Source organism: Diachasma alloeum, unplaced genomic scaffold (genome assembly GCF_001412515.2).
Source record: "Diachasma alloeum isolate Michigan unplaced genomic scaffold, Dall2.0 Dall_scaffold_00214, whole genome shotgun sequence".
NCBI lineage: Eukaryota > Metazoa > Arthropoda > Insecta > Hymenoptera > Braconidae > Diachasma > Diachasma alloeum.
This window is the reverse complement of record NW_021680379.1, coordinates 1,114,492-1,258,670: the sequence shown is the minus strand read 5'-3', so window position 1 is coordinate 1,258,670 and position 144,179 is coordinate 1,114,492. Positions and strand designations below refer to the sequence as shown.

At 35.9% G+C, this 144,179-nt stretch overlaps 4 protein-coding genes and 1 long non-coding RNA gene across 6 annotated transcripts; 1 reads left to right on the top strand and 4 right to left on the bottom strand.

Moving 5' to 3' along the window:
- Nucleotides 1-25,487: 25,487 nt before the first annotated feature.
- LOC107037256 (solute carrier organic anion transporter family member 3A1) lies at nt 25,488-99,283 on the top strand. The gene is made up of 12 exons (XM_015255717.1): nt 25,488-25,539; nt 73,984-74,352; nt 78,592-78,947; nt 85,149-85,375; nt 85,585-85,725; nt 85,822-85,944; nt 91,366-91,530; nt 93,210-93,405; nt 93,485-93,635; nt 96,891-97,131; nt 97,218-97,346; nt 98,409-99,283. Exons 2-12 carry the CDS (start codon nt 74,026-74,028, stop codon nt 98,588-98,590), a joined length of 2,238 nt encoding a protein of 745 aa, XP_015111203.1. The 5' UTR covers nt 25,488-25,539; nt 73,984-74,025; the 3' UTR covers nt 98,591-99,283.
- An 8,613-nt stretch (nt 99,284-107,896) lies between these two features.
- Nucleotides 107,897-119,090, bottom strand: LOC107037188 (histone H3.v1). 2 transcript variants are annotated; one of them, XM_015255590.1, is made up of 6 exons: nt 119,025-119,090; nt 116,181-116,285; nt 113,653-113,757; nt 113,282-113,588; nt 109,693-110,012; nt 107,897-108,139 (listed from the first exon to the last, which is right to left on the bottom strand). In XM_015255590.1, exons 1-6 carry the CDS (start codon nt 119,073-119,075, stop codon nt 107,966-107,968), a joined length of 1,062 nt encoding a protein of 353 aa, XP_015111076.1. In that variant the 5' UTR covers nt 119,076-119,090; the 3' UTR covers nt 107,897-107,965. The 2 variants fall into 2 exon arrangements, with proteins under 2 accessions (XP_015111076.1, XP_015111077.1); XM_015255591.1 differs by lacking the exons at nt 113,653-113,757; nt 116,181-116,285 and having other exon boundaries at nt 119,025-119,082.
- Nucleotides 119,091-120,506: 1,416 nt separating this feature from the next.
- On the bottom strand, nt 120,507-124,363 carry LOC107037181. The gene is made up of 3 exons (XM_015255584.1): nt 124,202-124,363; nt 124,053-124,121; nt 120,507-121,147 (listed from the first exon to the last, which is right to left on the bottom strand). Exons 1-3 carry the CDS (start codon nt 124,253-124,255, stop codon nt 120,605-120,607), a joined length of 666 nt encoding a protein of 221 aa, XP_015111070.1. The 5' UTR covers nt 124,256-124,363; the 3' UTR covers nt 120,507-120,604.
- Nucleotides 124,364-128,812: 4,449 nt separating this feature from the next.
- LOC107037189 lies at nt 128,813-129,286 on the bottom strand. The gene is made up of 2 exons (XR_001460812.1): nt 129,219-129,286; nt 128,813-129,139 (listed from the first exon to the last, which is right to left on the bottom strand). It is a non-coding gene; the product is annotated as an uncharacterized LOC107037189 (long non-coding RNA).
- A 4,688-nt stretch (nt 129,287-133,974) lies between these two features.
- On the bottom strand, nt 133,975-142,456 carry LOC107037183 (EF-hand calcium-binding domain-containing protein 1). The gene is made up of 5 exons (XM_015255586.1): nt 142,380-142,456; nt 135,774-136,117; nt 135,218-135,329; nt 134,876-135,129; nt 133,975-134,254 (listed from the first exon to the last, which is right to left on the bottom strand). Exons 2-5 carry the CDS (start codon nt 136,052-136,054, stop codon nt 134,032-134,034), a joined length of 870 nt encoding a protein of 289 aa, XP_015111072.1. The 5' UTR covers nt 136,055-136,117; nt 142,380-142,456; the 3' UTR covers nt 133,975-134,031.
- Between the last annotated feature and the right edge of the window lie 1,723 nt (nt 142,457-144,179).

Below are 144,179 nucleotides of genomic sequence, written 5' to 3'. Positions count from 1 at the left end.
CGCAAAAATCTTCAAACAATTTTCTATCGATTGGTGATAAAATTTTTTGGAAATAATGAAATAGAGGGAATAACGCCTTTTTTTTCAGGGGTGATTTTTCAAAAATTTATTTTTTAAAAAGTACTAACTAGCAAATGTTTTTTTATTAACTCGCAATTTTCTTCAAAACTACTTCAATGAGGAAAAAAATTAAAATTTGGAATATCTATACATGAGGGGCTAATTGATCGGATCTTAGACTTGGGAGTCTAATTTTTGCGATTAAACTAACCTTCATTAACTAACCACGTTTCGCCCTCTGGAGGTCTAATTTTTATCGAAAATTTCTTTCCGTGTGAGAGTTAATGTGGTGTCCAATATAATATGCGTAAAAATTGGAATAAACATCTGAGATTCTAGCTACTAATTAGTATTATTAAGTCACCCTTGTGTATAAAATTTTGTGTCGATCGATTTTTTTTTTGCCTCTGGGGGCTTATTCTCGACATGATTATTGGACTGAACTCCTTAATCCACTTTTCCAATCAAAAATAAATGATCGCATCTTCAATTTATTTAGAACACCTGTCACTAAGATTCAGTAATGTTTCGATCTTGAATCTTAGGTATTTTATCGTTAAATTCCAGTCATGAAAATTCCTAATGCGCTGATGGGTAATTCATTATCAATTATGCCTAAAGATTAGGGATAGATGATGGATCCGTGAAAATTAACGATATATCATTAGCGATTGAAAATTCTTCTCTGGTTTTCCTCCTCAGAAATAGTCTCGCTGTCGTTTCTTAAATTTCCAGTAATATATTGCGATAGTTTGTAATGTGATAAATGTCAAAAGATTTCCTGAAATGATGATTAAGAAAAATTTTGGGTGAAAATAGGGGTTAAGCGGGGAATCTAAGCTCAGCATTTTTGTCTATTTTTCAGCGGGAAGGGATTTCTTGAATTCTTGCAGAATTTACTGCAAATTGCTTCCGACCACGTATTACAACACAATACAATAAATCAGAAAATCATAGTGAGTGCACTCTGAGATTGTGATTGGCAGATGATGAAGTGACATCGGGATGAGAAGGAAAAGAATACTTTACAATAGCCTACGGGCAATGGAATGAGGAAGTCTCGTACGTGGCGACAACCGAGGAATACTAAAGTCTGGGTTAGCAGTCAGTTGGACACGCCGGGGTGATGATTCTTTCACTCAAGTTCACGTTCGCACGATTCTTCCGGGGCTGTTTATTTTAATTGATCAATTCTTCTATATGAATATGATAGAATCGATCTGGGTGGGTGGAGTGAACGATATCCCTACATTTCTATCTGCCTGAATATGAAACGAGAGTAACTCAGTAATCCTAATTAGGGTTCCACGACTTTTCTTTCCCGACAAAATTTCCCTGACATTTCCCCCCCCCCAAATTTCCTTCTGCTATTTTTTCCTCACCCTTTTTTTCTCCAACATTTTTTCCTCAAAAATACATGATAACACAAGTGTTTTCCCTTTCCATCTCCTGCCAATTCCTGCAATTTATTTATTTACAAAGAAAAAAAAATTGTGCAGTATTCAATTCCTCCAATAAAAATCTCAATTGTGTGGGTATATAATTATCAATAACAAAATAAAATTCTCCCACTGCTGATGATAATAAAGTTGAGAGCGGATAATTCTTCCTTTTGTGAATGAGTGATGACTAAGGCTGTTGCTATCAACATGATAGCTTCATCTCCAATTCAAGTTCGATCTATCATCGATTTTCTCTTGCTTATTGACCATTGTAATAAGTGGGGATAATCCTCAAGTATCGTACCTCAGTGATGATCAAATTCTCCCAATTACAACAGTTCCGACGAGTTTCTCACGAGAACAGTGTTCACAATGCCACTATCTTTCAGTGTATCCCAAAAAGGGAAAAAGTTTTTACATTTGAACAATCATGTCTATTACTTACACTCACATTTTACACCTAAACACATTATAATTTAAAAAAAGTGAATACTGAATAATTTTTTTCCTTTGTAAATAAAATTAATTGTAAAATTGGAAAGAAATGCAAGAAAGCAAAATACTAGTGTTAGCATGTGTTTTTAGGAAAAAAATGTCGAGAAAATTTTGTTGAGGAAATTTTGTCGGGGAACAAAAGACGGGCCACCCTAATTAGTAATTGGTAGCCACAATCTCAGATGTTTATTTCAAGTTTTACGCGTATTAGGGAACGCCAGATTAACTCTCAATTGAAACAAGTGGAAAATTGCTCTTGTATTGCATATAGTATAATTATTTTCGCTAATAAATTAGCAATATGCTTTCGAATGGTTGTTTTGCACATCATTTCCTTCTGCCATGTATATTTCGCTTTATTAAGTTGAATAAGATTTCTTTTTAACTAATTTTGTCAGATTTTCAACTCAGTTGAATTTCATAATCATCATTATTTTTATTATCCCTTTCTTCTATACAACCGATTATCTTTTTTGTGGTTTTATCTCTCCCCTCAGCCCTTCGATAAAATGTTAATAGAAAAATGTTATTTACACATACTTGAATGAATTTGAAACATCACACTTGAAGAAACCATCAGAAAGCTCACTTCCAGGGAAATTCATGATAAATTCAAAATTTTCAACAATCGTCATAAAAATCATATCAACCAATATAGCTATCGTAATCATGGTTTAACTTCAACTTAATGGCATTAAAGGGAGACCGCAGTGAAATTTGAAAGTCTCTGGGTATTATAGAGATGATTGTAAAAGTTTATAATGTGTTGAAGGTGAAAAAAAAAGTGAGAAAAAATCGAACTCCGAGATATTTGGAAGGTTGTAAAGGGTCCAAACGGCCCAAAATCTATAAAAACGTCTAGTGCCTCAATTGTCGCCCAATTGAGCTGAAATTTGGGTTACAGTTGCAAAAACGATTTAAAGGAAAATTCCCCTATCTGCCTTAGATTCAGAGATAGAGGTCAAAAACTATGGTCGAGTTCACTCATGTTATTTCGTCATTTCGCTCTTGAATTATCTGTGAATCATTTTGCACTGAATTTTCAGCACCCTCCAATAATGTAAGACAGTAGAATGAAAAAAAATAATGGGAGGATTCTGATCCCACTTTGAAATTTGATGGAAATTTTTTTTTTCATATTTCAAATTTTCTCAATTTAAAACAAACTGGTCCAACTTTGAAAACGAGTCATTTTTGAAGGTTTTTCTAAGAATATCGACAGGATAATGGATTAAAAACATTTTGCATGCATCTACAGCCATGCAATTACAGCCATTTGAAGAAAAAATATTCGAAAAATCATAAGTGGGTCGCATCAAAAAATCTAAAAAAAATTGGAAAGTCTTCTCAGATCACCTACAACTTCAAAAAAAATTGACGTGATTGACGATAGTAAGGGTTTTGAGCTAGTTAAGTTCATTCAGAATACCCCATATACTTTTAATGTCCGAATATTTCTCCTCTGTAATAGCAAATATAAGTTGAAAAAAATGCCTTATTTCCACTGCACTACCTCTTTCACCTATCGCACCAGTGTCAGGACATAAATTGTCGTCCAACTTCGGTGTCACCAAATAGATTTGCATAAAGAATGACGCACAGGCCTGAGTAAATCGTCTAAAACCGTCGGTTCCGAGAAACTAAACACCCGACACTTCTCCCTTTTTTTCCTGTCTCTAAATTTCCGTTCACTCGGGCGCATTTGCGAATGGAGTAGACACGCCGAAGAAAAAAAAATGAGCGAGAGGATGGGATTTGCGGGGTTCAATTGAGGCCCTGGCCGCACGACATTGTCACTTTGACCCGAGACAACTCGTCCCAGGGGCCAAGCAGGTGGGATCAAACTCTCTGGAGACAGAGTGAGTTAAGAGATCCGCCCTTGGCCCTCTCGACGACCGTGATTTGCCTCGTTTAAATCGATTGTGCTCTAATTTGGGATGCCACTGTCATTTCGTACTTCACTCTTCCCACTTTACATTGTCTGGGTCCGTACACTTTGGTTACTCTCATTTCAATGTTTTAAACGTTTTCCTCTCTGGCTAAACTTCGACCAACTTTTTTTTCCACTCATTCAGTGCGAGGGCTCGATTCCTGATTAGATTTTCCGAGAGGGAAAATTGAGAGACTGCTGGGTTACTCGGAACACCCTGAAACACTTCTCTCTGCCTGTCTAGACGGGATGACGTCATGGGACAAGGTCGAACGCCATTTCAATAACAGTGTTGTGGGTATAATGCGAGAGTGAAGCGTCACACTCCAAAGGCTCATTCGTCTTCCCTCGAATTCCCTCAGGAACCACCAGACACACTTATCTCTTGGTGTTTCGAGACTATAGTGCGATTTTTCAAGACTATGAGCCTTATTGCGCTATCCAGTCGTCTGAGTATTTCTGAGGAAACAGTCGGTAAATTGTTAGAGAAGAAATATCGACGAATCAAGTGGGAAGGAGAAGCGAAAATACGTGCATAAATTTCAAGGTCAAGTCGCTTCAAGTGGTCCACCCACAGAAGAAAATTGTCCATTCAAGTAGTTGAAGGTCAAGTAGTTGAAGTCTGGATCAAGTCCATTGAAGACTGGGATGAAGTCACAGAAACTATTTGGAATTAGGGCTAGGAGAATTGAACGAATGTGTTGATAAATTGAGTGGGAAAAAAACAAGAGTGTGGGGACATCCATTAATCATGTAACAATTTTAGGGGATCAGGAGGGGTGTGAGCAGATATCATGAATGATCAGCCTGGGTGAAGGAGGCACTTGGGAATATCACGTGGATTTTTTTAGTAATTTTGTCTCGATGTATAATTACGTAAATTTAATTTCTAGATTAAGAGGCAATTATGCCCAATTGCAAAAAAAATTGGTTGCTCATTCATGCATATTTGTTTCAAATGCCGAGGCATACTGATGCCGCGAGACGAGACGAGAAACTACATCTTCTCGTCTCGTATCGAAATACGAGAGCAATTTCTTCTCTCGTCTCGTCGAGAATTGAGAGATTCTTTGGTCTCATCTCGTCTCATCTTGGCTCGCCTTATCTCGTCTCTATAATCCAATTTGCACGGAAAAAAATATACAGAGAGACAGAGAGGGTGAGGCTCTCACGGCTCTCGTCTCGCCTCTCGTTTCACTCGTTCTCGGTCGGCTTTTTTCGTCTCGTCTCATTTCTGCCATTGCCTCGAATGACTCGTCTCATCTCGTCTCGTTAATCTCACGTCCCGCAGCACCACTATGCCGAGGTAGGGAAAACCGAACGGGCCGTGCTGCCGGAATCTAAGGCCCGTTCCGGGGAACGGGCCAGTCCTTTTTTTCATTGTACATAGTCACGCGCGTAAGCACTTGTAAATTTTTTCCATCGCGACTCGTTTATCCGAAAAATTCATCACCCACGACGTTCTAATTTCCTATCGATGAGAAAAATAATGGTAAATGAATCCCGCGGTCTCTCTGTGAAGTACGAACACACGTATGATTCCCACATAAGTAATAGTGCCAAATGTTGCCTCTGTGTTTGGCGTAACCTCAAACAGAGATCACTTTTGAAGCTGTTTTATTTGGAATGGAAAGTAGTGATGCCGCGAGACGCGAGAGAAACGAGACGAGACAAACAAGACGAGACGAGACGAGACAAACAAGACGAGACGAGAAGAGTCATTCGAGACAGTGGACGAAGCGAGACGAGACGAGAAAAGCCAATCAAGAACGAGAGAAACGAGAGGCGAGACGAGAGTCGAGAGAGCTTCCCCCTTTTGCCCCTCTGTTTATTTTTGTTTCGTGCAAATTGGATTATAGAGCCGAAATAAGGCGAGACCAGACGTGACGAGACGAAGGAATCTCGCAATTTTCGACGAGACGAGGAGATGCAGTTTTTCGTCTCGTCTCACTGTGTCACTGACGGGAAGCGTACTACCGTTAAAAAATATCAAACATAATTAATTCATCAACAAAATGGTTTTAATTACCAATCCGACGACCTAATCACTAGCCTACCGTGCAATTCATAAAATCTCTACTGCAAATCATCCGCATTAATTAGGCTTCAGTTTTTTTCGACTTGACCGTTTTATTATTCAACTTATAAAAATGTTGAATGATTATACTGAGTGGATAGCCATGTGTGTAAAGGCTTAGACTGAAAACCTAAGGGTCGTGGCTCTTAAGGGGTAACGGAACCGACCACAAGAAGACGTTTTCCAAAAACAAGTTTTCCCCGTATTGAGAGTAGCGGAACGCATCGCTCTCTTCTCATGCTTTTCTTCTTTATGCAAAAAAAAATTGCAAATTATTTAACGGCAAGGACCAGGGCAAGGCCGACGCCATTTTATTTGTAGGAATCTGCCAAGTCATGGTAGAAAAAACGATTTTTTGTAGATTTTTCATAGCCGATGGCTTCTTTCTTGAGAAGAGAGCGATCGAGTGAGGTCCAAGACAGAGATTTTGAGTATAAAAACGTACTTTTGTTGCGTAATTTTCGTGAAAACTTGTTTATGATGATTGGGTGGTATCCAGGAGGTAACATGTCCTTTACAGGGCACCAATTGTAAGAGGGAAGTACTTTTATGAGTCAGAAGATGATGTAGAATGTTTCCATACCATTATTATTTTTTTATATCCATTTATTTATATTTTATGGGCGTTTGTACCTTTCACGTACAAAATCCAAAAACCACGGGAACCTGCAATACCGATAGGGGGGACCCCTAACCTCTGCGTGCGACGGGTTCCGTTATAACGGGTATACCCGTAAAACCCTATCTCCGACGATTTTTCACCTGTCCCCAAATTGATTGATATAATGCACATTTCGACCAACATCAGATATCAAGTGATTCAACTATAGTTTAATTGGCAAATTAATTCGATAATGAATAATAATGGTAATTATGATAATGATGATCAATTTTTAATGACGATTTTTCTTTTCTTCGTGATAATTAGCGAATAAAATGCGAGGTAAATGCTAACGATTAGACCTTGACTATTTTATCTTCACGATTACCCCTTTAAAAGTTAACTCTCATGGTTTCACCTTTACAATTCAACACTCACGATTACTCTTATGATTTTTTCTCCTCTTTCTGTTCTTACGGTTTGATCCTTACAATTTTACTCCTCAGATGTAACCCTCATGATTTCACCCCTATGATTCCATTCTCATCGTCTCCGTGCACCCTATATGAAGACAATTTTTTAAATATCGCATATTTTAATGATAAAGCTTGAGGAGATGAAAATAACAAAAATCAAAATTAAATATTCGTCAAGAGTAGTCATCCGGATGCAGAACAGACTGGGATTCCGTCATCAATAATTCAGTTCAACCTGGATGAGTGTCTGGCAATTCATAAGCAGAGAAATGTAAAAAAGTGATCCAAAAAACGTACTGGAATCCATTAAATAAAGGCCTTGCAAATCGAACGGATTGAATTCGTAATCTTCTCTGAGCGCTGTATTCTTGTTTTTCCGAACTGACATAAGATAGTCCCGAACGATAAGCCGAGTTTCATTCCTATCTGAAGTTTCGGAATATTGGGAGTACGAAAGATGTTTTTATGGGGATCGTAACTAGGGCATAGTGTCTCAATTTCCAATGATACTCGCAGCGATCGATACTGGGAATAGCAATGTGATGTACAATCGCCTCGACCTGAATTGTGACACTCTCTGCGTATTTGAAATTATATTTCAGAAGCACTTACGCACTAAACTTTGATGGTTGCAGACAAATTGAAGGTTTATTTATCTTCGTTAACTTTGGAGGAGATTGTTGGAATTGCATTTTTATTAGAACAGATCTTGTTTCAATGCAAACTTATACTTTCACTCTGAAAAAGATTCAAGTAGTATAAAAAAATTCGAATAAAATCGAAGAGTGTAGAGAGAAAAACAAATTTAAAATTCCAGAAAAAAATAAACAATTATAGAAAAGTATCACCATCGATTCTTCTTTTTTAACCAGTAGATTAGTCGCGCGCTCCGCGCGCGTATGTCCAGCGCCAGCTTTCTGAAGTTAATATCAAAGTTTCCGAAGGAAAAATTTCAGGAATGTATTATATATTTTTATATATGATACATCCAGTGTGACTTTTTTGGAAGCCAATCTATTCGGCTCATTGTGTCAGTAGATTTTTTATAAATGACAACATATATTAAAGATATTACGATAATACTATACTATATTATATATACTATGTATAATATACAATATATAATAGAGTACTATGACTATTATAAAATATAATGTGCATAATGAAAAAAATTACATAATAAACTGATAATAATAAATATGCATAATGTGTTATAATATGGTATAGTATAGAATATAATATAATAAAGTATTATCGTAATATCTTTAATGTATACTATCATCATTTATGAGAAATAGTGATGCCGTCGAGACTAGACGAGAATTATTTTGGAAATATCATCACGGTCTAAAAAAACATCGAAAGTTTAGGAATCTTCGTAATCTCGAAAGACATTGGATCGGTGCATCTCGTCACAAACTTGGAAGAATCCATCACGTCTGAGTTTCAGTATTTTGTGTTTTTCAAATGTTTGTCTCGATATCTGTCTCGTCTCGTCTCGTGAACTTAAAAAACCGAAAAGCTCGAGATCCAGGCAAGATAAATCCCCCCGGAATTGTGACAAGATGCACCTCACTTTCAGGGAAATTCATAAAAAATTCGAAATTTTCAACAACCATCATGAAAATCGAATCAACCAATGTAATTATCATAATTATCTTTTAATTTCGACTTAATAGCATTAAAAGAAACATTTTAAGCTGTAATTGAATCATTTCAAGCATGATATTCAAAGATATTTCCGGAATTCGGATTTTCAAAGAATCCAAAATTTTTGCGAATTTTCAAATAAATCAAAATAACGATTATTGTTATCGCCTCATCTGTGAGCGCGGTCAAAAGGACATCCAAACAAATTTTTCAAGCCATTCAATCAATTGACAACATTTTTTTTAGTTATTGTGAGACAACCGATTTTCAACAAAAATTGAAAATTAAAAAAAAATCGTCGATGAATTAAATTTAATGGCGATTGATAGAGCTCAACAATATCTACATTTGGAAAGAAAAAATATTCAATTCCATCCATTCATTAGCGAACAATTGAAGAATAGTATATTTCGATACGAATATGAGATGAAATTTTGACGAGTGTGTAGTTGGCGGTAAATGAAAGCCACGAAACGCATCAGTGGGAGCAGAGTAGGAGGCGCATGTGTATTAGTGAGCACCATAAGGAATACAGTAGAGTTCCCTTTATTTTCCCGGCTCAGGAGGTGTCCTTGAGTGAATTTCATGGGAAATCCGAATAATGGATTGCTCCCACTCCATCGCTGTGCGACGCATTGGAGCGGGAAGGTGGGTAGTGGGTAGGGGGAATCGTAGTAGTGGGAGAGAAGCAACATAACCTACGATTGTCACCACGTGGCAATCATCCCGTTGCTGAGAGACAGTGCGCATTTCTACCCGCATGACGTTGAAAACAAGAATGCAGAATGCATGAGGAGAGGGAGAATTTTTTTGAGGGAGAACAAACTGAGAGGAGAAGAGGAGGCAAATAATGGAAGCGGAAAATAAAGGGAACTCTACACAGTACGTCGTTGAGACATCTATCTAAACTGGAAAAGTGGGGACTGCCATAATGCTTGACAGGGTTAAATGATTCAGAAACTGTTGATTGTCAGTTATTCTGGCTCATAATCTAATCAGGCCTGAATTTAAAAAAAAACACTTCGATTACATCATCCCCAAATCCGATTGCATCATTCCTTCACGAGATAGTGTTGACCGAAAATTTCGATAACACACAAATTTACATAAATACATAGAGTAATTTATTTTCAATGTACCCAAAAAGATTGGGGAGACCTTGAATCGCGAAAATAGAGCAAGGCTTGTAGTGTTAGAACGAATAAGAATTGTCAAATAGCAGTGATCGAACAAAGAAGATTCAGTAATAGTTTTAATATGGGAGCGTTTCACACGATCTCACCAAGTTTATGATCATCATACTTATGTTTGAAGAGGATAAAAGCTCCATTTTAATCGACGACACATGGAGAGAAATTCTTTAGACAAATTCAAGTGCGAATATTAGAAAAAATCACAAAATTTGAAGTTGCAACTTTCAGTAAATCTTTAAACTGTTGAATCTTGGGAACTAATTGCTGAAAATTTCTGGTAATTATCCATTTTACACGTTATCCATTTTGTAGAAACGAATGTTTACTATTTTAATTCTCTGTGGATTCGACTCCACGGAGAGAAATATTCAATAGAAATTACGTCTTTTCCGTAATTCCGGAGCGAAATGTGATTGTAGGAAATTTTACGGAATTGTATTTTTCTCCTGTGAAAAATTACGATACCGTCACTTAAATTTTCTCAGTGGATTCCGTAATCGCTGAGGGAATTGTGATTTCCGTAATTTTTACTGAACATTTCTCACCGTGTGTCAAAAAATGAGAAAAACGATCATACTGTTGAAACTATGACATCGAAAACTGTCGTACTGTCAGAAAACGATGGGTCTCATACACATATGCGGACGTCATCTAAAAATAGCACGTTGGAACTCCTGAAAATACGAATTTGACAAATCCAATGATGCCTCCAAACGGAAGCAAATCATTAATAATCCATAAAGTAACGGCCACATGGCTTATCTATCGAATAGGCTCGCAACCCTATTTGTTTTCCTTCATGACACAGTATTTATGACAAAAACATGGTCAACGTTTCATTGTTGAATTATTGAATTGATTTTATCTCCTGGTCTGTATAATCTCCGCATCCAGAGTAAACAAATAGAATGACAAGAAATCCGAACGAATGAATTAAAAGAACGAGAACACAACTTCCTTTCGCGATAAAATTATGGATCTTCCTTGTGGGATGTTTGTTCCGGTGTCGTGTGGGATAGCAAACATCCTGTTATTTTTTTTCGTATAGAAGAATACAAAATTCAGTGAATACATTACAAATTCGGAGGCGAGTCATTGATGTTCATTCATTCTTGATATATTCGAAAACGTGCGGAGGAAGTTCGATAACATCCTATGACTAGCCCTTTCTCATCGAACATAAATGTAAAATTGTCCATTCAATTTATTGAAATTATTTATCTTCGAAGTGTGATGAGACTTAATGGTAGTAATGGATTATTCAAATATTTTGATTCACGTATGGGCGTGTGACTCCACGAAATGCATGAATTTATGCTGATTTGCCAGAAATTCCTGAACAATTCGAAACAACCAGCCAGCAGTCAAAATTGAAGGGTCTTCTGTGATGAATGTTTCTGATGTTAGCTGCCAGTAATGCGTCTGCTCAGGGTGCCCACAGATTCCCTGAGGGCAAAGGATAACAGCAGCTGGAGAAAATTCGGTTTTATATGTCGGATGCCACACAAAGGGCTCTTACTGAAATTCTATGAAGGGAAAACCCCGAGGACAAAGGGAAAACCCATGGAAGTTCTCAGAATACACAAAATGGAGAGAGTACAATGAAGAGAAAAGTATTCTCGCTGTTGAAAGATTTCCAGATTATACGAAAAATGAATTCCGAATCCAAGAATGACACCTTCTGAATGATAAATTTTGATGAATAGTTTCTTCTCGAATGAGGAATTTTCTCTCCTGGATTCAAGTTTATATTATTCTAGAATATAAATCACAATGTTTTTCGATTCAAGGACATCAAGCATCGAGATATTCTTGAATATAGTTCATACGTTGGGGTCGAAAGGTATTCACTGAGAGGTCCACCCGTCGACTTGGGCTTTTTGCTTGCGAATGGGAGCCTTTTGTTTGACTGATTTACCGATTTTCTAATTTTAATGGAAATGGTCTAGAATATTATGAAATGTGAAGAAATGATGTTTTTAGAGTCTTGTCTGTATGTATATATCCGACAACTTGTGTTTTTGGTGATTAATTTTTACATAAATACGGTGATATTGGTAGGGGAGGGTAGGGCAAAACGGACCCCTGGGGCACAACGGGTCGCTGACAGAAAATTGATGATTTTTGTTTTTTTTCTTTCCTTCAAATCAGAAACACTGAATGTGTTGAATTAAAAGTGAGTTTCAGGACCATAACCGTCACAGAGGTGTTATAGACAAGAAGAGTCGTTGAACCGCTCTCTGATCAGATTTACTCATCACCTCAAACCACAAATCATTTTCAATTTTTGTTTTTGCTTCCATTCGGAAGCCAAAACTATCAAAAAAATAAAAAAATCATCAATTTTCTGTCAGTGGTCCGTTTTGCCCTACTCTCCCCTAGATAAAAAGCTGAAATTTTGGCGCGCTGCAGCTATGATTAAGCTCAACTTTGGTGCGCTGTTTCAGCCCGATCGGTCCAGTAGTTCCTGAGATATTACAACTTGTTTAAATTTCGTTTTCCCTCAATATCTGAAATATTACTACATCGATTTAAATTTTTCATCATACTGTCCGTAAAACGTCATTTTACGGACACTTCCATCCGTCAAATGCCGTTTACGGACATTGCGAAGAAAAATTATGTTTATCACTCGGTCGAAAACTACTTTTTCGTGAGAAGGCCCGGTAAACCGCGATCTAACCGAGCGAAGCGAGCCTTCTGACGAAAAATTGCATTCATCACACAGTCCAAAAGTATTTTCTGACGAATGTAATTATAGGCCTCGCCTTCGGCTCGGCCTACAAAGCTACATTCGTCAGAAAATACTTTGTGGACCTTGTGATGAAAATAACTATTCTGAGTCGTGTGATTACATGCCTCGGCTTCACCTCGGTCTGCAATCCTCACTCTCGTCAGAAATAGTATATTATGTCATTAGGCGATAAAAGTATTATCTGGCGAATGCGGCTTTATAATCCGAGCCGAAGGCTTTTATTGCCGTGTCATATACGCTATTTTATGTCGTTGGGCATAAAATAGCGTATATAGCGGGCCGAGTGAAGCGAGGTTAGAATCGCGGTTTATCGGGCCTAATGACATAGTTTTTTTTGGCCTTGGACGAAAATAGCGATTTCTTTCTTGAAAATACAAAATTTTCGAGATATTGCCGTTTGTTTGTTTTTTGCTTCCGAATGAAAGCTTCCCAGGTAAAAAAAAATCTGTCTTTGGAAGATCTTTGGAAAAGCTTTGGGGAAATATTCCGAAAGATTATTCGAAAGATCTTTTCTGTGTTGCAGAAAGATTATTCGGACGGTAAAAATTTGTCTTCAAAAAATTTTCAAAAAACAATATAAAAAGATCTTTGGAAAATCTTGAAAAAAAGATTTTTCACGGCTCTAAAATTTGGGTCTCATTTTGGGCTTGACTGTTTTTTGGCCTAATATTGGGCCTAATCAATTTTGTCACATTTTGGGGTTGACAATTTTTGGGCCTGACCAATTTTTGCCTTATTTTGGGCCCAACCATTTTTGGGTTATTCGAGTCTGATCATTTTTTGTGACATTTTGTGGTTGACCATTTTTAGGCCTGACGGTTTTTGCCTTATTTTAGGGGTGACCATTTTGGGCCTCATTAACGACTGACGATTTGCATAATTGGGGCCTAACCATTTTAGGCCTGACCATTTTGAATCTGACCATTTTGGGCCTTATTTTGCGACTGACCATTTTTGGACTCAAATTAAGTTGAATCATTCTTGCATAATTTGGGCCCACCCATTTATTATTTATGTAACGAAGTTTTTCTTTAATTGTTCGCTAATGAATGGATGGAATTGAATCTTTTTTTTCACGATAACTTAAAAAAATGTTCTGAACTGATTGAATGATGGCTTAAAAAATTTTCTTCGTCAAAAAATCCTTTGTGGACCTAATAATGAAACCTGTTATTAAAACATAAAATATAAATATTGTCAGTTCTGAAACGACGAATTAAATGTTCTACTTTTTAAGAAGAAAATATATCTCTCAAACTTACATTCATTATCACTCACAATTAATGAGAAGCTCAAACATTCAGTCACGTATGTATCTCCAGAATACTCCTAAATCGTCGAAGATGTGAATGCACCCTTATAAATATGTCTAGACTCGTTCAAACAAATCAACGTGCCTCTCTATTCCCGCACGCAATGTCGTCTCATTAAACGAATCTATGTGACTCTAACGACAAACAGATTAATTAGATTGATCTACGCAATTTCTCGGCGGGTGGTCTCCTCTAAATACCCAGAATTCAAGTAATTCTTCGCACCGATTGCCGAGTATTTTTCCCATGTTTATCTCAAAAGAATGATTCTTCGAGGAAAAGAAGACCCAAGTCATTCAGATCAAAAATGCTTCATTTAACTGATTCGTCCGTTTCCAGACAAAAGAGCCTTGAACTTATTTTTTATCGGCTGACTGTATCATAATTTTTTATTAAGGTCGATTGGGAATTGGAAGAGGGTGTTATAATAATCTTGATACATTGATGATATTTGTGTGGCTGTTCTCGCGTCATTTTCAACTGGATGAATGCAATAAACAGCGAAGAGGTCAGTTGAGGGGAGATGTATTACTGCTGAAGGAAGAGGGGTGAGAGAAGTGGCGGGATCCAACTGGGGTACAATGTGGGCCAGACGATAATAATTGTTCAGCGTTTCCTGGTATGTTATACTGCTTTTAATTGATACAGAGGGGACCGGCTAGTTTCATCGCTCCATACGTCTTGTCACATTGATATTTTCCGTCGGATTCACAACGATGTAAAAACATTAAGGATATATATACCGGCGTAAAAAAAATTCTGTTTTTCGAATATCTTTCAAAGATTCTTGGAAGAATCTTCGGAAGTTTATGTGAAAGATCTTCTTGGTGACCCAAAAAGATTCTTCAGAAGACAAAATCTTTCAGAGAAAACTTCGGAAGATATTCCAAATTTATCTTCGAAAGAAGATAATTTTGGAATGTCTTTGGGAGCCGATTTTTTTAGAAGGTCTTTGGAAGCCATTTTTTAAGAAGATCTTTGGAAGACAATTTTTTTTTTTGAAAATCTTCGAGAGACTTTTTTGTTTTCTTTTCTGGTCAAAAAGATTTGACTCCAAGTTTTTAGACCCTCAATTTTTTGACCCTTGAAATGTTGACGATGCGATATATGGCAAAGATTTTCAAAAAAAATGTCTTCTGAAGAAAGAAAAATTGTGTCCCGAATATCTTCAAAAAAATTGTCTTCCAAAGATCTTCTAAAGAATGGCTTCCGAAGATCTTCTAAAAAAATTGGCTCCGAAAGATATTCCAAATTTATCTTCTAAAGATCTTTCGAAGTTTTTTCTGAAAGATTTTGTCTTCTGAAGAATCTTTTTGGGTCACTAAGATCTTTCACATAATCTTCCGAAGATTGTTCCAAGAATATCTGGAAATTATTCAAAAGACAGAAATTTTTTTACGCGGAATATATTACAATATTATTCTCTTTAAGAGTGCAGAGAAGTGAAGGATAAATTGATGATATTCAGGTTCATATTAATTGAATTAATTGACCGAAAATTTTTCAAGAGATTATTCAATCCATTCAGATATCATATGCAAAATATCAGAAACTGCACGTACAGGAACAACGAAAATTCATTCTGATGTTGTTGCTTATGCAGGTTACAGTAAATATGGAGTCGTTGAGGGTAACAAAGAAGAATCAATTTCAAGTTGAAAAAAAATGATTCATTATTGATAACTTTCTATATGGAATCTATTCCATCTATCAAATCTTTTTTGCTTGCGAATGAAAGCCTTGTATTTGACTGATTTTTCGATTATCTAATTTTGATTGTAAATGGTCTAAAATGTTATGAAACGTGAAGAAATGATATTTTTAGGGTCATGTCTGTGTATGCATGTGACAACTTAAGTTTTTGTTGATCAATTTTGAGGAAATTCAACATAACTACGGCAAAATTTGTAGATAAACAAGTAGAAAATTGCTCTTCTATTGCATATAGGAGGGGAGGGTAAAATGGACCCCCTAAAAATTGAGTGCTTTTTTTTACACTAATTTTATTAACTATTTGTCATTTATTGTGGAAATAAACGTGATAAATTTAGTGGAAAACAATGAGAATCAATAAATGTAGTTGGGAACAATCGTAATTTTTATAGTAATTCAAACTCACAGCAAGATTTTTTTCATCTAAAAAGTTCGTAAAAATAACGGAATAATCAAATTAACAAATCAATCTTTGGACATATTTGCAAATAACAATAATAATTCTATTATGTGAAGCATTTATGTTAATTATTACCACACTCGAATTTAAAATCGTCTGGATTAATCTACATATATTATGAGTTCAGCTTAGGCATATCTGATCCTGAACCCACCCTCCGGTACTATCGCGAGGTGACAGGTTCACTAAAATTTCGAAGAATTTCACAACTGAAAAATAAGGGATTCCATTGTGTCCTACCCTCCTCTATAGTTATTTTTGCTAATTAATTAGCAACATGCTTCCGAATGATTATTTTGCAGATCACTTCCTTCTATCATGTTTAATTCATTGTTTATTTCATTTTATTAAATTGAATAAGATTTCTTTATAACTAATTTTGTCAAATTTTCAACTGAATTGAATGGTATCATCATCATTATTTTTATTACTATCCCTTTCTTCTATGCAACCGATTGTCTTTTTTACGTTTCTATCTCTCTCCACAGCCTTTCGATAAAATGTTAATAGAAACATTTTATTTATACATACTCGAATGAATTTGAAACATCACGTTCGAAGACACCATCAGAAAGCTCACTATCAGGGAAATTCATAAAAAATTAGAAATTTTCAACAGTCATCATAAAAATCAAATTAACCAATATAGATATCGTAATCATCTTTTAACTTCGACTTAATGGAATTAAAATAGACATTTTAAGCTATGATTGAATTCATTTGAAGCATGATATTCAAAGATATCCCCGGAATTCTAATTTTCAAAAAATACCCAATTTTTGCAAATTTTCGAATAAATCTAAATAACGTTTATTGCTATCAACTTCATCTTCGAACTCGGTCAAAAGGAATTCCAAACAAATTTCTCATCCTCCTGTCGAATTCGCTCAAACCCCTACTTGTTTTTATTATTTTCTTGGACAATAGTTTCTCATTTGACTAGGGATTCTCATAGGACTTTATTTGGCGATTCTAAAATAATATTATCAATAATAACAGCCGTCGAATGAGATCAAATTTCACGTAAATGTGTCTATTCATATTAGTTTCCATTCAAAATTTATTTCAGATTTTAATTTTTAAAAATCGAGGAGTGCTCATACTACTTTAAAGTAACTCTACCCTTCGGCCGGGCTACGCTGTACTTTTGAACATTTTCAGTTTTTTAATTTTTTAACTAAATTGTATGGAAAAAATTTGAAAAAATTCATACCCAGTCAGTATTATCTAAATTAAATTTCGCAAAATATTGATATTTTTCCAAACATTTCCCTCTTTTTAATAAATAATAAAACTTGTTTGCAAAACGGTGGATTATTTTTTATGAGGTGTCAAAAAAATGCTCGATTTTTTCACATCTAATGAAAAAAAAATCAGATTTTAATCTTTGATTACAATGGAAATGTTGATTTTCACATAAGACACTGGGTTAAATCCTGATTTTTAAACCTTTCTTCTTTGAAAAACCAAAACGATAATTAAATTGAGAAAAAAATTAAAATCCCGAATCTAATCGAGTTTTCTGCAATTTTTTTGCAGTTTTCAATAATCTTTGAATTTACCGTAAAGGTAGAGCTGCTTTAAGTGAAGCCTCGATAAGTTTAGTATTTTTTCCACATTACCCATTGAGGAGTAGTATTGGAAAAACACCGATGTTTATCGATGCTCTTCAACCTCATGTATAACTTTGGAATTGGAATTTGTTTTCATTGCTATTTTGTACCTGGGATTTTTATATTTTCCACACGGTTTCTGAATGGATTAAATGATATGTTTGAATTATTCAACTCACTCCTCGGCATTTTTGGGATATCCCCTTTCCATGTCATAATATCCTTAAGACTATTAAATTTATCTATCTGCAGTTTTTTTTTCATTCGTGGATTTTTAGAGCTTTTTGTATCTTCGTTCCGTTCAGCAAATAATGGTCATTCTTACGATGTTCGCATAACGGTAAGTCAATTCCTATATGTCTGAAGACGACTAAAACTCCCGTCTCTGAATGCTAAACCAACGGCAAACACCCGAGTTGGATTTTTTTTTCAAGTTTAAGTAGATGTTTTTTTTATTGACTATCCCCACTCTTCGCGGACAATTTTTCTTTTCCCGGGACGTGTGAAATGTTCCGAGTGTAGCGCGTGTAATCGATGCCGGGCAAGTTCGACGAATGCTCGTGACACGTGCCAATCGCTCTTCAAACGTATTCACTGAATCGTAACCTTCTGACTTTTCCGGTTGGCACATGAGAATAATTTTCTTGGATTTTTTTCTTTAGTGAGACTGTGGGACTCGTTCAACTACAAAGGACATAATTACATAAATGCATTGTAAGTGAGGTAATTTGGGAATTTAGTGAATGATTTTCACATTTTTGCTTCCGAATGGAAGCATTATAATCGTTCAAATTTAAGTTTTGGATTTTTTGTGTTATATCAACGTATTAGGATTCAGATAGTCCGAATATGACATTTTTAGATCCTGTCCGTATGTATGCGTATATAAACTTTTTCATTAATTGTTCGCTAATAAATCGGTGAAATTTAATTTTTTTTTCAAATGTAGGTATTGTTGAGCCCTATCCATGGACATTAATTAAAATTTAATCCATATATTATATTTTTTAATTTTTTAATTAAAATAAATCAGTTGTCCCACTATATCTAAAAAAAATATTCTGAATTCATTGAATGATGGCTTAAAAAATTATTTGGATGTCTTTTGGATGGCGTTCGAAGATGGAGGCGATTGCTGTAACCGTTTTTTTTATTTCTCTCTATATTATAAGAATCCAAATCGACTTTTAGTGATAAAAAAATTGGTACTCGAAGTTAAGACTCCGAAATTAAGGGTCACAAGGGTCATGAGGGCCAGAATAAGGTTCACCAGGGTCAAAATAAAGGGTTATCTGGGTCAGATTAAGGGCCACAAGTTTAAAGGTCACAAGGATCAGATTAAGGGCTCCATAAGAGTGAGAGTAATATTCCAAATGAAGAATATGGGGCTTAAAAACCAAGGGTTACCAGGTTCAAAATAAGGGTCACAAGGTTTATGAGGGGTAGATTAAGGATCCAAATGAGGGTCGCAAGGGTCAGATTAAGGATCACAAAGGTCAGATTAAAACTCCAAATAAGGGTCATGGACTTCAGAAACTAAGGGTCACATGGGCCAAAATAAAGGTTCCAATATCTCTCTATATTGTGAAAATCCAAATCAACTTTTGGTGATGAAAATTTGGTGTTCAAAATGAATACTCCAAAATTAAAGTTCAGAAATGAAAGGTCAAAATAAAGGTCAGGAGGAGTATAATGAGGGTCAGATTAAGGGTGACAAGGGTCAGAATAAGGATCATTGGGGTCATACGGGGGTTGGCGAGCAGAGCGAGGAGGGGGCATAGCCCTCTAGTTTAGGATAATTTTCAAAAATTTTGTATTAGTTAAGAAAATATTTATTTCAAAGTCACTCTGACGAAGTCAAAAGATCATTACGAGATCTATATTTGTTGGTTTGATTTTTATGATAATTTTTGTAAATTTAGAATTTTTCGTAAATCACTCTGAAAGTGAACTTTCTGATGGTTTCTTTAAATATGATGTTTCAAATTCATTCCATAATATATATAGCATTATTCTTCCATTCTATTTACATATAGAAGAATTTGGAAATGATTCTCGTAGCATTCAAAAATTGGTTGATGTTCCATTTTTTTGAAAATTCCACTGATTATTTGAATAAAAAAAGAAAGGTTACAATTGATTCAATTATGATTAAAACGACCTACTTCAACTTCACTTTCATCGAATAAGTGGATACTAATGGATGCATATTGTTAATTTATTAGCAAAAAACTATACTGTATTAAGACAAAAGCAATTTCCCACGTGTTTTTCATAATTAAAATTGTTGATAGTTATGGGAATAATTTAGGATGAGAGGAGGTTCACTTTCATTTTCTTATTCGCTTCACAAAAGGATCTCAATTGAATATCCCGAGTATTATGTTCCATAAGAGAAATTGAAAGCATTTTGTTCTCATCATAATAATCAAAACATAAGAAACTGAAAAAAAATGAGTAACATATAATTTTGAAAATTTTTTTCATTAAAAATTGGCCATAAAGTCAATTCCAGTGTAATAACACGGTGTATTCAAAATGCTCCAGAAAATACCCGAGGCTTCTTACATTTACATGTTCTCTTATTTTAGAAAATTATTCGCGAAAGTAAATGCAAAGAGAATCGGACGAATGGAACGTATAATTTTTTTTTATATTTGTGGAAGTATATTGTATCGATCAAATGAGCGTTTTCAAGAGCCGCAGCTGTTTTTTCATGTATTATTTTTTCTTCTCTTTTCAAAGATGCAATATGAAACCGGTCTTTTTATCTTTCGGGAGAGAAGAACAAACAAGTTGTGTATCAGTGTGTGACTGTCGTCGGTTGCGGATGAGATGAAGTTTTTGGGGAAAAAAGGATTAGAAAAGGGGTTGAATTTTCGAAAGGGACTACGGCGCAGCGCAAACCGGTTTGCTAGTATCAAAAATGAGGAGATGAGACTACTTGGAGGAGCAAACTGAATGAAGCAACTTGACCATTAAAAAAACTCAACAAGATTTTCTACCAATTGCAAGGATCTACAACGGAAGAATTTTCATTCCTCATAAAATCATTGTTAAAACAAGTCGAGAATAAACCCCCAGAGGCGAAAAAGCTTTGAGATTGTAGTAAGACGTCGTTGAAAGAAAAAAAGTTTATATTTCTTAACTAAAAAAAACAGCATTAGTTTATAGTAACAGAATCACAGATTACGGCAATTCAACACAAATTTGGATATCACAAATTTCGTTCAGTGTGATGTATACTGAGAGGAAAACGACAAAGTTCTCAAACAAGCCTTACTTGTACCAAGAAAATATTTTTTTGAAAATTATCAAAAAATAATTTTTTTCTGCCAAACATGCAGTGAGTATGCCGGAATGAAAAATTTTTATCGCAAAAATAGATTTAGTAGTTCAAATAAAATTGCATTCTCTGTACACGCAGAGAATGCAATTTTCTCCCATACGTATATTTCCTCAGGAATTCTTCGGCATAATTTTCTAACACAAGAAATGTCATTTCTAGCATTACTCCTTCGTTATTCGATACTCCTATACGTATTTTGCTCCCGAAAAATCTTTGTTTTATGCGAAACAAGGGATAGTAGTTTTTCGTTTCGGCTGTCTAATAATCACAGACAAGAAATGAACCCTTAAATGAAACAATAATAATTATATGATAGCAATCTTGTAACTTAGGGATTAAATTTTTTTTTTGATAAATTTTTCTCTGTATGAGATCTTTTCATCCTGAAAAGGCACCGTCTGGTGTGAATTATCCGCCTCTTGAGCCAAATATTTCGTTGCTGTCGAAAACAGAACAGTTATTCATGTTTGAGACTTTCAAATTTGGACCAAACAAATTCTTTTTTGGCAATTTTCAACTAGCGATTTTGTTGGCCCAAACAAGACTTGTTTGACAACGTGTTTGTTTTTCTCTTAGTGTACGGAAAGCTCAATTTACACATCGGCTTCATTCGAGAATACAACATTCAATTCATTCGTCAATGTAATCATCTCGTAGGTACGAATTTTTTATCAATTCATGAAAGTCGAAAATCTCTCGACTGGAGATTGTATTAGGTTAAAAAAAATAGAAGTTTTCCATTTTTTTTGTGAATTCATGTGATTTGACGTCAAGGGCTGTTTTATTTGATGCAAGTAAATGTATCTCAAGAAGAAATAATAGATATTCACCGTAAGATCTTATTTATTTGAAATTGGTTCAAGCATATAATACTTGTTCCAAGAAAGAAACATCTCAATAAAAATAGTTTTTTCTATCAGTGTATTTACATTATTTATCGCAGTCTCAGGTGGATACGTCTATGGTTTCAATATGGAGGGTCATTTTGGAAAACGATCCTTATGTGCAGCGCCATCTGTTGGAATTCTAGAAAATTCTAGACATTTCGAGGTAATTCGAGAAGTTTCTTGAAATTTCGCAACAATTCAAGGAGTTTCTAGGAAATTCGAGAAAGAAGGAAAGACCATGGACGTATCCCGAGTCAAAATTTTACCGGGTCTCCCGACGTAGTTTCAATGTTCTGAATCTATATTGCTTTGATGTCCAAATTCTCCGCCGAATTTTTCCGTACTTTCAACTTATCTCAACGGGAAGGCCCATGGACGTTGAAAAACACTCAATATCCACCGTATATTAAACGTACTCTCAACGTTAATGACGTTTGTTTTCTGTTAACGTACGTTGTAAGTTTCGACGTCCACATTTGATTGTATTATGGTCATTATTGACGATAATTAAAAAATTCATTACCGTGTCAAAGACTTACGTAACTAAATTATTAGTGTTAGTACATTAATAACATTAGTTCGGAGTTCAAACAATCGTGCATCTGAAGGGTGAGTTGAGTCCAAGGGTCAGAAGGGTTAGTTGAGTATAAGGGTCAGATGAGTATAAGGGTGAGTTGAGTCCAAAAGATTACGCGAATCTAAGGGTCAGATAAGTGAAAGCCTCAGTTGAGATTGAATGTCAGTTGAGTTTAAAGGTGAGCTGAGCCTAAGGGTCAAAAGAGTGCGAAGGGTCAGGCGAATCCAAGGGTCTGCTTTGTAAGGGTCAGTTAATTAAAAACCTCAGTTGAGCTCAACTGTCAGTTTAATTTAAGGGCCAGTTGTGAGTATGGGTCAGATGAGTCTAAGACGAGGATAAGGGTCAAATGAGTCTGAGCGTCACATCGATTTTGAGGGTCAGGTGAGCTGACTCTTAGATTGCACTGACCCTTAAATTCAACTCAGCCTTTTAATATCCACGTACAATTACGGCTGTATCTTCGATACAGCCGCCTGCGATTTTTGGCCGATCTCTAACGTGAGCTTGTGTGATTTAAAACTAACAATATGATTAGGGAAAAGCGGTAGAAAAACCCTCAGATATGAGGAGTGGTGCGCATTTGACATGTCTCTCTAAATCTTTATCAGTCCAAGATATTTCTGAAATCTCAGCGTTCTAATGCAGAATCGAATTTCAGTCATTCAGTGATTTAAATTCTAGATTTTCCCCTGACCTTTTGCATTGCGATTTTCTTTTACACCTCCTTCGTTCTTTTTATATTTTGTATCTCAGCTAAAAGATGCCGAGCGATTCACATTTTAATGTAGTGTTTAACATTCCATTAAGAGATACTGAATTTCTAACCAAACGATACGAAAAAACCACCGGAGAAATTGAAAATTCCATTAAATGTGATATTAACATTTCACAATGAGTTTGAAAATTACAGCTATCATTAGCTATTCTAGTTATCATTCCAGTTATCATCGATGATTGCCTAACATATCTTACTCAATATTGTTGAATTTCCAATTAAGGATAGATAGATAGATAGATACATACGCGGCTGGTCGATTAAATACCCAGAGTCACCTAAATTTTATGATTTTTTGTAACTTCCATTTTTTCCCCTGGTCAGCCTATCAGCCCTAGCCCTGTGTCCAATTAAGGATATCCAAGTATCTTTTCTATAAATTTGATGATTCTAAATATCATCAAATTCGTCAATTAAATTGCGTGAGAAATATTTGATCAAAAACATTAATATTCAGCGTCATTCAAATTATATTTTACAGAGAATTATTATTTTTTACAACATTCGTTATTTACAAATAAATAATTGAAATTGTTTAAACTTTTGGAAACCTTATTGTTTTAGACTGAATAGACTGAATATTAATAAAGTTGTTACAATTCCAAAGAAATGATTTTTATGGTGGAAAATTGATTGCTTATTAATTATTTATAGAAAATGCTCGTAATTTTCAAAAATGGCATTTTTAAAATTATTTTATCAATCTTCCTCCAAAAGTAAGCGTTCTAATTTTTTTTTCAGTTTTTTAAATGTTTTCTAACGATTCAATATCGAGATTCAAATTCAGACCTACAAAGTTTAAATAATAAAAGCGTTGTAAAATGTCCGGAAACTTATGGTCAAATGGGGCTAAAATGAAAGCTCTGATGTTCGACTACAAAAGTAAAAAATCATTTCACTGGAGAAAAAATAGCCAAAGTACTTGGATATCCTTAGTAGTAAAATCGATGAATAATTTGATCTCAAATTGAGTTCAAATCGACAACACTGAAAATGCGCAACCAGAAAATATCCAAATCCATCCCGCCTCATCCCATCTTTCCGCGCCTTTCAGAAAAAACAATACTTTCCCATTCTCAACACTCACCCATTCCCCATAAAAAATACGACTCAAACGAATTCCGTTTCCCCCAATAACAATTAAAGACCCCCAATCCCACAGAACATGAAAAGTATAAAATTCAGTAACACTCCGGAGTGTTGCCTCAGCTCGGTGCGCGGCTAACTTCTACGAGGCTCGCGTTTCATTTTCGTTTGACGCGAGCCGCGCGCGCACACAACGAAAGAAAAACCCTCCACAAGTCGTCCACCGCTGGATACACTCTCGTCTCAGTCGCACGCGGAACGCGAAGCCGCGAAGACCGTTGGCGCCGGGGTAATTTTGCTCAGCGTTCGACCGGCGACTCTCCACGTTTTTATGTTTTTATATTTCACCGAATCATTCTAATTATTGCAAACGTGAGTGGAGGCCGCGAGTGAGCTGAGTCTGATTGTCAGACGGGCGCGAGTGAAGTCACAACAATTGACATGTTTATGTTTATTTCGTAGTGTTTTTGTCGAATTAATTGACACTGGGCGATGGAAATGCGCGCGAATGAGAGTAAAAATTGGTAATAACTCGGAGTGCGCCAATCCTATTATCTGGAGTCCGTTGGGGAGGATAGAAAGGTCGAGTCGTATCTTTTGTTTTGTTTTAAGCTCCGAAAAAGAGTGAAAAAAAAACGGAAAACAAGTAAAAGTGAGATAGCGAATAATCTGGTGGGCTCTCTCCTCATCTCTGTGGAGTGTGTTGACGAAAGTTGTCTGCATTGGGTGCATGCTAAGGGGATGAGAGACATTCATACATGATTGTGATCCGGACGAGGAGAACCGGGCGTGCTGAGCGATACGAGAAGAGGACGCAAGGAAGCACGGTTCCACCGGTCTCCTTCTCCTCTCCCCCCTCGACCTGCCCCCTGTCCTAAACACTGACTCTCTCACTCCGGCGTTAAGTTCATACACGTCGTTTTCACAAACTAAACTGGTGTTAACCCCCAGGGGCAATTCCCAACTATATTCTATTTTCGATACACATAGTTCTTGTTGAGCGAGTTTTGTTGAATTTATATTTGTAAAACCGGTGTTAAAGATCCCGGCTGCATGGACCACGTCGCATTGGGACAGTGAGTGACAGGTAACGTCTTATTTTTCAGCATTTTACTTTCTAAATACGTGGAAAACGTCAGTTACAGTGGTTCTCCAATGTTGCTAAAGGGGTTACAATGTTTATTCGGAAAAATAACTTTTTGAAGGGGAGGTTGGGGTAAAATGGACACTTGACTTTTTTAAAAATGATAATGACAGGTTGAAATAGTGACCAAATTTAATCTTTTTTTTTTCAGTGCAAAGAGCAATTCTTGCCCTTTGTGGCGAGCCTAAACTGAACTCCATTGATAAGTTTGTTTCTGAGTTGTGAATAATTGAAAAAAAGTCTAGTGTCCATTTTACCCCACCCTCCCTTATTTCGGTTTCTTTTTTTGGGTTTGGATTTCCCGTGGAAAATCTCAGAAATTTTTCACAAAATCTCGCCATTCCAAAACGACATGGTATACTGTTGGAAATCTTCGTCTGAATGTTCCGTGCCAAATTCCGGAAATTTTTATCGTGTTCAAGTTCCACTAAAATTTCAGAAAATCTTGTCATTGGAAAATCAAATATTCCATTGATTTCCCGTTTAAATGATCTGGAAATCAATGAAATACTTGATTTTTCAGTTCAATTATTCTGTCAAAATTCAGGGAAAAATTGAAAATTCCATCTCACTCCTACTGAAAACTTACGAATTTCCGTCAATTCTACTTAAAAATTGAAATTTCATAACCATTTTTTTCCCTAAATCCGATTCAATGTAACTTTAATGAGATTTACTATAAAATCTTCCATGAAATTTCAAAAAATTCATTTAAACTGTGATTTCAGTTCACTGATTTCAGCGAAGATTAGAAAAAATCAAACAATTCAGATGAAATTATTCTCGATTTCTGAGTTATTCGACAATAAAGTTTGCTTTGATACTGAATATTCATGTTCAATGGAAAGATTTCATCTGAAGCTATTTCAATTAACGCGGATTCTACCCGAAACTTGAAAAATCATAAGTCTTTTCTCTCAAATAAAATTCAATGTCACTCTTCTTGAGAGTATTATGGCGGGTCGCCAAAAATGTAGAAGAAAGTCTGAAAAAAAATCGGGTTCGAAGTTTTTACATCTTGAATTCGTCCACGAAATTCCAAATTGCTGATGAAAACCGTTTATGTGATGTAATCCAATAATTTTTGGAATTTAGCATGGGCTCTTATGGGGACATGTGGATTTTCCACCACAAAACAGCGCAAAACATGAATTTTTGTAAAATATTATTTATTAATGTTCGGTGGATATATCTTCTGAATTTAATAAAATATTGTGTGGAATTTTTCCAATTAATTGTCTCTGCGCCTTGTGCAAAAAAAAAATCAATTTTTGGAGCAGTCACCCCGTCATAATAGCCTCACAACTATTACTCGTGAGTGTATGCGGAGCAATACAGGAGAATATTCTATTTTGTTGAATTAATGATATCCAACTGCACCCTTTTAGAATTTTTGTGAAATTTCATGGAAGATATTATAGTCACTCTTATGAGAGTGACATTGAATCGGATTTAGGGAAAAAATGGTTATGAAATTTGAAGTTTCAAGTAGATTTCACGAGAATTCATGAGCTTTCTGTGGGAGTGAGATGGAAATTTCACAACTTGATTGAATTTTCAGTGGAACATGAATATTTATAAATAAAATTACATGAATTGTCAATTTTTCCCTAAATTTTCCTGATTTTTCTGAATTTTCATAGAATAATTGAACTGAAAAATCAAGTATTTTATTGATTTCTATATCAATTGCACAGAAAATCAACGGAATATTTGATTTTTCATTGACCAGATTTCTTGAAATTTCAGTGGAACTTGAACACGATGAAAATTTCCGTAATTTGCCATGGAAAATTCAAACGAAATTTTTCAACAATGTACTTTGGCTGTTTTTTCTCCAGTCAAATTCTTTTCTACTGTTGTAGTCGAACATCAGAGCTTTCATTTGAGCCCAACTTGACCCAAAGTTTCCGGACATTTTGCAATGATTTTATTATTTATACTTTGCAAGTCTGAATTTCAAATCGTTAGAAAACATTTTAAAAATCTGAAAAAAGAAAGTTTCCTTTTAGAAGAAGATTGATGAAATCATTTAAAAATTGCAATTTCTGAAAATTACGATCATTTTCTATAAATAATTTATAAACAATCAATTTTCCACCATCAAAATCGTTTGTTCGGAATCAGAGATCAATTTCATGGCTAAAAAAATCAGGTTTCCGAAAGTCTGAACAATTTCAATTATTTATTTATAAACTATTTAGATAATTCAAATGACTTTCAATTTTCATGATTTTTTTCAAATTCTTCTCATACAATTTAATTGACAAATATGATTGTGGTTTGCGAAGGTTTAAACAATTGCAATAATAAACAACGAAATCTGAAAAATAAATAATAATAATATTAATAATAATGAATAATAAATAATTTTACATGAACAGGGCAAATTTTTATATTAAATGAAACAAAATTCGCTGTGTAGGAGTCGAATTTCAAAAAAATAATTCGTAATTGTTATTGTACACATTTTTTCAATAATTTTGAAAAAAAAACTCTGTCACTCCAAAATTAGAGGCCGTGAACTATTCTTAACATTTTAAGCGTGTGCGGGGCAAACGAACAATAAACAATCAATTTTTTGGACTAATATTTCTTTTTTGGACGTATATAATCGATCTTTAATGCATCAGAAAGCTCACTCCAATCGTCCGCTATCTTCAAGACTCATAATAGTCTCCTCTTAAGAATATGGGAAATTCTTGACTTCAAAATTTGACACATCCATGTTCGATCATTTCGGAGCACAGGTCTTATCTCTATCATATATTCTTGTCTTGAATTGAAAATGAACTATCCTTGCTCCGAGAATCTCCTGCTGAGATCGCTGATTTAATATTTATTCTTGAATTGAAATAAAAATACGCTAAAATCGAGAACTTCAGAATTTTTAATTGAACATCAAAATTCTTTCTTTCCGCTCGGTTATTATCATTATTATTACCATTATCGAGCGATTCTTTCTCTGTAAGTGGACAAAAACAAAATTTCAGAAAATTAAAAAAATTATGGGGGTTGGAACAGAGATTGGCCTCTTCCGTTCGCGTGCCTTACGTTGTAAACTCGCTTTTTAAAACTGGCCCTAATGGTCTTCTCTCAGAAACTATTGATTTGATCGATTCAAAGTTCGATGAAAACTCATGAAGTTTTTATCGGTAATAGTTTTCCGCAAACAAATTTTAAAGAGAAATGACGCCAGAATGAAAAAAAACATTACAGTTCTATGATCGCAATTGAAAAATTGAATTTAGAATAATTCTGGCAACATATACGATCCAGATACTTTCTTAGAATATAAAACCATTTAATTTTTCTTGTTTCGCGAGATGGACTGTCTATTTGTCTGGAACACTGGGTCAAGCACTGCTTCCTCTTCAAGTATCATAATTTTTTTCCCCGCTGTCTTTTTTTTAATGCAACAGATATCTGAAATGGCGAAAAGTGGAACTCTCCAGCTTTCCAAAGGAGAATATTTTTTCGGAAACGAAATTTAGAAATTTCACAATTTTTGACATCATTAGAAAAAACATTGCCATTTCAGGAAAAGTTATGTGATAATTTTCAGGAGGGTGATGTTGAATTTGATCTCAGGGGAAAAAAAATTTTAAATAAAGACAACGGTCTTTTTGATAATTTTTTAAAGGTGGAATAATAAGTACAATTTTCATTTTATTTCTAAACTTTGAAAAAATTCAATGGAATTGCAAATTTTTGAGTAGCAACAAAACGAGAATTCCCCAACTTCAGGTGAATGATACAGTTTCTGATCAGGACTAGGGTGAACAAGCCAAATGCTCGACGGTTAAGGGAAATCGAGTTTCGTGATAGGATCTTACATAAACGAATCACCTAGATCGGGATATGATGACTTCCATACCTTCAAGAATGTTTTAATTAGCAGAAAAAGAATTATTTGAAATGAAAATAACGAAACAAAGAATAATTAAATTAAGATATAGCTGAATGCCGCCGTCGAAACCCTTAATTTCTGGACGACTGGGCCATATTTTTTATTTATTTATTAAATGTCGATCAATAGAAAAAATAATTGATCATATGATTACACACGAGTAATATTATTGAAAGGTGGAATAATAAGCACAATTTTTATTTTATTTCATTTCGCAGAAACTAACCCCCATCCAGAAATTGACCTGTTCACCCTAGTCCACTGTTGAAAATTTTCCGCTGAATTTTCCATGTCAAATCTCGGAAATTTTCATCATCTTCAATTTTCACTGAAATTTCAGGAAATCTTGTCATTGAAAAAAAAACATAACCTCACAAACTATCTTCATCTGCAAGGTACGGACAGAGATATGACGAGAAGAAATTCGAATTTTCGGCGAGAAAAAAAAATAAAACAGATTTGATTTTTCCTTTTACTCTAATAAATGATTTCAAGTGAGAAAAAATGTTTCTCGTGGTTCTCATAACAACATGACAACCCACGTTAGAATGCACTGGTGGCAACACTTCGAGGTTGAATGTGAGGCTCAGTTGGATCGGCGCTGCCAACGTTGTAACTTGATTCTCCGACTTTATAATCTGTATCGCGAGAATGCCAATATCAGTCTATTACTATCCGCATATCTTTTTTACTGTTCATCCAAAAAATGCAATAGCTACACCGTTGAAAAGCTCATAAGCGATTTATATGTAACTGAAGACAGTTTTCCGATTTGTCGTCCCCTTATTATACCGAATGAAAATCATTTAGAGGTAGTGGAGGGGGAAGTTCTGTCGTGTATAGATACGCGGTGCGCTCGGCCTGAGATGTTGGACAATTGTGCAAAATGTAATTACATAGAATGACTCTGACTGACAATGTTTTCATGATTGTTTTCAAATTTTTCTCACGCAATTTAGTTGACAAATTTCATGATTGAAAATGGTTGAATTTACAATGTGGTCTGTACCAAACTGTCAAAGATACTTGGATCGCTTTAATGGATGCATTAATCAATTAATTAATTAATTAATGTTTGAAGATTTATTAGGTGTGAGCCAAATCTAAATTTCCAACCTTTACTTGAATGTTCATGTCTGATTTCAAGTTGTTGGCGAAATAAAATAAGTCTGTTTCCACGAAAATAACACTTTCGTTTCTACCGTGAATCCAGATTACGCTCAATTGATTAATTGGTTTTTGACTTATCAATATTTGAAAAAGTCGAAAGTTTCCCTTTTCCCCGCCCCTTATCAGCATTTGCACATTTTATTCCGGAGCAATTGGTATCAGTCGTGGAAGTGTCGAATCGGTAAGAGAAAGTGAATTGACATAACTTTTTTTTTCAACATGAGAATTCATCTTGTCGCGTGTCTGGCAGTTGTTTGCGATGAATAATGAGGAATGAAAACGAATAAATTTTTATGATGTGATTTGAAGAGGAGAAATTTCGCCAGAACTGAATGTTTTTTTTTCCCCCTTCGTTCGAAAAATTTTTGCAATTCAATTTCTCACAAAATTTCACTCCTGCACTTTATGAATTCTCTTTGAATTCAATGTATTCAAATGAAAATATTTCCATGAAATATTGTGAGGAGATAAATCTTCTTGGATTAAACTTCTCAACTTTTTTATTCTTCCGAAGTCGTTGGATTTTCGTTGGGAATTTTCAACGGATCGAACTGGCCCTCCCAAGTACACCCATCGAATTCGTAATGTCCTCTCTCATTCGATGAGAAAAGAAAGTACATAGAAAGGAGGAAAAAAAATGGAGAATCAAGTAACGTGTAGGCGTGACTCTGATCGTCGATATTCCATCGGAGATACCGAATTTGGGTGGGTGGGTTTGCCCGTTACTTTGAGGGGCAATTTTTTATACCATCTTTCACACGATTACTTTTCTTACTCCAATACCTATCCAATACTTTATTTAGCGGATCCTTCTCTCATTTAAGAAAGAAAAAAGTGGGCGATGCGATGATATTAGTGAGAAAAGGATTTACCGTTATATGGGACGAAAAAAAAATCTGTGCATTTCTCATGTTAACGCTGGGAATTCGAATGTCCTATGAATATTCGTTCGGTTGAAAGAAGTTTTTGACGACAAGCGATAATTGAATCACCTACCGTGGAGGCACCAGTACTCGAACGTGTAAGAATTTTCCAGTAATAAAACGCGTTTTTCTCATTATTTTGAAATAGAATCGCCAAAAAACTTGATTCTTTGTAAACCTCAGTGTTATTTACGTAGAAAAAAATTAATTTGATAGAAAATTCATGCACTTGTGAATAATAGTAAAAGAAAATTGACGAGTCGGTCGAAACGTCAGTACCTGAACGGTCAAATGGCTCTTGAATCAGTACTCGAACGACCAAAGGCTCTAAACCCGAATAGTGCAGTTTCTTGTGCTCGTATACCACGTTAAATGATTCTTCTAACGTGTCGAGTTAATTAAAGTCTTTATTCAATTAGTTATATATACAATTGTTATATTTTTCTCATAAAGAGTCGTCTTTGGTATTTGGTAGAGTCTGCTCACTGCTCCTAAGCTTTGCCCAGTATTCAGAGGTGTCAGTGCCTTCTCCAACTCGTGTGAACTGTAATTTTACTCCTTTCTCTTCTTTAATTTTCCCCTGTGATAGATCAATCATTCAACAATAAATTTAATCCTCGGAACAATATTTTGATGAAGAAAAGGATGATGAGGTGTGGGGAAACTTGTTTCATAGGTGATGTTAACCCTCGAATGGTCGCATCTCTCCACCAAATGTATCTGGTCGCGTGATGAGCCGATCGGCTGCGCCAATCCGTGTATTTTATCATTTTGAGGAAAAAAAGTTCAAAAAATTATGCATTTATGATTAAACGAGTAACTTTGAACGTTCAACTAACAACTAATATCAGTATAAAAGGAGAGAAGTGAAAACATTATTCAAAAATTGATTTCCATTCGGTGCGAAAATTTGGCATTTAGAGGTTAAACATGGAGATTTTGACCGAGTCGAATTTTTAAGGAATTTTAATTTTTGATCGGTGCAAAGATGCACAGAACAAAAATTGTTTAAATGTTTGACATGGTGGAAAGTAGGAATTCCAATTTTTTCACATTTTTTCTCAACAACGTTTCAGCGTAAAAATAAAAATCGAGACAGAACGGCGCTCGTGCCATGACGCGACCGGTCGGGGGTTAAGTGAATCATTCGAGTACAGCGACGGTTGATTTTTCAATGCGTCAGTACCCGAACACCAATTATTTTCCGATTTTGCTTTCTTGGTTTCTTTCCCTATTTTTGGATTTGAATCACTTAATCGACCCTTTTCTTCACCGTAAAAAATGATTTTATTTAATTGTTGTCTACATTTTCCATTTGACACACGCTACACCGACCAGCGTCTCTAACCAACACGGTTAAGAAATAGCGCCTGAAGGTGTCGTATCAGTGCAGTCCGTCACAAAATTAAAATTATAAAAAGATTCCTATTTTAAATCTGAAAAATTGAGCTTGGGTCAAACTGATTATAGTTTTCTGTTTCCACCAGAATTTTATTGAGAGTGAAAAAAGAGAGGGAAATTGTCTAAAAATTTAGAAATCAATCATAATTAGTAGTATGCGTTCAACTTTTGATGCGCATTTTTTCAAGGGAATGTTTCATTTTACCTCAGAAAAAAGAAAATGTTCTGATTTATTAAGAACGTTTCTGATTCACTTGGAATTGATGAAAACATGTTGAAAAAATCTAAAGAGAGATACTTTACGCCGAAAAAATTCAAATATTTCATACTCTGTTCTCATTCTCATCCCAAAAAATTAAAGAAACAAAACTCTGTAGATTAATCAATAATCCCAATTGAACCGATGTCAGTAATAGAGCAATTTTGCATTTTTGAAAAGGAAAAACGAAATCGAGAAGAAATTTGGCGATTGCTTATGGTAGGGTTGGGCATCGGAATGTCTTATGAATAATCATTCGGTTGAAGGAAGTTTTTTTTGGAGACATGCGTCAGTGGACGCTGAATCACCTAGTGTTTAGAGTAGTTGAACCTTTGACCCGGATTGGTTCTAAGGTAAATTTCTAGTTTAAGTTAAAAAAGTATTCTGATTTATTCGTAATGTTCCTGATGTACGAGGAGTTGATAAATAAATGTTTATAGAATCCAGAGAGACTTTACACAAAAAAGAAATCGAAATGCTTGATTGATTATTGAGGATGATTGTAGAATATCTTTTATTGTTTTTAACAATCATATTCTTCTCTCATTCTCATCACATAAAAATTAACGGAACAAAACTCTGTAGATTAATCAATTATCTCAATGAAGTCAATGTTAGTAACAGAACACTTTCGCGTTCCTTGATAAGGAAGAACGACATCGAAAAGAAATCCGTTGTTTGTTCATGGTAATGTTGGGATTCCGAATGTCGTATAAATGTTCATTCGGCTGGAGGAAGTCTTTGAAGACAAGAGTTAGTGAACTTTGAATGACTATTCAAAAAATTGAACCTTGGACTTCTAATTTTTAAGGAAAAATTTTCATTTTCCACAAAAAAGTGTTCTCATTTATTAATAATGTTGCTGATGCACTGGTTGCACGAGTTGATGAAAAAATATTGATAGAATGTACTTTACATAAGAAAATATCTAAATACTTGGTCGATTATTGAGTAAAATTGTAGAACACTTTTCATTATTTTTAATATTCATAATCTCGTCTCACTCATTCTCATCATAAAAAATTAATTTACATTTTACGCAATTTTGTGTTCAACACAAGAAAAATTCTTAGATTAATCAATAATTTCGAGGAAGCTGATGCTAGTAATGAAGCAATGCCAATTTTTTTAAAGAACATAAGAAAATTGAACCGAAATCAATTGAATATTCATTCGGTTGAAGGAAGTTTTTGGATACAAGCGTCAGTGGACGTTAAAATACAAGGTATTACATACATTTGAACCGTTGACCCGTTTTTTCGAGTGAAATTTGCATGCTACTTTCAAAAAGTTCTGATTCAGTGAGAATGTCCCCAACTCACTTGTTGTTGTAAAAGGATCTTGAAAAAAATCCACAGATAATTATTATTGCGTAAAAATCAAAACACTCGATTAATCAATTATCGACTAGAATTCCGGAATATTTTTCATTACTATGAATATTCATTCTCCTTTCTCTTTGATCATAAAAAATTAATCGACACCTTACGCAATTTTCAGGTCAACAAAAAAAACTCCGATTAATTAATAATCTCGATAAAGCTGATGTTAATAATGAAGCAATTTAACTCTAAAGAAAAAGGAAAAACGAAATGGAAAGTTAATTACGCCTGGCAATGTTCCGGCGCAGGGTTATTTATATTCCTCTTTGAGTTAAAACTCATGCGATGAAAATGACAGGCCACAAGTACCAGCGAGCCTCCTATGGAAGTCATCAGTGTGAATCACTCTTGAACTTGAAATGAAAGAGAAAAAATGTCTCAAATAACTGATACGATAGAATGAACACAGGCATTGTTAATTTTTCACCGGAGACACAATAATTCAGTAATTTAGGTGGATAAGACGCGGATATTATTTCATTACAAGTGCTTGAATAACACTCAGTATCAAATAAGTCTGCTATGTCTGATAAAAACATTATCAAAGCGGATGCCTTTTTGGACTGGTGAAATTCGAGTTCAAGGTCCCGGCGTCTCTCCCTGACCTTGCAATCTTACCGAGACGGCCTGGGCACAACCCAGACTTTATATACTGACACATTCTATTCGTTAAAGTTCCCCTTTTCACCTTCATTACACTTGGTGAATGAAAACAACATTTTTTTATCACGATTTTTTTACTCCAAATTATCTGTTCCGCTTAACGAAAAGCTTCAGATGGTGTTTATTTATAAATTTTCGTGGAATGTCACTATCGATTGTTATTTTTATCCATATCGAGTGACCTGTGATCCAATATTATAAAATGAAGGCGAGTATGGTGTTTTCCTCGAAATTCGACGTGCTTAATTACATTATTTTTTTGTGCTGGTAAACAAATGCAGGCAATTAAATCGTGAAACTGTGAGTTTATTTAATGAATACACGGTTCAACAAAATTGGCACGTATTCGACTACGAAAACGAAACCGACTCCATCTTATAGAGTTTTTACGGCTGATTTTAATTTTTTTGACAAATCTTTTTAGCGCGTCTAGTTTTTGAGAAAAATACTGTTGACATGTTGAAAAATGGCTAAAATGAGCAATTTCAACAATTTGTAAAAAAATGAATTTGGACGGAGTTTTTCCCAGAAAAAAATTACGACTTAATAAAAATGCGATTTTGTAATTACACTGATGTAGTGGAAATTTCAGTTTGAATGAAAAATTTGACATTTGATTCAGTAGCGAAGTGATAAAAGGAGATAAGTCAATTTTGACTGTTGACCACTTTTCAATCAATATCTCGGAATCTAAGGGAGATGGCGAAATTTTTGTTATAACCTTTTTTGTGAAGCCGATTGAGTGCTACAACAAATGTAATTACGAAAATTTCGCTATCTCCCTTAGATTCCGAGATATTCATTGAAAACTGGTCAATAGACAAAATTGATATATCTCCTTTTACCACCTTGCTACTGAATCAGGATCTTTTATGTCAAAAAGGATTTTAATCGTCTGAAAAAAATTGGAAACGTTTTTCGTCATCTATCTATTTAGCCAAGTGACGTCTGTTACTATATCTTGATATTTAAGAAAATATTATCTGACCGGACTATAGCCGGTATTAATGGAGAGTGGAAAAAAAGATATACTTGAAAATAAATTTCAGATATTCTAATATTTAAGGATATCCAAGTATCTTTTACAGTTTGGCACAGACCACACTGCAGATTCAACCATTTGGAATCGTCAAATTTGTCAATTAAATTATGTGAGAAAAATGTGAAAAAAATTATGAATATTCAGCATCATTCAAATTATATTTTGCACCAAATTATTTTTTTTAATATTCGTTGTTTATAAATAATTGAAATTGCTTGAACTTTTGGAAATCTTATTATTTCCTTACTATCATTAAACAAATGATTTTTAGGGTGAAAAATTGATTGCTTATAAATTATTCATGCAAAATGCTCGTAATTTTCAAAAATTACAATTTTTCAATTATTTCATCAATTTTTCTCCAAAAGTAAATTTTCTATTTTTTTCAGATTTTAAAAATTTTTTCTAAAGGTTCAATTTTCAGCTTCAAATGCAGACTTGCGAAGTTTAAATAATAAAATCTTTGTAAAATGTCCGGAAACTTAGGGTCAAATGGGGCTCAAATGAAAGCTCCGATGTTCAACTACAAAAGTAGAAAAACATTTTACTGGAAAAAAATAGCCAAAGTATTTGGATATCCTTAAGATGATTTTCTTTGCGATACCTCTGAACCTAAGGGAAATAGTGATATCATTTCTCATCAAGAAATTTGTCGTATAACTCGTCGCGTTACCCGAGTCAAAAAGTCTTGCCAAAACTTTCGCACTCCCCTTAAGATTCGAAGATATTTCCCAAAAATTGATCTTCAACTGAAACTGACGTATCCCGTTTCACCACTCCGTTACTCAACTCTTTAATAATTCATAATCTTCATATTCATGTCTTCAAACTGACGCGCTGAATTAAAAACTAGCGAAATATACTAATTAGGAGAATAATGTTTGCACAACACCGACGTAAATTCGAATTAACGTATTGCCATAATAATTATCGGTAGGAGTCAAATAATTAATTCCTTTTTTTCTGGCTGTTGAGCACCAAATGATTGAAATCGTCCAAAAAATGAAGCTATCTTCGTCGCGTGGAGAGATAATTGAACGTGAAATCTTGAATGGGAGTCAACAGTGGCAATGTAAATTGTGGAAAATTCGATATTATCTTTTGCTTATAAAATTCGTCACTGTTTGTTATTCGATCCATCACACAATTCACTCCTTCATTTGAGATGTTTTACCCTTTTCTATCTGGCATGAAATAAACTTGATAATAATACACAGAAACGAGTGGGAAATTGCTTTTATATTAATATATTCATTTTGTGCACCTGCTTCTATAATATATATTTCATCGTTTCATACCATTTTATTAAATTCTATGGTTTTTTTCTTTAATCAATTCAAGTTTAATATAAAAATGGCACGTAAAATACGAAGATAAATTATCCGTAAAATATTGAAAATATATTTTCGATTCTTTTAGAAACATTTTTCGGGCTATTTTACATGAATGTTACAATTTTTTAGTGAGAAAATAACAAAATTAGCTGTGTGGGAATAGAATTTCAGAAAACTAATTCCTAATTGCTAGTGTACACATTTTTTTTTAATGTTGGAAAGAAAACCTTTGTAGCTCAAAAATTGGCGGCCCTGGACTATTTTTAACATTTTAAGCGTCTGCGGGGCAAACGACCAATAAACAAGTGTTTTGCACTAATTATTCGTTTTCAGATATATATAATCGATCTTCAATGTATGAGAAATCTCATTCTAATAGCCCGCGACGTTTAAAACTCAGTAGTCTTTCCGTAAGGGGTAACAGAATGCCGCTAATTTTCCAAATAAATAAATTTCCTGCTGAAAGTTATCGATATTTTTACAAATCAAAGCACATTAATCTCCAGGGAGCAATGATAAAGATCAATATGCTTCGGGTTGGAAGATATTGATAACTTTGAGCAGGAAATTTGTTTGAAAATTTCAAGGAAATGTTGGTCTCCTGTCACCCCTCGACCCTTCGGCCGGGCTATGCTGTACTTTTGGATATTTTCAGTTTTTCAATTTTTCAACTAAATTGCATAGAAAAAATTTGAAAAAATTCATACCTACTCAGTATTATCTAAATTAAATTTCGCAAAATATTGATATTTTTTCAAACATTTCCCTCTTATAAATAAATAATAAAACTTGTTTGCAAAACGGTGGATCATTTTTTATGAGGTGTCAAAAAAATTCTTGATTTTTTCACATCTAATGAAAAAAAATTCAGATTTTAATCGTTGATTACAATGGAAATGTTGATTTTCACATAAGACACTGGGTTAAATCCTGATTTTTAAATATTTCTTCATTGAAAAACCAAAACGATAATTAACTTGAGAAAAAAATTAGAATTCCAAATCTAATCGAGTTTTCTGCAATTTTTTTGCAGTTTTCAATGATCTTTGAACTTACCGTAAGGGTAGAGATACTTTAAGAGATGAAATAAGTAAAGGTTCCTATCAATTTCCCAACTGTCACTTGCTAAAAATTTTCGCGAAGCGTACCGAAAATATCGGCCAAAATTTTTTAACAGTGTAATAGATCAGTGAAACAGAGTGCATCTTCTAAATGGAGCACAAGTAGACGCAAAGATATCCCAAGGTATGTGGCACGTTTGATCATCGCGACCGAGAAACGTGAACACGCGCTCGGGCGCGCGCGCCCATTCGCCCTCCTCCACCGTCCCAGAGAGTGCGAGCCAGACGAAGGCGAAGGCTCGAAAAGCGAACACGATACACTTTTCTACTTTCTCCGTTCGGCCGAGATGGCGAGGGCCCCCTGTCGTAGGAGCCTTGGTCGCAAGCCACACACATAAACATACACAACAGCTACCCTGAAAAACCGGCGTGCGCGATCCTCCGAACGAGCTGGCGATTCGCTCTCGGTGCTAACGTACCGGGTGAACCATTAAGTTTCACTCTCAAATTGTTTTCCATTTCAATCGCTTTTTACTTTATTATCTATGAGAATCGTGATTTCCTCTCGATTTCTTCTGCATCACGCTTTCGTGAGGATCACTTTGAAAAATCGTAAAATCAGTTGAACATTACGAAAATTATTGAGGTAGAGGAATGGAAGGATTCAGCGGATATTTGACAATAAATTTTATCTGCAGAGATCGAAATCTTTGCGATCATTGGTGATCATCACTGTGTATAAGGAAATTCGCAATTCATTTTTATAAAAGTTTGACAATCTTCGCATTAATTCTTCATTATCCACCTGATTGTTGGACAAGTTTTCAATTGAGTATTTCTTAGAGAAAATGAACAGCGCGCCGCATAACAATGAACATGTCACTGAGTGCTGTCTAATTTTTTTTCGCCATCAATACATTGATGACGGGCTTCCGAATGGTCTGAAATATGACAAAAGTTTATAGTTTTATAAGACAAACTAGCAGCAAAAATTTCAGATGATTGCTGCCACCCTCATGGGTGCTATAAAAATTCCAATGTTTTGAATACTTCGTATGAACGGGTATACATATTTTCTGTCCAAATTTCAAGCTGATGTCTCGATTTTTGCACAAGCTAGAGTGATTGCCATTTTTTTAATGAAAAAACCGAAAAACGGGAATATCTCGAAAACTTTGCATGAACGGTTGTATATGTTTTAATTGTTTTATATGGGAGGCATCGAAACGAATATTTTGTAAAAAAGTGAAACCGGTTGCGTAGTTTTGAAGATATTACATATAAAAGATTTTCAGAAAAAGTTGAATATCACCGAAGCTACTGATTTGATTGAACTCATCTTCAATACGAATTGTTGTTATCATAAGAGGAAGATTCGGTCCAAATTTCAAGTTGATATCTCGATTTTTGCGTAAGCTAGAGTGGTTACAATTTTTTTTAAATGAAAAGACGGAAATATCTGGAAAACTTTGTATGAACGAGTGTATATATTTTAATTGATTTACATAGAAGGCATCGAAATGAATATTTTGAAAACAAAAAAATCGACATCGGTCCACTAGTTTTGAAGATATTTGCGGAAACGATTTAAAAACGAATCGCTTTTTCAAAAAAATTATTACATCGATCAGGCTGAAATTTTGCACTGAGTTAGTCCTCATCAGGATCTATAATCTGACAAAATTTCAGATTTTTTGGAGTTATTTAGCCACTAAATTATTCAATTTTTTTTTGTTACGTATCAGACCATTCTACATTATTTCCAATCAAAATTAGAGAATGTCAAAATTGGACGATTAAAAAGCTTCCATTCACAAGCAAAATGGAATTGGATAGTCGGAAGGTTGAAAAATAATATTCGTCTAATAATTTTCGTTTTTATTAGCGTTGAAAGACTAAAAATATTTCGGAAAAAACGTCAGAGGTGTTCCCCATATATGTATACCCCGTGTGAGGATGGAAGGATTAAGGAGAATGATGGTGCATTATGTTTCCAGGGGATGATAAAAGCGCTTCGTTTTCTTTGATCACTCGATTCAATAGTGGACGGGTGAAACGAGGCGAGGCGATTCAACTTGAGGACGAGTTCTCGATGAATATTCGGAATTCTAACGAAGAGGGACATATTTTCATAAACGAAACGGGCGACGCTCGCGCACCTCAGTAATGGGGAACATACGCTTAGAAATTAAATTAGTTTATAGTCTCAACCAATGCATAACCCCGAGCTCTCCATTCAGACCAATGCAGATTAAGTCTAACAACTTTGGAGATATGTTCTTGCGAACTAACTTCACGATGCGTATAAAATTCTAATAAATGAGAAATACAATTCATTCATTTTAATCAATTGATTAAGTACACTGGAGGGGAATCGAGGGGAGTTAAATCAACTGGAGAATGACAGAAACTTACACTGATGCGCCCCAATGACAGGAAACGTAACCTTACGCGGAGAAAAAAGTTAGAGAAACATTCTACAATTCGTTGTTTTTTGTTATTTCATGTTGTAATCATACGTGATCGAAATCTTATGCCAAGAAAAATATGGACGGTTACAAACTTTGCGGATTTGCTAAGAAGAGGAAAAAAATCAAAAACTAAAAATAGATTATGTCCGAATCCGAGGCTATCGGCCGGATGACATAATCTATTTTTTATCACGTAGTCCCGCTGAGTAGGGTTGGGAGGGGACGCAGGGGGCGAAGTTCCCACTGACCAAAACCCAAATACACAACGGAGAAAAAAAAAGAAAAAAGAAAAAAAATTGTACACTTTGTCAAGTTGAAAAAAATCACAAGAAAAATCTAGCACTTAATAAAAATAATAAAAATTATTGAATTTCTATTGAAACTCTATAGGTCGATTGGATTTCTGTGAATATTCAATAAAATAATTCTATTGGTTTTTTGCGTCATTTCTATTGAAGATTATGCAACTTTACTATGTCATATTTTTTGAAAAACGATCCTAATCAAAAATTGAAAAAAAAACATTTTTCCTTCATTTCACTTCACCTATTATTCAAATAATTTTTTCAATCGATAATGTTTTATGATTTGATAATGTTTGTCGCCGAAGCCCCCAGTACCGAAAACCTCAACCAGTCTCAATAAAAAATATAAGAAACAAGCATGAGGAATAGAACCGAGGAATGAAGAACTGAGGCAATGTGAAGCAGCTGACTGAAGGTCAGAAATTTTACGAGTCTAGGAGCGCAACCTGAAGTCAGCTGTTTCTCTTTATCAAGTCCATGGCTGCTAATCGCCATCTATCGGCCGCAAAACAGGACGATATGTGACAGTTAGCAGAACTAGTGATGAAATTAGTATATTATGTCATTAGGCGATAAAAGTGGTATCTAACTAATGTGACTTTATAATCCGAGCCGAAGGCGAGGGTTATAATCACATTCGTCAGATGATACTTTTATTGCCGTGTGACATAAAATGTATATCTTGTAAAATATGTGAGTTGCATGGCAGAATCAAAATGACTGATGAAGACTTGATTAAATCTCAGACCTCTAACTCGTCTCAAACAGTCCATCATCCCCAGTTATCCTTTTATCATAAACCTAGACACACCCTTCCCTCAGAACCCCAAGTCACCGCTCGTCCGTATGAACAATATTCCATTTTATTGAAAATATAGCGCACAAGCATTTCCTCTCCTTCACTTAATGTAGGCATGACACTCGGATGACCTGTAGTCTAGACCGCTGATCCCAATCATCTGTCAACAATGTTGCTAAAAAAAATCTTGTCAACTAACTCATCGAAACCTCGCGAATCGTAACTCCCAACTGAGCGCCACTGCGTTGTTCCCATTTCTCTTTTCAGCGGTCGGTCGCTCGATCCGCCAGTTGTATAACACCAATGAAGGTACTCCTCCGTCAGGGGAATAACGAGCACACTAGTTTGTCGACGCATCTACACGATCGGCTCCTATCGTATCTCCAACACCACCTCTGTACACAGTATAACTGGTAATGGAGATCATTGTAGGACGCAACACTCATATCACCCCTGGTATTAAAAACAACAGCATTTAGCGTTTTGTTTCGATGCCTTCCAGGTTACCTTAATGAAAGCACCAACAACTAATCCACACATTCATCAATCACCCCTCCTCATAGATTTTATCATAGTTTTGTTTTTGACACTTCCTGCCGAAAAGTGCCTGTTCGTTTACTTCTAAAAAAAAGTCCTTTCGTTTACTTGTAAACGAAAAAGCACAATTCGGCCACTCGTTGAACGTAACATCACGGTTAAAAAATATTATTTAATGCAATATGGGTGCAAGTGAATAAATAAATGTGGCAAAACAATGAGATAACAGTCCTTCCAATTTCAGCATGTGTTTAAGATTAAACCGCTCTCCAGTACAGAGCACAACGGATCGTAAATTAGTCCCTTTCTAGAACTGTTTTCCCAGTATGTCATAAATCCTTGTCGAGTAGTTTTTGTACAATAATAAAAGAGCTGTGCTCGAATATTCCAACATTGTTCGACACACGTGAGACAGGAATTTTCAGCTCGTGTGATTGGCAGCCCTCGGCTTCGTCTCTGACCGCCAACTTCACACTCCTGACAATTCCGTTTTACTCGTATCGAAATATACTATTTTGACATTGGTGCTACGTTCATCTCGTGCCAAAAAGTACCTTTGCGTTTACGAGTAAACGAAAAGTAAACGAAAAGTCTTTTCATTTACTTGTAACCGAAAAATACAGTCCGGGCTCTCGCGGGAATCTAACATTACTGTCAAAAAATATTGTTCGACACATGTAAGACGTGAATTTTCAGCACTCGTATCGACATATACTATTTCAACGAATGAAGGAGAATGATGCTGAGACCAAGTGTTTCCCTCTCGCTGAAATAAATGACGTGTCATTTTATTGCACACCGTAAGACTCTCGTTTGAGTTATTCTCGCGTGGGAGAAAAGTGGGGCGGTCGTTGGAATCTTTCTTTTTTACCTTATCGATCCACCCGACCTCGCGGGACGATGACTCCACCCGGAGTAGTCGGGGTCGAGTGCTATTTACGCTTACGGATCGTGCACGAGCCCGTGGTACGCGGGGATTTTAGCCTCTGCTGCGCCCGCGCGTCATCCCACGGGCATTTTCACTCGAATAAAATTTGTCATGTGACCTTTAACGCCTTTTTTTAACTTTACCAAAACACAGCTGCTACCCTTCATCCTCAATTCTATGGGTAGAGCCCTTTTCCAAGACATGGTAGGTAAACAGATAAGGCATGAAAAACTGTTGATGGAGATTGTCGTTGTGAGTGGTCACGATTCGTCATTAGGACATCTGTTCACTTTTCCCGTGCTCACTATTTGTTGTGCTTTTATGCCGTCGACTCACACTGTTGACACGAAGAGATGACGAAGACGAAGCTCATGGTCAAGGTTTCAAGAACTCAAAATTTGTTCCCCGTAGTGTGGGAACCCTTACTAGGAAGATCTTGAAAGATCTTGAAATCGAATACAAATGCAAATAACAACCTCTGAGATGTTGAAAATGCAAAGTCCATCTTTTTTGTACTTTCAAATTCATTTCCATGATTTTCCATTAAGAAGGCAGACAGGAGTTTTCAACATAGTTTCTCATTTTTCAATAATCAATCTCCTTGTTGACATAGGGCAGTGGTGGTTGCTTCTCGAGCCCTGCTGCAGGTGTGGTCTTGTGTAATGCTGCGGCAATTAGTCATGCCGCGAGAGACTCCACGAGACAATAGTTTAGACCATTTTTCTCATCTCGGTCTCAAGTTTTTTGTATTTTTTAATGTAAAATCTCGGTTTCTGTCTCGGTCTTCTACATTTAAAAAACGCGAAAAACTGAGAACTGAGATGAAATAAATTGAATCAGGGTCATCACGAGAGGAGTTGATACTGCGTATTTCGAGGCAGACGAGACCAAAAATTTCCGCGTTCGCTGAGACCGAGACAATCTCTCCAAAGTATTGTCTCGTGATGTCTCGTAAAGTCTCTGGCGGCATCACTAGCATCAACGACTCACACTGTTGACACGAAGACGAAGCTCATGGTCAACGTTACAAGAACTCAAAATTTGTTCCCCGTAGTGCAGGAATCTTCACCAGCAAGATCTTGAAAGATTTTGAAATCGAATACAAATGGAAATAACAACCTTTGAGATGTTGAAAATGCAACGTCCATCTTTTTTGTACTTTCCAATTCATTTCTATGATTTTCCATTAAGAAGGCAGACAGGAGTTTTCAACATACTTTCTCATTTTTCAATAATCAATCTCCTTGTTGACATAGGGCAGTGGTGGTTGTTTCTCGAGCCCTGCTGCAGGTGTGGTCTTGTGTAATGCTGCAGCAATTAATCATGCCGCGAGAGACTCCACGAGACAATAGGTTAGACCATTTTTCTCATCTCGGTCTCAAGTTTTTCGTATTTTTGCTTTCGAATGAAAGCATTGTAATCGTTTAAATTCAAGTTCTGTAAAACGCTGTTTTACGGACACTTCGTGCCATGTGGCGAAAATATAGTAATCCCGCGAGACACTTTACGAGACAAAACTTTGGAGGGATGATCTCGGTCTCAATCAACACGGAAATCATTGCTCTCATCTCAATCTCGAAATACGCAGTGTTCGACTCCTCTCGTGATGACTCCGAGTCAATTTATCTCATCTCGGTCTCAAGTTTTTCATGTTTTATAGTGTAAAATCTGTTTGTCTCAGTTTGTCTTGCCTCAGTTTTCTACAATAAAAAACGTGAAAAACTGGAAACCGAGATGAGATAAATTGAGTTGGAGTCATCACGAGAGGAGTTGATATTGCGTATTTTGAGACTGAGACGAGAGCAAAGACTTTCATGTTCATTGAGTTTGAAAGGTAATTTTTTGTCTCGTGATGTCTCGCGGCATCAACTACGAAAATAGCGATTTTCTTCAATTGTTCGCCAATGAATCGATGGAATTATATCTTTTTTTCCCTCAAATGTAGGAATTATTGAGCCCTATCTATCGCTATTAATTAAAATTGAATTCATTTATTAATTTTTAAAATTTTTGAATTTTTGAAAATTAATTTTAGAACAGAAAAATTAGAAACAGAAAAAAATCTCACGAACGATACTACTGTTAATTCAATGACCCGGATATTTTTTATTGAAGAACTTCAAGCTTCTTAATCTTGGGTTCCAAAAACCTAGAAGTTCTGAATTCCATAACCAAGCTTTCGTCAAACCAAAAAAAAACAATATGGCCTTTAGATTTAAGTAAAAATGATTGAGAATTAAAACTTTTTTCCTCTGATTTAAAAAAAAATTTTTTGAGTGCAAATTTCCAAATTCGACAGAGTTATGAAACCCCCAGAATTTGCCTGGAAACTAGAAACTTTTTTCTCTGTGAATAAAATCGCTTCTTCTCCTTGAGTTATTCCTCTCGTCATTCTTCCCCTGAATAAACGAGTTGTGACTGAAAACTGCGCGCAACTGAATCGCACGAAAAGACGGACAACGAAGAAATGGCAAAAGCCGATGATCGATCCACCTTGAAAAGCGTGTCCGGCAGTTTTAGCCCGAGGAACCGTTTACGTATGCTGCACGCATGCCCTCCTCAGTTCACCCCACCCCCTTCCACCCTCTTTCGGTTGTTATAGCGTCGCCATACTTTGTACATTTCATCTTCTTTTTGGTTGGTCTTCCTTCTTTTTTTTAAGAAGTGGTTGACTATATACTCATGCTAAAGAAGAGAAAGACGGATGTGTTTTGTAAACGTGTGACGCTGATATCTTTTCTCTCTTGTAGACAATCTTTTTTTTTTAATCTCTCGTCCTTTTTTCCATCTTTTTTTGGTTATCCCCGATGCTCTCTCACTCATGTATTTGGTATACGTAATTATCTGTTTGAGTGTGCAGTCAAGGGGAGGGCCAAATAACTCTAAGAGGTAAACGACTTCTGTCGTTTCGAATACCTTACACGAAAATATTTTCTGTTTAAAAAAATAATTATTGATTTGTCCGGTGAATCTGGGGGATTCTATAAATGCTTGAATTAATTAGTTCCGAGCATAGATGCAATCAGGCATGGTCATCAATCTTCTAATTTAAAAAATTCTAAAATAATTGATAATCTACATTTCCAATTGATGATGAATTAAATATTTAATAACATGGCTCTGTAAATTTTCTACCGAGTTAATAATACTAAATTTCTTATTAAGAGATTGCCTGTTACCCAAATAATCGTCAATATTCCTAACTAAATTACTGGCTAATAAATAATTCGGAATTTGAATATTTAAATTGGTGATTACTGCAATCATTAGAATTTAAGGGTAATATTAACTAATTGACTACTTGATAATTTAACCGTAATTATAATTGATGGGTATGGCTATCCCTGGATACAATAGGGAACTTGCATGAAGCTCAATTCTTTCTAATTGTCCTATTCACATATTCCTCGCACATATGGATATCTAAACGGCAAATACTATGGAGAAATATTGCCTAGATGGCTTATGATAAATAATTGAAAATCAGTCGTTTTCGAGGCCAATTTTTTGGTCATAATGTTACGAAAATGGTCAGGTAACGCTTCATTGGTCGAAAAAGAAGAGAGTGGGGAGTTGTCGTCTTCCATTGGCCGAGGCGTACCCCAGGATTGGGTTAGGTCGGCTCGAGTCATTCTTGGATTGGTCCAGCACTCGACCGTCTGTGTGACGTCATTAGCGATTTCAAAGCTTTTGAAATATTTCCAACGTTTGTAAATGAAAAATGATTTATTTAAATAGTAGCAAATAATGTTTTTAAAAAAATTAAATAAAGTATTTTATTAAAAGTTTCGTTTATATTAAATTTTTTTTTTGCTATTAATAAATCTTTATTTGAATCAAATAAATTTTTTCTTTGAACTAAATAAATCGTTTTTTCAAATTTAATAAAAATTTCATTTGGAATAAATAAATTGTTTGTTTAATGTAAGTAAATCCTCTGTCTTTGAACAAGTAAACAATTTTATTCAGCTGCACTAAAAATATTCTTAAAATAAGTAAAAAAGATTTTTATTCGATTTAAGAAAAAAAATTCTGGGTGTACCATTGGATTATCTCATCAAGTGGCTGAGAACCTGCGACCCTCGTTTTCGATGTCATTTTAATTGAATAGTTTTCTAAAATTCTGGCTCTGCTGAAAGTCTTCTTTTTTCGCTCCACCATCGCTGAATTATTAAGCATGCGAATATTTTTATCCACATACATTCGTATTGCATCTACAGGACAAAAAAATTTCATGAAAAAATCAGCCATTCTTCAGAGCACTCCAATGCTATCGACACCATCACCACCACTTCTCCGATTTCCACAGATAAATCTGGCAGGAATCGGAATTGGGTTAATAGAAACACGTTAAATTCGATCTCACACTCTTACGGCTTACTGTGTACGTGAAGCCTATTCCGGTCTCCAGAGCAGCATAATAAGAACCCACATACCGTAGCCGGAGTAGCTTTGACAGGTGTGGGCACTATGGCATATATAAACAGAAAACGCGATCTCTGTGCAGTGTATCTCGTATGCATGTACATGAAAATGACACGCGGCTTGTACACACCTCGTCTCTGTACACAGTGCGTTGTCACTCAGTTTTGTTCTGTTTTGTTCTGTATCATCTTTTCACTGGCGCACTCAAAGCACTTTTCTGTATCAATGGTACGGTGGGATGCTTTTAAAATGAAAACAACGTGTGTTTTGCAGAAATTGCGAGAGAATAAACGAGTTTTACTGGTTTATTTTGAGTGCATTGATATAGGTCAATGGGCACATGAAATCATGCGTGAAAATTATTGTTATTCATGGAATTGTACTCAAAATCCTTTGAACTCTTCAATATATATTTTTTATTTATTAAATTGATTATGGAGTGGTCAAACCAGATATGTGAATTCAATAAAAACTTTGGTTTTTGATAAATATCTCAGAATCGATGAGGAAAATACATAAAAATATCCGACGAAAAAGGTTTTCAAGGAAAGTTCCCCATCTCTTATTATTAGACTCGGATAAAAACTCATCTTCAATAAAAGTTTTTTCTCATTGTCTAATGTGTAATCTACATAATTTGTTTACATTGTCAGTTATAGGATCGAAATGTAACTCAATAACATCTTGTCTTTAATGTGTATGTGGATATTTGCATCTAATTTTTGCAAGTAAAGAAGACCTTTCGTGAAAAAACCATTTCTATTTCAAACGAGTTTTACTGGTTTATTTTAAGTGCATTGATGTAGGTCAATGGGCACATGGAATCATCCATGAAAATTATTGTTATGCATGCAGTTGTACTCAAAATTTTTTGAACTCTTCAATATATTTTTTTTATTGATGAAATTGGTTATGGAGTGGTCAAACCAGATATGCGAATTTAATAAAAACTTTGGTTTTCGATGAATATCTCGGAATCGATGAGGAAAATACATAAAAATATCCGACGAAAAAGTTTTTCAAGAAAAGTTCCCCATCTTTTATTATTAGACTCAGATAAAAACTCATCTTCAATTAAAGTTTTTCTTCTTTGTCTGAAGTATAATCTACATGACTTGTTTACATTGTCAATTATAGGATTCTAATGTGGATATTTGCACTTTTTCATTTACATTTCCTCAGTTTTAAAATATTTGCTCTACTACTGAAATCATTTTTGCAACTGAAGAAAATCATCCGTGAAAATTATTGTTATTCATGCAGTTGTACTCAAAATCCTTTCAACTCTTCAATATATTTTTTTTATTGATTCAATTGGTTATGGAGTGGTCAAACCCGATACGTGAATTCAATAAAAACTTTGGTTTTCGATGAATATCTCAGAATCGTTGAAGGACATGCATAAAAATATCCGACGAAAAAGTTTTTCAAGGAAAGTTCCCCATCTCTTATTATTAAATTCGGAAAAAAACGCATCTTCAATAAAAGTTTTTTCTCATTGTCTGACGTACAATCGAAATGATTTGTTTACATTGTCAGTTACAAGCTTCTAATATGGATATTTGCATTTTTTTAGTTAGATTTTCTTAGTTTTTTAAATATTTGTTCTACTACTGAAATAATTTTTGCAACTCAAACCCTTTCGGAAAAAACCATTTCCTAGTTTTTGCTAGCATTTGGATTAAACTAGGTAATAACGCTGTTATCGGTGAATGGTGCGTCTTGAGTTCACTTACAAAAGCATCGACAGAGATACTGTGGACAAGGACAAACGCCTTGTCGAGACATTATCAAATTGGTCTTGGTGCACAAAACTTTATCATGAAAATTTTTTCTCTCTCGCACATTTGTTCATATCTCCCCTGTGGTTATATACACGTACAGAACCCGGTGCCGCCTGACGTCACTGCGCAAACATTTACCGAATCGATTCACGCGCAGATACATAGGACAGACGTACCCGAGAAGAATTTCAGGAGTGTAGAAAATTTCTCATTTGGATGATATTATCGGGTGGTTCTTTGGATTTCTTTGAGGGAAAGGACGCGAGCGGGAGGATGTGCAGGTTGAGGTAACATAGTTTATTTTTGCTTTCGAGTTGAAGCTGTAATCTTCAAAATTCAAGTTCTCATTTTTTTGCGGTAGGATGAGATTAAGAATCAGAATATGATGTTTTTAGATCGTGCTCGTATATATGTGTGTACACGGAGAAAATTGAAATTCACCATCTGGTTGGTAATCCATTTTTTTCAATAACTAGTTGGTGAATTTCAACAGACGCGGGGAAAATTATTAATAATTACTAATGGTTGAAACTTACCAAATAACTTATTACTCCGTGTGTGTATCTGACCAATTTTGTTTTACTTTTTTCTCAATAATCGATTGATCAAACTTCATTTTAGGAATATCCCAGTATCTTACAATTTGGTACACACCAAGTTATAGATTCAACCATTTTCAATCATCCAATTTGTCAATTAAATTGCGTGAGAAAAATTGGAAGAAAATCATGAATATTCAGCGTCATTCAAAATACATTTTGCACGGAATTATTATTTTTTAACCATTTGTTTTTTATAGATAAATAATTTAAATTGTTTAAACTTACCGAAACCTTATTTTTTAAAGTATGAAATCGATTTCTGCTAAAATTGTGAATATGAATAATTTTGTTACGATTCCGATAAATGAATACAAATGATCAAAAATAATATGCAGAGATCATTAGCCAATCATTAGACCTTTCCTAGTATTTGTAAAAAATGCTCGTAATTTTCAAAAATATCAATTTTTTAATTATTTCATCAATCTTCCTCCAAAAGTCTAATTTTTTGTTAGATTTCTAGAATGTTTTCTAATGGTTCAATAACGAGATTCAAATTCAGACGTGCAAAGTTTAAATAATAAAATCATTGTAAAATGTTCAGAAACTTACAGTCAAATTGGGCTCAAATGAAAGCTTTGACTACAACAGTAGAAAAGCATTTGTGCATTTCACTGGGGAAAAAAGGCAAACGACACAAATTTAATTATAATTAGTGGTTGATTTAAAAAAAAAATTGACATCTTTTGAAACTGAGTTTTACCGCGATTGCTCGAAAAATAGTTGTCCAAATAGATTCAATTGTGGCTTATAATATCTGTTTTACTGTTATCTCGACTGAGTTCGACGATGATGCCCATCGCATTATTAATTCTCGAGTTATTGGGAACTCAGATGGGGGCGGGGCGTAGGTCGCGGACCCTACATGCACGGGTTCACATTTTCGCCACTCGACAGCAGCTCCTTGGGAGAAATAGGGCTCGCAACCTTCTTACACGAGTTCCTATCTCGTCCGATAGATAGAGTATTCGAGTTCTTGACTTCCCAATAGCCGCAAGAATGTCAAGTCATGAAATTAAATACGGGTTGAAGCTAAGGGTCATGAGGGTGAAAAATCTGGGTCAGAAATAAAGGTGATAAATAAGGTCTAGAAATTTGGGTCAGAAATAAGGGTCAAAAATAAGGTCCGAAATGAGAGTCAGAACAAGCGTCAGAAATGAGAATTTAGAATAAGGATCAGAAATGAGGATCGGAAATAATTCGTTTGCCCCCCAAGCGTTTGTGGTCATAATTTTCTTCGATCCTCTAATATTGCCTAAGAGTTGCTGAAGATGTGCGTGTGTCTATTTCCAGAAGTGTGCCAGTAACTGCACAACATCATCGCTAAGAATCAGAAATTTTTAGTCATATTTGATATCAAGAGATATTTCGCATGTCAGTGAAATCTGTACCCTATTGATTCCGTAGTATTTGAAACGGAGCAATGCCTGAAAAATCGTTCTTTTCTAAGTATATCGAAAACTATTCAACTGAATCTTATTTTTTCACATCAAAATAGTCGTCCCGATAATATTCCGCAGGAGTCCAATTCTCAATTTATCAATCCTCTTTCCGGTTCCTAAAATAAATGAGTCTCCATGTTAGGACAAATAATTTTGTTCTGTTATTCAATTTATCTTATGTTATTCTAAAAAAAACTGATAAACCAAAAATCATTATGGTTTTTTCTTCGTCGTAAAAGGTTCTTAATTTTGTGATTGCATCATAGTTTGATTTTTTTTTTACTTTTTACATTAATGGCTTGCCTTAATTCGTTACATTTCTATTTTTACCTTGTCGTTGATATCAATTTAATCTGAACATGTGTGTCATATCCCTTCGGGTATTCAGAGATTTGTCCGATATATATTTAAAGTAGTAAGAATAAACTCCAGTTGAGTTTGTTGAGTGTAACGAGGAAAAATTAATTCAAAGAGCCCAAAAAAAAATTATTCATCATTTATCATTTTTCAATGGATTCTAACTGTGAGGAGTGTAAGAATTTAATCCATCAAATTCATTCTTCAATTATTTCTTCAAACAATAGCCTCTCGTTTAACTAGGGTATTTCGACGTAACACACTATTCCGGACATGCAGAAACATAAATTATTCATTACAAAAGTTGAAGACTCACGATAATTTTCATATTGCGCATTGAATTTTTATTTATTTTTCCGATTTTTCGAGATTCTTTTAGCAATTTTTATCTTTTCCCTAACCTCGAAAAGTTCATTTTCTCGTAAGACTCTGTGTTATTTTCGGACTTCTGTATTAAGTATTATCAATAACTAGAGGGCTACGCCCCCTGCTCGCTCCGTTCGCCAACCCCCATATGACCTCCATGACCCTTGTGACCTTTCATCTGACCTTGTGACCCTCATTTTGACCTTTAATTTTGGAGTCTTAATTTCGTGTATCAAATTGTCATGATCAGAAGGCGTTTTGAATCTTTATAATATAGAAAAGAAAGATATATAGGGAGCATTAGGGCCCATGGCCCTTATTTGAACCCTTAATCTGACCCGTGTGATCCTTATTTGGATCTTTAATCTGACCCTGATTATAATCCTCGTTACCCTAATGTGGCCCTGGTGACCCTTGGTTTTTAAGCCCCATGATCATTATTTGGACCCTTACTCTGACCCTTAATCTGATTCATATGAACCTTAATGTGACCTATTTGACCCTTATTTTGACACTAGGTCTGACTCTCGTGATCCTTCTTTTGACCCTGATGACTCTTAATCTGACCCTTGAGACCCTTAATGTGACCCATTTGACCCTTATTTTGATACTAGATCTGATTCTCGTGGTATTATTTTGACCCCGTTGCCCCTTAATCTGACCCTTGAGACCGTTAATGTGACCCGTTTGACCCTTATTTTGGTACTCGATCTGACTCGTGAACCTTATTCTGATCCTCATGACTCTGATTTCGACCCTCATGACCCTTATTTTGACCCTCGTGACCCTTGTGAACTTTATTTTTGGAGTTTTAATATCGAGTACCATATTTCCGTCACCAAAAGTCGATTTGGTTTTTTATAATATAGGTGCTTAGATTCTTGACTGCCGCTTGAGCACTAACTCAATCAGAATGTTTCTACACTAGACTCCCGTTATAGTCGCATTTCCCCTCATTTCAATTTTTCGTCGCCCCAGCATTCCCCCCACTCTGTTACCTACGGGGCCCCAAATGTAAACACCCCAGTACTTTCGTCGAAAATTTCTTCGTGGAATTATTGTTGTGAGTCCGTGGCGATGTAGGGAAATAGAGTCGCGTGCTCAGAATCGACTTCCCTTACACCCCTAGTTGGCACATGACTGTAACGGGGGTCTACTGTATTCGTATCAACTTTCGTTTATAATTTATTTCAGATTTGAATCGTCAGAATCAAGTTATGTTTATGCTACTTTAAGGATATCCAAGTACCTGGCTATTCTTTTTTCAATGATATACTTTTCTACTTTTGTAGTCAAACATCAGAGCTTTCATTTGAGCCCCATTTGACCTCAAGTTTCCAGAAATTTCACAATGATTTTATTATTTACACTTTCCAGGTTTGAATTTGAATCTGGATATTGAATCGTTGCAAAACATTTTAAAAATCTGAAAAAATTGGAAAGTTTAGTTTTGGAGGAAGATTGATGAAATAATTAATAAATTGAAATTTTTTAAAACTACGAGCATTTTCTATACATAATTTATAAACAATCAATTTTCTACCATTTGTTTTGGAATCGTAACAAATTTATTCATGTTTATAATTTTAGCAGAAATGAATTTCACGCCAAAAAAGTTTTCTAAAAGTTTAAACAATTTCAATTATTTATTTATAAACAATGAATGTTAAACAGAATAATAATTCTGTGCAAAATGTAATTTGAATAACGCTGAATATTCATGTTTTTTTTGCAAATTTTTCTCACGCAATTTAATTGACAGATTTGATGATTGAAAATGGTTGAATCTATAGTGTGGTCTGTACCGAACTGTAAAAGATACTTGGATATTTTTAAAGTTTAGTATTTTGAATGGGCGCAATCGGATGATTAGATCCTTGGATAGTGAACTTTTTGCTGAAAACTATTCAATGCAATATTTTAGAAACTACTTCATCGATTTCTTTGGTCTCGTTACGGCTTTGCTATAGTTCGATCAGCGTCATTTTTAGTATATCCATCAAATTGATTCGCTCTGCGCCATTAAAAACTCATTCATTTTTTATCAGCACATTAATTACGATGTATTGTGTCCTCGGTCTGCAATCGATTCAACTTTTCTCCATGTTTTGCATCTCTCTGAATCCTCATCTAACTCACGTGATTTTTATTCCATCCGATACAATGGAACAGAGAAGGAGGAAACGAGAAGAGAGAAATGGAAGAAAGAAAGCTGGCGCTCGTTTCAAGGTGAATTTATAGATGCCCTCGAGCGACCAGAGATTATTTCTGGAGCCACTGCACAAGCAGAAGCTTTCATCATATATATAAGCACAAATTCAGGAAACGAGTTGAGGAGAAAAAAATACAGTAAATTTGCGAAATAAAACTTGAATTTCGTCCACAGGAAAAAAAAAATTTTTTTATCAACATGAAATGTTCGAATATTTTGGAGTTGAAACAAGGCATTTCAATAAAATTCACCCGGGAAGTGCTAAATTTTCATGAAACAATTTCAATTTTTTTGCTTCCGAATGGGAGCATTTTATTCGTTAAATCTGAAATTTACATTTTTTTGTGTCAGGATGACTAATTTTGGGCTCAGGATTTCGAATATGCTGTTTTTAGATCACGTCCGTCTGTAGGGAAGATAGGGGTAAAATGGACAATTTCGACTTTTTTAAAAATATTAGTGACGGGTTGAAATGTTGATGAAATTTAATCATTCTTTCAATACAAAGAACATCTCTTTCCCTTTGTGATGAGCCTAACCTGAGCTCTATTGATACATTTGTTTCTGAGTTACGAATAATTTTAAAAAAGTCTAACGTGTCCATTTTACCCTACCCTCCCCTATGTACGTGAGCTTTTTTTCAAATTTAGTTTTTCGACGATCATTTAAAAAATAAACGTCGAAATCTTTTCAATTATGGCTTAAAATATTCGTTTAGATGTTATCTCGATCGAGTTCGAAGATAGTGGCGATCGTTATCATTTGCTTTGAAATTATCGCCTTAAAAAGCATTTAATCGAGATTTAATCAGGGTTTAGTCGGCATTCAGTCGGAGTTTAGCCAGGGTTTAATCGGAATTTAGTCGGAGGTTAATCAGGGTTTAACCAAGGTTTCGTCAAGGTTTAATCAATGTTCAGTGGAAGTTTAAACCAGTTTAATTTTAATTTTATTTTACTCGGCGTCTGTTGGATGTTTAACCTTGGCATATCGAGCTCATGTTAGACATTTGGGACATTTAGGGATCATATCAAGGTTTCATGGCTGGTATATCTTCTTCCCCAATTTACCATTCAGAAGCAAATTTCTAATTCATTAGCAAAAAAGTTATACTGGTCTTGACTCCAGTTTAAGGTAACCTATTCAGGAGAAAAATTAAATTTAAATAATTTACTTACGACCGAGGAGACATCGTCATTGATGTATCAGGAGCACGAACTCTTGCGATATCAAATTTCCCATTCATTTTGTTTTCACTCAATCTGTTTAATTTAAAATAAATTCAGTTCACTAAAAAAAATTATCTTAAATTATCTTTAAAAAAAACTATTGAATTTTCCTGAGGTAAAACTTCAGGAAGGATCCCTACTAATCTGAAATTAATGACAGAAAACCGAATATGCACTTTTTTGTGTTAATTCGATAAATCCATTCGGCAGCAAATGGCTAATTTTTATCAAAAAAACAATACTTGATTTAGATCTGTGTAATGGGCCACCTGTTTTATTATGTCATTGATACTTTACTTCAAATTACTCATTATGGAGATAATTGCTGTCCAATAAGATTAGGAGACTAGACTGTCTACATTGAATCACAATTGATGCTCCCATCATTCCCCCCTTTTCCATGATTCCCAAAACAATAAGAAAACCAATCAGATGGAAGTTGTCCCCAATAACTCCCCATAAAAATAATTCCCTTAAACTTCAATTTCACATAAATTTCCCGGTAAAAATAATAATGTCCCACATACCCCACTCATTCTCCAATAAATCCTCATCGTTACGATGACACATCATCCGCAAACTTTATTTTTTGCTCCCCATCATCATCATCAACAAGAAGAAGTATCGAGTAAAATGGCAATGGACAGTGCCTAGGGTCCCCGGGGGCGGGTCATAGCCTTCGTTCTCGACTCTGGCAGTACATTAGCCGTTCACAGAGTACGAAAACTATGTATACGTACACAGACACGGTTCCGCACACTGAGTCAAGTGGTTTGAAGGGGATAGAGGGGCAAAACGAGGGGGAGAGACACACAGAAGCAAGCAAGCGCGCCTTGAAGTAGGTCAGGTCTCAATGGTTGCTTACGTATACGTGTACGTGTGGCACTGTAGACGCGCCCGCACTCACTCTCGTTTGGTCTCAACTGGTGAATTCGAGTTCATGTGATCCATCGCACATTGTCGGTGTATTCAATTCACATACTGGTTTGAGTTTAAATACACACGGAGGACAATGGTAAAAAGCCAATGACAGAGACGACTACGACGCTCCTATCTTTGAACTATGCACGTTCAACGTCATGCCCACCCAATTTTTTCCCTCATTTTCTTGTTCTTCGCTCTTGTCCCCCCCCCCCTCTCTCTTTTGCATCCACTTGAATGCGACTGATGCATTGTCAAACTTATGCCTCTGTCACAATTTCATCTCCCTCCACTGGCTTTCATACTCTCTTCCACGCATTGAATTATTCGATGCCATCGGACCCTGTATATCGATCTTGCGCAAATTGTCGACGGGGTCAACTGCATCAAGGGGTCACCAGGTCAACGGGGAGGGAGAGAGATGAGAAATAACCTCGCCGTTTAAACTATTACATTTCCTGGGTGAATCTTTGCTTGCGCAATAATCGTGAAGTGGTAGTTTCGATTCTTCTGTGTGGGCTTCGGTTTTTATTGGGATTGGTATCAGAGTTCAATGGAGGAATTTTAAACGAATGAGTGATAATGGATTAATTTTATAATCGCTTGACATCGATGACGTTTTTCTTGTTTTGAAGTTTTTAGGAGGGAAGTAGGGGAATGTTACTGACAAATTTTACTATTCGATTGTTGATGAATATAGGTGGTCATTTCAGAAAATTTTGAGAGAATCTTTGTTGAACGTTTATTCAATTTAAGTAGGTCATTTGCTCCTGAAATGCCAGTAATGAAGTTGTAAATGAGATAAAGACAATTCCGATCGGAGTTCATTCTCTGCTGCAGGGTAGTTTTCTTTTGCTGCCTTAAGGATGTTCAGCCATTTTCAGCAAATTTCATTTTTTTATGTTCAAGGAAAATTCTATAATTTTTTGGGTGATAGCTTGAAATGACGTTAGAGGCTATCATACCCTAGGTGGTATGATAGTCGAATTAAAAATCACGAATAATCGATAAAAAACGAACAAAAAAAAAAGGGATTAAATAATTCGAACACAGAATTGGATGGGAAAAAGCCGTTACGACATAAAAAACCCAGATTTATTGATTAGGATATAATGGATCGATTACAACTGCGAATGACACTTGTTTTACATAACATACACATACGCTACCACACTGCAATGTCTGTCCTAAGAACACGACGATGTGAACTGTCGGACGCAGCTATGGACATGTACACACACACACGCGTGTCGATAATGCGAAAGATAGGTTATGGAATCACACGTTGTGTGATTCCGAGACGATATTCGTAATTAAATTACGAAGATATGAGGTGGCCGTTGCACCACCTCCGATACGTTTTTAGATGAAGTGGCCGTTCGCCACTTCAAAAAAGATGTAGAGGAAGCGGCACGTTGCACCACTTCCAATACGATTGGCGTTGCCGTTCACTACACCGTTAATCGGAATTGATTTTTACAGATTTTGCGAAGTAACTATATAATTCTTGAGGAGAATTATTTTTGAGATGTTTTGGACTGATAGATTGACACTTTGAATTGATAATAACACTGATTTCACACGAAAGATCGATTGACAAACTTAAGTGCTCGAATAACGTCGGTTTTGACCGTTACACGTGACTAATAATAGACTAGGTTGGGTTAGCGTCGGTTGGGCGCTTCCCCGCGAGAAACTAGCGAGTCGAGAGGGGGAAAATTCGCAGCGGTGGCGTGGCGAACTAGATAAAAACTAGCATTCAGCTCGCACGTAGATTTGAACGAGTTACGATGTAACATAGCTGAACATATGAAACTAACTTTTTTGATGTTTAAAAAAGATTAATCGCAATAGTCTCGCCAGGAATAAATGAACAAATTTTTCCTTATACACGGGCTCTTGTGAGATTTTTGTTGAAATGTATAATTCATCTACTAGAAGACTCAAAAAATCGAAAAAAAATAGAAGGTAATGTGGAAAACTATACTGCATCGAATGGCCAGAGAAAAATTTGGAGTTCCCGGGAAAAAAAAGCGCAGGTGTTTGGTGCATTTTGTCCAACTCAATTTCTAAATAATAAACGTGGGTTGGTGGATTGAAATTTTTATCAATATGAAGGAAATAACTTCATCTCTCAATTGAAAAAAAAATTTTTTTTTAATACTCGCGATTTTGGATAAACATCGCAACATTGGATATCATTAAGGGGAAACGGGAAACCCCTGTGTTTATACGAAGTTTTAGAATTGTGTTTTCTCCTGCATTATTATTTTTTATTTATGAAATTACTTCATTGATTCAGCAATGCCATGATCGAGTCGATAAAGTAGTTTTATAGATAAAAATTTTGAATTCGAGTTAAAAATGCAATTCTAAAAGTTCATATAGACACAGGGGTTTTGTTTCCCCTTAAGGTATATTCTAAGACAATCGGACCCAAAAGTCCCTATGGATTTCAGGAACAAATTCTAAGTAACTTAGTTTATTGCATCCTTATAAGTTATTGAGTTTTTCTATTCTCATGTGTTGTTGATGCAGGTAACAATAACTGTTTGAATCAAATAAGAAATTATTGATTAATGAATTTTTTGAAACAAATGAAGAATGCTTTCATGACATTTCCATTTTTGAGAGTTGAATATCGCAGAAATTATCTAGTACAAAATTTTACAAAAAATTCACCGTATTCGGAATTTGAATACGGTGAAAAGAATCTGAAAAGAAAATTAGAAATTTTACTTTTGGAGAAGAATTGATGAATAATTCAAAAATTGCAATTTTTGAAAATTACGAGCACTTTCTATAAATAATTTATAAACAATCAATTTTCGATCATAAAAATCATTTGTCCGGAGTCATCACAAATTTATTCATATTCAGAATTTTACCAGAAATCGATTTCATGCCTAAAAAAATTAGGTTTCTGAAAGTTTAAACAATTTTAATTATTTATTTATAAACAACGATTGTTTAAAAAAATAATAATTCTGTGAAAAATGTAATTTGAATGACCCTGAATAGTCATGATTTTTTTCAAACCTATATCGCAAAATTTAATTGACAAATTTGATGACTGAAAATGATTGAATCTATAGGGCGGTCTGTACCCAACTGTAGTGGATACTTAGATGTCCTTAAGTAACTTGCGCAATAAGTATATAGGAGTTGAAGCAAGTGGATTGCAGAGCTGAAATTTTGAGAATATATTCTTTGAGTGATTACAAATATCCTCCCAAAGTCCCAAAACGCTGAACCATGTACATTGTTGAGGAGAAAATATGAAAAATGTGTCATGAACGGAAAGTCTTATAGCACCACTTTTTCAAATATCACAAAAAATAATCGACAATGGAATAAAAATCCAAATGCTTCACGAATAGAACCGTATATATTTCAGGAACATATCCCCACAATTTCATTAGCCGTCACCACAGGGATTATTTGTAATTATTGAAAATGTATGGCACAGTTCGGGATTTTAGTTACGTTAGAGGAAACTGATGGCTGAACATGGCAACGTTGAGGGAGGTTAGAGTGCGCGCGGCGGAGGCCATCGTGTGAACTTCCCCAAGGCATACAGTAGAGTCTCCCTATTATTTTGGCCTTGAGACTGAGAATTCGGCGTACTGAAACGGCCTGGGACCCCCCACTTTTCCGTGGAGGGCGTGACTTGTGAAGAGAGAAACAGAGAGAGAGTGGAATCTGTCTGTTTCACTTTTCCTGTAGTGGGAGCAATCATAACCTCAACTTGTCTAATGAAATGAAATCCAGAGGGTGAAATGATTAGAATGGCTCTTGTCTGTTTAATTGTTCTTATTATCAAACATCACAGTGCTCTATCCACCAAGATGTTCACTGGTTTCACCAATCTTTTTCTTGATTGAGGAAGAACATTTTCGAGCTCGTTCTTCCATTTCTCGAGTTTGTCTTTTTGTTTCACCGACGATTTCACAGTAGCCTCGTGAACGTTGAGATTTTCAGCAATTGCTGAAACTGAAGTTCCACTTGTTACCTCGTCTACGGCTTTTATTTTAATGTGTAACTCCACTGAAACTGGAGATTTCCTTTTCAAATTTGTTTTCACCGGGGACATGTTGAGGTTATAAACGACAAAACACGAGGCTTCTTCTTCTTCTTCTATTCGTAATTGGTTATATCCTCTAACAGCAGTAGAGGCAAGCACCATTTCTCCTCCAAAACACGAGGCTATACATAACACATGACGGGTGGCACCGAAGAGTCCCACTGCGCGTTCCCGTCGCGCAGCGGGACACACGTACTTACCACTACATGTGACGGACTCAGTGGTAGGGGAAGGCAACTTCCCCAACTAAAATCATAGGGAGTAAGAATAATAGGGAGACTCTGCTGTATACTATAGATTCTATAGTACAGTATAGGATTTTATCGGGACACAAAAATACCAACTGCGTCGAACAAAAATGCGTGGTTGTCAAATCTCCCATGAAAATTTTTAGTTAAAAAATTCGGATAAGTAATATTTTGGGATAAAAATTATTTGGAATTGATTAATCATGAATAATAAGTGCAAAGAAACTCAAACGACGAAATTCCAATACAACCGTGAACTTTTCGTCATTTCATTATTTTTTTTTCAAAGGATGCAGCGGAGTGTCGGCACCTTTGATATTTTCCCCCACTCCATAGCCCCAAAATTTACTCCCAGAAGTTCCTTACGGCTATTTTGCTTCTGGAATCCAGGACATTTGGGTTTTAAGACCACCCTAGGATTTTTGTAGTCAAGAACATATTCGGATTCTGAAATTCTGAACATTCTCATTCTTCACCCAATGTTTTTTCCTGTTCAAAAATTAATTTGCATATATGTTAACTCTCTTTTAAAATGTCTCGGAAATTTATAAGTTCTTTCTTATTAAGAGTAGACCAGCTGACCTGAATTAATCCTCGACTCGATTGATGGCTCTCTTATTCCAGAATTCCATTTTTCGAACACGGAGAGAAATGTTCAGTAAAAATTACGGAACTCACAGTTCGCTCACTGATTACGTAATCGACTCAGAAAATTTAAGTGACGGTATCGCAATTTTTCACAGGAGATTCAGGTAAAAATTACGGAAATTTCCTACAACCACATTTCACTCCAGAATTACGGAAAAGATTTGTAACTTTTATTGAATATTTCTCTCCGTGAATGTTTTTAATTCAAGAACATAATCGTTCTTGATTTTAGAACTTTTCCAACTCGTAATACATCAGTTTTGGGTTATGTATTTGAACAAATTCCATCTGACTAATCATTTTCTTAAAAACAGAAACTCTCATTTGGAAACAAGAAATTCGTTTTCTTCGCCTCATAACATCAGTTTCTCTCATTTTTCCTTCCACGTTCAGCAAAAAAAAACACATATGTAAAGGAGAACGCGCTCATAGTTTTGCTGAGTACAAGTGAATGCCAGCCGGTTTCGTCGATCTCTCAGAGCTGTCTCAATTATCGGTTTGTGTTATTTGCACATTGCGCCCGTTACTGAAATTTCGCACTCCCTACATTACATACAACATACCAACTTTCCACAGAACTCAATGGCTGTACAAACCAAAGAATAATAATAGAAAAACTTACACGATACTATAAAAAGAGAAATTATTACCGGAGAATTTCCGGTCGATACAGATAGTGGGGTTACAGGCTCGATTATTCTACGGGCAGTACGCTCGTAACCGTGCTCCCGATAATCTTGGATACCAGTGTAATACGAGTGTAGATGTTACCCAGATATATATAGATATGTATTATATTGTTACGTCTGCGGCACAACGTGTTATTTGCCAAAAAACGATGATGCCGATAGGACGCTATGATTGTACTTAATTTGCGGTGGGTTTCTCATACCCCTTCCAAAGTATAAATAATCTATTATTACATCGACCAAGTGTACACACGGTATAATACATACACACGACTTTTCGAGTGAAAAGAGCCTGTGGGGATACGTTTGCAAGATGTTCCTTAATTTTTCATTCATCTTCTTCGTAAATTGATGAAAGGATTTAGTTGCTGTTAACGAGGATTCTTAACGATTAACACCATTCATTAATAGTTAGTGAATGACGTTAAGGATGTTTATCCGAAATCGCAAGTGTTCAAAAAAAAATGGATTTTTTTTCAACTGAGAGATGAAGTTATTCCCTGTATCTTGATAAAAATTTCAATCCACTAACACACGTTTATTATTTAGAAATTGAGTGGACAAAATGGGCCACATGCATGCGCTAACATGCGCTTATATGGGATAGAATCTTTAAAATATTTCCTCTTTTTGCGCGGGTACCCCAAATGTTTTTCTGGCCATTTGATTCAGTATAGTTTTGCGCATTAACTTGTATTGTTATTTCTATTTTTAGAGTCTGATAGTAGGTGAATTATAAATTTCAACATAAATCCCATAGGAGCCCGTGCATAAGGAAAAATGTGTTTGTTTATTTCTGGCGAGACTGTTGCGATTAATTTTTTTTAACATCAAAGGATTTTCCTTGGACATGAAAAAATAAGATTTGCTGAAAATGGCCGAACATCCTTAATAGTTGAGGAGCCTGGTTTGATTACAAGATTTTAGCAGGTTATTCTGCCAACACAAAATATGAAAAATATAGAGGATTTAATTAAAAATGTATCAGATGTATATTTAATATTTTCGATGCATGAATATGCCAATGATACACTGTTAAAAAAATTTGGCTGAATTTTCCGGAAAAAAACCTTTAATTCGATTTAAGAGAAAAAAGTCAATGAAATTTCAAGTTTCTCTGAAAATTCCAGTAAAGCCCCATTTTTTAGCGGCAGGAAGACGGAAATTCCACCATTTGCATGAATTTTCAAGTGAAAATGAATATTCACTGTCAAATTCCCTTGAATTTTGAGGGAATTTCTTTAAAATTCTTAGAATTTCCAGAATCTTTGAAGGAATTCCCTGAAAATTCAGATGCATCTTGATTTCAAGGAGAGATTTCCCTGAATTTTCCTGATTTTTTATTCATTTTCCCTGATGAATTAAACTGAAATTTACAGTTCCCACGGTTTTTTACAGGAAATTATGAATTTTCAATGTCAAAATTCCTTGAAATTTCAGTGGAACTGTTACTCATTAGAAATTTCCAAGACTTACCGGAAATTTCAGTAAAAAATTAGTCTCCATTAATTAGAATTAGAATTAGATTCGATTGTGGGTCTGAAAAATATTTAAAACTAGCAGGGGTTCGAGCCTATCCGACAGAAGGCATGTGGTCGTTACTTTTTGCGGTATTATTCTATTTCTTTTTTTTTCTACCGATTCCATTGGAAGTAAGCTTCCGAGTGGATTCGTAGCAATTCCCTGTCTTTATGACAGTCATACAACCGTAACCACAAGCTACAGGGTGTCTACTGGAAGATATTCAATCTTTTAATGAAATAGATTTATACAAAAGATTAACTATCTCTGAAACTGCTCAGCAATACAGACGAGTATTTTGAAAAAAAAAAAAATTTAATCAGTGCAGTAATTTTTTAGATATTGAGGAGAAATGAAATTTAAACATGTTCACTGCGAAAACTAATGTCCGAATTTCAGACACTTTTGTAGACACTTTTCAAACACTTTTGGGACGATTTTGTAGACACTTTTGAGACATTAAAATGTGTCAATGGAGGTATTTCAATTTCAGACACCACGATGTCTGAAATTAAGATACAGATATCAGTTTCAGACACAAGCGGTGTTTGAAATTTTCAGACATCAGTTAGATTTCCAGACACTTTTAAAGATCCAGATGTTTTTTGCCATCTGCCATCTTAAATTCAGATGGTTGTCACACTGAGAGAAAAATATGATTCTTCTGACTATATTCCATCACCATCGAATTATAGTCAAAAAGTCCTCAACAATTTTGCATGGGTTACGGTAACTATGACCGGAGAAGTGATTACTACAATGGAATGTAGTTATTGCAATTATTTTATAGTTCTACTCACGATAGATTTGTCGTGGTTACTTTTGAACTTTGGTTAATTTAACTGCATTTGGATTTGCAAAGATTACGCTTGTGAAATTAATATAATGTTATGTGCCGCATACAAAAAAAAATCGTATCGTTCACCAAAACTGCCTCAACTACTTTCTTATTGTAAATCGAACCTCAGATTTTTCTTCACGGAGAGAAATATTCAATAAAAATTACGTATCTGTTCCGTAACTCCGGAGCGAAATGTGGTTATAGGAAATTTTACGGAACTGTCACGAAATTCTGCGAAGTGTTCCGTAATTTTTATCTGAATCTCCTGTGAAAAATTATGATACCGTCACTTAAATTTTTTGAATCGATTCCGTAATCAGTGAGTGAATTGTGAGTTCGGTCATTTTTAATGAACATTTCTCTCCGTGTCTCAGTGCAGAAACCTAGTTTTTGCAGTGGATGAGTCAACTTTTCAGACATGAGAAATATCTTAAAAATTAACGTTTGAATGGACTTTGCCGTCTGAATCAGGTGAAATATCTTAATAGTAAAATTTTTAAATTAAATTCAGTTGAGCTCAATGATAGCTACAATGACCCAAAATTTCAGATTTTTATCTTCAAGTTTCACTGTATTTATGTTGAATTTTCTAAAAATTAATCACCAAAAACCCGAGTTGTCGGATACATACATATAGACATGAACCTAAAAACGGAATTTCTTCACGTTTCATAACATTCTAGACCATTTGCAATCAAAATTAGGAAATCGGAAAATCGGTTAAAAACAAGGCCATTCGGAAGCAAAAAATACCTGTTGTACGTACACATTGTAGATGAAGTATATGGGGTATTCCATGTGAACTCACCCAGGTCAAAACCCTCACCATCGCCAATCATATTGTCGATTTTTCCTGTGGTTGTATATGGAAAAATATGACTTCTCAAATTTTTTCAGATTTTTTGAGGCATCCTGTGGGCAGCCATGTTTTTTTTGCAAGTTTTGTCTTCAAATGCCTGTAACTTCCATAAAAATCAATCGATTTGAGTTTTTTTTTTACAAAATGTACGTCTTCGAACACACTTTCCATATTTGAATATGATAATTCTTTTCAATTCGTTCTTTCATCGATTTCCTCAGAAAAACCTCAAAAAACTTCAAAAAACGAATCGTTTTCAAAGTTGGACCCTTTTTATATTTTTCAAAAAATTTCAGTGAATATATTGGACCAAAATAAAATTTTTCACCAAAGGCCAAAGTGGGATCTCTATTAGAACACACCACTCGGAAAGATTTATTGTTAACGAATTTTCAAAAATTCATCAAATTGTTCCAGATTCGAATATAATGCAGTGATTCTTCAGGCGGTAAATTCAAATAATGCTTCTGCGTTCAAATACGAAAAGAATTTTGAAATTTTTGAAATTTTTCATCCCGGATTCATATATTCAAATTGGAAATGACGAAATGGGAAGCCCACTTTGGCCTTTGGTGAAAAATTTTGTGGTCGTCCAATACATTCATTGAAATTTTTTGAAAAATATAAAAAGGGTCCAACTTTGAAAACGACTCGTTTTTTGAAGTTTTTTGAGATTTTTCTGAGGAAATCGATGGAAGAACGAATTGAAAAAAATTGGCATATTTTTATATGGAAAGTGTGTTCGAAGACGCACATTTTGTAAAAAAAAAACTCAAATCGGTTGATTTTTACGGAAGTTACACGCATTTGAAGATAAAACTTGCAAAAAAACATGGCTGTCCACAGGATACCTCAAAAAATCTGAAAAAATTTGAGAAGTCATATTTTTCCATGTACAACCACAGGAAAAATCGGCAATATGATTGGCGATGGTGAGGGTTTTGATCTGGGTGAGTTCACATGGAATACCCCATATATTAGTTTATATTCTTGTGATGGATGTATTTTTGTATGTATTCTACGGATCTAGGGATATAATTTTGATACATGGACGTATATTCCCGAAAAATATTGATATTTGTTTCGTTCGTGCAGATTCCATCCATCTGGAGGATTTTCATGGATTAAACGAAATCTGTTATCCACGAAATAGATAAATTCCAAGTATTATTTTAATCATCCAAAATATAAAAGAAGTTACCGTACAAATCATTTTTCCTTTCGAAAAGTTGACTATTTCAGAATTTCGGTATAATTACTATTTTTCATGCATGAATATTCCAAAGATATGGTAGTAGACTCCATTATGCGTCTGAAATAGTATATTGTGGGCGCGTTTCGCAATCGACTTAGTACTGTAACCCTATCTAATTTCGTTTTACTGCAGCTACAGTAGTTGATTCCGAAACGCACCCAGCGTCGTTAGGACCGTAGACGGACGTTTTCGATGAGTGTGAAGTTAGCAGCACGAGGCGTCGGTAAGGCAGTGACGAGTGCTGCTAACTCACACGAATCGCAAACCGACGTCACGGTCCGTATGACATATACTATTTTTTGTCACGAAGGCCCGATGAAGGGGAGGGGGTGGGGTGGAGGCGCAGAAACGGGGTCCAGGGGCCGCAGACCCCGGTGGGGGGGCTGGGGGGGCGAAGCCCCCCCACACTGAAGGAAAAATAAATGACAAAATAAAAAAAAATACTTACATGACAAAGTAGACAAAAATCTAATTTGCCTGTAAGTTTTTCAAAAATACCTCGGAAACTATAGCGAGTTTTTTCGAAAAATTCGGGGGATTGAGGGGGGGGGGTTGTACATTGAGAATCCTCGTTAAACAATCCCACCCCCTACTCCTCCAAATTTTTCAAGGAAAATTCGCTCAAACTAGCGGAAAAGACTCACCGTCGAGCTAAACGGCAACGGAAGGGGTGGGGGATTATTTATTGCTCCAAAAATAAACTGCTATTCTTTTAAATTTCATTTTTCTTTTCTGTCGACCAAAAACATTGAACAAAAAAACTCCGCCTGTCAAGAACATTCTAAATTCTGTCAAGAACATTCAAAAATATATACACTGATAGAAGGATTCGGTTGATATTACACAGGCTCGGTAACTGTTACCTAATGTCGCAGTAAAATAAGAACAATTGAATGGCCCGTTGATAGTTACCGAACGGCTCAGTTGAGAGGTTAAGGTTGAGCCAACTGGAGGATTTGGTAATAGTTACCGAATCGCTAGTTGGTGTAACTTCTCTGTTGTTTATTATTAAACATTGATTGTCATGTGAAAATTTGAAAATACGGGCCGTCTAGATGTGGAAATGCAGTGAAAATGTACTGAAAATGGTTATACTTCCAGAAAAAACGACGTTACACAGAGGAGAATGTATTTTAGGATTTGATAATTATCCAAAACATAACCACAAAAGGGACACAATCCGCCGCCGATGAATTCTATGAAAAGTATTTTATATGAATATTTATTACAATTTTATTTTAACGAGGTAAGTCAATTAATTATTCACCAGGTTGGATTTGTGATAAGCATATCAGAAACCAGGGGAGTTGGAGTAATATCCATAAGAACTTTTTTTGTAAAACTTTTTTTTCAATTTCACTACAGAAATTTCCGTTTATAAACAATCTTCTTCCAATTAAAAGTGTTATTGTTTTACTCACACCCTACAATTAATCGCTTATATTATTTTAATAAAGTAAATACGTTTTTGTTTATATATTCTCTGAAGATTTCAACGTGAGGAAAAGCCTGAGCTAGAGGGCGCGTTGAACTAACCTCGATTCGGTAACTATTACCAAACGCCCAGTTGTATTAAACGGTTCCCGGTTTGCGTCAAGCGAAAAATTTATCATAATCAAATGGTGTTAAAATCAACCAGCAGTTGAGTGTACCGCGATTAGTCCTAGTTATCAATGAATGTCCAGTTATGTGAACCTAATCGAAAAAAAACCTTCAACCGAATCCGTCAGGTAGATACAAGCAAAGCCTTCTATCAGTGTATAATCTATTCGAAATAAGATGCAGTCGATGCGGTATGACCATATCACCCCAATATGGCGACTTACTCCCTAGCAAATAACTACACTGATAGAACGGATTAGTTATTGTTAACGAATGGATTTTGGTTGGAGGTTAGGGTCTATTCGGTCCCACCAAATGTTCATTCGTTAATAGTTAACGAATGTATATTTGACGAGTCTTGTTTGACTTGACTTTCGACATTCAAGTGAACCATTCGTTAACTATTAACGAATATTCATTTGGTCATATTCAACTCTACCATTCGTTAATAGTTAACGAATCTCGTTTGGAATAAATGAATCATTCTATCAGTGTACTATTGAGACCATCGGCAGTGGCGGTGGCGCATCTCAGTGGATTGTACGATCCGCCGAGTTTTCATGTAAGCGACCGTTGTAATGGCTCACTTCATGTTGTATTCCTACGAATGTTTTGTGGGTTACCCATCTAGAAACTGTATGAATTTTCGGACCAAGGACTGGTAAGTCTCACTTACCATATCTGTACCTCGTTTTACAGCCCCGGTATGCTAAACGCCATTTACCCCCTCTCAACACAGCCCCCGTAAGCGCCATTTTTCGGGCCTCAGTGACGAAATAGTATATTTCGTCACTAGGCCGAAGAAACTTTTCTGGCGAATATGAGTTTGCAGCCCGAGCCGAAGGCGAGGGCTGCAATCATATGAGCTAGAAAAGTTTTTTTTGGCCGTATGACGAACAGTATTTTTTGTTATGACGGCCGTAGGCAGAGATTCACGGACGCGGAGCGGAGCGGAGCGTCCGTGAAGCGCTGCCTCACGGCCGGAATGACAAAAAATATATTATCGCCTGTTGACATAATATACTATTAAAAAATACCTGTTGCACGCACGGAGAGAAATATTCAGTAAAAATTACGGAACAATTCACGTAATCCGCAATGGGGAATCATTTTCCGGCAATTTTTATAGGAATGGAAGAGAAGAAATCTGAAACGTTCAGTGAATTCGCAGGTTCATCACCGAACAGAGTACGAAATTGTCACGTAATTTTTCCCGAAGAAGTCAAATCTTACAGGAACTTCCCGACTTATTATGCCTCCAAAATCAAGAATTCTTGAGCGTTCTGCTTTTAAGAAGCTGTTGAGTTATTTCTACCCTCCATTCCGGAAAATTTCTCAATCATTGGGGAAAAATTACGGAACGACATGTTGTCCCCACATCGGTGAATCATCAGACGGGTGGTTAATTTTTACAGAACAAATCGTAGAACTTGCATGACAATTCGTACAATTTCAGTTGCGACTCAAACTTTTTATTGAATTTTACTTGGCTCGCGGAATACGTCTCGAAACGTAATTTTTACGGTTTTTTCTGGTAATTTTTATTGAATGTTTCTCTCCGTGCGTATGAATTGTAGATAAACTATATATATACTGAATTATATATTTCAGTAGTGAAGTGGTCAAACGGTTTAAATCGATTTTGGTTATTGGTCAGTTTTCAATGAATATCTAGTAATCTAAGGGGGATAGCAAAATTTTTCTCATAATCCTTTTAGTAGTACTCAATTCGTTCTACAAAACAGGTCCTTGTGAAAATTTCGCTATCTCCCATAAATTCGAAATATTTCTGGAACACTCAACTGAAGACTAAATTGACTTAAACTGTTTGAACACTTCGTTACTGATTTGTGATAGATGTATTTTTATATATATTCTACGAATTTAGGGATATAATTTTGATACATGGACATATATTTCCGAAAAATATTGATATTTGTACCGTTCGTGCAGTTTGATTCCGTCCATCTGGAGGATTCCCATGGATTGAGCGAAATCGATTACCCACGAAATAGATAAATTCCAAGTATTATTTACAACATCCAAAACGTAAAAGAAGTTACCGTACAAATCATTTTCCCTTTCGACAAATTGACTATTTTAGAATGTCGGTATAATTCAGTGTTCTCCCTCCTCCATCGGATAACCATCAAGTATTAGCCTGTTTGAAACTGTCATTAGCAGCAATGAATTAGTATCAATTTAGATAGCCAATAAAATACAAGTATATGTCTGGGTTCATGTCTCCAGTGGGGAGTGGAAGTCCGCCTTGTCCCCGTTGTTAATATGTGATACGACAAATGCTAGATAGTACAAACGGATTTCAAATGTTGGCGCACGAATACCACACATAAATTATATTTGTCATAATATAAATTAGTGTGGTATTTCTAATGGCAATATGAGCCTTTCCATTTGCCGGTTTGAGTTGTAACAAATCTTGTTGAATTATTACAATCATTTTGTTTTTTAATACGCCATGTAATCAAACATGAGTAGTCTCGTTTCAATGGACTGGGGGGAGGGGGGGGGGACAATAAAGAGGCTTGTCACGTTGACCTTCGCATCCCAGTCGGTTCTGAGTGAGCGAAAAAAAAAACGGGAATCGTATCGAAGTTGAACTTTCTATCTGCCATTAACTATCCAACTTTGCCCAGGTATATCTGTATATTTCGATTGAGACGGGTAGAATTTGGAGAAATGGATATTTTGGCGTGCACGGAGAGAAATATTCAATAAAAATTACCAGAAAAAAGACGTAAAAATTACGTTTCGAAACGTAATCTGGGAGCGAAGTAAAATTCAATAAAAAGTGTCAATCGTCACGTAAATTCTACGATCTGTTCCGTAAAAATTACTCATCCGTCCGACGCCTCACGGCTAGCCATGAGTCACCGTGAGGGGGAGATTTTAACAACACGTTCCGTAATTTTTCGTGAATATTTCTCTCCGTGTGGGAAGAATTCGAGTTTGTTGAGTAATCCAGCTTGTTACACTATCAGAAAATTACTCTTGAAATTTTAAGTGAAAAAGTTTGACATTTTTAACAATGACCAAGTTACATGAAATTTCGGTAGATTTCTTCACTGACTAGTCAATTGATTTCTCGAATATTCAAGTAATTCTCGATTTCAAGGTTCATACGGTACTGAAAAACCCTGAAAATTTTGAAAATTCAGGCAATAACTTTTCTGAATTTTCAATCTGTTGAAAATTGAATTGTATGCGATGTTCAATTTTCACGATGAGTTTGGAAATTCAAGGTTTCATTGAAAAATCAATTATTGTTTAACATGAAAAACCCAATTTTCTTGAATTTTCAAGATGAATGAGAACTTTACTGTACGCTTTCATTTGAATTGGAATTCCACCGAATTTCCAGCGAAATATAAAATTACATGATTTTGTTTTCCACTCAATCAAATTCACTATGGCTCTTCATAAAATTATTAGTAAACTGTCCACGAAATTTTAGTTTTCTCTGACAGTTAAACATCTTATTTTCCTGTTTCATGCAACTCCAAATTTCTTCCCCCCAACATAGAACTAAACAAGTTAATATCTCGATTTTAGAAACTAGCGTAATTACAAAGTTTTTATATGAAAAAACGGAAAAACGGAATATCTCGAAAATTTTGTGTGAAGGCGTGTACATGTTATGATTGATTTACATAGAAGGCATCGAAGCGAATATTTTGACAACAAAAAATCGAAATCGGTCCACTAGTTTTGAAGATATTTGCGGAAAAAATTTGGAAACGAAACGTTTTTTTTTAAAAAACGATTAGATCGATCGGGCTGAAACTTTGCACAGAGTTAGTCCTCATTAAGACACATAATCTGACACAATTTCAGATTTTTTGGGATTACTTTAGCCATTTAATTACTCAATTTTCTAAAAATTGACCATTAAGAAGGTGGCAGTAAGCTGTTAAAAATTTTCGTCTGAATTTTTCGTGGCAAATTCTGGAAATTTTCATCGTGTTCAAGTTCCACTGGAATTTCAGGAAATGTTGTTATTGAAAAATCAAATATTCCACTGATTTTCTGTTCAAATGATCTGGAAATCAATAAAAGACTTGATTTTTCCGTTCAAATATTCTGTAAATATTCATAAAAATCAGGAAAATTCAGGGAAAAATTGAAAATTCATGTCATTTTGTTTCTCACCACATGATTCATGTTCTACTGAAAATTCAATCAAGTTGTGAAATTTCCATCTCACTCTCACTGAAAACTCATGAAGTTCCGTGAATTATCCTTAAAACTTGAAATTTCATAACCATTTTTTCCCGAAATCTGATTCAATGCCACTTTGATGAGATTTACTATAACATCTTCCATGAAATTTCAAAAAAATTCTAACAGCGTGGACATGTTCACATACAGACATGGTCGCCAAACTTCGTAAACGTAAATTTACGTTTCAGACCATTCTGCATAATATTCAAAGAAAATTACAGAATGCCAAAATTAGACGATAACAATGCTTCCATTCGGAAGCAAAAATCATCATCACTTGCTTTCCACAGCACATTCTCCTTCCAATCGCAAACGGCTCTAAAGTGAAGGTGGTTTTGCGTGTGAATTCTAGTCAATAGGGCCCTATCAGTTGAAATCGAGATAAATCCAGTCGTTCGTAATAGTCCATGTTGGCATTGAGAGACGTGAGGCCAGGTCACACACAGTGTTGGCAAAATGCTTTGGATTTACACTTGGTATTAGTGGTTGTTACTCTCCGTCAGTGGGACAGTGAAAGGCGACCTAGACCAAGTCTCCTACACCATTGGGGGGGTCTTATGGGATACCTCTGGTGTCTGGATGCTTACAGACTTACATTTGTGTATGTTAGGATATTCAGACACAGTGTCTAATGCTAAACGATGCTCACTCTGTCTACTACGCAACGATTTCTGTCCTATTGTCCAACTACCAGGGACAGTAGGTGGCTGCGGTTTCACTCTCGAAAGAGCTTTCGATTGTAACTGTTTCATAGACTCATTTTCATTCGTTTATAGAGTGGGAGAAACTCTATTGATACTTTACTTTCATTCATGAGCCTCAGTTCATGAGAATTCATTCATTGTTCCAGGTTAATTAATGGAGTATTTTTTTTACAGGCTAACTCTTGCGGAGAATAATTCAGTGGAAAGCCAGAAAAGATGGCGGGTGAGAACGTACAGATTCTTGCGGATGGGACCGTCCACGTGATAATGAGCCCAACAGAGAAACTGTCCAACGGCATTGGTGATGTGCACTGCAACAAGCATAACAACAATGGAACAATAACTTTGCCCAATGGTAAAGTTCTTGAGATAACTGCTGTAGAGAATGGGAAACTCATTGCCAATGGTGATGAGAAGTCCAATAGTCTCCAAACAGAATTCGATGAGGCTGATATTTCCTGCGGATGGGGCCCATGCAGACCGAACTGGTTGCAATTGTTTGCAACTAAACAGGCATTTTTGGTCACATTCTGTCTTACTTGGGTGAGCATCTATTTCATTTATTTTGCACAAGAAATTGGAACGAAAAATATGAGAGATTTTGGCGAAAAATTTAGTTCGCAATTTTGAACATAAATGGGTTGTTACAAATCTAAAGTTACGCTGAAATATCCTGGGGAGGACGACTCTGATCGAAAAAAATTTGGAACACAAATTTTACTATTTTTGAGGGGAAATTGGAAGGCATAATTTTCTTCCGAATCCTGATGAATGCTTCGATGCTACACAAATCAGTAGCGAAGTGGTAAAACGATTTAAGTCGACTCATCTCCCAGTTGAGTTTTTGAGGAATATTTCCGAATCTAAAGGAGATAGCAAAATTTTTATTATAAAATTTTTTGGAGAGTCGATTGAGAGCTACAACAAATGTGATTACGCAAATTTCGCTATCTCCCTTAGATTCGGAAATATTCCTCAAAAACTGAACTGGAAGATCAGTCAACTTAAACCGTTTTACTACTTCGCTACTGAAATCATCATCAGATTCTTCGATAGAAACTAATGATGTGTTTACCTTAACTAGACGAACGTAGGCTCATTTACCTTACCTGATGAACTGCTAAAAGGTACCACCATCATTTTCTAAACACAATGGGGGACTTGCATGAATTCTTTTTTTATTTTGTAATCTCAATTTTCGGCCTTGAATCATCAATTTTCCATTTACAGACATTAGAAATATGGCTCGTTAATTAGGAATTAATTGTCGAGAGTCGAAGATTTCAAATGCTTTGAAATCACTAATGACGTCACAAGGGTGGTCGAACACTGGACCAATCGCAGAATGGCTCACCCCAATCTAGCCCAATCTTCACGTGCGCTTTATCCAATGGATAACGGCAACTCCCCTCTCTCCTCACATTCGACCAACGAAGCGCCATCCGGCATTACTTGTGCCACTTTGTGACGTCATGACCGAAATACTAGGTTTCAACAACGTCTGATTCTCAATCAATTCTGATAACATATCTAGGCAATATTTCTTCATAATTCTTGTCCTTTAGCTGTCTATGGGTTATATACACTGACAGAAAAAATTAATTATTTTATGATGAGAATTTCATTTGAACCAATTATCATTTGGTTGTTAATTTTCAAATAAACATGATTTCATAGTGAATACCAGTTATCTCTTCATGAGATACATTTCATTGGGAGAAATCGAACTTCTCTAGAGTTGAAGTTCCTTTTATTTGTCGTAATAATGACAGTATTAGACTTATTTCTAGCCAAAAGTTTGCTAACTTTAGAAATTCGTTGGTTTATTCAAAAATCAAAATTATTCTCATTACTAAATACGTTGTTATGTCAATCAACACGATCATCTGTTGTTCCAAGAATCGGGATGGATATTGTTACGCCGAAAAAGCTTTGAGATTGTAGTACGATGTCGTTGAGGTGAAAGAAGTTTATATTTCTTGACTAAAAAAAATCGCATTAGTTTACAATCACAGAATTACAGATTACGGCAATTGTACACAAGCTTGGATATCACAAATTTCGTTCAATGTGATGTACGGAAAGCTCAATTTAAACATCGGCTTCATTCGAGAAAACAACATTCAATTCATTCCTCAATGTAATCATCTCCTAGGTACGAATTTTTGATCAATTCATGAAAGTAGAAAATGTCCAGACTAGACTAGAGATTATATTAGGTTAAAATGGATTGAACTTTTCCGTTTTTGTGGTGAATACATGTGACTTGTGTGGGACTTGACGCCAAGGACTGTTTCATTTGATTCAAGTAAATGTATCTCAAGAAGAAATAATAGATATTCATCGTAAGATCTTATTTATTTAAAATTGGTTCTAGTTTATAATACTTGTTCCAAGAACGAGACATCTCAATAAAGATCATTTTTTCTATCCAGTTGGCGAATGAGGAGCTGTGAGAAATAAAGGAACAAAAATTAAGAATGTAAGTGGGTGGTAATTTAGTATGCAAAGAGCATTTCCTACAAATCATGAGAATTGAATGATTTTCCTTGATTTTCACCTTCAAAAATCACTTAATATGGTTGAATATAAATATTCTACGACTTTTGGTTGGGGGGGGGGGGGGGTGAAATTTGTACTAAAGCATCTGATAATGAATTATCTAGGATTGAAGCATTCATCAGGGTTCGGAACAGAGTGGTATCATTCAATTGCCCCCTAAACATAGTAAAACTTCTGTTTCCAAATTTTTTAAATCAAAATTGTTCTCAGGATATTTTGGTGTGATTTTTGAATTGGGACACCCTGTAGATCCTTGAAACTTTAATCAAGATAATTGTTCAATGCATTGGAAGTTGTGAGTTCTTTGTTTAAATCGTGTAATTGTGATTATCAAAGTTGTCAGTCTTGATGTCGTCATTATCGATATATTATATTGTCACCGGAAGTCTATAATTAAAGTAAATTTGAACTTCCGCGATGTCCAGAGAGGATTAGAAATGGGAGTGTATGAGAAGTAGTATCGAGTATTATATATAGAATCAGGTCATTATATTCTTCGTTCAGTTCTGTTTGTGTTTGGCTTTAGCTTAAGTTATCTGCATGACATGTCAAGAAAATTTCGGACAAAATTTTTTGACAAAAGAAAAATTCAAAATGCGGGTGAGGTGAAGTCGTTCAATTTTGAAATTCCTCCACTTCCACGTCGTCGGCCTCAATCCCGACGATGTTTATTTCGTCAGCAGTCCGCTTCTATGTGCCTCTATAAACATCTCATTTCTCTCAAGAACGAGAAATTGTCCCAATTTTCTTCTGCACTCGTCTGTACTCCAACCCTTATATTGTCATTCCCGAGCTTGAATAGTATGTTCCCGAGCCTGAGTAATATACTCGTAAACAATATCATTTTTCTTCATTTTCCGACAATTTTACTCCATTTTGTTATAGTTGAAATGGCATAGGAAAATTTAGTAGCAAAAAGCTAAGCAGTTGGAGTCGATTTAGCTTCGAGTTGAGTCTTCTAGCAATATCTTAGGATCTCACAAGGATAGCTAAATTTTCTTAAGAACTGTTTTGTGCAGGTCTCGTTTTTCTCTAATATAAAAACTAGTGTTGAGGTGAAATCAACTTGAACACCTAAAAAAAAGTCCTCCTGAATCAAGCCGAAGAATGAGTCTGAATCAAGTCGGACTGAATCATGCCGGGAATCGACTTATTTCATGTCGAATTGACGGCATGAATCAAGTCGGACTCGGACAGATGCAAACCGGCATATCGGTCTAAATCAAGTCGATTTTTCAACTTGATTCAGGTCGATTTGGCGGCTTGATTCAAGTCGATTTTTCATTAAAAATTAGATTAGAAAATTAGTGGAAAGTTTACATTTCAGTTCGATTATTCCATGAAAATGTATTAAAATCAAGAAAAATCAGGTAAATATAGTCTGAAAGTTTGAATAAATTGAAAGTTTTGTATAATTTGGTACTGAGTACTCCTTTTCTGTTTGATAATTCATGTTCAATGAGGAATTCTTTTTTTTTTTCTAAAAAATCTGGAAATTCATCGAATTTTCAGCCGTATTGCCTTGAATGTTCCAAAATTTTCTATGATTTTGGAGCACAAGCGGTATTTGATTGGATTACTCAAATACTGAATTTCTACTGGTTGACATTTAGAGGAGGGCATAATCTGTAAAATATGAAATTTCATGATTTTTTGCCGTGAATCGGATTTAATGTCACTCTCATAAAAAGAACTATTGAACTCTGAATGAAATTTAGATTTTCTTCTAATAGTGTATCTTTCCTACTTGGACCAAGTTTTGATTTGACTAGAATCAAGCCGACAAATCGGCTTGAAACAAACCGAAAAATCGGTTTGAATCATGTCGAAAAATCGACTTGAATCAAGCTGAAAAATCGACTTGAATCATGCCGAAAAATCGACTTGAATCAAGTCGGTATCCATTACCTGGAACAGGCAGAATTTCAACGTGAATCACTTCGTTTTTCAGTTTGATTCAAGCCGATTTTTCAGTTTGATTCAGGCCGATTTTACGACTTGATTCAAGCCAATTTTTCGGCTTGATTCAAACCGATAACGGCTCGACACCTTTCTTCTTGAAATAAACCAAAACCGACTAGAATCAAGCTGACGTCGACTTGAATCAGTACATTTTCTTAATGAATACTTTGACTCCTCCATGACTGAAGTCCCTCAAGAAGAATCGATAATAAGCTTTCAGTAACAAATCAACGTTTGCTCAATTGTTCTGTTGATCAGGTGCTTCAAGGGATGTATTATACATACTTCGTCTCAGTGATAACGACGATAGAGAAGCTCTTTCAAATTCAATCAAAGACAACAGGAATCATAATGTCAGCAACTGAAATTGGACAAATCGGTTCATCGCTTCTGCTGACATACTACGGTGGCCAGGGACACAGGCCCAAGTGGATTGCCTGGGGCATGATACTCTTCGCCGCCAGCTCCTTGACCTGCTCTATGCCTCACTTCATCTACGGTGAACAACTGATAAAACAGAACGAAAAACAGTTCAGCGCTGTTGGTCCTGATGGTCAAGGAGGTGGACCTAACTTCACTGATCCCATTCCAGCGAATTTATGCAAATTCAACGGGTATGTTTTATGATGATATTTATGGTTATTTTCTAGTTGATTGAAATGGCATGTTTCGTTATTTGTGGTTTCTATTTTTTTTCACAAGGTCATACGGGAACCCGCATTTGATAGTGGGCTTGCTGAAACACGTGCTAAATTGATAAATGAATAATAGACAATGGTGTAATGATTTTTGATAGGATTAACATGATTATGGAGATACTAGCGATTTTCTGCACGCCCCCATTACAGGAAGAGAAAAATCTGTTGAAAATTACCCTTCAGTCATCGCCTGAATTTCAGCAGATGTACCGCATTGACCGTTTACAAATTTGGAACAAAATTGGAGTGAACAATGCAATAATTCTAGTAAATTTACAATATTTTGAGTCCATCTAAATTATTGTGAATAAATTGACTTGACTCAGGCCTAAATCACCGGCGTAATTTGTGAACAAATTCTCTGTGCACTTGTCTTACAAACAAATCCAAACCTGCACTTTCTCCCATCGCCGCCCTCCTGGGAATCAACGAAGCTCAACAGATTTTTAACAGCTAGAAACCTTAATGGAAATATGCGCCTGTAGAGCAGTAATTGAAAGGTTGGTAAATGTTAAGAAAAAGGGCCCCACTACCAATCCGATGGTTAAGTTTTCAGAAAGATCGGTGGTGGGGCCTTCTTACCATTTACCGTAATAGTGATGCGAAATAATGAAATAGTTTTCCGGATTCGAAGAATGAAAGGACAAGAATGGAAAGGTTTTTGAATTGAAGAGTATTTCAAGGATTAACAGTTTTGCCATAATAAAATTTTCGTTCAAACACAAAGGAAATAATCATTGAAATGAAGCACTCTTCGAAACCGTTGCTCTGTGACTATAACATTGCAATATTTTTGAACAAAAGGAGAATCAACATTTAAAATTTTGTGTTCATGTGACAGTGGAAAAAATTTGTCAATGGAAAGATTCTAAGGGTAAATTCTTACTGAATTTTCAGATTTTTATGATGTCAAATTACCCTTAACCCTAGTCTGGTCACCAAACGCGACCCTGCGACTCTGGTCACTTCCGCGGGGATTCCCCGCCGTTTTATTTAGGCTCTAGCGTTGCCGAATTCACTCTACACTGCCCGGGCGTGCTTAGCGAGGTTCTGGCAACGCCGCCTGATGGGCAATATCATTTAACACGGGAAAAATTAATTCATCTGTTCAAAATAATTTGTTTTCTTTAGGAATTTCGAGAAGTATATTGTTCTAAAAACTACACTAATTCTTTAGACACTTCAATTGACAAATTCAATTTTTTTTTATTTTTCCGGTTAGCCAGTCGATTGTAATTGAAGAAAAATGACGTGCGGTGGGGTTTCCCTCATATGGTGACCAATCTAGGGTTGAATGATGTACAATTCTGCGACGGAACAGATGGATAGGAGGATAGATAGGGATTGATGGGGCAAAGTGGAACGTTTATCATCAACCCAAAATCCTAATACAGTAGAGGCTTCGTATAAGATACCTTAGGGACAGTAGGTGAGTGGAATTCCGGAAACTCCTATGCCCCCACTACGCGCGCCCATAGAGAGGAGAAAAATAGGGATCAGCGGGTTCCAAATAAGATACCTCGCTTGTTGTGCCCGATTTCACTGAAATTTTCATTTTTACTGAATGAATATCGATAACTAATCAATTTATATGTGTTTAATGTTTTGAATTTGTATCGCCCGCGCTCCTTTTTCTCTCTAAATATAACCCCGCGTGATAGAATGGCAGCTGATGTTGGGGGATTGTTGGTGGACTCGAGAATAATCACAGACGAAAAATTACGATTTTTCGATGGGAAAAGTGAAAAAGAAAATCGATGTATATTTCCATTACTTGAAAGAAGTGGTGTGACCCCCCCCCCTCCCCCCTCAAGGTCATTAGACCCTCATGATCACTTCGTTCGTCCTTCCGTCTGAGCNGATAGAATGGCAGCTGATGTTGGGGGATTGTTGGTGGACTCGAGAATAATAACAGACGAAAAATTACGATTTTTCGATGGGAAAAGTGGAAAAGAAAATCGATGTATATTTCCATTACTTGAAAGAAGTGGTGTGACCCCCCCCCTCCCCCCTCAAGGTCATTAGACCCTCATGATCACTTCGTTCGTCCTTCCGTCTGAGCCTTAAAGTAGCTCTACCCTTTTGGGGTTATATTTCAATTCAAAGATTTTTAAAAACTACAACAAATGACCTAAAAACTCGGTGTGATTCGGAATCGTAATTTTTTTCCTCATTTAATTGTTCAAGTTTTTCTAAAAGGAAATGTTGAAAATCCATTATTTAACACAGGGTCTTATGTGAAAAACGCTGAATTTACGACAACTCCGGTTAAAACAAAGATTAAAATCTAATTTTTTTTCCTAAAAACGAGAAAAACAATAAAAAATATTGGCACCTGTTGGATAACGATTTATTGTTTAGTTTTTTTTTTTATTAATAATACTGGCAACAGGAATAGACATGACAACAGTGACCATGTGATGGCGCCCGCTCCGCTCGTCTCCAACTTCCCATATGATTTATTTTAAAAAAATTGATATAAGATAATAGTTATGCTCATGACCTCTATGATTTATTTTAATAATTTAGAGCTAGAAATACTGATTTTTAGAATGTATTTTTTGTGAAATAGACTCAACGACTCCAGCCGTAGGGGTAGAGCTACTTTAACACCGTTTGATCCTTATAACTACTCTCTTTTCGTTGAAAAATGGCCGGGGCCATAGGTATCTTATAAGAAGCCCCGGAATATAAACATTCGAAAGGCGATAAAAGTGCCGAGAGTGGTGGTAGGCCTTGAACGCTCGGAGCGCGAGATATCTTATAGAGAGGTATCTTATACGAAGCCTCTACTGTATCTGTGTTTCGATTTTGAAGCACAAATATGACGAATTAAACTGTATTAAATAATAACCAGCAACGAAAAATTTGACACCAGTACGATCTAAATCAATTGAAAATTCGGTGAAAATTCATTCCCCCAAAAATTTTCCTATAAATACAGTTTCGCAGAGCCACAGTATATCAATCTATTCATGACCCAGTAATATTCTTTTCGTCACTGGTATATTTCATGCATCTTCTTGTGACGAGTCCGGGCATGAAATGTTTCATTCATTTCATCGTATTCAACGGAAAAAATTTTCTAAGAAAAATTATTAGGCATCAGGTTTTTACGAGTCGTTCCCTTTCCACCCCCAAGCCCCTGTATCACATTCGCCGAGGACAAGGGAAAACCTAAATTTAGGAAAAAACCTGCCCAGGTAGTCGTCTCTTGTGAGACTTCCGCTCGACAATGAAATTGTGAGATGTAGAGTGTCACAAATTTGGCGCCCAAGCCGGGAAGCGAATCCGGGTTCCCCGACATACCAACCCCACAGTCACTGCCGTCGGTATATTGGAATAATATTATTGTATATGTTCCTAGCAGAGGTTCATGATTGGTGGTTGAGTTAGTAAAGTTATTTGTGGCCGTCCACATGAAAAGAATTTACTTCATCGATCTTAGTTTATCATCTACGTCACTGTTTGATTTTTTTTCATCTACATTAACATGACTATTTTGAAAATGATTCGTTTTTTTTGCTCAAAATTTGTGGAATTTCAACAAAAGTTCCACGGTATGTACCTCAAATCATTTGTCTCTTCTTCGCGTATATATTTCAAAGCATCCTAAATTTCAGAAGAGGTTGGACGCAATATTAGGTTTTTCTAATGAAACATCAACGATAAATAAAACAGTTTAGCGGGTTTTAAGAAGTGGATTTAAGATGGAGTTGTATTTTAAAGTTCCCATCTGTGTTATTTTGTAGATTGATGTTAGTTATTTGGCCTAGACGGTCTCCAGCAATGTGACAGGTTCAATAAAAATTAAAAGGATTTTTTGTCGATAAACCAACATTTCGGCCTCCCAAGAGACCCTCATCCAGGGTTCCTATGAGAACCCCTATTTAATCTTCTAATCAACTATTCAAACTATATAAATTACATTAAAAAAACCATGCAAGTCACATATTACAAAAATTATGAAATGTTGATACGTACGTAAAAAATCAGAAGCAAATCCGATCAATATAGAAATTTAAAAAAACTGAGGTTTCTCATGCGTAAGAAATATTTTTCAAAAATCGATTCTATCTTGACATTGTCTAGTTTTTTTTGCTTCCGAATGGAAGCCTTGCAATCGTTCAATTTTTACTTTTTCTAATTTTGCTTGGAAATAATGTAGAATGGTCTAAAACGAAAAAATACGAATTTTGAGCACCCTATGTGTTTCTAAATGGTCATCGGGTGGTCACTTTTTCGTAAATTAAATGAGTAAACGGCTAAAACACTTCCAAAAAATTTGAAATTTTGTCAGATATTGGTATTGAATTGGAATACTTCTCTGTAAAATTTCAGCCCGAACGGTCCATTAGTTTTTGAGAAAAAGCAATTTGTTTTTGTTTGGTTTTTCGTGGATATCTCAAAAACTGTGCAACCGATTTCTATATATTTTTTTTAGTTGATCACAACTAAAAAATAGTTTTATAACAGTAAATAGTGATAACAGTAATAGTTTATTGTTAATAGTTTTATAATAGTGTTAATAGTTTTATTTTATTTTTCAAAATATTCGTCTCAATTTCCAAGCAAAATTAGAAAATGTAAGGAGCAAATGATTGCAACAAAGTTTTGAGCAATTCCCCAAGTTGAGGTGAAAGGAGAAAAATTGAATTTTTGTACTTCATTTAATAAGTATACTATAATTACAAATTTATTTTCAATTTCCGTTCGTTTTTTGCTTCAGAATGGGAGCATTGCATTCGTTCAAAATGCCTGTACGACCTCTAACTCTTGAAAAAAAACAAGATATTAACGTAAAATTTGGTACAGGTTTCTACAAAAAAAAATATCTTGCTCAAATCATTCGGAAGCTTACCATCAATTTATTGATGGCAAAAAAGAGATTTACATACGATTTAGTAACATGTCTGCAGTCGCATACGTGCTGTCGCCTACTTATTTTTTTCAATTTTGAGTGATTTTTTTGGCCTTTCCAATTGGAATTACCATTTCCATTGAATTGTAGACAAATGACCTGAAATTTAAATTGCAAATTTGAAGATTTCAAACATCTTAATCATTTTTACTTGAAGTTTGAGGTGAAATTTCCCACAAGTGTATACGTTTGGTTGTTTTTTCACATCTCATTAAATACCATATTTCCATAATGAGTGATTTGAGATAAAAACGTCCATGGAATTTGCCGTTTGCAGTTGATTCAGCTGTAAAAGGTCTCTCGCTATTTCCTTCTGGATTCACTCGTCTGACACGTGGAATTCTTGATTAAAAGATGTGAGATATTTGAATAAATATTTTTCATTTCTTCATTAAACCTTTTCAGTAGTTCAAAGTTTCAAATTTATATTTTTCCTGCGACCTTCCATTTATAGGGAAATATTTTCAAAACACAATCATAGCAATGCGGCGAGTCTTGATAGATCAATTACTCACACATAGAAAGGAATCATAATATTCATTTATTTGCGTTTAATGGCTTCTGTTGCAAGTAAACATGCAACCGACTATCGTCCCAAGGCTTTCAATCAGTGGAATTACATTCTGTCAGAAGTACGGGATTATAGACTATATTCGAAGAATAGTAGAAGCAAAAACTAATAAAGTTGAACAACTTGAGTCAAATTGTGTTTTGGAGTCAGAACAGATGTTTGCACAAGTCAATAATAAAAGAAAATGAGGTGGAATGCTAATACTTTTCGTGAGAAAAGGTCGATAATACATACAGATTTATGTACTTTTCTCCACTTTTTTTCCATCTGTTCAAATATCAAAACTGCGTTATTTGACATTGATGGTTTCATATTGTAAGCAGAATGCGATAAATTTTGTCACTATGTCCTTCACTGAACAGAAATATTCTTGACTCAAGAATTGTTGAAGGGAGCATGTCTCAATGTCTCGAATGAAGAATAATTCTAAGAAGCAAATATTCTAAAATCGAGTAATTTATCGTATACCCGAAGATCTTGAATGCTCCAAGCAAGAGTTTTCAAGAGAATACGATGAAAGGAAACATAGAGTCAAGAGAACGCCTACCAGAATGGATGAAATAAATAAGACGATGTAAGAAAGACAAGCACGAAAAAAATTCACCTAATCATATTCATCTTACAGAACAATTGGAGCAACAAGTTCACCACATTCTACCACTGACGCAGCAAAATACTGCGAGGGTGAATTCCTGGATGATCAACTAATCCAGAGTAAGATAACAACAGTGGTACTGACAATATTTTTTGTCTCCCTGTTGGGCGTTGGTATGGGACAAACTGCGGTCTACACACTCGGTATACCATACATAGACGACAACGTTGCATCCCGAGAGAGTCCTTTGTATTTCGGTGAGTCGGCGTAAATAACCGTCCCTCTGGCATTCCCAAGCTCTTGGTGTACATTTTTTTCTTCCATCCATTTATATATATTTTTTTCTCTCCTCATCGTTTCTTTAATGGCTTTGCTAAGCATCGAGAGGAGCCCGAAAAAACGGGTTCCACCGTCTCACTTTCCCCATAGTCGCTTGATTTGTGCAACAAAATATTTTGCATTTCAGCCATTACAATAGGGGTAAGGATTCTCGGTCCTGCTCTTGGGTTTATCCTTGGATCACTATGCACGATGCTCTACGTTGATCTTGCTGCTGAACCGCAGATCACACCCACTGATCCGAGATGGGTTGGTGCTTGGTGGCTTGGTAAGTTGTGAAGAATAAAAGAGTCTTGTTTCACTCTGTAAAAGCAGTGATAAAAATTCAGAGTAAATATTCTCAACGTTTTTATCCATCTCGCAGGTTTAGTTTTGATAGCTGCGATGCTCATGCTGGTCAGCATTGCCATGTTCGCCTTTCCCAGTCGATTGCCAGCCAGTCGATCTGCACCCAAGATAGAGGATTCGAAGAAACCGAGTCTCAGAGGTGAGTGGACGTCATACATTCGAGTATAATATACGAGTTTATGAGTTTTTCCTCCAGAATTTAGAAAAATGTAAGAAAATTCAGGACTATTCGTTATTTAAGAGGCGCCAAATGTAATAAACGACATTGTATTTTAATAGTTGGATTCATAAAGACAGTCTTTTCTGAAACATTTCTGTTCTTGATTACATGAAAGATTGAGAAAAGTGACATAGCGAAATACATATCATTGTACGAATCCATTTGCCTATTTAAATAGCAAATAGCAGATGAATGAGTCAAGGGTAATAAGTCCCTTAGAATATCGAACTACTCCCATTCGATGCTCATGGAATAGCCCCTGGCCTTGTTCGCCTATTGGGTGAAAGAATCTTTATCTCTTCCTCAAGTTCAAATCAATGAATTATTCAGAGATACTAGATTTGGAAAAATCTAAGGAAATTCTTAACTATTCGTTATTGAAGGGGCAGCAAATGTGATAAACGACATTATATTTTAATAGTTGGATTCATAAAGACAGTCTTTTCTGAAACATTTCTGTTCTTGATTACATGAAAGATTGAGAAAAGTGACATAGCGAAATACATATCATTGTACGAATCCATTTGCCTATTTAAATAGCAAATAGCAGATGAATGAGTCAAGGGTAATAAGTCCCTTAGAATATCGAACTACTCCCATTCGATGCTCATGGAATAGCCCCTGGCCTTGGTCGCCTATTCGGTGAATGAATCTATCTCTTCCTCAAGTTCAAATCAATGAATTATTCAGAGATACTAGATTTTGAAAAATTTAAGAAAATTCATGTCTATTGGTTGTCAAAAAGGCACTAAATGTGATAACTGACATTGTATTTTAATAGTTGGATTCACAAAGATTGTCTTTCTTGAAACATTCCTGTTCTTAATTAGATGAAACATTGAAAAAAGTACATAGCAAAATACATATCGTTGTACGAATCCATCTGAGTACTTGACTAGCTAATGAGTGAGTCAATAGTAATAAATCCCTCAGAATATCAAACTATTCCCATTCGATGCTCGTGGAATAGTCCTTGGCCTTGGTCGCCTATTCGGTGAAAGCATCTTTATCTCTTCCTCAAGTTCAACTCAATGGATTGTTCAGAGATCCAGTAAAACCCGGTTAAACCCGAAAAACGTCATAAAGATAAGAAACCATCGTATAATGTTTGTCACGATAAAAAATGAAACATAAGGTAACCATTAAAATCTGGGTGCTCATCTTGAGCGATCGCCTCGAGGATCCTTTAGGTAACCACTGTAAACATGAAAATACACGGGTGTTAGAGGTGTCCTTGGTTGTGCCAATGCACGTGTTGGCCACTTTCTTAGGCTGTGTGAGTCAATAATAATGACTGACCGAGTCGCGAACGGTGGAAGCAAGTTCATGGTCGTATCATGGACCCTGAGGCCACGTGTGTTAGAAAAGCAAATGGTGGAAGGAGGGAGAGAGAGGGTGAAAGGAGTGGGAGGGGCCTATCTCGATGTCAGCTGTCTGGCATACACCTTTATTGTGCCTACAGTTTTATCTGAGTGATTCAAATGATCGATAGAATCTCCAATTACTTTCCCTTTTCGTGGCATTTTTTTTCGCCCTTCCTCTGGGTGCGAGGGGGGTGGGGGAGGTGGGTTATTTTTCCTTTCGCTTTCATTCGATACATCAGTAGCAATATTTCTTGGGCTATCTCCTTCTCCTCTTTATCCTTGTTCTCCTTACTCCGTCCTACCTTGGTCGTGGTCTATGGATCTATGCGGGGTTGCCACGACTCACGACACTGGAATTCCCATTTCTTCACCTCCCTTTCGTTCATCCACAGGGGGACATAAAAACAAATTGTATGGGCGAATGGCTGAGAGGAAGATTGGATTAATTTTAGACGCTAAAATCACTCGTAGGGACCACTGAAATCACAACGAATCTATATCTGCGCTGTTCGAAAAAAATTACAAATTCATTGGATTTTTACGGCAATAATTTTCAGGGGAATGACTTTTAAATTTCAGTGACAATTTCCTCAATTCTGTTTTTGACCAATCAGAGTGCAGTATTCGGGGTCACGTGACGCGTTTCACACTGACAATTTCCTCAATTTTGATTTTGACCAATCAGAGTGCAGTATTCGGGATCACGTGATGCGTTTCACACTGATAATTTTTCTGGCTGCCGGGAAATTATCACCTATAATACCCCAAGACCTTCAAAATTACCGGATATTTCTCGAATGTTTTGTTGCATAGCAACGAGAAGAATCAGCTTTGCAGATTAAAATCTCAAGCGCGCAGCGCGAAGGATTTTACTGCAAAACTGATCCCGATCGTTGATATGTAGGAAAACTTGAGGGAAATATCCGATGAATTTTGAAGGTCGAGAGGTATTTGGAGGAAAATTCCTTCAATTCTGATTTTGGCCGATCAGGGTGCAGTGTTCGGGGTTACGGGACACATTTCACCAAAATGTGAGGAATATCAGTCAAATTCGGAGAAAACAATTGACAGGCTACAGGGAAATTATCAGTCTGATAATTTCCCTGCAGCCGGGGAAATTTTAGCCGAAACTTTCAACAGTTTCGTCGATTATCGTTAGTAGGTTGAGAAAAATGGCGATTTCCTAAGAAGCTTGAATAGATTGGAGTACATATTCTTATTTAGGTAGACAAAAGGGAGTGTTGCAATTATGTGGAAAAGAGAAAAAACAAATTGGTCGAGTAATGTTGCGGGATTTGTTTCCGTATGTTTCCACAGAAAGTTCGTAGTACTGCATGATTGCAGCGCCATATTGCAATTATTTAGTGAAATATTATCATGCGCACAAGCAATTTAGGGAAAAAAAAGAAATGGAAAAACGTAGAGGAAAATTAAATTTTGTCGTGGTCAGCATTCATATTATTTATTTATTTTTAACGTAATTTGTTACAAGAAGCTTGGGACTGGCCATCGTCCGAGGGCCTTCAGCCTGGTATTTACATATTATATACAAAGTGTTGATTTTGGAGTGGCAGCATTCATATTCTGAGTTTTTAGTGGAATAAACTGGAGTCAGCCAGGCGGACACTTTGGCTTTGAGAACAATCGAGATATTATCCTATGAAACAGATTCGACTGTGCCGAATATGAGCCAAATTTAGATATTTTTAATAACGCGCGTGGACTGATTAAGCCATTCCCAGAAATCAACAGACACACACAGACCAATGTTTCCTAAAAAATAATGTTTTCATGTTTCTTGTTATTTCGAGTAATTTTAGCACAAAATTATGGAATCGAGAAGAACGCCGATTGTAAAAGCTTTTCTCCGGGAACGTAAATCCCACTAATTGTGCGATTTCACATTGAGCAGCATTCGTATGCAGGGATCCCCATCAATGTTAAATCTCTGTAATATTACAAGAATTTGACCTTTACATTAATGAACATTTAAAATATGTTGACTCAGTTTTTCAAGTAGTATAATATCAATAATCTGATTTTTTACGAATAATGATGTATTTAAAATTTGTTAATCTGAAACTGTAAATTTACTACTAAGTGAATAATTCAAATTTTTTGAAAGGAGGATATTCGATTTCAAAAGTAATCGTCAATCTTTCTACCTCAATTATTGTTCGATAATATAGTTGAAAATTTGAATATTTGAATTGGTGATACTTAAAATAGCTCTACCACCCTTATGGTAAATTCAAAGATTATTGAAAACTGCAAAAAATTGCAGAAAACTCGATTAGATTCGGAATTCTATTTTTTTTTCTCGATTTAATTATCGTTTTGGTTTTTCAAAGAAAAAATGTTAAAAAATCAGGATTTAATCCAGAGTCTTAAATTAAAATCAACATTTCCATTGTCATCAAAGATTAAAATCTGAATTTTTTTTCATTAGATATGAAAAAATCAAAAAAAATTTTGACACCTCATAAAAAATAATCCACCGTTTTGCAAACAAATTTTACTATTTCCTATCCTCCTATCGTAAAAAGGAGAAAGGAAATCGATCTCGAAATATCTCGAAAATCTCGAATAAGCGTAAGCGTAAGACTGAAACCGAAGCGCCACTACGTGAGGATATGAGAGGACGCGTGCGTAGCACGCGCGGCCGATATCGTATTTATAAAAAGGAAATGTTTGAAAAAATATAAATATTTATATAAGTTTAATTTAGATAATACTGACCGGGTATGCATTTTTTCCAATTTTTTCCGTGCAATTTAGTTGAAAAATTTAAAAAATGAAAATATCCAAAAGTACAGCGTAGCCCGGCCGAAGGGTAGAGCTACTTTAAGTACTCAAAAAATTTCAAGAGTGATGTTATCTAATTAAGGGCTACAATATTTACCGTAATAAAATATTACTAATTTGACTATCTCTTTTCGTATGCTGATTTCAGTAGTAAGATACTATCAAGACAAAGATTTTAGCATTCAAAAAATTGAATTGTATTTTGAAAAAGAAAGTATAAATAAATAGATCGACTAAACGACTTTCGAGAAATTTATGTATTTCCGGAAAAAAATTAGGATTCCACGGCCTTAAAATTGTCTGATACTAAAGCAATTTATCACTAATTTAAAAATTTGGAGAAGTATAATTTGATTTTTTTTGGATTGGTTATCAACGCAGTCTTGGCAAGGCATACATATATATCCCTTTTATCGATATCATAATTACGTTTTATAGATTTTCAATTGACTTTCAATGAAAATTAGACAATCGAAACGATTTTGGATTCCACCGCCTTTAAGGTGTGTCTGATACGTCAGGAATTTCTCACTAATTTCCAAAGTTGGCGCAGTACATGTTGATTTTTTTGTTTGATTGCTTATCGACACAGTCTTGGCAAGAAACATACATATACATCCCTTTTCTAGTTATCATATCATTACGCTTTATGGAATTTTACGTGACCTTCGAGGAAAATTAGATAATCGAAAAAATTTCGGATTCCACAGCCTTGACATTGTATCTGATACTTCAAGAATGTATCACTAATATCAAAAGTTGGAGAAGTGTAATTTGATTTTTTTTTTTTGGATTTAAACCCACGTTTCCTCGACACGAGTGGGATAATTCATTTGTGAAACTGGTATATGTAAATTATATTGAGATTAAAAGATTGTGGGTATGAAGAAATTTTTATTCCTGGTGATCTGGCAACCGCGTGAATCCCAGCGCAAATCTCACCGAGGCCTTTTGTGCTAAGGCCTAGAACCCAATGAGAATGAAGTACCTCATGTATAAGGCGGAGATTTCAGGGGTATTTTAGTACCTCGGGGTACGAAGATTTCCGCTTGAAAACTACATCTTCATTCTTCACGCTTCCACAAATCATTAGACGTGGAAAATATTCCACAGGTGAATGATGAGAAAAACTTCGGACGAGTGTTTAATTACTGGTTTCTTCAATTTTCAGATTTTCCGAAAGCGGTGAAGAGACTTTTGAAGAATGACATACTCATGTTCAGGACTGCCAGTAGTGTACTTCACATATTACCTATTGCTGGACTCTACACGTTCTTACCAAAATACTTGGAAACTCAGTTTCGACTTCCTGCTCATCATGCAAATATGATCTCAGGTATGATCTATATTCGTAATTTTAGAAAATGATGACAATAATTTTAAGATTGGGGTTTTGTCCAACAATTTTTTCTTTTCCAATCACGCAATTTTAAAAATATTGTGACAAAGTGCTAAAAATGCAAAAAAAAGTCTGAAAAAAATTCAGGCTTGAGGTTTTTACGTTTTTGAGCCATTGATAAAATTTCAAATGGGTGATAAAAACCGTTTATGAAATAATTCAATTGTTATTTTTGACATTTAACATTGAATCTAGGGAAAAATGCGCTTTCTCACAAAAAAAGTGGAGAAAAGCTAGTCAATTTGTATAGAACATTATTTACTGATGTCATATAAATGAATGTTTTGAATTTATATTGTTCATCTATCATTTTAAAAAATGACAACAATAATTTCATGATTGGAATTTTATCCAACAATTTTTTCTCTCCCAATCATGCAATTTTAAAAATATTATGACAAAGTGCTAAAAATGCAAAAAAAATTCTGAAAAAAAATCAGGCCTGAGGTTTTTACATCTTAAAACCATTGCCAAATTTCAAATGGTTGATAAAAACCATTTACAGAATAATCCAATTGTAATTTTTGGAATTTAACATGGAATCTAGGGGAAAATGCGCTTTCTCACAAAAAAGTGGAGAAAAGCCTGTGAATTTGCATAAAATATTATTTTCAAATGTAATATAAATGGATGTTTTGAATTAAAAAAATTTTGTGTGAAGTTCTTTAAATTAATCAATGGAAAATTGTGCTCAACAAATTGGAATTTGCGATTGTTATAAGAACGATTATGACATCCCTAGGGTTGTCCCAAAAATTATGGTCAAAGTTGGCAAACGAAAACTTGAGACATCATTGCATTTTAATTTTTGGAGAAAAGTAATCCCACCATAATACCTACAAAGAGGTTATAGAATATAAAATATAGGCGTTTCATGCTTTGAATAGAAAAATGAGTATTTATTTCTTTTATTTTACACAAAAAAAAATTTTTTCGAGGCAAACCTCCATTTTTTAGAAGTCCATTTTCAATTTCTATAGATACTTGACTCTGACTGCAGTTACCCTTAGAATTAGGCATTTTTATCCCTGAAATTGAGAGATATAATCTCTAAGATTCGGCATCGAAACGTCACTAGTGACAGGTGTTCTGAATAAATGCAAGATCCGATCATTTCTTTTTGATTGAAAAGCAATAGTAGAGTGAGGTGTTCAGTCCATAAACGAATAAATCATGACTGTTTACAAATTCAAACAGAAAATTCATACTAGTCTTTAGATTATATATTTTTCTATCTCTTCTAGTTTTTTTTAAAATGATTAATAATCAAAGATAGTGACGCAGTGTTGTGTTCAGCACAATATTAAATTTCTTGTAAAAAATTATTCAAATTCAAATGCGAATACTCCTGGAAGTCACAATATTTGTGTTTAATTTTTATGATCACTATCGCTAAAAATTAGTGAATTAATGAATTAGTAAAAATTAGTTCACTAGCTGAACTTCACAACCACGAATCCCTAAAAATGAGGGATACATCTCTAAAAAGTAAAACTTTTCTTTTTCTGTGTATTTTCACTTCTTCAACAAAAAAGGAGAAAAATCATTTGCTAAAATGCAAATAATGTAATGCAAAACTTCACTTATTCGAACGCCTATTTCACATTTATTTAAAGGTGTGGGAGGAATCCTCGTAATGGGTCTGGGCATTATAATCAGCGGAGTATTCATCCTGCGAGCAAAACCAAATGCACGATTTGTAGCTGCTTGGATAGCTTTCACTGCTGTTGTCTATGCTGTAGGAATGGGCATTCTTATGTTCATCGGTTGTCCGATGGACGATTTCGCTGGGCTCACAACGAACGCAGAGGGGTAAGATATAATCAGACAAATGACTAATGATGGTAGAGTTGAAAGTAAAAGTACTGACGTTTCTATTAATTTTCCTTAGGATTCCTGGTTTTGAGCCGACGTGCGAGCCCAGCTGTGACTGTGATCGTTATAAATTCAGTCCAATTTGTGGGGCTGATAGAAAAACCTACTTCTCGGCCTGTCACGCTGGCTGCTCCAATTACACTGTGACTGATGGCAAAGTTTCTTTGGTAATTTTTGAGCTCATTAGCTTGATATGTTAATTGCTGCTTCATAATTGCTGCTTCATAGATGGGGCAAAATGCCACTTTTCTAAACTTCACTATTTTCTGAACAAACAAGTCGGAAATTGTTCTTGTATTGAATATAGTTTAGTTATTTTTGATTATACATTAGCAAAATGCTTCCGAATGATTATTTTGTACATGATTTCCTTCTATCATGTATAATTATAATTAATTGTTTATTTCATTTTGTTAAATGATTGAATAAGATTTCTTTTGAACTACTTTTGTCAGATTTTCAACTTAGTTGAGTGTTATCATCATCATTATTTTTATTATCCCTTTCTGCTGTACAACCGATTGACTTTTTTACAGTTCTACCTCTCTCCTCAGCCCTTCGATAAAATGTTAACAGAAAAATTTCATTCATACATACTTGAATGAATTTGAAATATCGCACTTATAGAAACTATCAGCAAGCTCACTTTCAGAGAAATTCATTAAAAATTCGAAATTTTCAAAAATCATTATAAAAATCAAATCCACCAATATAGCTATCGTAATTATCTTTTAACTTCAACTTAGTGTCATTAAAACATTTTAAGTTATGATTGAATTCATTTGAAGCACGATGTCGAAAGATATCCTCGGGATTCTGATTTTCAAAAAACAATTTTTGCAAATTTGGAAAAAAATCAAAATAACGATTATTGCCATCGTCTTTATCTTCGAACTCGGTGTCCTACCCAAACAAATTTTTCAAGCAATCATTCAATGATTTCAGATTTTTTTAGTTATCATGAAAAAACCAGTTTTAGAAAAAATTCAAAAATTTCAAAAATTAATAAACGAATTTTATTTCAATTAATAGCAATAGATATATAGGGCTCAACAATACCTACATTTGAGGAGAAAAAAAAGATTCAATTCTATTCATTCATTGGCGGACAATTGAAGAAAAACTTCGTTCCATACGTACATACACGCACACGTGCGCACGAGGTCTAAGAATTGCCTTTTCGGACCTTTTGGATCATAATGTGTCGATATAACACGAAAAATCCGAAACTTAAATTTGAACGATTACAATGCTTTCATGCGAAAGCAAAAATATAAATGGAATAGACTTTTTGTATTATCATTTGAAGGTTTAGAATTGACAGTGAAATCTATGTACACTATCAGTTGTGTAATCCAAATCCGAGGTATTTTCAGTCAAACATGCCTACATTTGTTAAAGATTGTAGGCTTCCAGATGCCAAGGTTAATAAAATAGAGTATGGGTTGTTATCAGTGTTCTCAAGGTCTGATGGCAATGTTTTTTCGGTAATTTTTGTCGAAATCAACTTGTTTGATATACTAATTATTACTCCATACTATGACTTTATTATCGCCTAATTCTGAAGGATGGGCATAATGGAAATTTTTTAATCTTCATTACTTTTTTGTACAAAAATGTAAATGTTATAAACTCCTTAAATCCTAAAGCCATTTGAAGCTTTAGGATTGACACTGAAATCTATGAACTTTATCAGTTCTGTAATCTCAATTCCACGTATTTTTACCCAAATTTGTCAACGTTTATGAGAGATTGAAGAACTACAGATACCGCGATTAATATAATACAGTAATTTTTGTTATCAGTGTTTTGAAGGTCTTAAATGAGTTCTATTGACCTAATTCTCGGAACTTTAATAGTACATGGCCGATATTTTCACGGTTATATACACAGTTGGATCTTACGACATACAAGATTGATATGGTTTTATTTTGAAGCATGAATTATTGTTATGAATTTTTTTTTTTTTCATTTTTTTAAATATCTGATTGAGTGAGGATATTGTGATACATAATATATATTTTTATGCGTCACTTGTAGGCTTCAATGTGATTTTTCCTGAAGTCTGAAATAAATATATTGAAATTGAATTTCAATTTCAAAATAATGGGAAGTTTCTTGAGTGTCTTTCTGATAATTTTGAGTTGTTGATAATTTAATTTGCCTCGCACTTCGTAATCAAAAGTTGAAGATTTCGTAATTAATAAAATTTATTTGAAAATCAATTTGGTTAGTTGTAGAAAGTTATAAAAACTTATGGTAAACAGGGATAGCCACATCCATAAATTGTAATTACCGTTAAATTATGAAGCAGTCAATTAGTTAATATCACTCTTAAATTTTAATTATTGAAGTAATCATCAATTTAAGGCCCAGGTGTACTATCTTTCGAATGTTATCTGCATTTTTTTTATCTTTCGTAATCCAAAATTGTCAATTGAGTGGTACATCATGTAGAAATTCCCAAAAATTATGATAGAATGATAACAAAAATAGAAAAAATTCTGAGCTTTTTCAAAGAGTGTTTTTAATTGAGATTCAGAATGAGTTGAAAAAAGTGTAAATTACAAATATCTGATTCGCTGTGGCAAATTATCTATTAGCTGTCATTTTCCATGGTGAATAACAAAACACTAACTCCTCATGGGAAGTGACAGCTAGGTATCTCAATTTTCAAAACACTGGTATGTAGCCATCTGCTATTTTTATGTGATAAAAGTGTTATTAAAAAATTCTCCAAATTATTTCAACTTTTTTCAAAGAGGCTTTTCCGTAATAAAACTCTTTGCAGTATGGGAAAAGATTGACGAAATCAGTCTTCCCCCTGCATGATATTGGGTGACAGGCCGCCATTTGTCAACGTAAATCAGATACATTTTTCAATTTCTTGTTATTCAACTTATTATGAATATAAATTGGAATGGTCTTTGAAAAAATTAAGAATTTTTTCTACTTTTTTTTTTATTATTCATTCATAATTTTTCAAAACAGCTGCATGATGCAGGACTTAATTGACAATTTCAGATGACGAAAGATGAAAAAAACATCGAGATAACATTCGAAAGATAGTACACCCGGGCCTTAAATAGTCAAATTTCGAATTATTCATTCATCAGTAATTGAGTTAGAAAGATTGACGATTATTTGGATAATCGTTAATTCCTTATAAGAAATTTAGTATTATTTACTAATAGAAAAAGTACAGTTCCATATTTTCAAATATTGAATTCATTATCAATTAGAAATTTCGATAAGTATATGGAAATTCTTTTAACATTGAAGAATCGGAAAATCGATGGCCATCCCTGCTGGTAAATGATCAAAATTTGAATCAATTGCAAACATTATTTAAAATCATAAAAATGATTAGAAATTTTCTGAATGGATGATCTCAATCAAATTGATTAATTTTTCTATTTCAGTTTTCGAATTGTCAATGTATTGGCCAGAACGAAACATTTCCAGAGTTACTGAGTACAGCGAAGATAGGTTACTGCGAACTAGAATGCAATAACATCTGGGTTTACATGATTCTCTTCTCAGTATTTGTTTTCATCCATTCGACGAGTGAAGTAGGTTCAATGTTACTGATACTCAGATGTGTGGATCCCAGGGACAAGGCCATGGCCTTGGGGCTCATACAATTTGCCATTGGATTATTCGGTAAGTAAACCAACTTTTAGTGTTGGAGGTATAATCAGATAATGGATGCATAATAAAATGGTAATCTCGTGTTGTTTTTGAAATAGGAAATGTACCTTGCCCGATAGTTTATGGTGCTGTAGTGGATTCAGCCTGTTTGGTTTGGGAGTATGCCTGTGGGGAACGGGGAGCCTGTTGGCTTTACGACTCAAACATATTCAGGATGTTCTTCCATGGTAAGATCTGGAAAATCACCGCTATAATCATTCGCATTTACTTTTGTTTGCGTATTTCTTTCGGGTACTAGGAATTTCAGATGAAAATGTTGAGAAACTTTTCTTGCAGTTTCGATAATTTCCCTTGAAATGACTTATTATCAATAATTGGATTTTATATTTTACCTTTGGGATCTTTTATGGAAATGATTGCATAATAAATTGGTTTCATTATTCTATAGGGATGGGAGAAATTAAGAGAAAGAGGGAAAAATGGGCTGATTCGAACTTTTTTAAGACGTTGATAACTCAGGAGCAAATTATAGTAATTAAATAATCACAATTATCCATCATTATGCGGTAATTTATCAATCATTATGAATCATTAATTCATAATGATTGAGAAATTATAGAATTTAAGGGGAGACTACTATGAATTTTAAAATTTACGGGCTATTGGAGGGAATTTATCATGCATTGAAAATCAATTATATGTATCTAAAAATGAATAATTAGTTTCCCCCTCAGACGTTTGAAATGTTAGAATTAATCCAGGATTTTCAATTTTTGAGCTACACAGGTTTTTTTCAAAAATTTTTAAAAAAAGTGTACAATAGTAATTACGTGTTTGTTCTTTGCAATTCAACTCCTACGCAGCTAATTTCTTTTTTTTTTAATGCCAAAAATCGCACCATTCATGTAAAATAGTCGGAAAAGTGATCCTCGAAATATTTAAAATATCTGCTGGATTCTCTTATGGCACACATTTTTTCAAAAAGTTTGAAAACAAAACCTCTAATTCAAAAATTGGAGACCCTGGACTATTTTAAACACTTTAAGCGTGTACGGGGGAACGAACAATGAACAATCTATTTTTTTGCACTAATTGAAAATATATTTAGTTAAATGAAATTTTCCAGGTCAACGATTTTTAGACAGTCTCAAAGTATTTCCGATACTTCAATAGCAGACGAACATACGAGCATTGAAAATTCATACTAATAAGCTTGCATTCCACCAATATGTTCATTTTAATGGACTTCCTTCAATTCATGTTGGAATAAGTTAAATTTTTATTTTTAGGTACAACCGGTGGTATCCTCCTCTTAGCATTCATAGTTGACGTAGTTGTGTGGTACAAAGCAGGAAGTATAAATTTTGTCGACGACCAAACGGGTGATGATGCCTCCGCAGAAGAAATGACAACCCTAAAGTCACAAGACGCCCAAGCAGTCGTGAATGACTACAGACGAAATTCATTTTGAATGACGTAAAAACAGACAAAAAGAAAATATATAATTATTTTTCCATGAAAACTTATGGGCGAAAGTGCAGGAGCTCGATTCGTGTTTCGGTTAAATCGCCGACTCAAGAAAGCATTCAGTCAACCGGATCGAGTGACAATGGGGTAATCTGAAGAGAAAATTCTCATTTGGGAGAATAAATGGAATACCACATCGACTATTCAACTGCGTTATTACAGTGAATTTTTAGGGAGTAATCTTAGGAGTAAGAGTTGCCATAGTGAGTGTGTAGTTGGGTAATTATGTGGAAACACAAGCGGATTTTTATTTCATCGAACGAAGGAAAGGTAGTGGGATTTAATGTTGCTTTGAAATTCACCTATTAGGTATTTTTTTTGTTACTGAAGGAAAACAAAAATGAGGAATTAAGGATGTTTATCCTAATCCCCAATCTAGCAAGAATTATTTTAAAGACTAGGGGACTCTGCCCCGTGCTCGCTCCGCTCACCAACGCCCGTATGATCCACATATGACCTCCATAATCCTTAAACTGACCCTTGTGACCCTTAATCCGACCCTCGTGACCCTTAATCTGATCCTCGTGACCATTATGACCTTTAATCTGACTCTCGTGACTCTTATAACTCTTAATCTGACTCCTGTGACCGTTAATCCGACCCTCGTGACCCTTATTCTGACCCTTGCGGCTCTTATTCTGACCTTTGTGACCCTTATGACCCTTAATCTGACCCTTGTGCCGTTTATGACTCTTAATCTGACTCCTGTAACCCTTAATCCGACTCTCGTGATCCTTATTCTGACCCTTATGACAATGATTTTGACCCTCGTGACCCTTAATTGTATAGTCTTAATATCGAGTACCAAATTTTTATCACCAGAAGTCGATTTGGATCTTTATAATATAGAAGGAAATTGATTTTCAGATCTACTGGCAAACTAACTTCAAAAAGTCGGCATTGCAAGTATTCGTTATACGAATATAAAATTTCAGTAATTCCATTTTATTTCAAAATATTTCAGTAATGAAAAAGTAAAGCCTATGAATCTAAAAAAGCTGACCAAATTTTCCTGACGATTCACTCGATTTGTGGAGAATGGATAAACATCCTCAATTCCAATGTCCATGGGAAATAAAAATAGGTGATAGAATAATTTTTTTTTTGTGCCTAAATGCAACGGTGCTACCCACAGAGCGAGATAAATCGGTGTGCCGTGACTCGTTGATTTACATTCGTCAATAGAGTGAAATTTAATCAATCCATGTAGAATCACGTAGTTGAACAGATTAACTTGCCGCTTGTTGAGTTTGAAGTTCGAGATTCCTCAGGGGCAAACAGCTCAAAAGATATTGAATAATTTCACACAAATATTTTTTTCCTCATTCACGGTATCGCCGTCCATTTCACTGAACACAGAGTGGTTTCACCCTACGGGTTTATTGAAGAGGAAAATTATATATTACAAAGATGATGGGAAGTGCACGGTAGTTTAAGATTAATCGTGATTTGATGAATGACGTGAGTGAAAGATTGATTGGGAGAGAGTGAGAGAGAGTTAGGAGAACGAGCAAGATACATTCAACATATTTTTAGACGATTTGACGAAAAAAAGATAATGAAAATGAAGTAATAGTTATTACAAAAGATAAATAGATCAGAGGAAAGTGGAATACAAACAAATGTCTAAGAGTATTTTAATATGATACTGTTTACATGCGACACAATCGTGTCCAGTGTTTTAAGGAAGTTTGAAAAATTCAAGAATGAAATCGTAACTCAAGTTTATTTTAGTGATGAAAAATGAAAAAATACATTTTGGGCATTAGAATCGATAAATCAAAGGTACTAGAAATAGTATTCTTTCCTGCATGATATGGAAATTGCTAGATGAGATGGATAAAATTTCGAAACAATCATTTTCACTAAAAATTGTATTTTTCTAATTAAATACTCATCCAATTCCGTTAATCTCCAGAATGAGATACACCGAAATTTTTTATTTGCATTAAAATGCGCAAATCATAACTCGAAATTTTATTCTGAATATATTTACTCGTGACTTATGATAACAAATCATCAATTTTTATGCAAAAGTAAAAACAACATTTTAACATTAATGAAGAACACATCACATCGGTCTAATATCGCCATCTCCTTCCTTAAGTTGTTGTTGCTGTTGTTGTTGTTTGTCTGAGGCGAATCGACGATTATTTTTGTCAACAAAATAATTCATCCAATTGTGATCATTAGAGTGGTGTAAGTTGTATAGCTGGGCTGCTCATAAATAGTAATCGTAGAAAGATATATTGAATGCATATATATTATATAACATATTATTTCCGCACTTGTAAATAGAGAAGTACAATAACTTTTACCAAACTGAATGAAAAAATAACTAAATCTCCCACGTGGTGTAGGAGACTGCGGAACCTATATATTTTACCCAGCAAAACCTTCCGGTGTACATTTTACTCTAACAAGTTTTTTTCTTTCAAATTAGTTGGCAGGGTTAGATGAAATTTCACACACCTCTTGGGATTTAATTGGAAGGGGAACTTGCATGTAGCTCAATTTCTCTTCTCTTTTTTTATTTATGTATTCTGTCTGGCAAAAAATACTGCAGAATATTGTCTAGATTATTTCAGCAGTAAAGTAGAATGGCTCCTTAAATTTTTAAACTACAGACATCCTTTAAAAATTTAAGCTAGACTTAAAAATTTCCATCTGAATTTTCCGGGCCAAATGCGGGAAATTTTTATTGCGTCTAATTCTCATTGAAATTTCAGGAAATCTTGTGATTGGAAAATCAAATATTCCATTGATTTTTTGTTTGAATCATCTGAAAATCAATAAAATACTTGATTTTTCAGTCCAATTATTCCGTCAAAAATCAGGAAAATCGGGGAAATTCTGAGAAAAATGGGACAATCATGTCATTTTGTTTCTGAATATTCATGTTCCATTGAAAATTCAATCGTTGTGAAATTTCTAGCTCACGCCCACTGAAAATTCATGAATTACCTTGAATTCTACCTAAAACTTGGAATTTCATTACGATTTTTCCCTTAAATCAGATTCAATGTCATTCTCACGAAAATTACTATCATATTTTCCATGAAATTTCGAAAAAATTTGAACAGTGTAGGAGGAAATTCTTCCAAAAAAAAGAATTAGATCGAATTATCACTCTTCCATATTTTTCACTATAAATTCACAATTATTTGAAGATCAGTGGAGTTGCAGTTTCCAGAGTCACATGAAATATGCAAAGTTTGGAAAATTAATCAATGATTCCTAAAAAATTTTCTACTAAATAATATTCAATTCAGGCCATGATCTCGCAATAGAAAAATTGAAAAAAATCTGGCAAGTTCCCTGTTACAAAAATTTTTTACACAAGTCCTTGAATTGAAAAACAATTTTTTACTGTTTTAACAGCACACTGGAAATTTAACAATCATTAAGACTGTCCAACTCTGTTCAATTATTCAGACACTGCCACAGCCCTGATCTCGATGATAAATTTCGAAGGAAAAATTCAGACTTAAGAGAAATAAATATTGTCGGGATTAAAAACAAATCAATGTAACAGATTTACAGATTTTCATGCATTTTTGGTGCATTTATTCAATCGTTATCGTTACTCTTAATCGTCGAATTTAAGGTTCCACAGTTCCGATAAATAAAAAGTACATTATTCAATTTCCAATTACTAGATAGATCGAAGAGTTGAGAAATTAAACAAATTCATCAAATTACAAATGAAATAAATCCGACGAATCACAGATAATACCACGATGATACTATATTATATATTTTAGTAAACCAATTTATCGATAAAATGGATTTTAATGAAGATAATTGAAAAAAATTGTAAACTTAAGATTAAACGATTCAAGGAGAAATGACGAATTCAGTCGCACGAATTTTATCGTCGATTTCACGTAATTTACCGGAATTATAGTATGTAAGTGAACGATAATTGCTAGTCCCTGAATAATATATATTGCGCATACAAAACGAATGAATGTTAATTATTAATAAACTATTGAATGAACGAAGTAAATATATGAGGATCATTGTCGATGAAATATTAATTATATCTTCGTAACAAAAGATGATAAAAAACGATTTATTACTAATATTACTTCGATTAACCGTTGATATTATCAAAAAATTGAGGAACATTACGATTTGTATTTTAGGAAAAAAAAAGCTCCTAAAACCATTTTAAAACATTTTAAAACTATTTTTCATAAGATGCATTATTACTGTAAAAATTGAAAATGAATTGTCTGCATTTTTTAATCAAATCTTTGTGAGAATTATTTGTAAGATATATTTTTTTCCCTCAATTTTATTTTGTTGAATATCAAGGCTGTAAATACGATGACATATGTGAATCTTTCCATAATGTTTTTGTCCCGAATATTCGAATAATTTCAGGTTCAATGATTTATGCAATAGAATTCGTTAATTTTTTCTGGCGATTCGTCGCATCACTAATGTACCTTCAAAATGCAAACCACATAAATACATACAGAACACGTTCTCAATATTTTTTAATTAGCCCAAGGATTGTCAAATGTTTCGACTAGAGGATTATCTGTAATGAAAAGTATATAAAAAAATGTAATTACAACATTCGATACGAGCGTTTGCTAATCCGAGGGTTAAGACTGATTCAGGAGAATATATAATGCAATGAATGAACCTACATATTTTGTAATTATATTGTCATTATTGTTTGTAATTATTATAAATAATGAAAATTTGTTTATAATAGATTAAAAACGGCAAGTGCCATAATTATTTTACACTTTTTGACAATTTTTTTTTCTCAAGCATTTGTTACTCAATTGTAAAAAATACACATCCTCTTACCTTCGTTAGACTTAAAAAAATAACAAAGAAAAATTGTAATTTTAAACTTTCGACTCTCAATGGTATGAACTAATTATTCATAAACTATTTTCTGAAGCAAATTTATATGTTTCTATTCAATTTTCAACTTCCCGACCTCAAGGGAGGAGATTACATGACCCCGAAAATTAAATATGGAAATTTCATTATTTTTCCACGTTTTGTGACCGTTCGAACCACTTCTGACTTTTTTCAGAGATCGGGTTGTATGTGTAGTGAGTAGAGATGTGATGACAAAAATGACCGGCATGACCGGTAATCAGCGCGCCGAGAATCTGACCATATGGCCCGAAAAAAAATGACGATTGGTCATAAGCATAAAATGACTGAATAAATTTTGACCGTCAATTTCCATCTATATAGATGACCCTCAATTTTCCAGTACTAGTCCAGCGATTCAACACTGTTGAAAATTTTTAGCTGAAATTTTAGTGTACTTTTGAAGTGTATACGTTTATGTTTTTACTATCGCGGGACATTTAGGAAAAAAGTCCTTATGGTTCCTTATCAGCAATGGCGCCATCTAAAATTCTAGATTTTTCTAGAAAATTCTCCAGTTTAAAAAAAAAATGAATTACAGTTTTGAGGGATTCGTTTTAAAATTCGCAAGGGTGTTTGTATGTGATGATTTCGTTGTGAATGAAATATGTTGAACGTTTGTTTAGGGATTTTGGGTGCACATAACAATTTAATCGTGTTGTGATTATAAAAAAACGTCTTATCATGACGCGACGGTGCGTAATTCCGAATTTCTAATATACCTATATATAATTTTAATATATAAAATGAAAAACTGATGTTCAGTGAAGGAAAGAGAAGACTACAGACGTATCCACCTCAAATTACGGCTGTGTCAAAGATACAATCACCCGCAGAGTTTTTCGGAAATTTTTATCACATTCAAGTTCTATTGAAATTTCAAGGAATTTCGTCATTGAAAATTCTGAATTTCGGAGAACAATCAATGAGAACTGTAAATTTTAGTTCAATTATTCCCTGAAAATTAATAGAAAACCGGAAAATTCCGATAAACATATTCTTGACTTTTCAATTATTTGAAAATTCAGGGTAATTTGGCACTAAATATTTATGTTTTTATTGGATTTTCAGTAAAATCTGAAATTTCATTTTTGCTTCTGAATGGAAACTTTGTTCTTGACCGAATTTTCTATTTTCTAATTTTGATTGCAAATAGGCTCGTACCCCTGCTTGTTTTTTTTATTAGAAGGGAGAAACCGACCAATTTAACGACAAAATCGNTTTATATACTACGGTTGAAATAATAAAAATAAAAAATAGACGATGCACTTCTTCCCTTCGGAAGCTTATAACCAATGTAATTGGTAGCAGAAAAATGAAGACTTTTGACATAACAGTGTGGTGTCACAAGTCTTCTGTCGAATAGGGTCGGTCGCTTGCTTGTTTTATTCGTGATTGTTTAATTAATTCGTTGTTTACTGACCAATGTTGATAAGTAAATTTTAAATTTAATGCGATTTCATTCTCAATCAGATCAGTTGAGTTGTAATGCTGTGTTCAAATATGTGTTTGATTTGATATTTTCCAGGAAAATTTTATATGGGTTTTTTTTCCGGGACACATGAGAAAAATTTGCCGGAGCTTTTGCGGCTATTTATTAACATCAAATAAAGAAAATAATTAATGGCGTTTGTATTGCGTTGTTTCCTGATTTTTCTTTTTAATTCCGGCTTTTTCATTTGATTGTTCACATTAATTGAGGGGGAGGAGTCTTGATCACGTGACGTAATGTTTTGGAGGGTTTAGCGTTTGTCACCGGCCTGTGACAGAGGGGAGGAAAGTGGCCCGAAATGTAAAAAAAAGGGTGACGTAATTGTTGAATGCTCCCTTGATCGCTTTTTCGCCAGCGTGAAGATTTCTCCCAGTCGTTCCTACCACTCTCGACTCCCCAATGTTAACCCTCCTGAACTGGCGTTCGGTGCTCACCCGAGTCCACTGACTCGGTGAGCAACGCGCCGTCCGCGTTACGGTTAGCGCGGTGTTGCCACATTGGAGCCCTATACGAGGATAAAAATCTACACTGCACACATTTTTCTCGAATTAAACACCATTTATGCTCTAAAAAAATGAATTCGCGTTTCTTATGAGTCGCCAAATACGGCACGTGATAGAGATATTGACGTTCCTAGTATGTCTGAACTGAAACGAACGACGTGGCAACAGCGCGGCTAAAAACCGACTACACGAGTCCACTGGCTCCGGGCGGCGAGGCGCCGCTTTTCTGTACCAGTCTCACTAAATGATTATTTTTCATGGTATTCATGGGGTTTTCAAGGGATAGGAATCTTACCAGTCCATTCTAGAGGGTTTGAACTAGGCATTGTAATTTTCACAAATTTTTTCATACATAATTTTGCATGCAACAAGAAAACATCGAGAAAAGGCGGCGCTTTGCTCATTGAGCCAGTTCAGGAGGGTTAATACATCGATGTTTTCTTAGATGCGCTACTATTCCGCCTTTCCAGGAGATCGTAAATGTAAAATACTCTTTTTTTTTAAGGCCTTTCGAGTCCCCTTTTTGGGTCTCATTTCGGCACTCTATTCAACCCTATGCATGCGGCTGTGGATTCTGCACTGTACCGCATTCGCCCTCCTATATAACATAGGAGTAGCATGGGAAACCACAGAAAACCCATGCCGATACAGGCGGTTACTCTACACTGAGAAAAAAAATTTCTAAGAAATAGAAATTCTATGATTCATCCAAATCGTTAATCAATTGAATAGTCGCAAAAGAAAATGCTATTGTACACAAATAGACACAAATATCGATTTAATTTTAATGTTTTCGATTGAAAAAGAATGAGATCAGTTATCTAAACTTTTTTTTGTTACTATCTACTTTTCAGTACATACAAATCAATGTCTGTATTATCAGATATCTTCTTCGAATAAAGCATATAATTATCCAATTTATCAGCGTCACGATATCCCGCAAAAGAATATCTGTTCGATTGAAAGCAGAATTCATAGATGCAATAAAATATTCATTTGGTCTATGAGGAACATATTGTTGGATATTCATTGATGCGAGACTTTCGCGGTGAGCAGTTTCTTGTTTACGACAAACGCAATTCTTCATCATTTGAACTGATTATTTTTCCATTGCAATTGTGAAAAAAAATTATTTGCGCCAAATCCGAAGCGTTTGAACTAAACCAAAATTGAATTGTATGAAATCGATTTTGTCGCAAAAACGTGTATTTTCTAAATTTGATAGAATAAACAAAATATACTATACTATAACAAAATCGATTTCATACAATCCAATTTTGGTTTAGTTCAAATGGATATTTGTGTCTTACAATAGCATTTTCTTTTGGGGCTATTTAATCGATGAACGATTTGGATCAATCATAGAATTTCTATTTCTTAGAATTTTTTTTTCTCAGTGTATTAGCAACCTCCCGCTCGCCGGAGCCTTCCGTTAAAGAATTCGGTTCCACGGGGAGTCTCACAACCTTTCGCACACTAGACTTGGGTCTAGCCCTCTCCGCCACCGACGTCAGTTGTAAAATACTCTGACAGTTAATTTTTTTTTAACTGGACGCATGGCGGGTGTAGGGAAATATAGTTGCCGAATCGGTTTCCTCTACAGCCCCAGGCGTGCGACTATAATAAGCGCCTACTATAATTATTTCCGTATGGTTTTTCTTCTGTCAATTTCTGTTTTGATTACTTCGTTCTGCCACGCTGTATTTAACATTGGCAAGATTGTGATATTATGGTATGTGTCCATTTATTTTAATTCCTTCAGTCAATTACTTCTAAAAATTATGGAGAAGCGTTTGGGGGTCACAGGAGGTCAACGTTTCCAGGAAATTTTCAAACAAATTTCCTGTTCAAAGTTATTGATATTTTTCGAACCCAAAGCACATTGATCTTCATAATCGTCTCTTGGAGATTAATGTGCTTCCTCTTGTAAAAATATCAATAACTTGCGGCAGAAAATTTGTTCAAAAATTTGGAAAATTAGCGCCATTTTGTTAGTCCTTAGCGGAAGGATTAATTTCACATAACAACCTAGGCAATTTGATTTGTCGTCCTTTATGTTTGAAAAGTTTATTCCCTAGGCATCATCAAACTTGGCCACGTTTTCGTTAATATTCCTGCACATTTTATTCTGGTACACGACGTTTCGGAAAATTCAATATTAATATTTACCATTTTTAGGTGTATCACACCTACGGATAACTGTCCTCCCTAGAAGCATTTGTTACTTGATTGGAAAAAATACACATCTTCTCACCTTCTTTAGCGTTGAAAAGGAAAGCAATCATCATTCCAAACTGTTGACTCTCAATGACATAAACTCAACATTAATGAACCATTTCCTGGAGAAAATTCATAAATTTTTATTCAATTATCTTTCAATTATATTCAATAATTTTGAGTCTCTATATTGATGCGTCGCTCATGTATGCCTGGACCTGAATCTTCCACTTCTTTGTGATAGACGGCGTTTGTCTGGGCCACGTAACTGGTGGATCGGAGCAGGTGGATATAAGTTGCTTCTTGTCATCACATGAGCCAGATCATTTACGTTTTTGTCGACATTGCTAAATATTCCGTGCTCAGACGACAGGTTCTGCAAAATTCATCATTTATATCGTATGTAGTATGTTTAACTGAGTAGAATTTCACAAACTGGTGAAGTACCAGAAGGTGGAACAAGAGGGATATCTTTAAATATCAAGATCTTCCTAAAAAACAAAAATAATTATTTTTGGAAAAACGCTGTGCGAAGGAAAATTTTTCCTTGGTTTTTCCTGGAAATGCGGAAGACAATGTTCTGCAAAAATACAACTTCCTTAAAAAACTTGAAATAAGTACTGTGACGTATTGAGATCGATCAATACGTCGATTTATTTAATAATTATAATTATTATGCCCAAAGTGGTGGACGATGGGAACGGAAAACGAGGCCTTCTTCCAAAGATTGCTCAGCAGTCCCACGGTGTCCCATGGACACCAGCGTAAGCAGTTCCACGGTTTCTACAGGTCCAGTTCAGGGNATTTAATAATTATAATTATTATGCCCAAAGTGGTGGACGATGGGAACGGGAAACGAGGTTTCTCATTCCCTTCATCCAAAGATTGCTCAGCAGTCCCACGGTGTCCCATGGACACCAGCGTAAGCAGTTCCACGGTTTCTACAGGTCCAGTTCAGGGTGCTGAACTGTTTGACTGTGTAGGTTTCTATACAAACGAATGCACGAAACCGTATTAGGGAAGAAAACCGTGGGATTGCTTAGGTAAGTATTTTGGGACTTTGACGAGTTTGGACAACTTGGGAAGCACCAGAGTACGTCAGAGTACGGCAGGAGTTGAAGATGGACGGACGTCCTCTCCTAGCCAAAAATCTAGAGTACGATCAGGAGCGAAACAGAGCGGATCTCTGAGCTCAGGCCTTCAGCCAACCAATAACAAAGTCGAGTCAAGGTCCCAAAGTCGAGTCAAGAACCGCGTTATACCGACCCATTAAACACTACCGTGTATAAATTAAAGTTAATATATAATTATTTTACCAACATCAGTACGGTCGGTTTAATATCGTTAACCCTCCCTCTATCCTTCACTTATCCCTCCGATTGAGCGAACCACCCGTGAGCTCACCGAGACTAGCCGAGGTCGGAGTGAAACATGAGATTATTAAAGGACAAATAAACTCATAACGTCACTGTACATAAACCAATGAAAATAAACCAAGTCATCAGGGTTCAATAAAAAATCAGTAAAGATAGAACCAACGTCTTGGACGCGGAGTCTTTGCAATCAATGCCTAATATCAACCTAATTTTCCATGTTCTGACCCGCGCCAAGGACGTTGGTTCTACCTTTACTGATTTTGTATTGAGCCCTGACTTGGCTTATTTTCATTGCTTTCTGTATGTTTGAAAGTTTTTTATGGAGGTTGTACTTTAGAAAATTGTTTTCTTCATGTTCAGAAAAAACCAAAGAGAACTTTTTCTTGGCAAAAAGTGTTTTTTACAATAATAATTATTTTTGTTTTTTAGGAATATTGAATATTTCTGGAACGAATCATGTGAATGAGAAAAATTGCTGGCATTTTCAAGTATATCTATCTGTCCTATTCTGTTGTCTCCTCAATTGATTCGTATTAATAATGATGAAAATTACCTCAACATCGTTCTCTGCATTTACGGGACTCCCACGTTTTTTCACTCCACGTTCTCCGTTTTCCTCCTCCTCTGGCTCTTCTTCTTCATCTTCCTCAGATTTTCCATTGTTTCCATCATTTTCTATTTCACGCGCTTCTTTTTCGTGAACCGGGCTCGAATTTTTCTTGAGTTCATCCAGAGGATTTTCTCCTTGTTCGAACTCTTCCGGTTCAGTGTTCTCGTCCGCTGATGGCTCTAATGTGCCAATTTCGGATAATCTATTTTCTGATGATGCTGCCACCGAATGCTGTATCGCTTCTAATATTTCATCTCTGATTTCTGGGAAAATACCAAATCGATTTCATTTGTTTCTCAAGAATTCGAAGCTACATCGATGAAAAGTTTGTTGTCGAACTTCAAGTACAGTAGAGGCTTCGTATAAGATACCTCTCTATAAGATACCTCGCGCTCTGAGCGCTCGGAGCCTACCCCCACCCTCGGCAATTTTATTGCGTTCCGAATGTTTATGTTCCGCGGGCTTCTTATAAGATACCTATGGCCCCGGTCATTTTTCAACGGGAAAAGAGTAGTTATAAGGGTCAAACGAGAGGGACGAACGAAGTGATCATGAGGGTCTAATGACCTTGAGGGGGGAGGGGGGGGTCACACCACTTTTTTCAAGTAATGGCATTATGCATCGATTTTTTTTTTCACTTTTCCCATCGAAAAATCGTAATTTTTCGTCTGTGATTATTCTCGAGTCCACCAACAATCCCCCAACATCAGCTGTCATTCTATCACGCGGGATTGTGTTTAGTGACAAAAGAGAATGCGGGCGATAGAAAATCAAAACATTAAACGCATATAAATTGATTAGTTATCGATATTCATTCAGTAAAAATGAAAATTTCATGGAATTCGGGCGCAACGAGCGAGGTATTTTATTTGAAATCCGCTGATCCCTATATTTATCCTTTCTACGGGTGCGCGTACCCGAGTGGAAATTGCTTCAGGCCCACCTGAAGCACGATCAGAACTTGATCAGGTTTTTGTAAGGTTCGACTGATCCGGTGATTCCTGATGAGAACCTGACCAATTTTTGATCCAGCAGATCGGATCTGAAAAACTACAGACGGCTTCAGATCAAGTTCTGATCAGGTAGATATGATCAGATGATGCCTGATGAGAACCTGACCAAGTCCTGATCCAGCAGATCGGATCCGAAAAACTACAGGCGGATTCAGATCAAGTTCTGATCAGATGGACATGATCAGATGATGCCTGATGAGAACCTGACCAAGTTTTGATCCAGTAGATCGGATCCGAAAAACTGGAGGATGATGCAAATCAAGTTCTGATCAGGTAGGCACGATCTCACCCTGAGATCGGCTGCCTGACCCCAATTTGATCAAATTCGGATTTGATGTCGTTGATCGGCATTTGAACGGAGTCAATTGAAGAGAAAATGATCAGATTCTGATCCGGTCCACATTTATTTATTAGTGTTATTGTTATTATCATTATTATTATTCATTAATGAAATACATAAAAATTTAATTGAACATATTTTATCTCTGAGAATACACACGCACATCCGCGAGATCAGGAATAATCGTAAATTCAACGAATACTCCGATACAAATCATATAGGCAATGTACAGTTTACTCAATAGTAATACAGTGATAGCGTAGTGGTTAGGGCATAGGATTAGTAATCATAGGGTCCCCGGTTCGATCCCCAGAATCGGTAAAAAAATAATAAGCTTTTTCAGAGGTAATAACAGTGGAGATTCATTAAGAGAGGCGGCCTACGGTGAAAGAATTGAATTATCTTTTGTTTTGGATTAATTATCATTGATAATTGTTATTGATACTGACAGACAGGTCATCCGGTTTTCATACAGTTGACTTGATCAAGTTCGGATCCACTCGTCCTGATCAAATCCGGATTGGTCAGAGGCGTAACATGTCTGATCAAGACCGGATCCGTCAACTTGATCAATACCTGAACAGTGGTCAGGTCTAACCTGATCCAAACTTGATCAAGGCCTGACTGGAATTTCCACTCGGGTAGTGGGGGCATAGGGGTTCCCGAAATTTCACTCTTACTGTCCCTAAAGTATCTTATACGAAGCCTCTACTGTATTTTTTTCATATCTTCAATAATAACTATTGATGCATATGAGGAATTTCAGTCAATGACGACTCCCCACTTTCCTCACATGTAATCCATTGCAAACGTTTGTTGTTAGATGAGTTGAAGAGCTGGAAAATAATGATCGGTATCGAGTTTGCCCCCTGAATCAACAAGAGATAAGGCTTTTCATCTTTACCTTTAGAATCACCCAAGTGCCTGAATCCGATTGACAGTTTTTTTTTTAAATTTTCGTTGGACTCCAAAGCGTAAAGGCGTTCATCCCTTTTACTATTTGTTGAACAGATCATAAACAAAATTTAAAAGAAAATGGAAAATTGATAAATCAATCCGAACGCAATGAACGAAAACTATTTAAAAAAAATTTTTATAAGTCTAACGAACATTTTGAAAAAAACTGTCAATCGGATGAAAAATGAGGCACTGGTACGATTTTACGAGTAAAAATGGGATATATTGTCTTTCGTTAGGGTACGGGCCAAACTGATGGTGGTCATCTTTTTTCCGTCTTTATACCATATATTCCATCATCATATGTGGACGTCCCCATGAAAAGGGACCACTTTGTCCCATTTGCACCAATGTTAAATTGTTTTTTCCATCTTCTCCAACGACATCATTTTTGTGCATGTTATGAATATTATCAGAGTATACATAACACCATATCGACAAAGTCGTCCCTTTTCATACGAACGTCCACATATATCAAGAGTCCTTTGAATATTGATTTCAATTTGTTCTAGTTTTTGAAATTTTTGAGGGGATTTTTTGTAAATGTCTCAATTAGAGATGCGAGCAAATTTTATGACATGTCAGATGAGGATCATGTGACCGTCACTAACACGTCACATTACCGACCCACGAATGACGAATTAGTGTCACAAGACAAAAATGTGACCGACGTACCTTATGACTGTCATATCGCATCTAAGTGGTGACGCCACTTCAGATGTACAAATGTTCTTTTCTGAATTTGTCTGAAACTTGGCGAAACTGTAATCCCATATCGCCCCGAAATAGAAAATAGCGACTGATTCTTGACCATTCATTAGTTAATTGTCTTTGATAAAGTTAATCTTTCCATTGAATAACCCTCTCCTCTCTCTGAACAAATGAACTGATGGACAATCATGTGACGAAACATGGCAAAACATGACAAAATTTTGTGACACGGAAAAAATGATCGTCATGTCGCGTATAGGTAATTTCTCAATGACAAAACTAATGACAAAATTTCATGTGACCGTTTTATTGACAAGAGGAGACATGACTGTCAATGATGGTCATATTTTTGTGACCTGACGGTTTTTCAGTCGTGATGTCACTTCGCATCTCTAGTCTCAATAACTAGTTCAGGTCTTTGCGTGTTAATTCAATTCTCGATGAATTGAGGGAGGAAAAAGCATTAATGCACCACTAATTAGAACATTGATCATATTTACCAACTACTTACCTTGAAGTTGTTGCCGGAATAACTGCAAAATCAATGCAAGCGGGCAGATCGGTCGCTCGCCCGCAATATATGCATCGATGTGTGCAGTAACTGGTGCATCTCTTTTGATGGCAGCGGCTAGAGCAGCCGTTTCAGTGAGCTTTCCCGATAGCTTTTCGTCGTCAGCTAGAATCCTCGCAACAGCCTCGCCGACCTTGTCCGCATTGGTTTTGCCTAGCTTTCTGTATAATCGCGCTGTGATCTCTTTTGCAACTTTTGCAGCAGCAGTTGCAGCTCTTTCTGCTCCAATATCATGTGCTGTATTTTCCTGGAATTTTTCTTTGATGAAAATTGTAATTCCTCCTCATTCCAGTACTTCTAAAAACTATTACGTTTTCCTTATGATATCTCAACAGTTTGAGGTTCCGATGTGAAGGGCCCTTGTGAGCCCGTTTTACTGGTATGGGAGCAGCATTCATTTCTCTCTCAACAATGCCCTAAAATTTTTCGAATGGGAATGGCTATTGTAGTTGTTCACAGGTTCACTTTATTAATAGTACGCTTGCATGATTTCTCCAATTCTATGTTTCATGTTTATGATCTCAGAAGAATGTTTTCAATTTAAAAAGATACGAAAAATTGTAAAAGTGTTTCATATATTTATACAATGAGAAAACAAATTTTTAATATCTGAAACATATTTTTTTGAGACAAGTAATGTTTTGCCCATTGTTTAATTCTCCCAAACATCTCAACTCATGAGGCCCGAAAAAGGACTCATGCCTTAAAATCTTCTTTTACTCAAGAATGATTTTGTCACCAATGAACTCAGTCAGATCGTGTAGAAGAATCCTCATGCTTCAAATATGTATTATTTTCATAATTTTGTTGTTGTGCTGTTCCAATATTCCAATATATAATATTTTCATAATATAATGCGCAACGATAGTGATAAATCAGAATTTATTCGAGTTCCGTCAATCACAAACATTCTGAGATTGAAGCCATTAAAAATAATTTACTTCTCTTAAGTAAATATGGCCTACATATTATGAAATTTTGCTCTCAGTGTAACTGCATACCTACGCTAAACTTCAGGACCTTCAGGGGGGTACAAAACAAACAATCCCCTGCCGGTGTGAGAAATTTTATTAAAGAGGAGGATATTTTTTGCATCCATAGATGTTTTTTTTTACCTAGAAAATCGCAAGATATCCGCTAAAACATTCACATATTGGATAGGCACAACATTCATATATTAACCCCTCACGTACGGGGTCGATGCTGGGTGAATGCTTGTGTTCAAAATTGATTATTTTCAAATGTATAAAGAATAACTTGATCAGACAAACAAAATTGGAAACCGGAATACTGTCGCTTCAATTAGATACCGGTTTCATAATTGTCCATTCATTAAAAATAATCGAATTCGAGTCGTATTGAATACACACTACACTTGGTAACAAAATGGCCCCGTCCGTGAAGAGTTAAAATTTGTTACGATTTTCGAGGTGATTTTTATCGAACTTTTCTCTCCGCGTGTGATTATGATTTGCGCCTTAAAGCTATTGCTGATACCTACAAATGCGATGACGTTGATAAATATCTGAAAAGCGTTCCCAACATTTTATCATTTTGAGTTAATATCGTTTTACATTTTTCACTTCGATTTGTTCTCGAATGTGGGATTTCATATTGTTCGATTCATTGTGACATGTATTAAATGCTCTTCGTTTTTTTGTAAATAAGGTCATGACCTTAAAATTTGCTGTTTATTCATTTCTTATTGTGGCTCTTTTTGCTTCCGAATGGAAGCATTGTAATTTTATTTTGGGGCTGGTTTTTGGAGTTTTTGAGGAATTCGTGTTTTTGGGGATTTTTTTTCCGGGAAACATTTCTCCTAGAACCCTAATTCCGTCAGTATCTCGCAAAGAGCACTGAACCAATCATAGAAAATACTCAACCCTCCAGTGGTCGCGCTACACGGTGAGAAATATTCAATAAAAATTACGTATCTTTTCCGTAATTCCGGAGCGAATTGTGGTTGTAGGAAATTTTACGGAACTGTCACGTAATTTTTCCAGAGCGTTCCGTAATTTTTCACTGAATCTCCTGTGAAAAATTACGATACCGTCACTTAAATTTTCTGAGTCGATTCCGTAATCGGTGAGCGACCTGTGAGTTCCATAATTTTTATGGAACATTTCTCTCCGTGTATGGTCTGAACGCGCCCGTTTTTGTTATTTTCAGGATATCTCTAGAAATATGATGAATTACGCTCTGCCTATTTACGGGTTCCTCAAATGATATGTCCTGATGAGATCAAACACGGTAAGGTTGCCCTGCGCTGACAATTTTTTTCTCAATTAATTTTTTTGTTGAGCCCGGTTAGTGAGAATGAGCGCAGCGCTCACCGTGCGACCACTTTCGTAGTGGAAATTTGACGAGCGGTGTTGCCGACCCTTGTGGTAGTCCCAAACAGCGCGTACGAAGTGGGGGGTTCCTGGCCGGTGATATGTTTATAGTGTCGTATGGCTCTGGCAACGCTGTGTTCGAGAATGTACGGGTGGCGCAGCGCTTATATATGCCGAACAATGACGTTCGGCGAATACGCGCGACTACAGGAGGGTTAACCCATTGAGGTGAATGTGCGTTTCCATCACTCTACGCACTTTCCGTAAGAATTGCCCGTCCCCGCTCCGCCGGACAACTTACTACTCAGGCCGACATTCATCTTAGAGGGTTAATTCAGCTAACCTAAGTAGTCTACGCGCGTCTCCATTCTCTCATAATAAAAAATTAATTCGGGTCCCAGGATTTCCCAAGTAAAGAAATAATATTGACTCTAATTAATCACAATTGGAGAAATGAAATTGGAAAAATATGCATTTTGCAGATTCCTTGAGTTAAGAGTCATTACAATATTCGAAAAATCTTCCTCGCTGGAATTTGCAGTTGAGGATCGCCATGGAGGAGTAGGATTCAGAGAGGGAACACGATGATTGGTCGGACGTTTTGCAGTCACCTGGAAACAATAAAAAGTTCCCAATGAGGGATTGACTAAACTTACTGAGAAAGGTTGAAAAAATTCATACTCAATCTGTTTGATACAGATTTCCCGATTTGTTTAGATTTAGTAAAAAAAAACAATTTTAATCTTTATTTGAAGCCACAATATCCCATTTATCGAAAAAATTCGATTTTTTAACATTTTTTCAGTAATCAGCTAATATAATAACTCCAATTTTTCATATTTACTGGTAGGTAAAACCACCAGCCTGGTTTGGAGGCTCATAGACGGGACCCCCCATTCTACGTTTTTCCTTCTAAACGCAGTTTTTAAAAATTTCACTTATGAGGTGTTCATATAAATTCAACGTGTAGTGAAGCACTTATTCTTAAAGTGTCAAATCTCACCAGCACTTAGCATTATCCAGCGTTCGCGACGAGGACGCAGCCTCGAAAAATTATTTGGAGTAGCTGTATGCACCAATTCACGTATGAAAAAATCCTATGGAGAATTCGACCATTGCCTATGCGATTTTTCAGACAGGATTTCTTATAGGATAGCTGATAAGATTTTCAATAGGATTTCCTATGAAGTTTAGAGTCATATAGGTCAGAATGAGGTCAAAAGAGTCATATGAGGGTCATATATGGATTATATAGGGGTGACATGCGGGTCAAACGAAAGACTTTTTGTTTGCTTTTCGTTTACGAGTAAACGAAAAGGCACTTTTTGCCACGAGGTGAATGTAGCAGCAGTTTCAAAATAGGTATTTTCGTCACAAGGCCGAAAAAAACTTTTCTAAAGAGTGTGAAGGTTGCAGACCGAGACGAAGCCGAGGAATACAATCACACGAGTCCGAAAAGTTGTTTTCGGCCGAGTGACGAACATAATTTGTCTCCACAATGTCCGTAAACGGCGTTTGACGCACACAAAGTGACGGAAACGTCGTAAAACGACGTTTTACGGACAGTATGATGAACACGGAGTGAAATGTTCAGTAAAAATTACGGAACTCAGAGTTCGCTCACCGATTACTTAATCGACTCAGAAAATTTAAGTGACGGTATCGTAATTTTTCACAGGAGATTCAGGTAAAAATTACGGAATGCTCTGGAAAAATTCGGTGACAGTTCGGTAGAATTTCCTACAACCACGTTTCGCTCCGGAATCACGGAAAAGATACGTAATTTTTATTAAATATTTCTCGCCGTAAAAATATTTTTAAATTTTATCAAAGGATTTTCGATTAGTCAAATAATAATCGTCAATCTGCCGAACTCAATTATTGATTGATAAAATAATTTGCAATTTGAAGATTTAATTGATGATTCATTTAATAATTAAGAAATTGTTGAGTGTGAGGGAAATTGTTTCCTGTAATATTAACAATTGACTTATTCCAAATTTCTTACTGCGCCGATGTCAAATCCCGGAAAAAATAGACCAAGAGAAATTTTTAAGTTATAGGTGGGTTTCAACGCGTTTTGGATGTGTGGACTATTTATTCCTGCTCTATTTTTTCCGCCTACCGCCGATGTCTATTTCGTAGCAAGGGCGAACGTGCTAATTTATTGAAATCACTCTTTTTTGCGATAATCAGTAATGTACGAGATTGATTATGTTGACGCAACTAAGATCGTACCATCGCTTTTTGTTGAAGTACTACTGTATTCAACTGAGTGAACGACAGATGATATTAATAAGAGAAACACAATATTGATGGATGATATTTATTGGATTTCTCGATACCAAAAAAAATAGTTTATGTAACACATAAAATATTAAAAAATAAAAGCTCAATCGCGACTGTCGACTTACGATGATGAACATGTTATTCCCTAAACTTCGAAAGAGTACGCGCACGCGTACCTCCTGATTCGCGCAGAAGGGTGAGATTTTATTACTTTTATCGCGCGGTGAGGGTTCCAATCGCACATTCAAGTTGTCGTGTCTGCCAACAATACTCGTCACATTTTTGATCGACAGTTCATTTGTTCTGACACTGTATCGTGTTACTGTGCCATCGGCGATGTAAATAAACACAGGGGGAGTCAAAAATGGTGTTTTAGTATGGAAACGTGAGTCGGAGCATTTCAACGGTGTTCGTGAAGTTTGCGTGAGATTGAAGTGAAAAGAAAAAAATGGGAGGAAATAGAATAGAAAAATGGAACATAAAGACAATGCATCGAGTAGAAAGGATATTCCGATATTTTTTCACGGAGAAGAATCTACTGAAATATTTCACGGTCAAGAAAATGTGGACCGTGCAGAGAACAGCAGGGATAGGCAATAATATTAGATTATGACAATATTAAAAAGGGATTATCTCCTTATATTCTTCAAAGTTTAACTATATTTAAAAAATTTAAAATATTATAGAATTTATTAGCTAAATTTTTCGATTGATGGTGAATAAAATATTTGAAAATACTGAAATGTAATTTTTTAATTAACAAGCTAATTCTAACTTTAGATACTTGATTTTCCACCTAAATTATTGGTTAATAGAATATTTCGAAATTCAAATGTACAAATTGATGGTTACTTTAATATTAAAATTTTTTAAGATTTATGTTAAAAATGGATAACTTCACAATTTAACGGTAATGATGATTGATTGATATGCCTATCTCTGGAGAACAATTTGACCTGCAAGCTTTTGAAAATTTATTCTTTCTGTTGAATTCTACAATTTTTTGTTCAGGTGAGAGATTTTTCTTCGCTGATATACATGATGAAATCACATGCACTTACCTCAAGACCAATGGCTAGTCCCACCAGAACGAATATTGCAAAATTCGCCATTATTTCACACAGCACTTTTCCACCTTTCATATCCAGTACTGTAATTCATTCTACTTTATACAAGTCTGCTCCTTCAAACCAATTCAGAACCTGTCAATCTCAGCAATGAACCGTGCACTCTCAACAAAAGAAACTGAATTCGATAAAGAACGGAACAAAGCCCCGCAAATAATTCGTGAATTTATTTTCCTTTCATCTCAGCGACATAAAAAGGATATTAATCATTCCGCTTTTAACCCCTGAAATTCAATCTCCATTTTTCAATCCTCAGTAACATCACATGAGGGTCATTCATACCCATGCATGGACAAGTTTATTATTGGGACAAGAATTTTAAGAAATTTATCAAGATAGTATACTATAATGTCAACCCTTTTTTTGGAGACAATTTTAGGCGAGATTTCTATTTAGTACGAATAGTCATACCAAATGGTAAAATAGTAAATAGACGGGCGTCCATGGACGAATGGAAGTCCACTCCAGAAAAAACTGCGGAGTGGAACAAGCAGGGGTTCGAGCCCATCCAACAGAAGGCCTGTGACCGTTACTTCTTGGATTATTAGTCTTTTTTTTTATTTTTACCAATTCTAGCGATAGTAAGCCTTCGAATGGCTCCGTAGCCATTTCCTGTCCCTGTGACAGACATACAATGGCAACCGCGTTCCACAGGGTATCCACAGGTATCTATACAGGAAGTTGTTTCAACCTTGTGATGAAGTAGATTTATGTAAAAGGTTAAATCTCTTTGAAAGCGCTCGGTCAACTGCGTCCATCCGAAGTATCAATCTTCCACATCCCTAGGCTAATCACCAAACGCGTCCCTGCGACTTCGGTCACCTACGCGGAGATTCGCGGTCGATGTTATTTAGACTCTAATGTTGCCGAATGCACTCTACACTACTCGGGTACGTTTAACGAGTTTCCGGCAACGTCGCGTCATGGGGAATTTTATTTAAGCTATACGTCCTCAGTATAACTTTGGGGTATCGAGTGGGGGTAAACATCAAGGATGCCGACACTCCGCTGCATCGTTCAAAAAAAAAAAAATGAAAATTTTAACGATTCAAGAGTGAATGGAAATTTTACTAATCGGCATCCTTTTTATTTATGACTTAGAATTATCCAACCAACGATTTTTTTTATCCTCAAATTTTTTAAACATGATTTTATTAATAAATTGAAACTATCGCAAACTAAATACATCCAGAACCAAAATTTCATATTCGGTACGACGGGAACATGAACAGTTGATTCAAAGGGATACACATCCCTCCGTTAAGGTATAACTAATCACATCAATATAATTGCTCTATTCAATTATTTCCTTTCTATAAAGTCCAACGATATTTAGCCGTGCACTAATTGGTTTGAAAGGGGTCATAAACTATGAAATCGAATTAGAAAAGCCATAGCAATCAATAGACTGATAAGAACTCTGCATCCAATCATCACTTGTTTATTCTCTTCTTTAGATTGAAAAATAATTACATTCGAATTTCGACAATTATTATACCATCATTCAATATTATTCATGCTACTAATGCGCGTCTCAAAGCCGCTTTCGAAACTTCAAGTTCCAGAGTAATGAGGTCATCATCATCATTTGGTTTCGCCTCTGCACGTTTAATATGGCTAATGTCGTGAGTATCGACCAATGATCTTTGTGCGATTGGAACCGCCCCTTGTTGCTTCTTCTTTGGTTCATCCTTCTTGGCTTCCCCTTCCGTCAAGCTCCGCAGGGTCTTCATCATCTCCGCTACGACATTTCGCGTCGCGATTTCCTCCTCAATCGTTGGTGGCTTGGTTCCGTCCTTTGTGAGAGCCCGTCGTGTGATGTGATCTAGGGCGTAGGCTGTCTCAAACGCTGATGGTGCATTACTTCGCCTGGCTGGAGCCAGAACTGGTGTTATCACCTTCTCTATGTCCTCCATAGTGTGGTACGTGTCTAGCGTTCTTCTCCCTTGATGCTTACCCGTCCTCTCTTCAATCAGTTTCATCAATTCACTTGCCACCGTTTTTGGATCAACCGTTACAACTACGTTCACATTTTTATTTGAAATCGTGGTATCAGCCTGAAAGTAATTGCGTTATTGAATCAATAAAATTAATGAAAATATTTGAAAAATTTATTGGCCATCTGAAATATTTTGGAAAGTCCTGGGACATTGAAAGAATTCTCTTGAACTGATATGAATGAAAATTTTAATAAGTCTTTAGTTACGGGCTAATTTTTCAAATCTGATTTTTATCGAGTGTCGGATTAACAATGAAACGCTTCACGGAGAGAAATGTTCAGTAAAAATTACGGAACTCACAGTTTGCTCACCGATTACGGAATTGACTCAGAAAATTTAAGTGACGGTATCGTAATTTTTACCTGAATCTCTTGTGAAAAATTACCAAACGCTCTGGAAAAATTCCGTGATTTTAGGTAAAAATTACGTGATGGTTCCGTAAAATTTCCTACAACCACATTGCGCTCCGGAATTACGGAAAAGATACGTCATTTTTATTGAATATTTCTCCGTGCTGTTTTGACTCGAGACGGAGCCAAATTCTGTTGACAATCGAATCCGTTTTTGGTCGAAACCGCTACCATTCATGATATAATTCTCCTTTTTTTAAAAACATTTCATTGGAAAATCATTACCATGGTCAAATTTGAACCTCCCGAGTAGAAATTCAAATCAGGATAGAATAAGAGACTGACGAGTAAAAACTGACTTTAATCAGTTTTGGACCAGAAATGTAACGCATGTTTGGATCCATGCCTGGTCAAAATTCTAGGATCCGATCTTTCTGAACAGTACCGGATCCGATGCGGATTTAGTCGAGACTCGACTGATCAGATTAGATCACTGTCCCGGTGGCCTGGCGCAGTGGGTAAGTTCGTTGCCTCATATGCGAAAGGTTCCGAGTTCAAAACACAGCCGGATAGAATGGTGAGATCTAACCATTTAAAGTCGTGATCATCATTGCAGTATACCCCAACCGGGTCGAAGCGATGTAAAATAACGATAAAAAAAAAGAATAGGATTACAATTCACTTCGCCACATTGGATCCAGATACTTCATTCAGAATGTCATCAGATCCTGATGCAAAAGTCTAATCAATAAATTATGACCAGTATTGGATCTAAAACTGATCTAGACCGAAACTAACTGAGTAAAATTTCCACACGGGCTGATCCATAATGAAGTCACCTTAGCCAAATTTCCACCAGGTCTTAACGCTCTACAACATACTAGAACTTTCCATGATTTTTTGGTAAAATCCGCAACTTAAATACTGAAAAGTCAGATTAGTTAACGGAAAAAAATATCCTTGAATTGGGTATATAATATTCCGGAATCAGGAATATCGGTATTCAGGAATAATATACCGGAATATGGAATAATAATCCGGAATTTGGGATATTTTATTCTCGATTCCGGAATAATATTCCGGAATCCGTGATATTTTATCCTTAATTTCGGAATAACTTTTCGGAATCTGGTATATATAATTTTCAAATGGATTCTCAGTCGATATTGGGATAAATTCATTCTCTGCATGATAGTGTACGTCAAATTGGTGACTCGAAGAGAAGAGGAAAAAGGAAAGGGCTGGAAAAGAAAAAAGTAACACGATTATACTGTGACAAAGTGCAAGTTTAGGGCCTCTCAAACCTCCACCTCGTGTAGTGACTCGAGCAGTCACGTATGAAAAAATGCTATAGGATTTCCTATAGGAAATCCTATGGAGAATTCGAACATTTCCTATAGGATTTTTCTGATAAAATTTCCCACAGGATTTCCTATAGGATTTCCTATAGGATTCCCTATAGAATTTCCTATCAGATTCATGACCCTAATACTGACCCTTGTGACCGATTGGTTTCGAGTCTCAATTTTGTGTGTTACTTTCTATAGAAAACCCTATAGTGAATTCTATAGCAAATCCTATAGAAAATCCTATAGGAAATTCCACCAGAAAAATCCTATAGGAAATCCTATAGGATATCCTATAGGATTTTTTCATACGTGGTCATCAGAATGAGGAGCTCAACGGCCTCCCAGCAACTTCAAACTGTTCGGGAGGTTGCTGGTGGCAATAATAATGAAAAAATCCCGAAAGAATGTCGCAAAATATGACCAATTGCACCTTGAAACCCATTGATAATTCGCAAAACCCCCAGTTGCCACACTGATAGAAAGGATTATTTATTGTTAACGAATGGATTTGGTTGAAGACGAGGTTCTATTCGGTCTCACCAAATGTTTATTCGTTAATAATTAACAAATGTACATTTAAGGAGCCGTGTTTGACTCGATTTCCACTTTTCAAGTGAACTATTCGTTAACTATTAACGAATATTCATTTGGTCATATTCAACTCTACCATTCATTAATAGTTAACGAATCTCGTTCGGAATAAATGAATTAGGCAATCAGTGCAGTCGAAAGGGCCAATCCGCGGAGGAAGAACGTATGAAAATACTTCCCTGAGTGCTTTTCGTGATTATTGCCTGATCTTACTTCAACTCAGACGTTGCGTCGTCAGTACATGTCATCTCTTACAGTTGCAACGTACAATATTTCAATGCGAGGAAGTTCCCGGAATATTATTCCGGAATTGAGGATAAAATATTCCGGATTACGGAATATTATTCCGGAATCCAGAATATAATATACCGGATTCAGCAATATACATATTTCTGATTCCAGAATATTATATCCCACATTCGAGGATATTTTTTTTCTGTGTTCGGGTTTCAATTTTCATGGTGATCTTTGACCCTTCCTCTCTCACGTGGACTCTTCAATGATCTTTGTACCACTTTCTTATCGATCCTTTTTCGAACGTTCAACCATTTGGCCTTATCTTTTTTCTTTAAGTTTCGTTTTTTAATAATTAAACGACTTCGAAAATTTTTTTAACTTCGTGAGGAACAAAGGGGGGTAGTAATCATTCCTGCAGATTACTTTCTTACGAACTTTTTGAGGTTTCTCATCAATAGTGTGAAGAGGGGCTATAAAAGTTGGAAGGAATGCTGGAAGGTGGAGCTGTAAAAAATAAAACTTTGGTTATTGAATATGCTTAAAAAATTGGAAATTATGAAACGAGTTTCAGTGAAAAATCTTACAGAAGATGCGTGGCAAACTTCGAAGAGAAGGGCAAAAATCACAACGATCTTCATGGTGTTCGTTACTTTGGTGAACACTTCGACACTTCGTAATCTCCTCTCTGTGGTGAAGTTTAACAGGCCTCGTTCTTTATGTACTTTCAATCTTGAGCGACGAACCGTAATAGCTTATCTGTTATGGGTGGATATAAAATCATTGTTACTTGCGTTTTAATATCGTTTTTGTAATTCAGAGGTCATGGGTGAATTAATTCCGTCCAGTCCGCAGAGATATCGCTGGGGTTGGGACTAGGTTGATCGAATTATACGGGTTGATTAATTTGATGTAATGATTCGAGTTCAATTGGCCATGGTTTTATGGTTACTGCATGTGTGAAATCATGCAATTGGAAATGCTATCACAGTTGCGAGGACATTCTCTTAAAAATACTAGCAGTTTTGCTCAGGGATAGCCATATCCATAAATTATAATTACTGTGAAATTATTAAGTAACCAATTAGTTCATATCACTTTTAAATTTTAATTATTGAAGTAATCGTCAACTTAAATAGCAAAAATTTTGAATTATTCATTAATCAGTAATTGAGTTAGGAAGATTGGCGATTATTTGGATAATTGGAAATCCCTTATAAGAAATTTAGAATTTTACTTGGTTGTAATTTTTCATCATTTTTTTATTTGTGTAGATTAAAATTAATGGATTGTTCTTGAAGAGGAGTGCATTCACCACACGAAGTGTTGGCAAAGATAATTAAGTGTTCTTCGATGTGAGTAAAATTGCCGTAAAGCGTTTTATGATAAAAAAAATTTTATAATAAATATGTTATTTCTATTTGAAGCTCACGAATTCACTTGAATTTCCCGCTGCAATTTCATTAGCGTAAACATCCTTCTGAATAAATCTCGATGTCCCGTAAAATTTCTATGCCCTTGATAGGGAATGAGGAATGGTCCAGGATAAGCCGGGAGTTGCCCAGCAATGGCCAATATGTCGGCCCATATTGGGCCGCCTTCGGCGAATCTACGCCCATTCCTCATCAATATTCTTACCAGGGGCGACTGTCTGTGAAGAGCCAGTTCTCAATTAAGAGCGTGCGCAATTGGGTTAGAAAAACGTTAATACTTGGCTTCATTATTCAGGAAGAAGCCCTGGTAACACTGAGATGGATCAAATAGTTGGACTCCATCAATGTTGTGAAGTTACAGTAGACTGTCGCTAGTTGTTCATCGAAAGGGCTGTACGGGTACCATTTCCAAGAAATGAACAACTTTCCACCGGTCCCCACTCCTCAACCAATGGCGACCGAAGTCCTCAGAAAAATGAGAGTGAATGAAGTTTTATTTTCGGATAAAATTATTTGGACCGCTGTGTTTACGTACGAAGGACAAAAGAAAACTGAGTGGAATTTTCAATCAGGTCCAGATCAGGAATTGATCAAGTCAGCCCTGACGTAGGATCAGACTGTGATCCTGTGAACTGATCAGGTCCTGATCAAAGGTGTAACGCCGTTTTAGATTCATATTTGATCAGGCCTGGCCCATCGATCCGGACCGGAGGAACGCGTTCAGTTTCATTACTAATATTCATTAACAAAAACCGATGATTAAATTCTCAAAAAAAATTTTTACGGAAATTTGTGACCTTCTTGGTCACTCCGTAACGCATTTAGCACAGAAACAGCTGATTCTGTTATCGCACATTATTCCGCCTACGACTGGTTTCGAATCCGGGATCCTACACCCTAACCACTAGACTACGGCGCTAATCTTACAATGTGAATCTCGTATTGTCAATATGACGTTCGTTTGCATGTATCATCTCCAAATATTATTCCTCCACTACCCGGGTCGAAATTTTGATCCCAACAAGTTCTACTAAGGGCTACTTACGTGCCAAATCGGCACTAAGTAGGACTTAGGAGTACTTAAATTATTGAAGAAATTCTTAGAATTCTGCCCTAATTCTTGGAAGGTCTGGAGGATACCTGGTTTTGGGGGGTTCCCCCATTCTCCATATATAGGTTCAAATATTTTCTTCCTTTTTTGGGGTTCACTCCAGCTTCGTCCACGTCGCAAACTCTGGGTAACGCTAAAGCTGGTGGAGACTGTAGTTTCCACTTGCTCTATAAATTGAATTCCTAAGATAGCTAATTTAACTAAATAAATCTAAATTTAAATAATTAAATTAGATTAGTTAAATTACATAAATAATTTAAAAAATTGCTGTGAGAAGGACAGTGGAGGTAATGAAACATCTGATAACTAAAGAAACCAATAATTCTAATAGTTATAAAACGCAAAGGAATGATAGACTAAAGAGAATTAGATATGACTTAAATGTAGACACGGGCTATTGCTGACAATAATCAATTTCTAGATAGATTTCTGCTAGCAGGGGTGAATTTATCCAGCATCCCCCTCCCCCTTTTCCGTCTACTATCGTTTTCCTCCTCCGCGCATCGTTCCATTTACATTTGATCCTTATGATTTATAATGACTTTTGAACCTTGAAACAGCTGACCCTTCAAACAAGATATTTGAGTCTTGAAATGTTAGACCCTTCAGACGGTTGACCCTTTAAATGTCTATCCCTTACGACATTCGGCCCTTGACATGTCTGACCCTTGAGATTTTTGACCCGTAAGGCTTCGAGTCCTTTAAACATCTGACTCTTGTGAACCTTAAGACACCTGATCCTTGCTACGTTTAACCCTCAAGACGTCTGATCCTTGAAGCAACTGACGCCGTGCTCAGATTGAGATCAAGGTGATCAAATCCTAATCTGATAGTGTTTATTTCTGGATGCCCTGCTCAAATTGACATAAGTGTGATAGAATCTGAACCTGATCAGATTCATCTCAGGATATTCTGCTCAAATTGCAATCAGAGTGACCAGATCCGCACCTGATCAAAGTGATTTCAAGCTGCCTGGCCGCAGAAACACCGGATCAGTGTTTCACCAGATTTTGATCAGGTTTCACATGATCAGTCGAACCTGACTACAGACGGATCCATTTCTGGCGACAAGTGGTCTGAGCGGAATTTCCACTCGAGAAACGATAAAGCGGCCGAGAGTGGGGTCGCAGCGTTAGAGTGTCCGAGAAGGGGATTAGGGGAAAACGAGCAACTACTAACGGACATGCTCTAGCAACCCGAGTGGAAATTCCGGTTATGTCTTGATCAAGTTTGGATCAGGTTAGACCTGACCACTGATCAGGTATTGATCAAGTTGACGGATCCGGTCTTGATCAGACATGTAACGCCTCTGACCAATTCGGATTTGATCAGGATAAATGGATCCAGAATTGATCAAGTCAACTGTATGAAAATCGGATGACCTGTCTGTCAGTATCAATAACAATTATCAATGATAATTAACAAAACAAAAGAATTCAATTCTTTCACCGTAGACCGCCTCTCTTAATGAATCTCTACTGTTATTAACTCTGAAAAAGCTTATTATTTTTCTACGGATGCTGAGGATCGAACCGGGGACCCTATGATTGCTATCCTATGCTCTAACCACTACGCTATCACGCTATTACTATTGAGGAAACTGTACATTGCCTATATGGTTTGTATTGGGGTATTCGTTGAATTTACGATTATTCCTGATCTCGCGGATATCGCGATCAATTAAATTTTGATTTATGTCATGAATGAATAATAATAATGATAATAACAATAACACTAATAAATAAATAGACATTTGGTGATTTTTTTTCTCAAGATCATTCACGTGTAAGTTTGATACTCCTCTAATACGTATTTATGCCATCATCCCTCCCTTCTGTACATGTGAGAAAGGCTGACTGTTAATTAAATTGATTAATTAAATTAAATTCATTAAATGAAATTAATTTAATTTATTTTAATTATAGTATAATGATCCTTTTTGAAGATTGAAAATAATTATTGATAATGACTGATAAAACTTAAATTGAAAAGTATAATAATAGTTAATTAAATTATCCGAAAAGCTTAGTAAAATTAAGGTCAGCTGGACCGGATCTGAATCTGATCAGTTTCTGTTCAATTGACCCCGTTCAAATGCTTATCAAAGACATCAAATCGGAATTTGATCAAATTGGGGTCAGGCAGCCGACCTCAGGGTGAGATCGTGCCTACCTGATCAAAACTTGATCTGAATCATCCAGCAGTTTTTCGGATCCAATCTACTGGATCAAAACTTGGTCAGGTTTTCATCAGGCATCATCTGATCATGTCTACTTGATCAGAACTTGATCTGAACCCGCCTGTAGTTTTTCGGATCCGATCTGCTGGATCAGAACTTGGTCAGGTTCTCATCATGCATCATTTGATCATGTCTACCTCATCAGAACTTGATCAGAACCCGCCTGTAGTTTTCTGGATCTGCTGGATCAGAACTTGGTCAGGTTCTCATCAGGAATCACTGGGTTCAGGTGGAAATGAAGCATCAGGTGAGCCTGAAGCAATTTCCACTCGGGAAGAGTTTACCGTATACCGAAGGTTATTAGTACGGCAGATGAAGAATGTCAAAATCTTCATACACCACATGACCCATATTTATAGGATGAGTTTTGAAAACATGACATACGATGCGGAAATCAATAATTGCACAATTGTTGTAATTTTGCCAACATTCAATTTATTTCATTTTCTCCCAATTAATTTCAAAAACTTTCGACAATCCACTTTTCCTTCCCTTCTACCAAAATCCATCTATTTTTCTCCAACTTATCCCCTCTACGCAGTTTTCGGATGAGATGAATGCTTAGGTCTCATCAGAGTCACGGGATCCCAATCCTCTCCAAGGTTCTCCTTGAGCTCGGGATTCTTTGAAATAATCTGTCGCATTGTGTTTCCTAACGCTTCATAGAAAAGGTTGTTGAATAGTTGTTGACCAGTGAGAGTTGGACCAATGAATTTTGGAGGTTCCATCGTCGTTGCGTCCGCTGTATTGAACAGAAAAAAGAAAATATTAGATTACAAACGTTGGATCTACTACAAGAGCATGAATGATAAGAAAAAAACCTTTAGTTGCTGCTTCCTTAAGTTTCTCCGCCTTTAGTTTTTCCTCCTTGAGTTTCTCTTCTTTTGCTTTTTCCTCTTTAAGCTTCTCTTCTCTTGCTTTTTCTTCCTTGAGTTTCTCCTCTTTTGCTTTTTTCGCCTTAAGTTTTTCTTCTCTTGCTTTTTCCTCCTTAAGTTTCATCTCTTTTGCTATTTCCGCCTTAATTTTATCCTCTATTTCCTTTGCCTCCTTGAGTTTATCCACTCGTGCCTGCGCTTCATCTCTCACTTTTTTTGCTTGTTCTAAGTCAGAAGCAGAATTCTTCCTCCCAGAATGAGTCACCTGTTCTGTTGTAGAATTTAAACTTCTTGGAGCCACTTCCCCCATAGATGACTTATCCTCTTTTTCTCCCGGATCGCCTGAAAAGAGGCCATTGATTGGTCAACTAGACAATAATCAAGTAACTCACATTTTCCCGGAGTAATAAGGATGCTTTAAATGGGCTCAGCGACAGTACCCGTCTGAAAATTCAAGCGAAGATGCGGCTGAAACTCCGCTCACGCGGTCGAACCGACCGCCCAGCCCTGGCTTGACTGTATAGCAAGCGGGGATTGAGCGGAGAGATTTCTACACGGGTAGTGTACATACGGACAGCTTCGGCGGTCGTCCAAGCTAGCAGGGTTTAGTCTGGTTAGTACTTGGATGGGTGACCACTTAGCCCCACCCGCTCGTATGGAATTGCTGCCGTCAGGCACGAATGTAGAGACCAGCTGTATTCATCTAGCCAATGTGACAGATGGACACAACAGGACCCTGCAATATCGGCCGACTGTACGACTGGGGTTTTCCATGGTTTCCCTTGCAGTCCTACCCCGAATGGAGTGTATAGTTGATGGGTAAAGATTAAGATCCATGGTACATGATACAGCTACATAAAAGTACCGATTTAAGTCGACGTCGGCTTGATTCTACTCGATTTTCGAATTGATTTAAGTCAAGTGACTCGGACTACGCCAATCCGGATTCCGGGTTTGATATGAACCAAAAAGTGGTTTATTTCAAGAAGAAACGTCTCGAGCTGAAATATCGACTTGAATCAAGTCGAAAAATCAACTTGATTCAAGTCGATTTTTCGGCATGATTTAAGCGGATTTTTCGGCTTAATTCTAGTCAAATCGACACTTGGTCTAAGTCGGAGAGATACACTGTTGGAAAAAAAATCTAAATTTCATGGAGAGTTCAATAGTTATTTTATGAAAATGACATGAAATTCGATTCACGGGAAAAAATCATGAAATTCCAAATTTTACAGATTATTCTCTCATCTGAATGTCAACCGATAGAAATTCGGTAATTAACTTTTTGCGGAAAAGTGGTAGTAGAATTATTATTTCCATTTAGTCGCATGGCCACCTTGGTTGACGATTTTCTGTTAAAATAAATTAAGATCTGGTGTGAATATGGCTTCAACCCGCAAAACCTCTTCCCTTTCCCCATCAATGAAATCCCACTTCAACAATCCCCTTCGGCATCTGTAAGACCCCTCACCCTATATAAAATCTGCATAAGACCTCGGAATTTAGAATCCTCATCCGTTAACAAAGTCTCCCTTTTACAGCCCCGTGTATAAAAACCTCTCTCCATGGATGAAAGTGTTTGCTCAATCAAGCCGAAGAATCGACTTGAATCAAGCCGGAAAATCGACTTGAATTAAGCCGAAAATTCGAGTTCAATCAAGCCGAAAATCGACTTCAATCACGCTGAAAAATTGGCTTCAATTAATTCGAAAAATCAACCTGAATCGAGCCAAAGAATCGAATTGAATCAAGTTGAACTCCACCTGAATCAAGTGGAAAAATCGACTTGAATCGGACCGATGTGCCGGTTTGCATCTCACCGAGTCAGACTTGATTTATGCCGTCGATCTGATATCAAATAAGTCGATTGCCGGCATGATTCAGTCTGACTTGATCCCGACCAATTTTTCGACTTGATTCAGGACGACTTTTTTGGGTATAATGCAGACATTGGAGGGAAATTATTTCAAAGGCCGAAAGGTCACACATGTCGGAATAAAAGTAGAAAATAAAAATCAACCATCCGGTTCATACGAAGACTTGTAGAAGATTGATTGCGGTTTCTGCTGTAATTTGGCAGCATCAGTCAATGCAGCTTCAGTTCTTTCCATAGAGGAAGTACGCCGCAACGCGCGTACACTTGGAGAATTGCAGACGTCATGAAGGTTATCAACCAATTCATTGATTTTACGGACTTCGTCGTTCAATTGTCGTAAAATACTTGCGCCAAACTATAACCACAATCGAAAAAAATGATGGAGTTCTCTTACTGATGTATTCTGATGAGAAATATATATTTTAAGATAAAATCCTAAAGGGACGTTCACCGAATCTTCAATTTATGAACACGTATGCTGAATTTATGTGAAATTAATGTATCTCAGCTGGATGACAAAAGTATAACTGGGAAACTTGAACCAACTATTATTAGCCAGCTTTGCTCTGGAGTGACTCGTGCACTCGATGCAGTTGAAGCTAGAGATGAAAAATTGCTCTTTGAATTTTAAGTAAAAAATCTTGCAAGTTTTCACAATCGACAATTTTTTAGCACGAGTGCTATCTGTTAGAGAATTTTTCAGTCCAAATTTCAGTTCCCAATTTCGTTTCAAATTTACTCAACTGATTATTTTTGGTAATCGGATCTGGCCTTCCCTGGGTGAATCAGAGTTCAGTATTCAATAACATGAAGTACTTCCCAATTAAAATTACAGCGGTTATTTCCCCCTAGCTTTTGATAATTTCCCTCTAGCCCTGCAATTGTTTCTCTAACCAAATAACTGTCAAATATTATCCTGTGGAGTAAAAGAAAGTCATGAAGAATGTTAAAATGAGTCGGTTTGGGAAGGATCCGATTACCAAAAACCCGGGTAGAAATTCATCCGGGGATTCAGCCGCAACTCGGGTGAGCGCGAGCTCAGCCTCGGCTTGCCGCTTGACCCGAGTTCACGCCGCGACACGCCGCTCCATACCGGCTCACAGTCGAACGCTCATCAGACGGCATAACCCGGCACTTGAGTTTGAGCTGTGGCTCAACGCTTAGAACTCAGCTCTGATTGAGTCGTGTCGTTTCGAGTGGAGGGTGGAATAGAATGATATTATGCATTTTTAGAATATCGATTTAAAATTTGAATACTTTGGAAAATCCTTGTCTTCTTACTATAAAAAAAAAATGGAATTCCACTGAACTTTCTATAAAATTTGAAATTGACTGATTTTTCCCTCTGTCATCGAATATACTGTGACTCGCTTCAAAATAACAACCCATAAAATTTGGCTTTCTTCCTCACAGTGCGGAGATATATGGAAATGAGATAGGGAAATGATATGAAATAGGGAAATAGAGTTGAATTTTTTCGGATTTTTTTGATTGTTCCAATTAATAAAGAATAATTCTGAATCATTACTACTTTAGATCGTTTATTTTATTTTACTGAATGAAGAACAACGTCAAAGTTTTTCAAGTGATTATTTTTCTTGATTTTGTTTGTTGTATTCGTGAGAAAAAAGAAAGTTTTGACTACGTTTCAGTGAATTGTTCTACCTTGTATTTTCAGATTAATCCCATTCGATTAGTTAATATCACGTTATTTCTGATGAGCTTGTGATTGTTCATCTGAAAAAGCATGCCATCTTCACATTTATTCGATTGTTTTTTCGCTCAAATCACGATGCCATCGGACCTGTCAAATCATTATTGAGGTTAAGTATACTGGGATTGAGTAATTGGAGATGAACCTGAGGTTGAGCAGTGGCCATTCAACTAAAGCCCGGCGAAGCGTTTCGCGTAATAGTCTAACGCTGGGCTGTGAGCGCGTGACGCGGCTCAACCTCGGGTACATGTGACGCGCGTGGAGTTTATCCCAAGCTGGGGCGGAGTGGCGTATTTCTAGCTGGGATACGGGTTCCGAGCCTAGCTCGAGCGGCGTGATTTCTACCCGGGAATAATCCGTCGAATACCACTCGATCTCCAAAATTAATCGAACGTTTCCCTCATGTTTTCCTGCGTATCAACGATCGGGATAAGTTTTGCACAAAAATCCTTCGCGCTGCGCCCTCGGGATTTTAATTTGAAAATTTCCGGTATACTTTCCAAAAAGTATACCGGAAATTTCTGACAAAATTTTTTAACAATGTATGTGTTTGTGAATTGAAACTGAGATGCGTCCTTTCAGAATTCCTCGCATGATTCCTCTCCCATTCACAAAATTAATAGAATTGATACTACTTACAGTATGTGGAGCCAGAACGAGCAGGAGCAGAGCGCAAATTGTTCTCCCCATGACTCCGAAATCTGCACGTTGCAGTCTATCAACCCTCGCGAGACAATTTATAGACAAGAATTAGAGTCACTCCGTTCCTTTGCAAATCATTTCACATATCTGTCTCATAATTCCACATACGTCGTTCGTCAGGATGCATTTTCAGTTTTATCAAGCGGCAACTCGTGATCGTAAAAATAAAAATACCACTCTTTAATGCGATAGATCAATTTTCCCAAGACCTGCGAGCGTTATTGCGTTTGCACCATTACTCAGATTGGTTTTTTAATGTTCGCACTGTTCCGCTAACTCCAGTTATGTTATTATTGCCTGTGACTTATGAGGTACATGTTGGGATATGGAATAAACAGATTATTCTTCATTGAGACTAAGAAATTTCAATTACTGGTTTCTAATTTTTATTCAAGAATTTGTACGTTCATTAATGCTAGTCATAAAATATAATTACAGCGATTATTTTAACTAATTCTAGGTTTTCTTTATGGTTGTAAGGTGATGAGGAAAGCGTTGCAACTTTCCTCAGTAGGCAAACATTGCCCAAAGGCTTCTAATAATAAAGGCTCTTCCTTGATGGCTGCCTCGTAGTCTATGAACGATACCTTCCCGTCGTGATCAACGTCCAATTTCTTGAGTGCTAGTTCGGAAAGATCTCGCACTCCCTCGTCGGGGTCTTCCTCCCCCGGTTGTTTTATCAAGCAATTTCTGTAAATAAAAATCATGGATATGGATAATTCCATATCAATGATGGATGAAAAAAAATTAAGATGAAAAAATAATGATTTGTAGGTAATGAATCATTTATACGTAATTAATGATGAATAAGGAAGAGTTGATATGAATTATATTCTGAATTAGGGGGCTCCGCCCCCTGCTCGCTCCGCTCGCCAATCCGGGTGGGGGCTTCGCTCCCCCCACTCGCTCCGCTCCCCCCGTTCGCTCCGCTCACCACATTCGCTTCACTCCCCCCGCTCACTAACCCCCCCTCCTACGGAGCGGGTGTGATCAAATATGAAAATATAAATTCATCATTTCCTTGAATTCAAGAAGAAGTCCCAAAAGTAATCAGCATTTTTTTCTGTTCTATATATGAGGGTATTAGGGGGGAAATTTTTAAAAGTTGTAGCTGAGAGTGCCTCCTAAATGGAATCGAATTTCAGAAGAAAAAAAAATGACAACTTCGAAAATTGTTTGTGGCAATATATTTCATGTACAGATTTGGTGGAATCGCTAGCCTTTCCCCCCTCTTGTTTGTTTATTATATAGAGAGAAGAGATAATGTGCCATAATAAACATTTAAACATTTCTTTAGATTCATTAACTAACTTGAATAATTGGAACATCTCGTCCTTCGTGATGTACCCATCACTATTTAGATCATAAACTCTGAAGCAGAATTCCATTTTATCCCGCAGAGTACCCCGCAAAAAAACATCGAGCCCTGTGATCCAGGATTCCAGTCGTATCGCTCCCTCGCATTCACGATCCCAACAGCAAAACATTCGTTCGATCAAGGCATCTTCTGTGATGATGTCGAAGGTATTGTGCACCAATTCTCGGAATATGGTACGATCAATTCCCTGTTGGTGACAGGTTTTTTATATTTTTTTCAAGTCCAAGGAGTCGGGATAATATTCGTGAAAAAAAATTTCACTTAATCGAATTTACCTCAACAGTTTGAATTGTTTGGGGTCCTTTACTCAATATTGATGACTCTTTTTGTTGTGAAGGAAGGGACGTAAGTTTCCTGTAGATTTTACAAAGCGCCTCCAGCTCAACCCTACAAAAAAGAAGGAAATATTGAGGGAAAGAGAGAATATTCTGCAGATGGAAGAATTGGTTCTTAAATTGAAGGGAAATCATTTTCGAATCGTGGTTTTTCGAATTCATAATTAAACGTGATAAAAATTCCAGTCTAATAGCATATTTTAAACTTAGGAATATTTTTTCCCAGCATATCATCAAACTATGGGTTAATAATGCTGACGCAATTTTGGAGGCCAAAAATTTGTGATTCCCCCCCCTGCGCTTGCGGGTTTCAAACGCGTGGTCCTCCACCAACTTTGCAACCCTTTATTGGACCTTTCAACCCGGAAAATATTAGCGACGGAGAAAAATCGAGAAGAACCAAATGCCAATCAGGGCGCCAGCCCTTTTGACCTCCAAAAACTGCGTCAGCATTATTAACCCACAGTTTCAATGTTTATGTTTATATTCAAATGACCTTGAAAATCTTGTTTTCTTCCTCAACGTATCAACGACCTTGGTGTAGTAAGTCTTCATACTGGCATCGTCCGGCCGTCTCCTTCGTCTCCTCCTGGGGGGTGACTCGGAGCTCGGTTTTTTAGAGTTAACGGATACCTTTCGTCCGCTCGTCAGGAAGATTGAAACACTTTTCAGGACTAGCGCCCCAGTACGCGCACTCATGCGACTCATAATGGCGCTGAGGTCGAGACCACCATCCCCACCACTCGCGTGGTGGCCGCCCTTCACCGCGCTCAGCATGTCTACTCTCTCGTTTATTCCTCTCCTTCACTGGAATTCTGAATCCACTTGGATTCTGAGTGACTGAATACGGAAAGAGAAATTGTTTCAGTCTGAATTCTATATGCAAGGCAAACATTTCAATATTATATTTTTCTCTCGTATAATATTTCAATTATCTGTTTGTTTCTTTCAACTGAATTTTCTTCGCTGGAGACATTTTTCGTTTGTCTCGGGTTCCTGAGTTATTATTCCCATCGCATTTGCGTAATTTTATTTGCATTGCATGTCAAATCGAACCCGCTTCGTCACGAATGATTTTAGAATCAATCGATGGCTGAACATTTAAGGGCTTTTCCCCTTCATTGCATGTACTTTAAATTTTATCCTACATACTCATGACAATTGTTATTTGTAATGGGTTTTTTTCGGCACAATTGCAGAGTTGTTTCAATATTTTCGACTTCGAAAATTATACGTTTAATTTTGCTACTGCAAGGCTGCATGTCAAAACATCATTATTGGGGAACCAACTGAATCAACTTCGCTCGTTAAGATTCATACATATTTACAAAACTACGGACGATAGGGGCTATCAAGGACTGTTGATTTAAAATTCCTGAAATTGCAATCATAGGAGCGGAGTGGATTATCGTGAGTTATCAATGGTGAATCTCGGGCAATTCAAAATTACTTGGCATGTAACTACTGGGAAATTGAATAGAACTGTCTATTCTACATCGTGGTATATCTATAGTGTTCAAAGTTCTGATTCAAACGCTGGATAGGCACTGACAATTTTGCCGGACTTGAATTCCCTTGTGATAGTGATCAGACGAGAAATTCACCGGATTCTCGACGTCTAATTTTAGTTTGTAATGCACTGTAAGATTGTGGGGTATTATACCAGCCGCGTGCTTACGACTGGATGGAGAAAGTAATTTTCTCTAATCGAAGATACTTGCAGGTAATCGATTGGAGAAGATTCCACAATGAACGAGGGGAAGGACTGACGTAACTCTTGCAATTATTAAACACAATTAAAGATAATTTAATTCTTTGAAGTTGGTTTTCGACCGTTGTAAATCATTTTGTGGATGCATGGTCATGCGGAGAGTTGCTTCTAATTTTTCATGTACGTATCGACATTTCATAATTTTTGTAATATGTGATTTCCATAGTTTAAGTTTTTTGTAATTTACGTATTTTGAACATTTGATTAGAAGATTAACCCCAGATTGGTCACCATATGAGGGAAACGCCGCAGCCCGTCGTTTTTCTTGAATTGCCATTGAATGGCTGATCGGAAAAATTCAAAAAAATTTGACTTTTCCAATTAAAGTATCTAAAAAATTAGAGTAGTTTCAGAACAACATAATTCTCGAAATTCCTGAAGAAAACAATTTTTTTCTCACAGAGGAATTATTTTTCCCGTGTTCAATGAAAGTGCCTGTTACGCGATGTTGCCGAAAACTCCCTAAACGCGTCCGGGCAGTGTAGAGTGAATTTGGCATCTTCGGGCCTAAATAACACGGCGGCACTTCTCCGCGGACGTGACCAAAGTCGTTGGGTCACGTAGGGTGACCAGACTAGGGTTAAAGGACCCCCTGATGAGAGTCTCTCTGGAAGCTGAAACGTTGGGTCATCGACAAAAATCCTTTTTTTTTTACTCAACCTGTCACATTGCTGGAGACCGCCTAGGCCAAATAACTAACATCAGTCTACAAAACAATAATTTAATCGTTTTTAGACAATTACGAGTGTTGTGTCAATTCTATTTAGCGTTCATTGTGAAATCTCATTTAGACGGATTTGTATTGCAATTACTATCGTGTTGTATTGAAAAAGTCAATTATCGTCCTGTGATGAATTTTTGTACTCGAAATTAGGGGGTTACGCCCCCTGCTGTGCTCGCTCCGCTCGCCAACCCCCATATAACCCTCATCATCTTTATTCTGACCCTTGCGACTCTTAATCTGACCCTCCTGACGCTCATTATACCCCTCGTGACCCTCAATCGGACCCAACTGACCCTTAATGTGCCCCTCGTAATCCTTATTCTGACCTCCATGACCCTTAACCTGATCTCTGGGACGCTTAATCTGACCCTCGTGATCTTTATTTTGACCCTTATTCTGACCCTCGTGACCCTTATTCTGACCCTTATTCGACCCTGATGCCTCTGTTTTGACCCTTGTGACCCTTAATTGTGGAGTCTTAATTTCGTGTACCAAATTTTGATCATATGGATCATACTCGTGCTTCGCACTCGTGATTTTTTAACCTGAAAAACTTGACTCCTTCGTTTGTTTGCAACGAACCTATCGGAAAATATCCGATAATTTTGAAGCTCTTGTGGTATTACAAGTGAAAAAATGAAAACAAATGACCGTAAAAAGTTTTTTAATCCGTAGCCAGTCGCTCCCTTCACTGGCTCCCGGATGTGGTGTGACTGGCAGGAGTGGGTGTGACCTAGTTTGTGAAGAAATCAACCCTTCATTTGGATATAAATCAGTCGTTAAAAAATTTGTATAAAATGGTTCCATAATGGAAGATTTTTAGAAGTTTGTATTTATCATAGAAATCATAACAATCATATCAAAGTTGTTGAAATTTTCATTAATAGTAGATTATGTCATAAGGATGATAGGTCGAGACCATTGTCCGAATGACATAATCTATTTTTTATCACGAAGTCCCGTAAAGCTGGTTTGTGGTTAGATATTTAACGAGTCTAGGAGCGCTAACCGCAGTTAGCACTCCTAGGAGCGCTAAAGCGCGACATGAAGTCAGCCGTTCCTCTTTATCAAGTCCATGGCTGCACATCGCCACCTATCGGCCGCAGAACAGGCCGATAGGTGCAGGTTAGCAGGACTCAGTAGTGAAAATATCTATTTTGAAATGATTTTACCTTTTCTTTTTTCAGCTTTTGAATGAAAGTGATAAAGGCAAAATGGACTGTCTATAACTATTGATTATCTGTGATCGACAAAAAAATTTCCCTTTCAGGTTGCCAGGCAACGAAATAGGATTAACCGAAAATGATCGAAATCTACATTTCTGTTCGGTAAAAATGCAAATACTGCATTTCTGTTGGTTGACATTAACATCTCGAGTCAAAATTTCACCGAGTCCCTCAACTTGATTCACAGGCAAGTTTGCGACATTGGAATCAAGTTGGCCACTGTACAAGCTTAACAGACGGGTTAACTTACTTTCGACGCATATATTTCCATTTATTCTATATTTTACGTTGAATATAAGTTGATCTTCATCATACCCCTGATGTTCCTTCAGCTTAGGTTGCAGGAGCCCTTGCCTTCCCCTCTCGCCCTTTCCGCCCTCGCCGCTACTTCTTTCCCGCCCTTCCTTCGCTACTTTTTTCCCTTCCGCCCGATTATAATTGATAAAAGAGTTTAGATAGATTAGATAAGTCAATATTCTTGCATAAAAAAACATGTAACGGCAGGGATCGAGTCACGGCTCTGATGTTTCAAACGTTCTTATAAATACTTCAATTATCATCAATGAGGACTTTAATGCAGTTCTAATGTGGACGTTGAAAGTACCAAATGTAAGTTAACAATATAGTACTCAACTTGCTCTCAATATTCCTGACGTTGGGGGCATGTTGAGTATACGATTGGAAGTTGAGGGATTTTGGACGTTGATGTATTATTAAGTTGACGTGGGTCGAAAGAACGCTGAAGATTCCGCGGAAAAATTGAACATCAAAGAATAGTAAGTTTAGAACGTTGAGACTACGTTGGGGACCCGGTAAAATTTTGATTCGGGATGGAGGAATAATCATAGAAAGCCTGTAATTTGATCAGAAATAACCAGAAAGTCAACTTGATCTTTACAAGAAGTTTTGTAATTGTAATTTCTTTTAGTACTAACACTACACGTATGAAAAAATTCAATAGGAAACCTAGGAAATTCGCTAGAAAATTCTATTGGATATTCGATAACAAAAAGTCAATAGATTTCGAATTTCTGTTTGAATTTTTCTCTTGAGATTTTTTCTATAAGAATGCTTGAACATCAATTTTCTAAGTTTTTTCCACTCGGATTCTGTCATGCAAAACAATGTAAAATTCATCGAAAAAACTTTAAAAAATTTGTGCCCAATAATTCTAATAGAAAAAATCTCAAGAAAAAAATTCGAACAGAAATTCAAACTATATTGACTTTTTCCTATCAAAAATGCAATAGAATCAGCCCAAAAACAAGTCGAATTTTCCAATAGAATTCCAGTAGAAATCCTATAGAAATCTCATAGAATTAGTATAGAATTCCAATAGAATTTTCTAGCGAATTCGCTAGGTTGTCTATTGAATTTTTTCATGCGTGTATAATTTTTCTTCAAAAGTTCTCTCCTTCCAGAAATGATTGTTTATCCTTCCATTAGGCCATACCGTTGTCATCATGTCGATTTTCAGAGATTATAATATTTTCTTAATATTTACCTCCAAATACATGCCAAGTAGGGTGGCCATATTTTGATCTATCAAAACCGTAATAACAATAACTTCGTTTGATATGAAAATTAATGAGTACACGGAGAGAAGAGCCATGGGAAAGAGTCGAATGTCAAATTTACGGCTTGTATATATTTCTAAAAGTTAGGAAGCATTACTATGCTATGGTAATGATTCCTATTAGGTATGGTATTACATACTATGGGCCATAAGTCTCTCGGTGGGAATGAAGCCTATGAACATAGGAGAAATTACTATATTGAATAGTACCCTCAATCATGTTACAGGGTAGAGTGTACTATTAATTATGGTAAAGGGACCCATAGTCGTTTGGTAAAGTTTACCATAGTTTGTCGGAGAGATTACCATGCACTATGGTCACATGACCTATATTATATGGTAAAACGTGAAAAAGTCATAAAATGTCACGAATATAAAAGATAATGATCACTAAACTATATCATGATAATGATGAGTATAATGAGATAGAAATTTCAAGTGGGATATATATTTATATTTAACGTATTTGGTTTCGACGCTGTTTCAATAATTACAGAGTATTTTCTTATAATGTTGGATTTTTTCCTATTAATAATCATCAATATACCTAGATTAATCATATCGAATATCGTAAGGATCATATTTAACAATAACATATTTACATCAGTATTTTAATATCAGAATATACATATCTACAGAATAGTGGGATTTTTTGCCCCAAATTTTACCCAATCATTGGAAGAATTTTTGGCATTACGGTGCTATAAAAATTATTAAAAAATCCAAATGTGAGTAATTAAACTCAACAACTTTGCGTGAGAATTAGACCCAACGTTTCGGAACGTATTGCTTTCCATTCCCGGAGGTAGCTATATACGATAGGATACAAAATTTCATTTGTCGAAATGTCAATGTCGACCACCTCTTATCATTTATATCAATTTCATAGGATTGGAAATGTCTTTCAAAGGAGTATTCTTGTAATTGTTGAGTAACAAGAATAACTTGATTATTTGGCTCTAGGATTACGATATTGATCAAATGTAATTGAGGACCAGCCTCGGTCGGCATCATCAATATTACGTTTTCCCTGATATCATGTCCCAAATAATTGAGAGAGCTTACTATTGTAATATCTCCAGATCGATTGGACGGGAGACTGGCAGAAAATAACGATAATTTGGATGTAATGCTAATCTCTTGTTAAGAGCTGTACCAGGGAGATAAGGTGGTGGTAAAGACTTGTTGATGAGTAACCGATAATTCAATTTTAATTGTGCCTTGATGGCTATTTTTAGTATTTTCTACGATATCGAGAAAAGGAGAGATTACCATGTATAAATAGTACTGATTACCATCCACATGGTAATCTCTCCTATAATAATGGTTGTCGTTGCTATATTATATAGTAATGCCTACCATGTTCGAATGGTATTGATTACTATACAACATAGTACGCTTTACTGTTGAACATAGTAAAAATTACTATTGAGATTGACTTAGAAACCCTTTTACCATAATTTATGGTAACCTCTACCATACAAAAGTAACCGTTACCATTCACTTTTCTCCGCGTAAGCAAGCAATCCCATGTTCCAACTGAATATCAAAAAGTATTTGAAGAATATTTTTAAGCTGAAGTCATTTAAACTTTTTCTCTTCTCAAGAAGCAGTTAATATGGAGAAATGCTATCAGAGCTTCAATTTTCTGCCCTACAATCCTGTGTAGGTCGAAGACATAGATGCCAAATAAATTGGCCTTGAATGGGGTTTGGAAACGCAATGCCTAATGGTGTTGGAGGTATCGTGCGTCTGCGGGATCTTGAATGGGGTATGATATCGAAATAGATCGTAAAACAACTCACCTCAATCGACGCACTGGTTCGCACTTGGCAGCCAAAACTCGAGATATGGTGGAGGTACTTCGTTGTCTGTAGCAACGAGATTCTATCGACCAAGCAATCTGCACTTGCTCTGCAACAGCCCGTAGAAGCGAATATTACGAGAAAATTCGGCATTTTATGATGTCACCATTGGCGCCAAACTTAAATTGAAAACTTTTGCAAGTTTTTGTTAATGCAGAGATTTTTTTTCATGCGAAAGGATTTGATTGACTGTAGACCTCATAATTATACGTGGATGGTTGTGGAGTACATTATTAATTAGTGCTTCTCATTGCGTGTCGGGCATGATATTCCGTGCAGGCATGGTTAAAAAAATCAAGGGGAATCTTCAACAATTTGGGAGGGAAAATTTTTCTTTGCGAAAGTGCAAGAGTAATTAACTCAAAGGAGTTATTGAATAAAAGCTTTTGCGGATCGTGACATTGATTGGTTGTTTTCTCAGGTTATCGCGGTTTTTATTGCATGTTATTCAGTATTACTCGATATTATTCATTAATTTTTGTACTGTGCACATTGTACAAGAAATTTCCTTTTACCTTAATAATTAATTCAAATCGCGGTGATGACAACAATAAAAAATTGAATGATTGAAAATAACAATACTAATTAAATTGGTTCAATTGAATTGATAATCGATAGCCCTTTTCTTAGTGTATGTATTGAAATGTGTGATAAAGCTTCGCCTGGAATTACCACAATTGGATTCTTTCAGTTTGTGGAAATCACTTATTTCTCCATCCTCCTCTTCAATACCAGTCAAACATTCAACGTATTCTTCACATTTGAGCGCAATGGTTTTAATGTCTTCGCTGCCAATTCATCAATGGATCTAAACTCTCTATCGGGATCCTGGAGATCATGGACTGAGAGAATCTCTGAATCGTTGTACACCAAATGATCCACCGGTGACGAGGTTGGATCATTGGAATCAGAGTCATCTGCATGATTATTCAATGTAGGCCTGAAATAAAAGAAATAAAAGAATGATAAGAAATCTATAAAAAAAAAAAACTTAATCAAATAATCAAGTAAGGGAGTTTGGCCCTCTTGCCCCTCGTAATCTATTGTTCCTTGTTGTACCTTGTGACCCGTATGGCCCTTATGACCTTAAAGGTCCCTGAGGGCCGAACACTTGTGTTGAAGAATCGTTTTGCGTTTCACTGTCAACTTGTGTTGCAGTATCATCGCTGCAGAGCCAATCTATTAATTCAATAACAATTTTTCCTTGCTCGCAGTGGGCATTTGGGGCGCGGGGTGCTGCATGATTTGTTATTAAAATTGCCTTTAATGCAGCCTCAAAATGGGTACAGGTCGGATTGGTGTTTACTCCACAGTTTTGGCTAATTGGGCCAAACAAGTTTTCCAGGGGATCTTGATTTAAATGCCTTAAAATCAACTTAAATAACTCCAACTTCCTCAGCCATTAACGATCATAACAGCAATTTTAATTAGAACTCAAAAAGGAAAGAATCGTAAGAGAAAAAAAAACAATTCTTCCACTATTTTCAAATGTTTCGAACACACAAAGTGGTCAGGGTATTTATTTATTCTCTATTTATCAACCTATCAATTCTTCAAAGGTTGTGACATAAAATCTCTTAAACCAAAGCAATCTCAAAATTTGAAAAATCATAACAGTAAACAGACACCTGTTGGAGCCCTTCATAACTGTCAACAGCTAGTTACATATGAAAAGACTTTAAAATCAAAATTTTTAATCCACGTTGGTGGAGATCTTGCCATAGATCTTGTAGAGCTGAT

What these genes read in the sequence shown, in the direction of transcription:
- LOC107037256 (XM_015255717.1), top strand. Translation starts at nt 74,026, where the DNA reads ATGGCGGGTGAGAACGTACAGATTCTTGCGGATGGGACCGTCCACGTG. An exon ending in AATTTATGCAAATTCAACGG is followed by an intron (nt 78,948 to 85,148) that starts GTATGTTTTATG and finishes TTCATCTTACAG; the next exon opens with AACAATTGGAGCAACAAGTT. An exon ending in TCATGCAAATATGATCTCAG is followed by an intron (nt 91,531 to 93,209) that starts GTATGATCTATA and finishes ATTTATTTAAAG; the next exon opens with GTGTGGGAGGAATCCTCGTA.
- LOC107037188 (XM_015255590.1), bottom strand. Translation starts at nt 119,075, where the DNA reads ATGGCGAATTTTGCAATATTCGTTCTGGTGGGACTAGCCATTGGTCTT. An exon ending in AGGAAGATTTTTCGAATATT is followed by an intron (nt 113,758 to 116,180) that starts GTAATGACTCTT and finishes GAAAAATTTTAG; the next exon opens with GGCATTGTTGAGAGAGAAAT. An exon ending in ATGCAGAGAACGATGTTGAG is followed by an intron (nt 108,140 to 109,692) that starts GTAATTTTCATC and finishes TGAATTTTGCAG; the next exon opens with AACCTGTCGTCTGAGCACGG.
- LOC107037181 (XM_015255584.1), bottom strand. Translation starts at nt 124,255, where the DNA reads ATGAAGATCGTTGTGATTTTTGCCCTTCTCTTCGAAGTTTGCCACGCA. An exon ending in AAGTTTGCCACGCATCTTCT is followed by an intron (nt 124,122 to 124,201) that starts GTAAGATTTTTC and finishes TATTTTTTACAG; the next exon opens with CTCCACCTTCCAGCATTCCT. An exon ending in TTGATGAGAAACCTCAAAAA is followed by an intron (nt 121,148 to 124,052) that starts GTTCGTAAGAAA and finishes AATTACTTTCAG; the next exon opens with GCTGATACCACGATTTCAAA.
- LOC107037183 (XM_015255586.1), bottom strand. Translation starts at nt 136,054, where the DNA reads ATGCTGAGCGCGGTGAAGGGCGGCCACCACGCGAGTGGTGGGGATGGT. An exon ending in AAGAAAACAAGATTTTCAAG is followed by an intron (nt 135,330 to 135,773) that starts GTCATTTGAATA and finishes TCTTTTTTGTAG; the next exon opens with GGTTGAGCTGGAGGCGCTTT. An exon ending in AAACAATTCAAACTGTTGAG is followed by an intron (nt 135,130 to 135,217) that starts GTAAATTCGATT and finishes TGTCACCAACAG; the next exon opens with GGAATTGATCGTACCATATT.